At 39.6% G+C, this 144,179-nt stretch overlaps 2 protein-coding genes across 2 annotated transcripts; one reads left to right on the forward strand and one right to left on the reverse strand.

Moving 5' to 3' along the window:
- Positions 1-3,012: 3,012 nt before the first annotated feature.
- DECR1 (2,4-dienoyl-CoA reductase 1) lies at positions 3,013-20,414 on the forward strand. Its single transcript, XM_065628304.1, has 10 exons — positions 3,013-3,172; positions 7,267-7,469; positions 8,426-8,483; positions 8,632-8,718; positions 11,180-11,327; positions 14,428-14,527; positions 15,799-15,871; positions 17,990-18,136; positions 18,452-18,514; positions 18,623-20,414. The coding sequence occupies exons 1-10, from the start codon at positions 3,098-3,100 to the stop codon at positions 18,680-18,682; spliced, it is 1,014 nt and encodes a 337-aa protein (XP_065484376.1). The 5' UTR covers positions 3,013-3,097; the 3' UTR covers positions 18,683-20,414.
- A 6,558-nt stretch (positions 20,415-26,972) lies between these two features.
- Positions 26,973-43,613, reverse strand: CALB1 (calbindin 1). The gene is made up of 11 exons (XM_065629571.1): positions 43,532-43,613; positions 43,154-43,230; positions 38,589-38,663; positions 33,678-33,761; positions 33,533-33,589; positions 30,446-30,523; positions 27,964-28,019; positions 27,829-27,868; positions 27,686-27,739; positions 27,484-27,555; positions 26,973-27,086 (listed from the first exon to the last, which is right to left on the reverse strand). Exons 1-11 carry the CDS (start codon positions 43,611-43,613, stop codon positions 26,973-26,975), a joined length of 789 nt encoding a protein of 262 aa, XP_065485643.1.
- Positions 43,614-144,179: the final 100,566 nt, after the last annotated feature.

A 144,179-nucleotide genomic window follows, 5' to 3' on the forward strand; every position in this document is an offset into this window, starting at 1 on the left:
ACAGAGTCACAGCCTCCTTCAGGCATCCACCTGCTCCGGTGTGGGGTGCTCCCCAGGCTGCAGGTGGATCTCTGCTCCACCATGGACCTCCATGGGCTGCAGGGGGACAGGCTGCCTCACCATGGTCTGTACCACAAGCTGCAGGGGAATCTCTGCTCAGGTGCTTGGAGCACCTCCTCTTCTTCTCTCACCCCAGTGTCTGCAGAGTTGTTTTTCTCACATATTCTTGCTCCTCTCGCCAGCTGCAATTGTTGTTGTGCAGTAACTTTTTCCCCTTAACTATGTTATCCCAGAGGTGCTACCACTGTCACTGATGGGCTCAGCCTTGGCCAGCAGTGGGTCGCTCTTGGAGTCGGCTTGCTTTGACTCTGTCAGACATGGGGAAATTTCTAGGAGCTTCTCACAGCAGGCACCCCTGTAGCCCCCAGTACTCTTACATTTCTGTAAGAGCTTATTAAGACATAATTATCTTTGCAAACTAGACACCTTCAGATCATGCTTTTCTAGGTGTTATGGTTTTTAATTACTTTTTCCCCTACATATTAGATTTAGAGTCTTATAATTTTTCATGTTACCCTACAAGACTTTTTTAAAAACCAGATATTTTCTGCACTTTAAACCTCCTGACATACTTTAAACCATAGACTGGATGCTTTAATATTTCAGTTAAGCTATTCTTAAGCTCTTCTTAAACTTGTAAATAAGCATCACTCAAACTGAACTAGGATTTTATGAAGTGGGGTAGTAGCCTATTAGGCAAATTTATTTTCCTTGTAAAATGCAGGTAGTCTGCCGTCAATTATATTATTAGATCATGAGACATGAAAATGTTATTGCAGTCTTTTAAATTTGTATGCTCCCTTATCTTGGAGACCACTCTCTTCTTATTACCCAAAAATAACAGGTCTGGTATATGAATTGCACCTCATCAATGAAAGCTGCTAAAAAACATTTTCTGAAATTGAGTTTGGTCTCATCTTCTTGTTCACTTTTACCGTGACAATACATTAATTCTTTCAGAAGTAGCTGCTTATCACATTTGTATCTTCCAATGCCTATAAGATTTGCTTTTGTCGTTTGTTTCCTCTCGTTAGCTTCATTCCAGTGAAGCTTTCTAAATTCTGTAGTATTTCTTCATTTTAAAACATCTCTTGAACTATATTCTCACCCTTTCCCCAACTTTTCTTTTTTTGTTCAGCGATTACATACCTCTTGAGACTCAGTGTGTTTTGAATTAACTGATTTGAATGAAATATTACTAAGTCTTATAATGACTCTTTAACACATTCCAGATATTTGACATATAGTTTTAACGATACTGTGGCAACTACTGCTTCGTGGTGCAGCTCTATTGCTTCAGTGGCTGCCAGACAGTATGCACAAACAATAATTATGTGTTCTAGAACTTACTGTACCAACAAACAGGAGCATCAGCAATATTTTTCTCTAAAATTTGAATATTTAAGTGTTTGACCACTTTTACACAGGATGCTGATGTTTAAGCCTTATGATTTTAATTTTGATGCCTCTGAACTCCCATAGCAGCATGTATTCAGACTGCCTAAATTCTAATTCAAAAGTTAATAGTACAGACCCACCAATAGGTTTCTTGTCTTCATGCCGAGTTTTGTAGCTGTGTATATTTGGCAGTGTGGTCCCTCCTCAGAATGTGCAGTTTTCTCAAATCCGTAGGTTCTTATAGCTACCGTGCTATTCCCCCACTGCGTTTCCCTGATGTTCCTTATGGTCGGATATGCCTCTGCAGAGTTCTTTGCCTTATTACCCAGGCTGTACAAAAGGGTGGATATCAGTCAGTCATTACCTTTCCAGTCAGCCAACTAAACACAGATAAATCAAATGTCTTGTTACCTCAACATAATCGCCTGTAGATTAACATGGCTAAATGCTTACAGACTGCCCAGGCCTTTACTGAACTCCACTGTCTGCGCTGAATTTGAAATGAGGAATTTAGGAATGACTCTGTGATTCCAGTAGACCTTGTCTCACAGCAGTCAAAAAGGTGGAAGGTGGTGATGTGTACGGTGGAGCCCACGTGGAACCTCTGTGCTGCTGTTGTCCAGCCACAATTTGTGAATGCGCTCAGCACAATATCACCCCAAATCAGGCCGTGTGTTACCCACCCCATTTGAGAATCCCAATTAGCAGATTGCCCTGCCACCACTTTTCTTCTTAAACAACCCCTCTCCCACAAAAACATGCCAAGAACAGGCAACACCACTTGAAAGGAGCCACACTATCACAGAATCACAGAATGTCAGGGGTTGGAAGGGACCTCCAAAGATCATCTAGTCCAATCCCCCTGCCGGAGCAGGAACACCCAGATGAGGTTACACAGGAGGCGTCCAGGCGGGTTTTGGATGTCTCCAGAGAAGGAGACTCCACAACATCTCTGGGCAGCCTGTTCCAGTGCTCCATCACCCTCACTGAGAAGAAGTTTCTTCTCAAATTTAAATGGAACTTCCTGTGTTCCAGTTTATACCCATTGCCCCTTGTCTTATCATTGGTTGTCACCGAGAAGAGCCTGGCTCCATCCTCGTGACACTCACCCTTTATATATTTATAAACATTAATGAGGTCGCCGCTCAGTCTCCTCTTCTCCTCAGTCTTCCTATTCTATGGGTACAGAGAGCACATAAATTCCTGCTTTTAGACTCCACAGGAAAAAAAAAAAAAAAAAGTTATTTCGTGTCTTTCAAATAGCAGTAAATAATTTGCAATAAAAAAACCCAACCCAGTGATGCGTATAAACTGGACCGAGCACAGCCTGTTCCTCGCAGCTGGAACTCGAGGCCCCTGGGCAGTGGCCGAGGAGGCGGCCCTGGGGCGGGGGCAGCCGGCAGGACTGAGCCCCCCAAGCTGGCGGGGGGCGTCGGGTTTGTGGTGCAGCGACGGGCTCGCAGGTTTCCTGACCTCGGCAGCTCGGGCACCGGTGGCGGCCGCTCAACCCACCCTGTTCGGGGACCGCGGGGCGGCCCAGCGCCCCGACCGCCTCCCGCCCCGGGGGCGGGCGCTGGCCCCGGTCACGGAGCAGGCGCACGGCCCGGCCCCGCCACCCGCGACCCCTCGGCAAGGAAAGATGGCGGCGGTGGCGCGTCTGGGGCTGCGCGGCGTGCGCGGCGGGGCCGCAGCCTGCTTCTCTGGCTCCGGGAGGGTAAGGCGCTCCCCGCTCCCGTGGGGCCGGGGGCAATCGGCCGGCGCCTCGGGAGTTCTCAGCTTCTCCCTCGAGGCTGCTCGGGCACTCTTGGCCCGTCAGAGGACGCCGCGGACGGTCGCTGCCTGTCGGGACGATGCCGCCCGGGCTGCCCCCCGCAACCGCGGGGAAAGCCGCCTCGCCGAGGCCGAAGCGGTGTCCAGGGGCGGCCCTGGCTTTAGTGGGGTTTGGGGAAAGAGCCAGGACATGTCTTGAAGGCTGGGGCACCCCAGCAGCGGCCCTGTCCGTGCCGGAGCTCTCGCAGAGGTGCTGCCTGTGCTCCGCGGGACACGGACCCTCTCCCGCCCAGGGCAGGTGCCGTTCTCTTCCGTTTCAGTGCAGGCTGTGAAGGCATCAGCATTGCCCTTTCACCCCAATACCAAAGCTATGAAGTAAGTTTGAATGCTGCCGTCCAAGCGGTGACACGGCTGTGTTGCGCGGGTGCTGCTGGAGGGCCTTCCTAGTGAGTTCTGCCCCGGCACAGCGCTGCTTACCAGCGACTGCCCTGGTGCTTCTGAGGGCACTGCAGTCCTGAGCTGGAAGGGACCCACAAGGATCATCGAGTCCAACTCCTGCCCCTGAACAGGACAACCCCACAGGTCACACCATGTGTCTGAGGGCATTGTCCAGTCTCCTCTTGAACACTGTCAGGCTTGGGGCTGTGACACCTCCCTGGGGAGCCTGTTCCAGTGCTCCAGCACCTTTTCCTAATGTCCAACGTAAACCTCCCCTGGCACATCTTCCTGCCATTCCTTGGGTACTGTCGTTGGTCACCAGAGAGAAGAAATCAGTGCCTGCCCCTCCTCCTCCCCTGTGAGGAAGCTGTAGGGTGCGATGACATCTTCCCAATGAGGTCTCTCTCAGTTATTTCATGAGTCAGTTGCACCCCCTGGGTGAGGGGTTTTTTTGGTTTGTTCATGGTTTTGTTTGTTTGTTTGTTTTGTGGTTTGTTTTTAAGCTGGTTGCTAGCTTCTTTATATATCTATTTACACTTGAGGCTTAATTTAAAACCTTGACCTTAGTGGAATGATTAAATTGAACGGATCCTGTCATGGAAGCCCCCTGTGCAAGCTAGTGATGGGACAATAGCAGTCTCATGAGAAGATTGCTGAATTACACCACGTTACTGTCTGCTTGATTTCGTGACAGTGCTTTATTAGACTTGGTGCCGTCTTACTGCCTGCCCGTGCTGTGGCCTGCTCCCTCATCATCCTCCCCCAAGCAGGAGGAAGCTGCTTGCACGGTTTCTGTAGTGGTGAGCGAGAGGAGTGGGCTGTGTCAGTCACCAACAGAGTACCTGATGAGGGAGGCTCAGTGCTGCGTAGGGCTTATCTCCAGTTATCTCCTTATACTGGAGGAAGTGCAAATGCTGTTTTGATTTGCAGTCTCTGCCATGAGCTAAAAGTTCTACGGAGGGAGCCTTTCTCTCTCCCTGCATACCTGAAGAGAGGTGAATAGAGGACTGCTAAGAAAGACGTGAAAAAGAATCTTCAAAAACCCCTTTCCTGGCGGCTTAATAGTATTCTGGTACTCCATGAAAATATGCAAATTCTATTTTTGTTGGGAGAGTTAAATAAGTATTTTACAGACGTTTATTGGCAGATCTATCTGTAGAATTTTGTTATTTCGGAAAAATGTTATGACATTCTTTAGATTTTTTATTTGATCTGCTTGTGTTCATTAGAACCACTTTTGGTTTACTTTTTTCTTTGTGAGAAGCTATTGCACGTAGGTGAAGAGTCCCAAGTTCCAGAAAGAATCCCTAAAGTACACATCTAATATAAACGTTGTAGGACTTAGTGCACTGCTTTGCTTTTGTGATAATTCTAGCTTCGAGCTTTACTTGATTTTGTTCTACGTAGTGCCCACAACTCTTCTTCACTATTACTCTGTTTCATCTTTTCTCTGGAGCATAAGCTCCATTAAAATGACAGTATAACTCCGTGTTTATTCTCTCTGTTTTCCCCTGTGTTACAAATGCAAATGAATTATCACACAGAAAAATTCGCATGCATGCTTTCTTAGGCCAGCTTTAAGCTCTGTGAAATCTCCATACCTGTGCATTGTAACTGTGGCACATACAGAATATTCAGCTGCCACTAAAAATATTGTCTCTTAATTTTGGTGCTGAAAGTGTGAGTTAGTAAATAGAACCATAAATTTTAATATTTTTAGTATTTTAAAATAACTTTCCTTCTTTGTGTCAGCCTATTGAACAACTACATGTATTTATTAACAATACTATATGAGAGTAACCATTCAGTCTTCTTTCCTAAAATTAAACTAGCATTTTTTGTATTCAAAGAAACACATTATGGCTTAAGTACAAATTACTATTACAGAAAATATTACATTCTTCTAATTTTTTCACATAAAAAATAAAAATAATGTATTTTTATCATACTTAGAAGTGTTTGCATCTTCAGGTTAAGGTAACTTCTGTATTGTAAACAATTTGGGAATTTCTGAATTATTACTGTAATGCTGCTGTCACAAAGAATTAATTCAGTATTTAGGTTAGGGCTTGAGTTAGATTAGTGTTTTAGAATGCTAGAAATATCCTCTTGGTTGTTTTTGCTGAGACTTTCTTAGTGACTTCACAAATTTCTTATTGCATTAATAGGATGTTTTCTTACTGAAGCATATCACTTTAGTGATTAGTTAAAAATGTTGAATTTTCTTCTGCTTTCATGTGTGTTTTTAAACAAGTGTCAACCATGTGTCTTTTTGCTAGGACCAGTTAATCAAGGGCTAATTTGCTGTAAATGGTATTTCTTCTGGGGCAGACACAATGCTGGTAACCAAACCTTGCACAGTTTTTTCTGGGAGATGGCGTTGATTTGCTTGGCAGCTCCGATAAGGATTAGGACAGGTTTCATGGAGTTTGATTCTGCCCCATTCTCCAGTAAATAAGAATGTTTTGTTGACTACAGCAGTAAAGAATCAAAGCCTTGAAACTGCTACTGAAGCTTTTGAGTTTGTAAATATATACACATGTGATCTCAAAATCACATGTGTTTGTTAGGGCTAAACTCCTTATGCATGAAGTACAGTCCATATATGAATCTGAAACCCAAATCCTGCTGAGAGTCTGTAATTAGTTGATAATGCTGTTCCACACACTTTTACAAAAGTGACAGATATAAGAATAATTAACTTTCAAAATAACAAAAATAATTGTTAGAATATTTTTTCAATAAATCTCTAGTAGGAATAGAATGTCTAAAAATCATTCAGGTGCTTTCCTTGTATATTAGCATTTATTTGAAGGTCCATGTGTTTTAGTATGTTACAAACTATTCATTCTTACATTCAGTTTATAATGCAGTTATGGTTGTTTCTTCCACTGTCATGAGAAAATCTAGTCTTGCACAACAGTCTTCTCTGTTAACCCCCCCCCGCCGCCTCTCCCCACTAAGGAAAAGGAATAGGAGGAAAAGGGAGAGAGACTTACAAGTTGGAAAGTTAAAAATGCTTTGCTAGTAATACTAAGAGATCGGCATCATGCCAGAGGCTGCAGGGCAGGCACCCAGAAGTCCTGGGCTGGATTTGGCAGTAAACTGGAACTGGATTCAGGGATGCAGGGACTGGAACCAGGCCCAGGATCACAAGTGGAACGGGCAGGTTCCTCTTCACATGCCAGCCATGGACGAAGAGAGCAAGACCCTCGTGATCTCCCAGTTTTATATGGTGTATGATGTAGATGGTGTGGAATACCTAGCTGGTCAGTTTTGGTCACTTGTTCTGTTTGCCCTTCCCTGCAAGTACACCCCCCTCACTTATGGGACATCAAAAATTTCTCAGTGACCTTGGCTGCCATAGCAATAAGGATTAACGTGAGCCTTCTTTGGATACCATTCCTACCAACTCCAGAGCAAACATTGTCTGAAAAACACGCAGAAAACTTCTGAAAACTTCAGAAAAATGCAATTGCTTAGAAGAACTTAGCTGAAAGAAAATTCCCTAAAAGCGAATTTGCTTTATTTTAAACAAAACCAGGACAGTCCTGTATTCAAAAATGAGGAAAAAATAACTTTCCTCTTTTTTTCTTTCAGTTTTTCAGCCGTGGCACAAATGTGTTATATCAGGAGAGCAATGCACCACAAGCTGCCTTCTTTTCACCTCTTCAAAAAGTGATGTTGCCGCCAAATACCTTTCAAGGGAAAGTGGCCTTTATAACTGGTGGAGGTACTGGGCTTGGCAAAGGGATGACAACAGCTTTGTCCAGTTTAGGTGCCAAGTGTGTTATAGCAAGCCGGTAAATATTAATGAAGACATTTTAGAGCTTTCATTTAGTACTGAATGATGAATGCATCTGTTTTCTTCCTCACAATGGATCTTATTTTCTTCTTCATAAAATGGATACATTTATTCTGTTTACTCTATTTCAGTACACTTCTAAATTATGTCATATTTTAAATACCAGAAGCTTGCAGATCCATCTACAAGTATCTAATGATGTAACCAACATTAGGAAGAAATAAACTAAATGCATTTCCATGAAATGTGGCAGCAAAATAAACAACCTAGGATATTAGACATAAATTCAGCTAAAGCCTAAAAGAGAACACAAAATTGAAATGGCCATTCTTGAACATTTTGAATGTATTATTGCAGGTGTTCTTGATACAGATTTGAGTTGCAGTAAAGAGTTGAATCCTTTCCTCTTAATTCTTACGACTTTAAAACCAGCCCTGTTTTTCCTTTAATGAAGATGATCTTTATATAGTTCTTTTAAGTAACACTACAGTAAAGACTAGAAAAAAATCTCATTTTTAATCAAAAGAAGTATTGTGACATTTATCCAAATAATGGTTTAGATAGTTAGTTTTAAATGTGAATATGCATGTGCTTTGTAAAATACTAGTAGAGTAGTAGCTGAAACTAAGTTTGTTATGATTATGTACTCGGAATGAAAACATTTTTAATAGCTTACCGTATTTGATTAGCTTAAGAGAGTCTCTTACTGTGGTCACTTCTGAGTTGCTTTGAAGTAGCAGTAGCCAGAAATTATTTAAAGCTTTCTTTCAGAAAGTTAGCGGCTAAATACAGTTTTTATCTCAAAGCTTACAAAAATCAGCAACAGACATGCATGTACACACACATTAAATGATACTTTAATGTTTAGCTCATACGCTCAGAAAAACCCATCAGATAATCTGAGTTGTAATTGCATTTAATGGAAATTTAGTGACATTGTCTACTTACTTCTAGGAAGCTTGATGTTTTGAAAGGAACAGCAGAAGAAATTTCTTCTAAAACAGGGAACAAGGTAAATTTTTACAGAATTGTGAATGTGTTAGTTATTATACTTTAAATGGTTATAGGATTTTTATGCACTTATGTCCTTCTGTGGGCTTGTTTAATTTATGAATGACATAGTTTTGAAGTCTCACAGCTGCCTTTCCATTATTACATAGGTTCATGCCATCCAGTGTGACGTGAGAGATCCAGTTTCAGTTAAGAATGCTATTGCTGAGCTAATCCAAGTGGCAGGACATCCTGATGTAAGTGTTCTGATGGAAGGAAAGAACTTCAGTCCTCATTACTGAAAATACTCTGCATAGTATGTATGAAGAAAATGACTGTGATAGAAAGTTAATGGAATCTAAAGAGACACTAGACAAAAAGTGGCAGTACTTCAAGGCAAAAGCAAACATTCACAGTTAGACTGGTTACTCTGTTCCTATGGTTCTTAAAATACAGGCAAATAGACAAAACAAATACAGCAGGCAAGTAGACAAAACGTTGTCCTTAATCTAAGAATTAACAGTTTATTTGTAAACAGTTGGACAATTACGATGGGATTCTGTCAATTAAGTGAATGGAATATTGCCTTTAAATCCTCCTGGAAAGGTGACTTACCTGTGTTGGTACTGAATTAAACCTGTTGCTTATCAATATGTCTCAAAAATTAGAATTGGAAGCAATCATAAACACAATCTTCGATCCTTGCATAGCTGATTATAGATACACAAAGAAGGTTCCAACTTGAAAACTTAAGTTCTTGTAAAATAAAAAAAAACCCCTTCAGTGAAGCTAAGCATCTGGTTTTTAATAGTTTGGCTCAAAACACAGAGCCCTTAACATCAGACTGTTGCTTTGAGAAGTGTGGTCTCGTGGAGTCTGACCACTCACAGGCATCAAAACCCGATTTGATCATGAGAGAAACAACTCAGATTCTGCTAGCTGACAGAAAGCGTGATGAGGATGTTAACATCGATGTAGAGAGTAGTCAGTGAGATTTAAAGCTGTTTACTGTAGATTTAAAACTGTCATCTGTGTATTGTCAACACTTCGCATTCACCAATAGCTTCCTATAGACAGGGAAGAGAACCTACTAAATTCTAAATGTGAGAAGTGGAGAAACTATTTCTCACAGCTGTATGCTATAAAATATGGCAGCTCAGTGTCTTGATTTGTAGACAAGATACTCTGGATATTATTTTGATTACTAGTTACTGAAGTTTTTGGCCAAAGCTTATCACAATCTCCAGGTTTTAAGTGTGTGCAGAGAGGCAGGAAGCCTCTTCCTATATATTACATTTTTAGGACACCAGTAATTTTCTGAATAAATACTTCCCATGACTTGTTCTTCACAAGCATTTTCTTGCCCTTTAATTTAACATATTCTATGTGTTTAAGAGAGACTGCAGAGTAAATTGAATATTCAGTTATTTTTGCCTAGTTTTTCTCTTGGTGACAGACATGACACATATCGTTATGACTACTGCAAGCCTGAGTGTTGCTGCCACTGTGCAACTGAGGCGAGATCTCAAAGACAGAAGTTAATGGCAGTATCATATTTCTTCTGGCTTTGTTTTGTTTATTCCATATTCTGGACCGTTACTCCTGATTAAAAACCAATCATTCTTTTGTCATATGGGTTGTTTTGGCAGGCATATATATCTACATACCTCAAAGATCATATCATGCAGTCCTTAGTTCACTAGTTTTATCATTGTGTCTTCGCTATATTTATGCAGTGATTCAAGTAACCTCCTCAGTATCTTGAGATGTTTGTATTTTATTATTGTTTTTTCTTCAAACTGTAGGGAGACCTTTAAATTATATTTACCATCTATATATATAATTTATGGCTGCTGTATTTTATTGGTTTTATATTAATGCAGTATATGCTGTGCTCTGTTTTGTTATTGAAAATTCTAATGTCTTAATTTAGCCTAGAAGTTCTTCAGGATAGACTTTGTTTTATGTGCAAACCCACATAAATCAAAGTGCCATTCCATAAGTAATACACCATTTTATTGCTTCAGCATAATGCATTATTATTAAATATGCAAGATAAATTTTGGTTTAAAAACTGCTTCTGTGATGCTTAGCCCCCTTGAAGAAATATATTTAACTGCTTGAAAGGCTAAGCAGATGATATATTGAAAGTATCCTCTGCCTACCTATTGTTTGCAGAAAGACAACAAGTGACAGATGACAGATATATGTCTATTCCTAAAAAGTTGGTTGCAGTTCATGAAATCATAATACTCTCATTGTCATGACTGATGAGACTTGCTGTTGTGCACCAGTCACTTAATGCAGACTTTAGTCATTGGGTTGCCTGAACTTCTTTTGCTTTTATTCCTGTGCATCCGTTATGTTAAATATCATATGTGACCTTGGAACTTGGTAGAGACAAACTCTTCTGTTAGGATGCCCTTGAGACACTATGGAAAACAGTGACTTGAGTTGCCCTCTATGTTTACAGTTCCCCAGTAGCAGACTAGTAACTTACAGCCACCTGGAAATACAACTTATTTGCTGTTACTGATACATATCTGTGCTGCAGATGTTACAATTTCTCATGGGTTATTTTCTCTTACTGAACCTCATTTGACAAGCATGTTTTTACTTTTTTACATGGAAACTGTCAGAGGTTCCTTGTAAATTCTTTGCTTTTCTCTCAGGAAGAGTCATTTTTAGTTAACTTAGGTTTTTCTTCATGTGTTTCAGGTTGTGATAAACAATGCAGCTGGAAACTTTGTTTCCCCTTCTGAACGACTTTCTGCTAATGCATGGAAAACAATAACTGAAATTGTACTTAATGGTACTGCTTTTGTAACTCTGGAAATTGGAAAGGAGCTTATTAAAGCACAAAAAGGTATCTTAAATTTAAGATAAAGGATAACTAAGCATTATGACATAATAGTATTACTTGTTTTCCTTACCTTACTACTGTAGCCAATTTTGAGAGTGAGAAGAATCACAGTTTTTAACATGTTATATCTTTTCTAGAAACTTTGAGTAAAGCTGTACTTAAATATCACAACAGTAGAACTGGCTAGCAGTTACTTCATTATAGAATCTACCCAGAGTTTGTACTAGTTGTAAAACATTTCTAAAATTTGAAAAGGCTTTAAAACACATGCTGTTATTTCTTTTGAGTCTTCCATATTTGTGTTGGTTTCATTAAGCAACTGAATGTGGCATTTATTGAAATGAGTAGCAAGTCAGGATGCCACTTTGAATTTTCCTCCTACAGTTAACACAGCTGTGAATTTTATTTATTTATTTGGCTCGTAAAACTAGAGAATATTACCTGTGAGATAATTTGAAAAACAAATTAAAAATCAAAGTCAGTATTAGGTTTTATTTTCCCATTGATAATTTTTATTTATAGACTACCTAGTAGTTTAATGCAATATTTTGGCTTTGCCTTTAAAAAATGATAGTTCTTTAATATACTATTTAGCCAAAGATTTACTTAACCAGATTATTGTCTTTAAAGGAAAGATAATGTATTCCCTTTTATGTTATATTGTAGATTCTATACAAAGAACTGCTTTCATTTTATGTTATCTTCTAGTTACAAATTGAAAAACATTTAGCTTATTTTTTGTTCAGAATGATACTATCACAAGTAGCATTTAAAAGCAGTGATGTATGTTATGGTTTTCCATGTGCCCAAACTTCCGAATCTTTTCTAGGTACAGTCACTGTGTTGAAATAATCCTTTTGTATTTGCATTGTATTTCTCTAACTCCCAAATTAGTTGCATTTCTTCAAAACTCCTCTGCAAAAAGTACTCAGTGAGTTTATACTATTCAATGATAACAGATAAAGTTAATGTTGTTTTGGTAAGTCTATGACAGTTTTGGTTCGTTGTATTTCCCACATACATTATAGCAGCACATGAAAAAATAATTTCCACAATTCTGTTGGTAATATTCCCATGTTAAAAATCCATCCCCAACTCTGACTTACTATTTGTAGCAAACTATTGTAACAGTTTGCTTTATGGCCGTCCAGATGCATGCAGTATCTCCCTATAGTAATATGAAATATGGCTTTAAAAATGTCTTTGCTGCTGTTGAATGAAAAACTACTTTCCTTGCTTCCACCTTCAAATTCATCAAAATCCAGAAGCCCTTTACTTTTGTATTGTGTCTCTTACTTCTAAGCTTCCAAAACATGTGAATCTCCTTTGCTATTACTTGCATACCACCTTTCGAGGGGATTTTATGTGTAAGACTTTGTATTTAAGGCTTCCTTTAAGATATGCTTTTGCAAGTTAATTAAGTGTACCTGTTTGTCGTTTCATTCTCCACCTTCATTTTATTTTTGCTTGCTTGTTTTTTTTAAGCTTAGGCAGAGACTGTAGTTTCTGAAATGAGAGATGCAAATATTGTTGGACAGTCTGTGAGGATGCTGTACATCTACCAGTTGCTAGAACACTCGCACATCCTTTAAGTCTGCAGCATGACTTACATTAAACGTAATTTAGGAAATAATAAAAGTGCTCTGCTTTTAGACTTTAAGTTTGTACTGGTGTTTAAAAGGAACCTGTAATCTGCTAGTGCATTACTTATGCACTAAAGTCTTACAAAGTTTTACAAAGTGAGAGTAATATATCTCTTTACAAGGTGATATTTTTCATTTTATGAATATAGGCTTTAGAAATAAAAATTGTGTATGAACTAAAGTGCACCTTAAACTTCAGAGCTGTAAATGTAGCAGCCATTCTTGTTTCTGTAGTAGGTTTACCCAAGTTACCTCTATTTAACCTGTATTTTAAAAGTTTTACAGTTTAGTTCTGCAAAATGTATAATTAACAATGAACTCTAGATAACTTTAGAGTTGTTCAGTGGTTTTTCTCTGTGTTGATTTTTCATTTCAAAGTCTCTAGGTGCAGACTACTTCTTTAAAGGTAGGGTCCATGGTTTCTGGATGTCTGCAGGCATTTCTGTCAATGCTTGTTTATGGTTCTCTTTGTGTAACATCACTGTAATTTTTTAACTGAGTCTCTTTATTGTCACATACATTCTCTCAGTAATGTATATGGTTTTAGAGATACCCCTTGGGTAGCTTTTCGAATTAAATTATTTTTAAAATACAGTAAGTAGAGCAGTTATTTTAGTTACTATGGCGTAAGTAGTGAACTGTTGTCCCTTCTCCATTTCCAAGTTACAGTAAGTTCATGCTAGTCATTGATCAGACAATTAAAATTTGCAGACTTCTATAAAAGAAAGACTAAACAGCTGTAGTTTCCATTCTTTTCCATAATGTTTTTCGTAAATGTGTTATATAACTTACAAAAGAAAGTGGTCTTTTTATAATGCAGTTTGTTACGATAATAATGGGACAAAATCATGCAGGTTAACTTTGTCATAAGCTCTACTGCAGAAAAAGCTTCTGAAAATGTCTTAAAAACCCCCATTTTTTTCTGCATAAACTTTTGAATTAAGACCTAAACTGTCATTCTAAGATTACGCCAAATATAGCTATTAATACTGATATTTTTTCTTTTCAGCAAAGACTTGATGAAATTAGGACAAATTACATTACCTAGTCAGTGATTCCTAGGCTAGGGCAGCTTCTACAAAGACAGTGCCAAGATCTTAGGTTTTCACTCCAGTTAGACACATTTGCACACCTAAATTCATTATCAGTAGAAGTCTGAGTGTTCACACCTTTGGAGCCTAATAAACACCTATTTACACTTAGGTAGAACAACTTTTAACATTCATGGAAAAGGGGGAACTAAAAGAAAAAGGCTCGAAAGCAAAGCTTCGAAGGCTACAATTTTAAAACATCTTTTTTATAACCCAGAGTGAAATGGCATCTCTAACACTTGAGCTGCAAACTTCTGCACCACCAAGGTTCCTTTTTTACCCTAAGTTCCGAGTTTGATCCTCATGCTATTTTTCTGCTTGTTTGGGGTTTTTCGATTGGTTTATTTTTAATGTTTTTGCAACTTCCAGGAGCAGCATTCTTGGCTATTACAACAATTTATGCAGAGAGTGGTTCAGGATTTGTGGTGCCGAGCGCCTCTGCCAAAGCTGGTGTAGAAGCAATGAGCAAGTGAGTAATATAGTGAAATGTGTGTTTTGCTGTTCACATCCTTGAAATAGGGTAATTGGTCTGTGAAAATGGAGCTAGTTGGTATAGTCCTCCTATTTCATTGTATCATAACGGAACCTTCCAGCCTCTGGTATTCTAGCAAAGAAAATAGTCTGCTGACGGCTTCTTGAAGAAGGATATATTATTAATAACTGCTGTTATTGTGATGATTTTTTTTCACAAGGACGAGTGGATGATTTTTATGACAAGGACAAGATGGAACTACTTCTTTTGACAACAGCAAGTTCTAAAGTTTCAATTACAGAGTTTAGATAATCAGATTCTCTTGCATTCTCATAGGCAAACCAGCACTTCAGACAGTTATTAGTGGAACTGTTCCAGTTTCTTTTGTCTCAGGAAAAGATGTGTTTGTATTCGGATGGAGTATACTGCTTCACCTAGCTAGTTTCATAAAGAAATGTGTTTCTTATCTGTATTTCAAATTAAGGTGTGCAGCTGTACTCAGTTCAGAACAATAACGTGATGTATCTGTCCATGCTACTCAGCAAACAGGACTTCTATCATTACTAACTATAACACAGTCCTTCATAGCAAACAGATCCTCCTCTGCACTTCAGCAGAAGGAATTGAATAGTTTGGCAGCCTTTTAGTGGCTAGAATTCTTTATCCAGAAAAAAATGAAGGGATGGGTGATGGTCTTGATTTCTGTTGCACAGAGCTGTAACTGAAGCGTGTGCTTTTCAGAGACTTTATGACCCAGCTAATTCATTCATCACATTAGATGTACTGAAATACTGCTTATGCAGAGCAAATGTTTCCATAAAGCAAAATTATTCTGGTCCCATTTGAGAATGTAACCACTGTTTTGTGTTATTTCAAAATATCTAGTGTGAGAGCTATGTTGAAAATGTTAGAAACTTATACTTGTGGCATAGTCTAAATTACCAGGGAAGGTTGATGGCCTAACAGTTGTTTGTCAGGGAGTTTAGGTGCCAAAATCATCTGTATGATCTGTGAGGAAGAAAGATTTGCTCCTTAATGTTGCTTTGTCTGTGATGCATCCATTAAGTAAATACTCCTCTGTTTGTGAATGTGACTTTTTTTTCCCCTTTTCCTTTTCTGAAATGTTTTTAAGAACAAAAAAAAACCCTTAAGGAGAAATGTCTGTTTCAGGAAAATTCTAGTATTTACACATTTGATTCAATTTTAAAGATTTTTTTTTCTCAGTAGCAGTATTAAAATATTGATGCATTCTGTTAATGAATTTTTAGGTCTCTCGCAGCCGAATGGGGTAAATATGGCATGAGATTCAATGTGATTCAACCAGGTCCGATAAAAACAAAGGTACATAGCACGAAGTGAAACACGGCCTTGAATATATGATTTGTAGTACACACTTTAAGATAATCTAACCTTTTCTGTAACTGTTAAATTAAAGTGTGATTTCTTTGGACTGTGCTGGAATATTAAACATACCACATTTCAGTAATTCTTTTGCAAAATATAATTTCTTGAACTTCTGAAACCTGCCACTGCCTCTCCCACTGCGCTAAGATAAATGAAACTTTTTTTTAGTATTTCACAGAAATGATGTATCAAAATATTTAATGATGATTCTTATCAACTGTATGTACTTAATTTGTCAAGTGAATTGAATTCTTACACTTGGTTGAGTAAAAGTGCCTATTTCTCCCTGAACTCCTAATTTTTAAACAAAACATCTTATCAGTTCCAAAATTTCAGAATCTCTTTTAGGTATATGAGAACAGAATCTCACTAGTTTTGTTGAAAATCACAAAACTAGAAAGAGAGAAACTAAATCAGCAAGGAAATGTGAAGCTTTGATATGAGTGAAAAAGAGGACTGGAGGGTTTGGAGGAAGTAGTCCAGACCAGCTGGAACAGGAAGAAAAAAGAAATAAGTCCTGCAAGAGGAGAGAGGAGGAGGATCCGTTTCACATTGAATCAAAATATTGCAATTATGAGCAATAACAGCTAATCATGGTATTACTACTACCCGTAAAATGTTTCACGGTTGGTTTTGCTGTTGTTTTGGGGGTATGGATGCAAGGGCTGCCTTTTTTTTTTTTTTTCCTCCTTTTTTCCTCTTGTCAGCATTAGATGCTACACTGGACAACTCAGGTTTACCTTTTTTGACTGTAGAGAAAGATAAGTGGCAATATCAGCAGGGTTATAAGAAGTTGAAACAATATTACAGGATCAGACCAAAAGTCCACCAGGCCTTGTATCTGGTAGATTTTGGGGCAAGAGTAGAAGAAAAACATTTAATGACATTTCTTCTTTATGTCTCCAGCTTCTGGCAGTCTATGGCCCAGGGAGCTTGATATAGTTGGTATCTCTTCATATGTAATTATCGTGATGGATTTTTTCTCCCATTAGTTTGTCCTGTTCCTTTTTGAATCCCTATAAACTTTTGGCATCCCTATATCACGTGGCCAGGTCACTTTGATTTATAGATTCTCATAATTTTTGGCAACTGCTTTACATGTCAATATTGCTACCTACCATAAATGTTTCTGATTTAAACTAATAGCATATATCCCACTTGAGATACTATGTGTCCTTAATAAAGCACAACATTTGTCACACTGGTTCCAAGTTAAAATTTCCCTGAAAGTATAAAAAGACAGACTGGCTTTACTTAAAACAGTGTATTGCAAAGTCAGGTCTTTCTGCCTTAGGGTCTACATCCATGTATTTGAAAAAACACTGTTGTAAGTCATCATAGGAAAATGAAAAAGCATACAAGCACAAAACTGTTAAGCTTATTATTTCAACTGGCATTTAAAAACATGGCAATAGAAGACTTAAATGGCATGAATACAGCCATGATTACATAAATTACAGTGTGCGTTAACTCTCGTAACTTCAGTAACTTAACATAAATTATACATTGCGGATTTTGCCTGAGGAGGTTGTTTCTTTGTGGAGGAGACAGGAAGGACACAAACCTCATCTGTTTCCTGTGCCATTCTAAGCTATTGAAATACTAGAATTTCCAGTGACTTAGTTGAGTTTTAACCATTGGTGCAGTTTGATCTGACTTGACTTTTTCTTCTCCTGTGCATAATTTTTCTGTCCCTTCCCTACTCCTCTGTACTTGTTCTCTCCCCTCTCCATGCACCGATTTGGAGTGTTGCGTATTTCCTCAAATGTTTATCAAGGGTGTTTGGGAAACAAAGATTATTAACCCCTTTAGTTTTTCATAGATAGATGGTGGGTGACTATCCCAAACATGTTAAATTCCAGCTTGTCACACTCAGTAGATGGATATCGGTATAACAGGGATAAATTCTGGATTTGTGCCCTACTTCTTTTTCATCCTGCTGACAAAGATGGTGTAGAGAGTTTACTCAAAAATGTTAACTTCCATATTGTTGATGTGGAGTCAAATCTCTATTGAATTTTAATTTCTGACGGAGTTATAACTCTTAATATTCAGGGTGCTTTTAGCCGCATGGACCCAACAGGCACATTTGAGAAGAAATTCATTGAGAGGATTCCCTGTGGCCGCCTGGGAACTGTAGAAGAAATCGCAAATCTTGCTATCTATTTCTGCAGTGACTATGCAAGCTGGGTTAATGGAGCAGTAAGTTTTAGTTGTTCTTGTCTATACAATTAACCTGATGATGGCCTGAGTTTTGCTGGTATTTTTTAAAGCCCTAGTTTCAGAAATGAAACAAAAATTGTTACTTCGAAATTCTTTACAAGCATTATTACCCTTTTAATCGTAATGCATGGTAGTTAGTACCTCTAAAAAGAACTTTTAAAAATTTTTGAATTGCATTGTTTTGAACCTGAGTTTTTCTGATCCAAATCAATAAAAATTAGTTTCATAATTCATAACGAGGGAATGCTACAGAAAACTCACTACTATTAAATACCGTACTTATGCTTTTTCTAGGTTATTAGAATGGATGGTGGAGAATATGTTTCCATGGCAGGAGAATTCAATGATTTGAGGAAGGTATTAAATTCCTTGCTTGCTATGTTACATTCAGAGAAATACTTAGATGTTATTATTATTATATGCAGTTATATGCAATTCCAATAAAACGCTCTTTTCTTTTATTAGGTTACCAAAGAGCAGTGGGATGTGATGGAAGCAATGATTAGAAAAACAAAAGGCTCCTGAAGGATGAAACTACATGTTAGAGATTTTTTGAAAAGAACTACTACTTTTTAATGAATATTTAGAAATAACCAATTGAGAAATAGCCTTCAAAATCTTTCGCATGCTGATTTCAATAACATATTTTGAAATTGTAATATTTTGAATGTATATTTTTCCTATCTACAATCAAATCCATTGCCAACGGCAGACAACAGTTGCTCACTGAAATTTAGGTTGTCTTATATAGCCATGCTGTGGTCTACAATTAGCGCTTTTTTAATATTTGAGAGGATTTTTTTGTTTCTCAGAAATATGTCTCTTAATATTGTAATTCCAATAGCATTTCAGGACTCTCATAACTGAATATAACCGACAATCTGAGGAAAAACTAAGAAATTAAGTCCTAATCTTCACGCTTCAATAGTAAGTCCTAAACTTGTAAAAAACAAAGTTTCAAGTTATCAGCAGGACAACATAGACTGAGACAAGATGTAACTCATGTGGTTACTTACAAAATCTTGAAATACATAACCACCTTGGTCTCGTCTTTTGCTGACATTTTCAGTCTGTTAATTATCTTATGCTGAACTTTAAAAATGGCATTTAAGGACTAGCAGTGCCTTTCTAAGGAGCTTGCTGTTTGTCATGATTAAGTTAATGTTCTTGAAAATGAGAAGCTAAAATCATTTGCTATTAATGTGTTTGTGACTAGGGGAATCTCCATAAAAAATGGTTTACTTAAGACTAGTAAAGGACATCAGTAAATCAGGACTGAAAACATTGAAACCTCATTGGTTGAGATTTACAGAAGTCCCTAGCTTTCATGTGCATTTGCAGACTGGTACTAAAGAAGCTTTAACATGGCATTACGTCTGAATCTAGTCAGTTTATCCATCCCAAATAAGCAGGTGATTAAAGAAAAAACAACACAACAACCCAAACAAACAACGTTCGTTGGTGTCCTTCTTTCAGTATTACATTTTCCAGATTAGGAGGTTGCCAATTTGTCCTCGCTGCTTCAAGCGATGAATGGAATTCTTCAAAGAAATTAGCAGGCTCTGGCCTTTATAGCCTGAAATCCATGCTCTTTTTTTTTTAATTGGTTAAGCTGAGCTCCAGAGTGTCTACATGTACAGGCATGGGCATAGCTGTATGTGCTTTGAAATCTAAGTGATTTAAGAAGTATAGAAATATAAAGAAATACAAAAGCAATTCAAGAATGCCTTCTTTCGTGTGCTGACAGTGATCTTGTCACTTTACCCGCACTTCAGGCCATAGTTACATATGCCAGCACCTGACTTTGAAATCATTTGCCTTAATACAAAGCTGAAACAAGCTAATCTATGTTGTGCTGAAAGAGCGGACTATGTTAGTGCACCTTCCACGTGCCAGCATTCTCTTGAGGGTGATGGTCCTATGGGGGATTGAACAGCATTTGTGCCACTGATAATAAAACAAAGCAAATATGTTCATCATAACAGCCTTCAAGTTGTCTCTTGAACATAATGTGAAAAGTTTTTATAGCATCTTGGGTTTTGGTAGGTCCACTGTCAAGATCGAATTCTGACATGTTATCTGTGTCTTTTCCCCAAAAAGTGATTTGATTAAGAAGTTAGGCCCATGTATACTGTTCTTTGCTCATTGTCCTTTGCATATGATTACATTTTCTCTTCATATTGGACGCAGTTGTATATATGGCTTTGACACTTGGAAAAAAAAGTTTTTAAGAATAAATTCAAAGGTATCCTTGTGAGCTGTGGTATGATCAAGTATTTCTCTGCGGTACAGTATGCTCTGGAGATGGGCTATCAACAAAAAAAAGTTCCCACTGGTTTCTTGCATCCACAGGTGTGTACGACATTTACGATTGGAAAGTTTGTCATGTGGTTCAAGTACTGGACTGAGATTGAAGATAACCATGGTCAGTCTCCAGCATCGTTACTGACTTTGTGCAGCCTTAAGTTAATTTATATCTGTTGCATCTGAGCAGCAGGGCAGGTACACTTTGCAGCATTCACTCAGGAACTGCTCATCTGAAGGAGGGAGACCAGCACAAACAGTTTTCCTCACAAAACGTAGGTTCTGGGTGGGGCACAGGTGGAAGAGATCAAGAAAAGAGGCATGTTCCCAGTCTCAGTGTTAAGATAGGATCAAGTCAATACTTGGCTGTGGGGGTTAGAAAGCACTGCTGGCTGCCACATATTCTTAATCCATCTCTCTTCCCTGCATATAAAATTATAATAACAATACTTTTTTTAATTCTTGCATACTTTTAAAAAAATAATCCTATGTACTGTATAATGTATTTTTTAGATATTGGAAGCAGAGGCATATTTTTGGTGGGGGTAGAGTGAGATGGAAAAGGAAGGGCAGAGAAGAAAAGGGGCATAAGCCTAGCCCTGCTACAATTATTTTTTTCCAAATATTTCAACAACAGGTACCGCAGTGCTTAGATGTAATACCTACTGATATAGTAAATGCCAGAAATACATTATGTGGCTTTAAGGACACAGACCCACCATTCTTTGTCTCAACCACCACTAGAATATTGCTTTGCCTGTGTATGTCCTTTGTTTAGAAAGTAAACTTTTTAGAGCTCAGTTCAGAAATGTTTCTCTTCCACGGCAAAAGGCAGTGGATTCCTGTGCAAAAATACTTAAAGAATTTCAAGTGCTTTTGCAGTTTAAAATGAATAATGCTTCTTGACCTGAAGTTAAAAAATTAAAAGATCATTGTCTTTCCTTCATTGCTTTACTCATCAGAGATTTGGGCCAACTTTGCATCTAGGAGAAACTCACTTTAACTCGTATTAAACCTTTCAAGGACTGAAAGAACATTTATCACTCGCAGAAACAGTTATTGCTTCTGAAGTATCTTCTACTACCTGTTTACTGTTCATAGCTAAATGAATTATTAATTGTAAAGTGACAACAAAACATTTTTAAAGCGTATGTTATTCAGTGATACAGCCAGAAGCACATTTTAAATTTTAATGAGCATCTATAATAAGTAGTCTGTTTTATCTTACCTGTACCAATGACATCCATTTCAAATTATGCAAGTTAGTTGCTTTTAGATTCTGAACATTCTGTCTTCAGAAGATATATGCAATATGTTGATGCAGGTTTTAGAAATGACAGATAATGTTTTAAAGAGTTATATGTTACTGGATAGTTTATAAAATATTTCCTAATATGTAGGCTTAGTTAAGTGAAAAAAACTTACTCAGATGTAGCTGTCCACCTCTGCAGTAGAATGGAATAGTCTGGCTTGGATTCATTTCCTTCATTAAAAGTGTTGTTAGACATTTTCAGGACAGGAGAGAGACATTACTATGAAAAAATGAATCTTGAACATCTCAAGTTTATGTTTTACCTAAATACACTTTAATTGTTTCTTACTAACATAGCAGCACATGACACCTGAACTCAGGGAACACAGGAGAAAATAGCTTTATAGTGACTACCTCACCCAGGCAGAGTCTGGCTTGGCTTGGAAATTCCAAAAGAACCTGTTCCTAAGTGCCCACAAGGATGAGACTGTCCTGAAAGAGGCGTAAAATATCCCTAAATCCCAGAGGTGCCCATTCCATAAGCGTGCTCTGCAGCTGTATATTGCACACACTTATCACAGACTGACATAAAGTGCAGTCATCACAGCTACTCTATTCCAAACACAGCAAAAATGGTAGGAGATAGCGTCTACATGAAGCACGCTGTCTTCTGCTGACATATTTGCCCTGAGATTGTTCCATTCCTGACCATCCCTCAGCTTGCCAGTGAGCCACAGGGTAAAGAGGAGTTTCAAAATATCTTTGTGGTATAATAGTTTTATGGAGATGGAGTTGGAGGGACAAGAAAGTGGAGGAATGAGTCAGAAAAGGTGATGGTGTAAATTTGAGATCATGGAAGAGCTCAGTAGGGTTGCAGAGGCACTTTAATTTTCATGGATCACAAGGAAAACTTTCCCAGAATTCAAATACCTTTTTTAAAATGACTTTTGCATGACCCGTCAGTCAAAGGTGTTGTTACTTCCATGAAATCGACTGAGAGACGCCCACAAAGGAGAATTCATGGTCTGTTTTCAACTGAAAAGTGCATCTTGTCTGCTTGATTAAATCTTGAAATTACCCTTTTTATTTCAGTTGATGATTTACTGTCTTCAAATCTGTCTGTTACAATATCTTACATTAATTCTGTACTGTAAAAGTGGTATTACAGTAGAGGCTTATAAACAAGTTATAAAAACCATTTGAAGTTGCAAATGAAAGAGATCAGTTGTACTGCCTCATCACTGTGATCCCAGAACTGCTGTCAATCTTTGGTTCTCCTGTTTCTAGGAATTCTCTCCTCTCGAATATTTCAACCACTGTTGAGACTATTGCTATTATTTACCAATTTGAGAATCTGCTTTACAAGTGGAAGATGACACTATTTGTGGGAACTATGAGTTCCTGTCTGTCCATACTGGCTTCCAAGTTCATTGGCATGTGAACTGCTCATTTATCTTTTTTTTTTTTTTTTCCCCATACTGGTAGCATCTAAGTAAAGACAATGAATTGCAAGGAAATTTGTACCTTTAACTCAACGGAACATCTTGTGTTGTAGCTGCTAAACATGTAACTCCACTTTAACCAAGCTAAAACCCGCAATGTAATTGTAATATGCAGTAACATGAAATGGTCTTTGGGATTTTGGTGCATTGGCCTGCTTTTAATTGGTGCAGAACAATGCCAGTTGATTTCAGAGGGATTTGGAGGTGCTCAGCACTTCAAAAAATCAGGCCGCATACATTTGGGGATTCTGAGCCTCCTCGTAGACACAGCAAGTTGGTGTGGATTTCAGCATGCCTCTACAACCAGTGATTATATCCACGATTATGATGAGGACTTAGTATAAATGCACAAGATGCTAAATGGAAATTAGTAAAAAAAAAAGCCAATGTTGTCTAATGAAACAAAGACTTAATCCTAGTTTCAGTGAAGTTTAGCAGCAGTGTGTGTGTATTTTTTGAAACAATATTGATTTTATGTAAAAGCGCTGCTGGCTGCCAGCATCCTGATATGTATTTGACATTTGCACATGGAATATGCTGTTTAGGGTTTTTGTAAGCTTGTGTGGGTAATCTTTGCAAAGATGCATAACCAGGTTGTTAACGGGGGGGGATTAGACAGGTGCTGCGATACCGTGCAGAAGATGTTGAGGACAGAACAGTGCATCAGTGAACAAAAGCCAAATCGCTTGCTTCAGGGCCCATGTTGAATCCTGGTTGAATCATCAGTGAAAATTAGTGTGATATTCTCCACGATGGACAGGGGTTTGTGTCACGGCTGCCACTGGGGTGGTATTAGGCACCTGGGGTCAGGGGGGCCCTGAGTTGCACCCATGGTCTCTGTCATGGGCACGGCTGGAAGCAGGTGCTGGTGCTACGTGACCCCATACAAACCCAAGGTTTACATCTGTCAGCAAATACTGCATTTATGATGCTAAAGGTTTTTACATGGTCTAATAATTACTGCATTTTTTTAGTTTGAGAATTGGTAAAAGTTTGCTGCTTTGTGCTTTAAAAAGAATACAGAATCACCTTCTTGCTTGATTTGAATAGGAAATATTGTGTTAAGTTTTCATCTGTACATGTTTATGCTAGAAAGGGATTGAATTTTGCACAGTATGCTTGTTTGCAATTTGTAGGACTGTTTGAGAACATATTAGCTTGAGTGCTTATTAGTCTGAGTATTTATTTAAATAAAGTGTATATTTTTGAAGAGTAAAGTGGTTAACAACTTTAGTAAAGAAGATCTCATACAGCTGTCAGCCAGTTTCTCTGTTCAGCAGGAATATGGCATTCCTGCACTACCTCAAGTCATTAATTTTCGTGCATGCTACTGTTTTACTTTCAATCTTTTTTTTTTTTTGATCACTAAATATCTACCAGAAGGAAGAAGCTTGCAGTCCTCCCTATCGTCACCTCTCTTATTATTCTAAGCTTCATTCTGCCCCAACCCTGACATTTTTGAGAGCTCTGCCCAGGAGTGTTTTAGAGATAGTAAAACGTGGTGTATTTACAGCAGTTTTGACTTACCTGTATTTGCTACACTTTCCTTTGCACTGATGTAGTAGACACCTTTGCTAGAGCTGTGTTTTTAAGTTTCATTTGTGAGAAATAAGTGCAGGAAACATTCTGCCTGCAGATGATAGAGCTGCTTTCTGTGTGTGCCCCCCAGCAGAACGGCGGCTTCAGAACAGACCTGTGGCAGTAACTTCACCCGTCTTCAGGAAGACAGATTCCAGTTTCCGTGATGAGTTTTTGTCAAAACACTTTAAGCACTTGATCTTCCACTCTAACTATTTTGGCAAAGAGTCACATCACATTTTTACATACAAGTTTTGGGCTTTTCTCTTTACACTTTTAAAATGTTAAAATAAGGCAAAATCCAGAGTTTCAAGTGCACAATATGAACAATATCAATCATTTATTGTACTGACAGGCAGATTCACTTTTCCTTCACTTAACATACACAATTGTATTTCACATTGCATAGAGAAAAGAGGAGAACAAGCCGGTGAGAAGTTAAATCACTGTGCGTGGAGTGGGAGTAAAGTGGTGAGAATGAGCCAGTTTACTTCCTTAACACTTACTTTAATTTTTTTGTGTTTTTTTCAAGCAAGACCCCATCTGGCACACCTACTCCTTAACTTTCCAAGGCTTGGACTGGAGAGAGCCCAAGGCCATTAGGCCATTCCTGAATGGTATTTAGTTGCCTGAGTTCACCTGAGGAATTCAAGGGTTCATTTCAGTGGGAGTTCAGTGACTGTAATCTTGAAGGATTTGAGCCTCGTTCTTTGAGACACATTTCAAATAAAATTGTATTTTCTTCTGCTTGTTGAATAAGACACAGAGATGCATCTGAGACATTGTATATAGCAAATCTGCTAACCTGGAATTGCTTCTGAAACAGTTGTACATGGAGGCAACATAGGTTTATTTGCCTTAAGACACAGCCCATTTTCCTTCCTACACCAGTACATACTTGGAGCAACAGCCTGGACTTTCATGGAGCTGTCTGGCATAAAACTGGGGTAAAGTAAAAAGGGAGCCAGGAAAAAACCAGAAAGAGGAAAGAAGACAGGGCTGTTTCCATAGTATAGTTCCCATTTAAAAAATACCTCTCTAGCATAACAGAAAGCAGAGTCCACCATGTAAACTAAATTACTAAATTGGTATAAAATCTGTACTAGAGCTTTTGCATCTTTTAGTGTTAAATTTTAATACTATTATTATAGCTTAATAATTAATTGTAAGATCCAAGGAGGAACATTTTTTTTTTAAATAGTACATGGCACAGGAAAAAGAATCCAGGAGATAGACGAACTAGACACCAACAATCTTAGGATATGAAATTTAATTATAGATTACACAGAATATGATGTAAAAACAGCAGTTTACTAGAATAATTATAACCTGCAAAATGTGAAAATAGTTTAGAAAATGGATTGTCATATTCTCTGACACAGCAATAGTCATGAAAGGTACACTTATAATATATGTTAATCTGTGTATTAACTATTCTACCTGTCATTTAGCCAGGATTCCAAGACAGATTAAAGGCATTTATTTCTGAAGTGCCTATTTTAAATTCAGTAAAGTTGAACAGCTAGATTGAACTATATTTTCATCAACTACTGCATGGACATCTATCCTGGATAGCTGCTGTGTCTATATGCTATGAGTTTGTAATGAGAAGAGTAACTGAAAAACTGCAGAGAGCACAGACCTGTAAGTGGGTGGTTTGTCAAGTGAAAAGTTTTTTTAGTGCCTTGTTCAATTTTGGAAATCAGACATGCCAACATATCTTTCATGTTTCAGACCTACATCATATTTAATCTGAATTCATGTTTGGCATTTAAAAAAAAAAGTTGTAATGGGGGAAGTTATCTGTAGACCTTTTTGTTTTGGGGTTCAACAAGAAATGTCGCAAGTGTCAAAGGATATGATGACCACAGCAATGTCGGCAGGTTTAATTTTTCCAGCCATGTTTATGAAAGAAAAAATAAATCCAAAACCAACCCCAACATATTTAAGTTTCTTTTTGAATATACAGACTGGCTCAAACATAGACATCCTCTTTATCAATCTTATTGTTACAAAAACTGTACATTACAAACAGTATAGAAACAAACTGAAAGGAATGTGCCACACATCCTGGCTAATTTTCTATATGCAGTTTAAAAATACAGCCTACTCCCTTATAGTGCACAGTTATTGTGTAGATAGAGTACATCACTAGTTAAGTGGACATGATAGAAGAGTTCTAGTTTTCCTCGGCGCAGAGGATAAGAGCCAGTTCTGCTCGGTAAAGCTTTCCTCCATCAGACAAGGCCATGATGCTTTTCTTGTATGTCGCAAGGTTGTTAATGTCTAATTCCTATTTAAAGAACAGATAATGCTTTATATCCCTGTTTAGTTACCAGCATGAACAAGTTTTCTTCCAATGGTAGAAAATGAGGGGGAAAAGAAAAAAAAGAATACTCTCAGCCTGTCTAACAGTAACGCATTGCAAATGTTGTTTGTGTATTAGTGTGTTACCCATGTTACAGCCATATGTTAGGTGGCCGATAGCTGATGTCTCATAAGCAGGGTTGTGACAGTGTCACTACATAATCACAACTGCCCTGGTTCAGGATTTACATTGCTATGACTTCTGCCGAGATCAAGAATTATGACTTAGAAGCTCCGTATTTGTCTTAATTGGGTAGATTAAAACGTCCTTAAAATCCAAATTAAAGCTAATCTCTAAGGGGACAGAAGCCCTCTAGGATTACCTTTTTGTTCTTTTCACAGAGATCCTTCAGTAGTGCATCAAGTTCATTTTCATCTATATAGCCATTGCCATCCTGAAAAATAACGTTAAAGATAATTTTAAACATTTATTTTTCATTTCTGAGGTTACGGCTAGTTTTTCACAAATTCAGAAAATAAGTGCCATCAAACCATGCAATTAGAAACGTTTTTTTGTAGACTCACTTGATCATACATCTCAAAGGCTTTATTGAATTCTTTTGCACACATTTTGACACCCTAAATGCCAAAAGAATAAATAAAATCCATTAATGACACTAGTTATGTGTGGTAGTAACAGGTTGCCTTTAAAAAATGAATATTCATACCTGAAATTTAATAAGAAAATTTTCCTGTACAGGAAGTAGTCTTTGGAGAGAAAAAACAAAGGTCAAAATATTTAACTGTTTCCACAACAGCAATTGGTATATGGTATTTGTTGTGAAAAGAGAGAGAAGACATACCTGGCCAGTTCAGTAAGCTCCAACTTTCCATCATTGTTTGCATCAAACATCCTGAGCTGAAAGAGTATAAAATCAAAATTAATCAACATAATGAAGGAAACAATTCTTTGAAAAACTTAAATTCAATGAAATTTAGACTTTATTTCATGCTGAAATGATGGCCCCAGGATTTAATCTGTCACATTTGCTGTGTAATACATTTATTTAAAGTATTGAAGAAGTAAATTATAGTAATTAATTCCACCGCAAAAGCCTGATAAGAAACCAGATTAAGAATTCCGTTTAACCTACTGTAAGGTAGGTCTTAACCTGCTTATAGTGATGGATGTCCAACATGAGAAATGCACACGTATTTAGAAATCAGAGGATTGTTGACATGATGACATTTTATTTTTGACTTCATGTCATGATCTGATATTATGATCATTATTCTGTATTCATAAAGGTGATACAACAGTTGGATAGAGTTCAGCAGAATCCAAGGCATTCAGTTCCTCAGACAGAAAATAATAGACGTTTCAGGCAATTGGCTGCTTGGTCTAAATATTAAAATCACATTCTGTTTCTGTGATATATTTCAAGAAAAGAGTGAACAGATGCTGTAGATGATCACATGTTGTTGATGGTATGAAAGTAGGAAATTAAATGTCTCCAAATAATAATAATAAAGTTATATAAATAAATATATTAATGTAATTTAAGAAAATATGCAAATATTATTTCTAAATCCTTTTAAATCATCCTGTTGTATTAAAGTGTTTTCCTTTGAACCCTTGCAAGCATGAGCTCCTGCCACTTGAGTGGCACAAACAGTTTATATTCGTTATTAGAAGTAAGTGGAGATATTACACCTGCGTGGGACTTCCCCTCCTAGTTTTTATATCTGTATAGTTCCATTTTCTACTTTCAAGTATTATTTTGCCTTTTCTGTCTAAAAGAGTCACAAAAGCAGCAAACTGTACAAAACATTGTTAGACACTGTACTGAAAACACCACCACCCACACTGCATCCCATCGCTTTCAATCACAGTAATTTCAGAAGTAATTTTTAGATAAGAGGGAAAGCGGCATCCTGTACTGAGGTAAGTGTATATCCTTTTAAAGACAGACTTAATGCCATTAAAAAAGACCAAATTTCAGTTGTTTAATACACAATAAATGGCAAAGGTGACTAGAAAAGAGACTGATTCTATAAACATTTATTTCTACGTAACACCCTGGTTCCTTTTGACACTTCCTTTCCTCGTAGAAAAGCATCTGCCCTGTGTGCATTTCCCTTGAAAAGAGCTTTGCATTTCAGGGAGGGAAGCAGCGGCAGCTGTGAAGTCAATGTATTTTATATTTTGATGGGTTGTTAGTGGCTGGCTGTGCCTACCCACAGCTGGTCAGGACTGTATGTTTTCTATTAAGTCTTCTAGTCTCTGAGGAGATTATAGCAGAGCTGGCCTTATAATTTCTTTCTTACTGCTGTTACTTCTTTGTCATTGTGTCTCTCTGCAGAGGCCAGAATTTAGAGCATGCTGCAAGATGAAGGTCATAAATCTCCCTCAATGAAAAGGACTTGTGTTATCTTCACCAGTGAATACATAATGACAATTCTAGGTAAATAGTTTATACTGATACAACAATCTAAAAGACATTTTCCAGGAGAAATACAAGTTTTGATCAGCCATTTTCACGTCACTTTGAGGTCTGGTGTGCTTACGTAGCAGGTTTTTGATTGCTAAAAATATAGTAGGGTGAAACAAAACTGGTAAAACAAAAAATGTAGTGTTACACATTTTCTGAGTCTTTTTTTTTTTTTCCCCTGAAACATCCACTCAGAAGCCAATACAGGTCCTTCCCATGGAGCACCATAGTGGTGGGATGGAAGGGGAGACCCAAGGACAGGTTGATTTAAGGCCAGAGAAGCAACTGTTTTGATGTTTATCTAAAACAGCAGTTTCTTCTTCTTGAAGAGGAAGACAAAGAACGAGTGAGATCTTTGTAAATCTGTTAAGAAGCCACCATGCAGTAATGGCTCTTAAGACCAGAGACAGACACTATGGTGCTGTAAGAAGGCAAACCACATAAAGTAACCCCAAATTAATGTGACCTAAATATAATAATGTAATTGTGACAGGTACAATTTTTCTCCTCTGAACTGTGAAGGCTTCAGTTTTGCAACTAATGGCATGGGGAAGCAGAATACGGGAAAATACTATGGTATGGTCTGATATTATATGAATACCAAGATTCAAAACCCCTGAGCCTTTTTTTTTTTTTAGCAGCACTGAAAACTGCCCATCAAAGCTCTGTAGCTGCAGAAGTACTTGCAGTGGTAGATGCCACAGTCATCCCTCTACTGTGATGACATAGTTACACAGTTGGCCTGATTAGGACCTGGTGGGGCTCCAAGTCATTTGGAGCATTCCAGTGGCTAAAGATAAACAGAGTTTGGATTAATACAGTCTTGATGAAATATGCCTGTAAAGAATCTTACCATTATTTCTGTGTATTCTGTTAGCTTTGAATCTTCAATCTGCTTATTTGCTTTCTGTAATAAATCTTTCAAGAAGCTCTGTTAAAATAAATAGAAGAGGAATAGGTGAATTGTTATCTAAAGTATAGAATGCGTGACTTGCTAACTTCAGATTAAAGTAATGGGAAATACTATTTTACCCTCGCTTTAGTATTTACTGCTGTAGTTCCAAATAAGTATGAAAGAAGTAGTAATTAACAGCTAAGAATATAACAGTTTCTTTTTATCAGTTCAAGTATACTGCATAGTTTTATTTGGAAAAAGTGACTCCTAAACTTTCTTCTTTGGATGCCATTTGTTGAATTGTGAATTTAGAAGAAATAGTTTGGCTTTCAAGTATACTTGTTTTCTAATCAGCCCTATCAGTAAACTAAACTAATTAACCTTGAATCTCCTTGGAAACTTGGATGCCTAATCACGTCTTGCAACATTGGAACAATTTTACAGAAAAGATCAATGATTAATCAAGTTTTCTTCTTGCCTATGGCAGTATTCGATGCTAGAAGTGAACGTTAACCTACATTGCTCCTTCTTACTTTGTATTTTAAATGTGTGTAGCCAGTTTTATTGCATTTTTCGAATGAGAATTTTATATAGTATCGCATGACTTGAAACACCAGCCATTTTGACTTTAAAAAATAAGATTGTTTCCACCCATTCAGTGGTTTAAATTTCTGTGCTAGATCTTCGACATTAAAAAAGGAAGATATCAATTTATTTCATGAGGGCATTACAAGACCTGAGATGTCAATGCCCAATGAAGTACCTAATTACTGTCATCAGTTCAAATGTCATTATCTTTGTGGAATTTTGGGCCACATTTCAAAATAGAAAATGGTGTAGCTCATAAGAAAATCTATTTGTGCATAGATTACATTCTTGAACTGGAATGCAAGCATGTGATTAGTAATATGACTAACTCTCACTATAGTTCTTCCAGTCTCTGTGCTGGAAAGCCTTCCTTGTAGTGTGAATACAAAGAAAATGACTGAAATATTGTAAATGGACATCACACATACATGTTTAATCTTGTGTGCTTTAATGGAAAATAGAACTGGGAGGACATTGAAAGGCTGTCCAGTCCATCTCCATGTCTCAAGACAGGATCAACTATATCTAAAGTTCCACAGTTAGTGTCTGATCTGAGCTATTGCCAAACTTTTCCCAAATGCAGGCAGGGATGGAGACTCTGCCTTCCTCTTAGACAACCTATTCCATTGCTGTCACTATTGTTAGAAATTTTTCCTGATTTCCAGCTTAAATTTCTCTTATGAACTTGTACATGAGTGTACTCCTCACATAGCAAATGCTTAAAATGTTTAGGCTTGTCAAGAAATACTGATCTAAAAATAAAACTGGACATTTGTGTCTTATTTTCAACATGTTAAAAAGGCCTGTTCCTCTGAGGCGGGCAAAATCTTGCAGCACAGGAGAGATGGGACCATTAGGGATTCAGTTAAAATGTTCTCATTCTTCAGCTGGTCCTCAATCAGCCCTGCCTTTTTAAGTCTATTTTAAATTACAGCAACTGGCAACAGTCCTTAAGGCATCGTGTAACAGCTGGAGGGTTCTCAAGTGCTACACGCGTGGCCTTCTCCTGATCCTACCAACTTTAGATACACCAACCTGCTGTGGCCAGCCAGCAGAAGAATGAGCTCGTCAGCCTGAGGTTTACCTTGAGGTAGGATCCTCAGCAAACATCACACAGATACCAAACTCAAAGAGGAAGGGAAAAGGAAAAAAGATGTGAATTATCTGATGTGGATTCCTCTTCTGAACAGAAGACCTGTAAGGATTTCAGACAGTTTGATTGCCTGACACTTTAGTTAATAAAGCTTACGTAGTTCTTCTTTAGTCTACCATATATGGGCAAAATAGTCCAAATTAGATGGATAAACACTGCCAGGTCTCTCTCTTGCTGTGAATTGTTGTGACTCTTCTGAATTTAAAGCTACAGTAACATATCAAGTGAAATTCAGCTGTGGCAAATGGCACCTTTCTACTCAGAGTCCATATGAGCATCTCTCCTATGAGGAAAGGCTGAGAGTGCTGGGACTGTCCAGCCTGGAGAAGGCTCAGAGGGACCTCATCAACATATATAAATACTTCAAGGGAGGGTACAAAGAGGACGGGACCAGGCTGTTGCCCAGTGACGGGACCAGAGGTGATGTGCACAAACTGAAACACAGGAGGTTCCCTCTGAACATCAGGAAACACTTTTTCACTGTGAGGGTGACCGAGCACTGGCACAGGTTGCCCAGAAAGGTTGTGGAGTCTCCCTCCTTGGACATATTCAAAAGCCATTTGGACATTGTTGTGGGCAACTGGCTCTAGGTGGCCCTGCCTGAGCATTTGGTTGGACCAGGTGACGTCCAGAGGTCCTTGCCACCCACTCTGTGATTCAGCATCTGCAAATTTCTGTTAGTTTTATGCCTAGGGAGGAAAATCACTCTAGTTTTAAGGTTTGTTAACTCTGCAAGGGTGAGCTGGCTGATGGAACAATCGCGATTCCAATTTTATTAGCACATATTAAAGCTGATACCAAAATCCCACCAGGTTAACCAAGCAGGGACAACACAATTCCAGTTGCGTTAGCCTAACAGTGTTACCATAGAAACTGTGGGGTTACATGATACTTGAGAGAGCATGATCTGTCCAGCAGCATAATGATTAATGGTAGTGATGCCCTTAGGAAAAAAACCCAATAAAACAGCTGTCCTCTCTAATATACCAAGAAAAGAACAACATCGCATTCAGAGGCCTATCTTGCTTTTTTAATCTTTCTTCTAAGCTACAATACCTTCTACTCTGAGTCATTTGAGACAAACACTGATCTGAATTAAAACACACTTTAAGAAAGATTGATCAGAATAGAGTGTCACTTTAAATAATTTACTGGTGATGAAAACATCAGCTAATCATATTGCTTTTCAGTCATGTTTGAAATGCAAAAACATGCGCAGGTGGTATCTGAAGAAACAGATAGCAGCACAGGCTGTAATCCAACTCCTGTTCTCATGTCTTGCATATTCATAGGCATTGGTTTACCTTAAGTTCCTCAGAATCAATGAAGCCACTGTGGTCGCTGTCATATTTTCTCCATGTCTGCAATCAAAATATGAATGCTTTAATGATATATTTATGGTAAGCAGGTCTTGGATGATTTTACAAGAGGCAACTTTTCATACCGTACCTGCATGAAGTCTTCACTTGACTTTAGCTGCTGGCACCTGAAGAACAACAGGAAATTCTCTTCCGTCGGTAATATCTGAGCAAGCTGTAATAGAATTTAAGAAAGGTTAAATTTTGATTTTTCATTAGTTTAGCTGAGCCTGTAAAAGAGCACGAAACTTTGTTGTAAAAGAGTATGAAATTCTTTCAGCTAGTACTGCTCTATTGTGGCTCCATAGGAAGCTTCATCCTGTTATCTTCCAGGTTTGGAAGATACCTCTGAAAGGCTTCTGGTTTGCAGCTTTGCTGTATCCATCGAGGTCAAACAGAACTGAGGTCTGAGGGAAGCAAGTGAGATGGCACTTTACCGAAGGGGTAGTGGGGGACAGAGGGGAAAAAAATTGCCCATGCAGGTTAAGATCTTTGATGAAAACCTTGGAATCAGCACAAAGGGAAAGCATAACACAAGGAAGTTTAGAGGATAAGTGTGGAGGAACATGAATTAAGAAACTAAGGAAAATTAACTACTCATACATACCAAGGAAAGAGAGAGAGGAATCCTGTCATTAAGAAAAATGTGTAAAGTAAACAGAAAAATATACGGAAAAAGCCCCCAGGAGAATAAAAGAAAGTGGGGAGGGTAAGGGCATGGCAACCAGTGGTCATTTGTCAGGCACAGAGATGTGCCCAAGAAGAGCTATAAATACCAGAAAGAAATTAAAAGGACTTTTAGCCCTGCAAAATCAGGGGTGGTGCTTCCAATCCCTCTGCTCCACAAAAAACTTTTTTAAAATCAGACATTATTGTACTGATTATTGAAAATGTTCATTTACTATAACTCAATTTTGGCAAGTGACAAATGTAGAAGATGAAGAGTATGCTGTATAATTTAATGTAAAATCGTGATTTGTTTTTAACAAAAGCCCAATGTTTTTTTTCTGTCCTCAAAATGTCTGAAATGTGTTTTGATTAAGGAAAACTTTTTACTTGAAGAATAGACCAGCTGTGCTTACTAGGAAGAGAAAATCCATTTTCCAGAAAGACAGATTTCTTAGCTGCATTCTTTTATGAAAAAAGACATCTGCAGACTTCCTGGAGCCCCATCTTAAAATTTAGATCCAAATTCTTGGGTTTTTATGCATTCATTTCACATCCTCAAGTTGCTTGTTCTGTTTATTTCAGTGCTGTTGCCTAATTGCTCAGGCTTTTTCATTGTGTTCCAGCAGTGCCGTAGGTGAGTTTCGCTCTCCCTCTCACCCTACAGGCACAAGGATACTGAGCCAGATCTCTGTTTCTTCTAAAATCATCTGTGCAAGGAATCAGTTGTATTCTTTAAGTGTTGGTACCACTGAAAAGACACATTAGAGCACTCTCTGTACAGAATGGTGCAGCTGATGACAGACTGTCAGGCCCATCAGTGTTCTGAGTGCTGTTGCTAAATGGCTGAACACCAAACCCAACCAACTTAAACAATGTATTTTTGTCAGCTGCTTTTGAAACGTACTACATTATAAATAGCGTGTACACGTGTGGGTAAGTACATGTTCATATGTACACAATGGCTGCATATGTGTAACTTAGTACTGATTTGAGGAAAAATTTCTTTATTTCTCCCATGACAGGGGAGCTTTGATTTTTAGAGTAAATCAACATTCCTACCCAACAACAAATGTTGAATGGAAGAACTGATTATAATAGTAAGCAGAGTTTGGGAGAAGAAACTAAATATGACAATGAGGAAGGCTTTACATGTGTGGAATTTATAAATAAGATGTAATTCCTGGGACCTCTATAGCTATGTCTGGTGAATTTTGCAAGTGCACTGTAAAATAGTACAAGATGAAAGGGTAAATGTAAAATAGTAACTTTCCAAAGAATTATTAACAGCTTACTAGCAGTACCAAACTGTATTTGAGGGACAGAATATACTACCTCTGGAAGAAAATTACCTTACTTTAAGCTATATCTCTCATCCTTTGTAAGTCTCAGGCAAAAGCAAAAGCTTTTATGTTACAAAGATGTAGTAGCTCAAAATCCAGCATTAGCTCAAGCTTCTGCCGAAAAAGTAGTCTTTCGTGTTTTCATAGTAGAAACAATATAGCTAAAGGAAAGGCCAGTTTTTCAAGCTCATGCATCAAATATCATTAAATTGCTTTTTGTGGAAAATTCTGCAATTACTAAGGGATGAGATCGTGTGGAAACTGGCCCAACTTCCCAGTCCCAGTTATACCACTAGAGTGAGGAAAGATGCTAAAATGACGATTTCTTTGTGAGGACAAGCATAGGGGCACTCGGTGAAAGCATTTGAATAAGAGTGCAGACACTACAAGTTTGTATATGGGAGCAATAGCAGCTTAGTGGCTGTTTCTGTGAGCTCTGCTGTTTTAATAGAGAATGTTGGCTGTTTCTGCATCATGAGTAATAGAAGACAGCCACAAAGCCTGAGGCTGGCTTGACTCCTCTGCTCAGCTGCAGGCCGAGATATGTCTTTATAGGTTACCTAGCAGAAAGAATACTCTCAGTACTTATATCAGAACTATTTTCTAGAAGTCATTCTCTAAGTAAATTCTGTTGATATTTAATGCTATTTAAAATTCCTTTCAGCTCATACAGTGAATTTTCTTTTAAAAATCCTAATTAGAGAATGGGAGTACAAAGAATATTTTAGGCTAATAAATAGTTATTTTTACAGCAGCAGTAAGCTTCAAATAATCTGAATGTGGAATTACCGCAGTCCTGAGTTTCAAAACGTTGCATTTCATACCCACATGTTAGTAAAAATGTTGGTCTGAATGAGTACAAAATGCGAAAGAAAGGTCCCTTACACAACGATAAGCGAGTGGACAGGTCAGACTGCCTTTAGCTGGAGAGCACTGGATAAAAGCTACTGAACTAACTGCGGTGTGCTTGCAAAGACAGAATCAACACTTAATTTGAGCTGAAAACCCACTCCTTCCTCTGTGAAGCCACCCAGGCCTCCTCTTTGTCTCAGTCAACAGACCTTTCCTGCAAACTCATTATTTGCTAGGGCATCTTCCATCAGATGCTGGGGTATTTATTATGATGCCTGGGAGTCCGAAAGGCTTTACATAATTTCATTTTAAATGACAGTCATACACTTTTTCAGAAAAACTATTTGATGTACTATGTAAATGGGAGCAATCTGGAATTACCACACATTTTTATTTATAAGGAAGGAGAATCAAATCCAAATACCAACTTTAATATCATATTGTTCTGCATGCATTTCGGCTGAGTCCCATCTGCACTTTCCAAATGAAGCTTCATGCTGATGTAAGTGAAATAAAATATAGCTGTTGGGTTAGGAAACTGCTATATTAAGGGAGAATGTCCCTTCAGTCACAGAACTGAGTACTGTCACTATTCAATGGCTTCCATGGATGCTGAGCATGCATGACACTTCACCGGGGGTGGTGAGCACTGCACCATATCAGGCACTATCGGGTTTGCTCACCTTTACCCATTAACTCAATAGCAGAATTGGAAATAGAATTTGAAAGGATAAACTTTCAGTTATCTTTCCTAAGTAAAGAAATATGGTCTTTCTAGGCACTGTCTACACATTCTTCTTGCATTCAATGCTTGCTATTATACATATTAAAAAATACTGAATTAAAAAGAATTCTTCAAGACTAAATGAATAAGCATTTCTTAGTCCAAAACCAATTAGTCCAAACAAATACTAGTTCTGTTAGGATGCAGAAGTATTTGATCATGCTAAGTATTGTAAAAAAAAATTGCTAAAAAATAATCAATTATAGCTGCAAGTGAAACAAACTGTTCATATTTCCATAGTAGTTTAGTCGTAATTACATATGCATTTAAACAAGTATATGCAATTCAGACACACAACAGAGGAGAAACCATACCCTAAAATCATCTATTATATCAGCAGTGATACTCTTTATCGACTTTTACAGATTCTATCCAGTCCTCTATTTTAAAATTAGTTACTGACCCAAAGTTGGTCACTGTAGAAATTTTGCAGACCTGGTTTGTTTCCAGGTGTTTCTTAATTAGCTCTCTAGGTCAGATTTCTTATTATCAGAAAAAAAAAATAATAGCACTTAATAATAAAACCACAGTCTCACTGCACTCAGAGTGACATAAATGAATCATAGATTTAGGCTTGAAAAAGTGACTTTTCTAACTGTAACCCAGCTAACGCTCCTTTTTGACTTGCAGCACTGAACAGTGAAGGTGAGAGAAAACCTAATAGCTCTCCCCTTCCTAGCAAGCTGTCTAAATTGTACAATTGTTGAGTGGCTGCATGTGCAGAAGGGGTTGGTTATCTTTACCCTCCCCAGAAAGTGGTAATAAGGAATAACGGAATTTTCTGCCTGAAGTTCTGTTAAAGTTCAAGAAAGGAATTAATAAGAAATCCTGATCTTTCACAAGCTGGATCGCAACCGCTATTGAAATTTTGTTTAAATTTAACATTATTATCATGTTCTCTTAGCATATATGTATTTTTTTAGTATAGACTACATACAGTGATTGCCCAATTGCGTTCACTTGTGTGTTATCCTCACTATAAGAGTAGTGACAGAGCATTAGTTCAAAGTCATGGGTAGAAATAAATCACATTACCTTTCACAATTTAAATGCCTAAAATAGAGCTCTTATCTGCTTTATAGGAAAACTAAATTGCTGTTGATGCTTATTTATACTGAATAGAACATGCAAAGTTAAATGAAGCATAGTCAAATGTCTGGAGAGGGGTAAGGAATACCTTTTTGTTAATGAAAAAATTTCATTTGCGAAAAAACCACTAAAGACCTTAAGACAGAGGAAGAAACTTTCTGTGCAACTAAAAATCTAGAATATTTATGTATTATGCTCACATTGTTCTATGCTAAATGTATTTTCTACAAGTAAACACATCAGTCTTTTTTTTATATAAAAGACTTACCTCAACTATTCCTATTTTTCCATCAGGAGTCTTCCCATATTGTTCCACAAATGCTTTCATTTCGGGTGTTAAATCCTATGAAGACACAAGAGAATCATTACTATAAGATACAACGAAATGTATATAAACTTACTTGAATATTCTATTAGTTGCCAAGTAATGTACTACATTTAATAAAATACTCACACTTACTGCAGCTAGATTCCTCAAGTTTAAATGAAACTGAGTATCTTTTTAGTCACGAATCATGTCATTGTGATAAATTCTGCTTCCTAAGGAATTATATTACAGTTGGTATGAATGATTGGCATCTAAATACCTAGAATGCCTATTTTAGTTTACAGAATGAAAAATGATAGAGACGTGTTGGAAGATGGCTATAACAGCTCCTTTGTTTAAGAGGATGACAGTGAAGTTCATAGGCAATCCTTAGTCAATTTTCTCAATTTTCATTTTTAAATTAGTAACTTGAAGGCAGTGAAAAATCTTTCAAAATAAGAAACATTTCAGTATAATACATCTGAACACCAAAATAGCCTTTACACGTCCTTGAGTTGATTTTTCCTGAGCAATGGATGCTATTTTAGCCCTAAAAGAACCCATCACAATATCATATTTTTCACTGTTTAGCATTTGGTTATCATAAAAACAGAGTCAAAATGTCACTGCTGAAATGTAGAGAGGCAGATTTAGAGGAGAAAACTTTGAGCAGAACCTTACATCTGACGGAGTAAGGACAGCATAATCGTTCTTCATATAGATTATGGTCCCTGCTATGCATCTGTTCTCTAAAGGCTATCCTCACTCTAGGCTACAGCAAAGGTGCCAGGCTTGGGGTGGAAATCTAAATGTTTGATTTCACACTTCAGCTTGCCTTGCGTTGATATGAGCTGCCATCAGCCTTCCATACTGATTAAATTTTTAGCTTCATATTTCTTATAGGTGTGAGCTAGTAAAATCGTGCAGCAAGAACCAGGACTACAGTTATATTAAAATAATGGACACTTCTGTGGTTATAGATGAAGATACAGCAGTCTTTGGAAATTAAAGGTTTAATTGCTATCATAGGTCTGATTATATAGGACCTAAATGATTCACTCACTGGAGACACAGGGAATCTCAGCTGTACAAAGTCCACTGTAGTTTGTCCCAAATTTCAACTACCAAAGCTAACTAAAATGTCAGTTCCTTGTAGCTGATACAATCATGGCCTAGTATCCTATTTCTGTCAAAGTCATCCATGGCAAGTTTGTAATTTGCCATGGCTTTAATTAGAAATGTGGTTATTAATACAATGCACTTCAATGTCACCTTTCATCTAATGATCCCAAAGTGAGGACAAGTTTGCTTAGCAGATAGAATGGAGAATTTAGACACCTGGATTTTAATTAGTCCTGGTTAAATATTTTGCTGATTTTTTGAGTAGCAGCTCTGCAGTGCCACAGTGTCCAGCTGTTGAAGGAGGCACAGACAATTACAGGTTAAACAAACCCAAATTCTTGTCCTCTAGTATGCTACTCAGAAACGGGTTTTTTTGTTGGTGTTCACTTCATCTTCTCTTGAGCTGCTTGATAAGTTATTCAAGTTATGTTACCCGAATAAATGTCTTCAGTCAAAAAACACTTGCCTAAATCTAACCAAACATAGTCCTAAACTTGATAGAAATGCATTGCTCAACATTTGAATTAAGAGACTAGCATGTCACACCTCAGTCTCCCCTTTTAAAACTTAAGAGACACATCTAAACAAATGGAGCTGTAGAAAAAAAGGTTTTTATCAATATGAGTTGAAAATGTAAGGATAGATGGTACTACAGAATCACATGACTGTATTAATAAGCATCAATTAAATCACGTATTTCTGTGGAGAAATATTTTCATTGTCTATACATGCAGAGAAAGTGACAAACAGATGTGGAATAGCTCAGCTGAGATCTACCTATTGACTCTTTGTCAACCTCTCCGTCAGCCACTTGTACCCCACAGTTTCTTTTGGCAATTGGCATGCCTAAATAGAGAAGGTATTTCATAAATGTAGGGCACAATAAATGGAAGCTATGCTTATTTACTTATATAGCTTTTATCTTTAAGAAAGAAGCAGTTCTTTCAACGTCTGAAAGTACATCAGATCAATTCACTATCTACCGTAGTGCACAAAACAAAAAGAAATAGTGTTACCAAAGAAAAGTCAGGGCCCTGAAACCTCCAAGTACACATCCACCCTTTGGAGCTAGCATGAATCAGGCTGCATGCGACTGCTCCGTCTGAGAAAAAGCAACTGTGAAAGTACGGTCTTGCTGCGTGGATTAATATAAGGATTAGAATTAGAACATAATTAGAACAGTTCTGTAGCTGGGAAGAATGTTGGGAAATGTTAAACCATCCTATTAGATGACAGAATCGATGTGATTCTTTAATGCATATGGCATGACTGATGTAAAATCCAGCTACGAAGAATGCATAATTGAATATTTCAAAAATAGTGAGCAGGAAAGTGACCTGAAATGCAAAAGTTAATGATGACAAAGAAGCTTTGGGGTGTTAAAAGAAGGACAGCCAAGGAAATGACATATAACCTACACTAGTTTCTCAATGTGTCCCTTCTGGCAAAAGAGCAGAAATTCAAAGCTACTGAATTAGTATCCCATGAGACAAGACACGAACTAATGAGATGCTTGTTTGGCAAATGAGCCTTCGAATCTGAGAATCAGCTTAGATTTGAAACCTAAGATGACAAATATCTATACTCCAGAAAAAGGCTTCAGGGCTGAAGGTAACATCTACCCAAGGCAGTACTGAATTTAATGTTGTTACTGTAGGTTGCTCTTTTCGGCAGAATGCTCCAAAGATAGGTTTGAATCAGAGAAATAGGAAAGGAAAACTTAATTAAACACCTGAGCATTTTTTAAAATATAGTGTGAGATACAGGCAGAGGTTATTTAAAAAAACCATAAATTGTGAAATTTACTTTTCTGTTACTTTGAGAAGGCTCTGTTTTTAAGATGTACACTTGCTTTGAGAAAATAATCTCATCTTAAAATGAGAAATATTTTTTTCCTCGAGCTTCTAATTAATCTTAAACTACTGGATAATATATCAGTATTTCTATAAGAATGCCATTCATACTAAATACACACAGGCTTAAACTTCTTTGTAATGGACATACTTAAGTTTCCCGCACTTCAATACAGAAGAGACACTTGTTCTGTTGCAATACTGGAAAGGTATTGAAGTTGTGTTTAATCTTTTCTGTGAAAAAAATAAAAATAAATAGACTTTTTCCCTCTAAAAACACATTCCTTTCTCAATTTTCTGGTGATTTTTTTTCTTTTTTTTAGTTGATTGGGTTTTAAATTTTAGTTTAAACTTACACTCATGAAAAAAGTGCCTACATCAACAGCTATAAGATCAATTAACAGGTACCAAGACCACAGTAACATTAGAGGCATTGCTGGGAGACAGATTTTCAGAGGCATGAAGTTTACACTCATACAATCTTGTTATTACAAGATACAATTTTGCACAAATTAAAATTTATATTATTTTTTCATTTACTTCAAAATCATACAGAAACTTTTAAAGCAAAGTTAACTATTGAAAAGCTAGTGCTCAATTTGAAGGTATTCTTACACGAAGTAATAATCTATGTCCCCCCGTGTACACATGCAAGTTAAATTATAATTTTATTATCTGTTACTTCAGAAGTCTTTTAGCATAGGTTGATTTAAATAGACTTAATTAGGTTATATATTTGAGTTTGATGCTAAGTGGCTTGTTTTAGAATCTGATTATTTTAAAGGCAATTTGTTTGTTAAAAAGGTTTACTTCTATTTTAATTCAAATCTTGGCATGGAATCTGAAATTTATTTATTTTTTTCTTTTCTCTCTCTGTTTTTTACCACATGGGTATAATTTGGGGGAAATTTGTAACTAGTACTCATATACAGAATTGTTTTGACAGTATTGTCAAAAACTTTGCCATCCCTCTGAACAGTTTAAACTACCAGGATTTGGTATTCATATTCCTGGTATATAACACTGGTAAAGGACAAATAGTGGTTAGCAGTCATCTGCAGATCTATTTATTGACCACCAAGGGGCAGAAATGCATTTCAGCCCATACTGCCCATTAGGTATGATATTCAAACAGAGTCCCACTCTGAAGTGTTGTTTATTTGCTTATTTTCTTTTTAGTATCAGTATATATCTGGATCAGGTAAAATTAATTGCAATGGGATAAGGACCCATCCATTACAAAAGGATAGTGTCCATGCATCTCTTGACTTTTTAAGCACCATAAGAAGCATCAGCTCGTAGCCCAGCAAGATGTGAGCGGGACCTGCTCTCCAGGGAGGTGGACCCTGGCCTCACCTTTCCAAAGCAGACGACTTATTTCATTTGCGACCTGGTGATTTCTAACTGAGCTACTTCCCTTTGCCTGCTGAGGCAGGTGCATGAGTTGTGTAATGGCAACAGAGAACAGAAGGAACTGGGGCACTGGAGTTTGCTCAAGAAAACTCTTCTTTCCCAGAGAAGACCGAAAAGTGGGGCGAAACGTTAACCTACCAAGCCTGCCTTCTTCCGTGCCTGCTGCAGCTCCTGGATGAAGTTTTGTAGCTCCTTCCCATCCATGTACCCATTGCCTACAACAGAAAGAGTTACGGTTGTGGTCACCTCCAAACTCTCTCCGCTCTTCAGCGCTGCCGGGGACGTCTCCGACCCGTCTGCTCCCTCCCGGCGGAGCGGCTCCCAAAGCGCCTCGCCCGGCACCGACCCCAGCGGCGGACGGCTCGGGGGCTGCGCCCCGAGGCTGCGGGGCGGCGGGTGCGGAGCGGGGGCCGGGGCTGCTCTCGGGCGGGGAGCGGTGGGGTCCCCCCAGCCTCCCGCGGGCCTGCCCCCCTTCCGCCCCCCGCGCCCCCGTCGCCCCGGGGGGAAAGGAGTCACCGTCGGAGTCGTAGTGGTGCCAGATTTCGAAGAACTGGGCGGCCGAGATCTCCACGCCCTGCAGGTGGGTCTCCGCCGTCATGCTGGGGGCGCGGGGGGCGAGGCGGGCGCTGTCCGCGGTGCTGACTCTGCCGGCGCGGCGACAGCGAGGCAGCGACGGCTCCGACGGCTCCTCCCGCCGCCGCCCCGCCGAGGGCTATTTATGGGGCCGGCCCGGCACGGCCACTCCCCCCGGCGCTGCCCTCCCTCTCCGCGGGCCCCGGCGCGGCCTCCCCGCCCTGCGCGGGGGGGCCGGGGTCTCCCGCCGGCGGCACCAAGGCTGGGGCCAGCTCGGCGACACTCTCCCCGAGTGAGCCCACTGGGGCCGTCACCCCTAAACGTGGGTCGGAGTGAGGAGGGTGCTGGTGCTGGGTGGAGGCCCCGAGCAAAGGGAACAGAGCTGGATCACCCAGGAGTTATGGCCGGTGCCTCGCTGTGGGAGAGTGTGCCCATGAGACATGGGGGATAAGAGGATAAACACAGTCTACTAGTTAAGCCATCAGGTTTCCAACTGGGAAAGGTTCCTGGATGTCAGAGCACAGTTGATAGCACTGCAGGATGTCCCAGTACAAAAAACCACATGGAACACCATGTGGGCTGCAAGGAATCCATTTTTCACTGCTCCATCGCCAACCCAGACCTGCAGGTAGCTCCATGCAAACTTAATCTTTGACGTGCTGCAACCCTTTAAACTGATATTCCCACTGTGATATCACAGGATATTGAGATATCCACACTGAGATAGTATGGGGACACAGTAAATTTAAATATACTGCTCTAGAAGGTCATTTCATCCCAGCAGGTAAGTATGGAAAACCACATTAGTCAACTTGCTCTTTCCATTGTGGAGGTGTGAGGGACACTATCACGGTCACTTCTGAATGGGTAAGAATTTTTTTTGGCAGATCAGCTTTGGAGACTCTCTGTCCTATAGCAGTTGGGTTGGTGGGAGGGGACGAAGCAGCTTACCAAAGATCTTCCTTCTGTCATGTGGTAACATGGTATCATACTAGCAATAATGATTAGATCCTTTTTGGCATGACTCATTGTAGTCATCAGGATTACCTGGGAACTCTGAAGCACTGAAACTGTCTTTTTCCTTCTGGCCTTTCTCCTTCTGGCAATATTCCTCAGATGCTACATGGAGTTAGCATAGTTTGATGGCCAAGATGGTGGGCTGGCATGACATTGCCCAATATAGTGGATAGCATAGTAAGGATGGAGGATGAGAATAGCTGGGAAACCTGTGAATCCCCATGTGTTAAGTGATCAACATGAGCAACAGTATGACAATAGTATGTTAGGACTCACATATAGCGTGAGGATAAAAAAATAACGGGATACTGAAAAAACAGAAGACAGCAAAATGCCAGATAGATAACCCAGCAGGATGAGAGGTGGATGCTTAGTTAAAGGCTGACATGTCCTCAGAGGGATTTCAGTAGATTGGGTGGCTGAAATCTTGTATGCATTATGGAACAAGATGTGGGCATAGCGATTAAGTAATCATGAGACCTTATACTTGATTCCCTCCATCTTTCCATTCTCCTGTTTCTCCACCTGTTATGTACAGCTTTCTCTCATTCTGTTGCTGCAGTTTGGCTGTGAGTTCCTGAAGAGATACATCATGTTGGCCTGTGTTTTGTGAGGTGCTGAACAAAGCAGCAGCTAAGATGCAAGACACAAGAATCTCATCATCAATCCTTTAATTTCAAAATATGTGTAAGTATTAGTGAAAAATGTTCAGAATAGTTTTACAGCCACAAATATTGTACACTTGCAAAAGGAACAAAGAAATTTAAAGTATTTCCTTACAATCAGGCTTTGTGTTTCTCCATGTGAAAAAGAAATAAAATTAATGACTGGGTCCATTTCCCATTAGGAACTGTTTTTTGGGCATGGATTTCTCAGAGTATTAGATTTCAGTGGGAGCGAGATCCTGAAACTTCTGCGGTCTGCCTACATCTCATCTTGAAAATAAAAATCTGAAGGTAATGCATTTCCATAAAATAGCAATGATGACAGGGAAAAGGAGAGAGGATTCATGAGGGTTTTCTTACCAGGCCTTGAAGAGCAGTAGCACAGTGACTTGAGCCTGAGATTATCCTTTGTGGTTGGATAAGACAATGGGGTGCCAGTGACGCAAGGGCACTGGAAAGAGACAAAGGTGGGGCTGGCATTTCCATCATTTTTAGATAGAAGAGGTCTGTGCCAGTGAGGCAACTTCTTGTATTTGCCAAGCATATTGAATTACTCTGTTCAGCGCGGAATTTCAGCTTCCAGCAGCAGGCACAAATGGAAATGAAGTACTGAACCTGTTTCAACAGTCCTCTGACTTGCATCTTATGTTGATTTGTTAGTTGCTGTGTACCATTTTCCAAAGGCACATCAAATTTTGTGCTTTTTACTTTTCCTTGGCCCAGAAGGCTGTAGCTGAGCAGGAGAGAAGAATTCAGCACTATTTGGGGCCAGCCCAACCTTGCTCATCTGACTGCTCAGACTTTGAAATGAACAGGAGCTGTAATGTTTACATTTTCAGAAGTTCTCAGAATAAAATATTTTACATAAGTCATATGTGCCCAGGAGGGTTTGAAAAAACTCTTACAGGAACTTTCAAAATGTGCTGCTTCTCCCCACCAGGGACATGTATGATTGTGTGCAGGTAGGAACTTTGGATACGCTGTCCTGTCATTATGCTAACATATACAAAATCAGTATTGTCTGCAGAGCATTTATGAATCTTTGTGCATTCTTTGTAAAGCAGTGTATCAAGGTGAATGGGTTTGTATGTTCTTGCTGCTGCACTTGAAAGGATCCTGCGCAGGCATAACAGTAGCAGACATTTCCATGCAAAAATAACCACTTATATAACTAACTGCACACCATATTTTCATGATTAATGAATTACCAAGACACCATTCATATTTAATCCCACTGGACTCTGCTTCTTATGCAAAACTAAATCGGAAACTGGTCATTTCAATTCCAAGAAGCTATTAATTTCCCTTGAAAGAGGAAGCACTGGAAAAGATTAAAAAATGCAGATATATACAGGATGTGATCCATAACCCAATGAAGTCCATGCAATTTTTGCCAGTGACTCTAGAGGGTTTTATACAAGAATGAAGTTCTTCTTATTTTCAGAAATTATATGTATGGTGATATGCATATATACACACTGATTAATGAATTACTTCACCGAGAAGCTGAAGCCTTGTCATTCATTATAGCTAGAGCTACTTGAAGTTCTCCTTGCAAAAAATAAGGCAGATCCATATCTGGCAGAAGTCAGAAATGCTACACTGAAGCCACCTGGCAACTTGACCCAGAATCTAAGTGACTATGATTTTCTTTGAAAACATTTGTTTTTCATAGCTGTTCTTCAAATGCTTTTCATTGATAAGTTTTTGTATGTGGGTTTTCTGACTACCAGACTTCTGTATTCACTCTCTGAACAGTGTCTAGCTGTAATATCCCAAGGGTTTCTCAAGATGTGTGGAAATCAAATATGCCAATTATAATAGGAATCCAACCTAAAATATCCCCCAAATAAAAGCAAGAAATAACAAGGTAAGTAGTTCTCAGTCAGAAAGCACCGATATTTCAGCATCATGTGCTGCATCACAAACTTGATTTTAATGAGCAGAGACCAAAAGAGACCCAAAGACTTTCAAATAAGAATATCCTATACAAACAACACAAATGCTCTGCAGGGATAACAGAAGTCATTTACTCACTTATTCTCAGTCCACCATCAGAAGATATGTCAAAGGCAGGGATGATTGTGTCAACTCTCTTCTGAAAGGACAAATTCATGGGTAATCTTGAGGTATGGCTGGATTTCCCTTATCAACATCTTCTTTCCCATCTGACACTTAGTAACAACTAGCAGCACAGTCATTCTTGAAATATCTAGAAGGAAATTCTGGTCCTTGGCTGTTATTGCTCACTACAGTCCTGCTTTTCTGTAGAGAGCTATCGCAGTAAGAAGCATTTTGAAACAAGTGATTCCCTAGATTTTGATTATAAACTTTTCATGATTGTTAGATATGGAGAAGGTCTGTTTTATCCTCGTCTACACTACTATATTAAAACACACATCTGAAAAACTTCATAACTGGAAGGATGGATAAGGTTTTAAACAAATTTTCAGATTTCGAGATCTCTTAAGCAAATACAAAAAGCAGGCTTGCCCTTCATCTTGAGTCCAACCATGTAAGAATTAAATATTTTAAAGACAATAAATACAGTCTTTCATCAGAGAAAAAGAATATAGATTACAGTAATTCTGAACAAGGGCAAACTCCTGTATCTATACAGAGTCCTGCTAATGTCAGTCTTAATGGTGATGTGTGTACAGACCAGATGATAAGTAAAGGTGCCTGCTTTATAAAGTGATCCTAGGAAACCAAAACCTTGGGAAGAATTTTTTTTTTTTCCAGGTAAATTTTTGATCAAGATACTCAAATAAGATCCCTAAGCTCACTCCTGACACATAAAGCAAACAGAACTGGAACAGCGTTGGTACCTTGTTTGGGCTGTGGCAGATTTTGCAGAGGTAGCACTGGGCTCTTGAAGGCATCTGTGCAACTGCCAGCAAATATGGCTGGCTGTGGCTGGAGGAACATCTCTTTTCAAAATATTCAGATAATACTACCAAATAATTTATGACTTACTTTCTCTTTATCTACATTTCAATCAGTATTTGTATTCTTTAAAAATGAAAAAGAAAATGCAGCACTGAAGTGAATGATCTGTCTTAAACGGGCCTTGGTTATATAGTCATTACAGTAAACTACTATTTGTGCAGGAAATATATTGTGTAAATAGCGATTTATATGAGCCTTCATTGTTTTCAAAGACAGAATTATATAGAAATATATTTTTAATGTACCAGACAGAATAGTTTGAAATAATTTTAAGGATGTGAAATGCATTTTAATATAAAATGTAAATTGGTGAGCTACTTGTAAATTCAGATTGCAGCAAGCCTTAACCTTCTGACAGGTGAAGCCAGAGACAAATTCATCCCCTTTTTACCTATTTTATGCTCTTGTAGTTGCATCTGTAGCTTTCCAAGGAGCAGCATACTGATGACAAGGCAGTGCTCAACAACAGATTCCTCAGTATTAGAAAGCCCAAAGCCCATGCAACCATGCTTTGCCATGTCTTCCCAGCCTGTAAGATCCTTGAAGCCATCAGAATATTTCATTGCAGCTCCCTTCCTTCAAGGACCACATGGATGCCCAGCACAGGCCCTGCAGATGGTGGTAGTCCAGCAGCTCCCAAGACCAAGGAGTGTGAGAAGTTGTGGCTCCAGACATGGTGGAACTTATTTTTTGTTTGAAGGAATCAGACAACCTGTTTGATGTATGAAAGGGTCTGCTGGGGTGCTGGTGTATCAGTGCCACCAGGAAAAGTGCCTGAGGTAGACAGGATCTTTTTGATCCTCTACAATACCACAGATCAACTAGGAAACCAAGAAGAAAGAAACTATGCAGCGTTCTTCCAGCTCCATCTTTTCCACGGTAATGATTAACTGTATTTTTTCTTGTATTTTGCTGGCAAATAACTTCCTAACTATGAGATTTAGAAAAGCCTCAGAGATGACCTAACTCACACCAGGAGAAAGCAGCTTGAGGATGATCTAAATCACACCAGGAAAAGCAACTCTTCCCCCCACTTGCCATGGTCCTGTAACGCTTTCACATGGGTGGGGTGTCAGGTGCTGTGAAGTTGCTGTTACCACCAAAGCTACTTCTGGCATCAGGAAATCTTCATCTGTTGCCTTGAGCTCTCTGCATGGCATGAACTGAGTGGAGATGGGCTGCAGCTGACTGGACTGAGTACTTTCACTGAGAGTCTCATCCAATGTTTGTTAAAATCTGTGTTCGTCATTTTCTTGATTTTCAGTGAGTTTCAGTGGAATTTTTAGTGGCTTGTCTTGCTATTTTTATTATCTTTCTGCTGTTTGGATAATGTGTATTTGCATGCAATTCCAAGCAAATTCAGCAGAGTTTAGTAGTCTAGTAAGCAGTTAACTGGAATGCTAGTGCTACTGGTGGTGTTAGTGGTTGGTTACCGAAGCTTGCAGACACCCATCATGTGAGACATCTTACTGGGAGACTGCTGGAAATTTAAAATCCTGATTTAGGAGGATTGTCTTTTTCTTTGAAAGATTTTAGAGCTCCTTTTGCACATTTAGGACACCTACACTTTACCCAACTCAGGCTGTGTCGTGTTTACAGGGCAGTATGTGTGCTCTGGATGAGAATTAGGTCCACAAGCAGGAGGAGAGCTGTGTGTGTGTGAGTGGTCCCTGTTCGCAGAATCCTCACATCCTGAGCACTGCGTTTTTTTGGTTTTTGTTTGGTTCGTTGGTTGGTTGGTTTGGTTTTTTGGTATGTTTTTGGGTTTTGGTGGTTTTTTTTGGAAAGAAACCTGAGCTGACAGCTGTCAGGAAGCTCCACAGTACACCCACAGGTACCACAGTCCGGGTGCATGGGGGACACCCCGCATCATGCCTGCTCCGCAGCCAGGGGCACATCCATGGAGCTTGATGCCACTGGGAGAAAAAGCTGACTCTGTGACCAAACCTTGGGAGTTCAGCTTAGGGCTGTGTTAGATATGATGGGATCCCAATGAAATGGCATCCATCCCCTGTGAACAGAACAGGAGCAAAATGCTCCACTCTCTCCTCTGTACACACCCTTAACTGAAGTTAATGCTCTTTAGGAAGAGCACAAATCACAAGAAATACAACCTGTGTCCTAGAGTAGTTATGCAAGATAAAAACATGTTGTTAATTTGTAACTAGGAAATGCAATGTTCTTCAGAAAGGTTGAATTAAAAATTTAAACTGGAGTTTTTTCTTGTTTGAGCTCAGAGCACAGCACTATCCTGTCCAATCCACGTGCTGCAAAGGTCTAGCACAACATAAAGGCTGCTTGAAAAAGTATTCATTTTAGCAAATTCATGGAATATGAAAGTGTTTAATAAGTACCCTCAGCCTTCTGTAAATAATGGGAAAACTTGTGTTATCTCATTCCAAATTCTTTTATTACAGTTATAGGTCAACCCACACAACTTCAAAGCTGTAAAATTACACGGTGAGAGTCTCAAAGTGTAATATGGAAAAAAACAATAAATAAAGCAAACAATATTATAAGGTGAACAGGTTCATCTTTCAACTCTGACGAACTCAAAACTAGTTCAGCAAAAATGACGTAAGTGCCGCTGTAATAAAGATCTCAGTCACTGCATGCTGCTGCACAGAAATGCAAGTTCTTGTTAAGTGCAGGAATCTGTGTGATCAATGATCACTGTGACTGGATGCCTACAGAAGCAGGCACGTAACTACTTTTTCAGTGCAACATACCAACAGCTGTAGTTCAGCTGTGAGGTCCATTCTTATGCACAGTTCTCACTAAAGATCGATGGCTGGTAACCTTGTATATTAAAAGGAGAATAACTCTTCCATACACTATTTATCTCCTAAACAATATGAGCTCTTTTTAGATAGACTGCTGCATTATTTTATTTATTTATTTATTTATTTATTTTTACTTTTCACATTTCTGCCAGTTTGTCTTGTTTCTTACTCACAAATTAAAAAATGTGTGATTTTATCAAGAAAATAGAACATTACATTGGGAAGGCAGACTTGCTAACAGTATTTTCCATCCCTCTGATCTATTTTTTAAAAAAAAAGTTTAATGTTCTTTGAAAATGTAAATAATTTACTTTGTAGATGAGTTCAAGATCAGAAAGAGAAATTTAGTAAGGAATCTCTTTATTAATACTCCAAGGCATATCACTTCTGAAGACAATTGACAGCTATTTCTAAGTAGCTCCTGGAAATGATTTCAGCACCTGATAAGCACAGTGGCTTCTTGGAAGCTTGTAAATGATACAGTAAAAAGCATTGTTTGTTGTTTTTTTTTTTTTTTTAATAAGATCCATTCTACCTGCCTGCTCTAGCATTCAAGATTAGAAGCTTTGCTTCCAATAATTCATAATATAACCACTTATCAAAATTGTCCAAGGTTTGCAGTAAAAATATAATGAGCAGGTTTGATATAAGAGCTGGACCCTTTTCTGAGCAAAGATCAGTGTCTGGCCTTGTGATTGTGGAAAGAAGTGACATTTACAACAACCAGAGTATGGAAAATATTAGCAAGCTAAAGCAAACAGTAGCTAAACATTAGGCTTTCACAACACAACAGTGCAGTGTGTCCAACTTGTTATCACTTTACAACTTTAGCCTCACAGCCCTCTTTCTGAACTCAAAAAGTTCTTTGTTACTTCTTGATCGAGATCGACCTGGATTGCAGGTCTATTCCCACTGTGCCTCCTGTGATAACGCTGCTGTGGGAGTCAGCAGAAATTTAAGGACTGTGCAGTTCAACCTGCTGCTCTGTTTCTCATCAGTGAGTTTGAGTATCTAGTACCTGAAATGCAAAGATTTTGGAGGTGCTTTCTTTTTCTCCTCAGCTAAGGACTAGAAGTGGTCACCAGTGGGACTGCCAGTTCGACCAGATGGAAGCAATGTAAATCTGGACAACTTCATCCTATATTTAAATAGCTACGAACTAAGCAAAGCAACAAAATGAAAAAGTACACGTTGCAGACATACTGATTGATCAGGTTTTGTACCCAACCATACAGGAAAAATGTGTCATGAATACTTAAAATGACTGCTGTCTTGTCAGGGCACAAGCTTGTCTGCCCAGGTGTTTTTCTCTCAGTCTCACCTAATTGCAACACAAGACTGACCTCAGCTCCAGGTTTCTAGTCCCCTGTCGGTTTGTGACAGAAACACAGGGGTGCTGCCAGAAAGCCTGTTGTCTTCCAGAGTCCCACCAGCAGAATTCTTTGCACAAGTTTTCCTTGTGATCTACCATTAGCTGCAGCAGGGCTATTCACCTGGAGTGTGGAAATCCCATGTATTCAGGTGCCTGGACTGGCTCCCAAGTACCAGTTTGTCTGCAGTGAACCTATCCCAGATATGCTGGAAATCAGAATAGCCAGAGGTTGCCCACAACTTTTCAGCAACCCCTCGCTGGCTATATTCACTTGCTTTATTTCAGAATGACTATTTTGAAATGTCTGCCCCTCTGCTTATCATCACGTTCCTGCTCTTCCTACAGCCTGGAGGAGGGTAAGGAGGAACTTGGCCCTGTGCCATGGAAAAGCATGGAAGGCAAAAGTGGCAGATTAAAGTTGTCCCCTCAAAATTAGTTATTTTCCAGCCTGAAACGATATGTGAATCTGTGGCCAGAATGCACAGAAGAAAGTCTCCCAAAAAGCCACAAAGAACTGAATAAACTGAGAAACAGTAAAATGTGAACTCAACACCAGCAACACTGTAGTCTGACAGAGCCTGTGTTAGACCTGAAGGAGGTCCCAGGAACTGATTCATCTTCTCCCTCCACCTCTGAGGGGGTGACTTTCTCCAGCCATATATATGGAAACAAACTGCTCCCATTTTGGTGCAGACTGAGCTCCAGGAACTTCTCTTGAAGTCACTCTGCAGACTGAAGGACAGACATGCCAGAAAGTAAATATCTGTGCTGGCACTGAGCTCCATCCAAGTCCTGCGTTTGCCCTGTGGAGCTCATGCTTGGCTAACCAAAAGCTTGCTCAGTGGGTACCCCACACACTTTAGAGCAGTCTTATTATAATTTTCCATTCAAAATTACATTGTTCTCTTTATTTCAGGAATATCCGACATGCCTTTTGGGCTGACTCAACCCATCTTCTCTGTAATATTATCTAGGGTATAGATAAGTGGAGGAATTAGAAGGGGTTTATATGTCTGCTCTTAAAATTTTGAAACACTTGGAGCCTTTGCCTTCGAGAAAAGTTTGCTAACTTCAGCAAGCCTTTCCAGAACTTTTCTTAGAGACTTACAACAACCTTTTTCACCATATGTGTTTCCATTAACAAGCCAAGTTCACAGAGCAGGATTAATCTTTAATCTTTATAATTAATGTTTCAAGTAACCTGAAGATGTATCATTAAATATTGCAAGCCACATTTCTTACCTGGATGCCGGGGCATGGCTTCTTTCAGCTCAGAGCAACAATGAACATATGTATGTTGATGCTTTGCATGTTAGTATGAAAGCCGTAGTATAAAGGACTTCTCTAGTTTCTTACACAGTACTCATATTCTTCCCTTTTGCTACCCATAAATCTTCAAGGTCATCTGTTCCTAAAGCTAATGTACAAAGCAGATACAATTCAAGAAAGTGGGAGGAAGCATTGATTTCACAGGATGGCATAGTGGGCAGGCTGGATTCTTTAGGCAGCAAAGTTGGCGGAAGCTTTCTCAAAGGTGACTTCCTCAAGGGGAGATCACCGGTAATGATGATTCATGATCTTCTCGCTCTGCATATTTGGAAGACAGTAAGGCACAAGCACATAGCAACAGCATGCTCCTACAATTCTGACAGCCAGAAAGTATCATCTGGTACTTGCATCTGGAAGACATGGCCCAGGAAACCCCACCAGAGGTGATCCCTGTGTGGGAGAAGGTGGCTTAAGTTCAAGCAGGATTTTTGCACTTATCCTGAGTGCAGAGCATAGGGAAGAGCTGCTTCAGTCTGGGAAGGGTCTGCAGACAGTCTTAAATGTTGTATGAAGGTCTTTAAACCTTGAGAAAAGGCCTTTTTCATTAACTGGTATGCTTGTAATGTACCCAGACCCACAGCTTCTGGGATGTTCTTCATCCTTCCCCTGTCGAATGGTCACAAAGTATGTATGTGAAAATGGAAAAACACTTTTGGGAGGCAGAATGATGAATTGATTTTATCAAACTGGTCTGCTTGTTGGTTTTACACACACAGGCAGCCCATACCACCTGGCGTATGCAGCAAGCTATAAACATGGACATTTGTGTCCTGTGCCTGGGAGGAGCTGGCTGGGTCACTGGTGGCAGGAGCTGAAAGGACCAAATAATGTTCACTTCTTCCCATCTCAGTGATTGCTGATGAAAGCATGTCTTATATCATAAGAAAGGACTAAAGAGTGTTGAATTTAATTTTTAAAAATTTATTTAAAAAAGAAAGGGACTTGTTTATATAGTAAGGAAATATCTTAAGACTTCTTCTGGACAAGCTACATTTTCTGCATGAGTTCCAGCAAACTAGAAACCTCATTTCTTCATTGTTTGAACTTCTTAGAGAGGAAAGGTTTTGGGCTTCTGAATGCTGATGTTGTGATATAGAAATATTTGAAGTTCTCTTCAGGTTGAGTAAGTTTATTAATATTGTAAGTTAAATGAATGCCCAATGTGATTTTCTGTGCTTTGAACCAAATTTGTTAAAAAATGTTAGAAAAAAAGTAAAAATTTAACATTTTGTAGCTCAATTTTTCAAGTGAGTCTTTCACTTGAGAGTGGGAAGGTCTGGCAAAAGAATAGTATGTATCGTTTTGTCAGATTGCCTGCAAAGTCTGTATCTAGGAACCTATGAACACACTGCATAACTTTCCAAAACTCAAGTGCAAACAATTCCCATTAAAGCAATGGAAGCTGCAGATATTCCCTATCACTTCATAAGGTTTTTTTCCTGCAAGCAGAAAAGATTATCGTCATCAACATCATCATCATTATCACTTTAAGGACTTTTTATGGTGTGTACTGTAGCTCAAACTGGAAGAAGGTGAACTTTTTCCTAAACCTCTTAAGCGGAAAGAAATGACTTTTTGATCAGGGCCATAGCTAATTTATGATTTCAACTGCAAGGGCCACCAAAACATGCACATCACTGAGTCTGAGGTGTCTTCAAATTTAGATGTCTGATGTTTCATTTAAGTCCACTGAGCTCAAGCTACTAGTTTGGAGAGTCTAAAAATTTCTTGTCTATACAAATCAATGCAGGCTACATAATGATCAAGACATTATATCAAACTAGGGTCAAATCTTCCCAGCACCAAAAGAGAGGCGATGAAATGAAAAAAACAGTCTAAGATAAAACTAGTCGGATCAGACATAGTTAACTTGAGTTAATGGAGAAGATCTATTTTAAACTTAAGATTAACAAGTTCATATTGCTGTGGGCATCACACTATCAGACTGGTTAACACCAGTTGCTCTCCCGGACATGCTCTCCAGATTAACCAGGCATGAAGTAACAGAACCTAATTATAGGTTTCTATTTTTATTAGCAGGTGCTATACTTACCAGGTAAAATTTCTTGTTCCTTCCCTTGTTAGCATACAAGGGTTTTATAGAGTTGATTGATTTAAAACAGAGACAAAACAGTCAGGGAGTGGTCACATAAACATTTTGCATTGGCAAACAAAAGTACTTGAAAGTGTGAAAGGGAATTTGGTGCAATCACTTTTAGTAGCTCTCCTTGACAACGCTGGAGTCTTTCTAATGCCTTTTAAATACAAGGCATTTGTAAAAATGTGAGTTAAATAATTGCTTATGTAATGCTCTCAGCTGTCGGGGAGTGCTAGGCAGGGAGTTGTACCTCTAATTCAGTCTCCTTTATCAGCTTTTCCAGTTTTTTTCACCCCGCTTTGGACCTGGGTCCTTTTCTAAGCAAACAATTGCGTATGATTCAGAACATTCTGGGTTTGGAAGAAGACCCTATTTTTTATTTTTCAATTTATGAAAATAAAAACTCAACAACAACAAAAAAGTGTTAGTTTCTACGGTTGTTCGAAAGAAAAAGAAAATTAGCTACTGCCTGTTTTTTCTGCCCAAGGTCTTAATTAGGAGGAGGGTAAGGAGAGCTCTTTCAAGCTTTTAGCAGAAAAATACCCTGGTTAGACCGGCTCCTGCAGCCTTGCCAGTACCAGGTCACCATGCCCAAGAAGTCTCACAGCACTGGAAGGAGTTCCAAATACCATTGCCCCAACACTCCTCCAGCTCAGCTCTGTGTCATCCACACAAAGCAGCCCTGACGCCAGCTTATCTGGCTGCCGGATTGTCCCCAGCTGGGGAGATCCCCAGGCTGAGCAAAGTCAGTTTGACAGCTGCTGTGGCACCTCTGTGGACCAAAGTGGCTGGGTTACATGAGAAAATGACTCTCAGTAACTACAGAAATTCTTCAGCAGCTCTAACGCCTACTAGGAGAAGCAGGGGAGGCTGGGAAAATGGTGACCCCCAGGTCAGGGAGATATGAAATCCACTTTAGTGCCCACTCACTATGGGGACAAGCAGTGCCAGGAGACCTCTGACTTCAAGTTATTAATATATATTTGTGTTAATGACTTGAAACCCAAATTTGCTTATTGCATGGTAGTCCTCATGTGCTGTTGCATCAGTGACCAACCGGCTTGTGAATGGGTTGGCCAGCTTCTTATCGCCACTTGTGCTAAAAGGTGTGGGTTTGAGAGGGGAGCACTGATTCTGCAGAGCAAATATAATAACCTAATAAAGGAAGAGAAATCAGAAAAAGAGATAAGTGAGAATCACTTCTATGTTAGCTGCTATTATTTGTAATTTTCTGGCATTTACAGATTCGAGATGTGTAAGATCAATATTCAAGATTTTAATACCTGCAGTAAATTATGCCTACAAAATCAGTGCGTGTACCCCATTTCCTACAAACCGCGTGTTTCTTCATGCGTATGCAAAAAGAGACACAAATTTGTTTTACATGTGTTGGTACAGATGTCGTCTGCAGAGCAAGAGTCTGACATGTCAAGAAGGAATCCTGTTTTCTCCAGAGGGCTTTGAGTGAGGCCTGAAATGCATTTGTATGGAGAGTGGTGGTGTGCAGATTCGTCCCATTGTTTCCAAAGGTAACTGTTAAAGTCATCCAAGACACTATTCCCTACTTAGTACACTTGGAGTAAAGGATTAATCAGTCTTCTATGATACCTGACATGAAGTTCATTATTTACAAAGTAGATAGAAATATTTTGCTTAATACAGGGTTGAATTAAATCGTTATTTTGTAAGTGAGCTTCTTGCTGGTGAAGGACACCAGAGCTCTTGCCATGCTGGTTCTGCCTGTTATCAGGGCTTGTGGGGTGACAGCCAGGTGTGCCATAGATGTGACAAATTCTCATAATCTACAGGAATTTCTTTCTTTTTTTTTTTTGCATAACAAACAAAACTAAGGGACTAGAAATCACTTGGGTCTATGACTCACAGTTGAAAATAAGATTATAAAGAGAACAGGTACATTTTTCAAGAAATGTTTTCCCGTTTTCATGGGTGATTCAGAGCTAAATATCCAAGGAAGAAAAGCAATGTTTTTCTTGATGTCTAGGATGGACCATAAGGCAACCATCAGGCTGGGGCATACAGGTCCTCTGCCCCAAGTCTTCTTCTCCAGAGGCTGTCAGGCCTCCTGCTGTACTCCAAATCTCAGACCTCAGTGCTGTTTGTCTCAGGCTCAGGAAACTTGCTAGTGTAGCCCTAAGTGCCACTGTTCCTCATTTCTGTCTCCCTCAAATCCCTCTTTCTTTAGTGAGGGGCACATTGAGCTGGGGAGAGGAGAACGATTCCAGAACTGCAGGTGCTCTGGGCTCCAGTGAACTCCGATTGCTGTAAACCCTGGTGAAGCATCTAACTTAGTTAAGGATTTATACCTCCCCCTGTGCTCCTCCTGCACCACCAAAAGTGGAAAGAGTAGGTTTACCATCTTCTTTCCGCTCGTGCGCTCAGTTGCAGGGCTGAGTGCTCTAGCAGCAGGTTGTAGGGTACTGCAGGCTGGGGCTTTCCTCCATTGTCCCTTTGCAGCTGTTTGACACCTCATTGTGTGGCTGCATGTCTCTTTGGCTGGAGACGAGGAGCATTGTCCCAGTGGCTGGGCACTCACCTGAGCAGGAGGAGAGAGTGGGAGAAGAGACCTGCTTTCCTGTCCCTGTTGTACAGCTCTTCAGGTAGTTATGAGAGGCAGGACGCAAACACAGGTGTCACCTTGCTCAAAGGAGCATCTAGAGAGTAATACTTATCTTCTGGTCAATTAATATTTAACTGTCCTATACAAAGTGAGTGGCTCCAAGAGGAGAAATTGCAAGTGGGTTTTCTTCTCCTCCCCCCACCCCAGACAATATGTGATAACCTGAAAATGAGAGATTTCCTCCCCTGAAAAGTGTGAGGCATCATGGATTCAAATTCTCATGGGCAGAGCAGGAGGGTATAATCCCAGCTCCCATGTGCCACTGAATACTTCACGCAAGCTGATGGGCGAAGACCAGGGCATGGGAGCTTCCCTTTCTCTGGGATCAGGTGTCTGGCTGGCCTTGTGTTACAATAATCCTTGACAATTTTTGCAGGCTTATTTGAAAAACTCAGTTCTGTGGCTGCCTCACTCTTAATTCTTCTTTGTATTGTAAAAGAAGTCATACATATTCTGAGGAGAAATGCTTTAAAGTGCCCTGCTGTTGTACCGTACTTCGGTTGTAAGAACCTCATGTCCCTACCTTTTGACCATCTCCTAATTCTGGAAGCAAAGGTCTGAACACATGGCCACAATATTTACTGATGCAATGGCTACGTTTTATAAGGTCTGCGGTGAGGATTGTTTTTAAGGGAAGTACTAGCCCATTAAAAGTTGTATACTACAGACTGGAAAACAGACTTTTGCCCTCTCAAAGTATTTTTCTGCCTAAGTGTAAGAATGATAAGATACATCATTTACTTTTATGGTCAATAAAATAAAGCCTGCTCTCAGGTGCAGTGCTCTTAAGTGGCTGCCAGTCACAAATCGGAGACTTTAGACCGATTTTATCCTCTGACGTTCAATGGAACAAATATCCTGTAGTTTGCAGATAAGGATCACTCCAGGATCAGTTTCAGTTTGACACAGTTGTTTCAAAATTCACCTTGGGTGTATTTTTTCCCTTTCACTTTATCTAAAAAAATAATCTGCCTGGCTAACGAATTAAAGGGGTCATAGGAATCAACGGTCCTTATTTGCATTCATTTAAATGAATACATACCTGTTTTATTGAATAAGGAGTTACAGCTCTGATGGTCACAAATACCTGAAACAGAATGAACATAATTCAGTAAGAATATTCTGGTTTTCTTCTTATGAGTTAACATACACTAAGTATAAGTATTTTTACTATTAAAAAGTTTTATAATGTGAAAGCGATCTCTAGGCAGGTAAAATGGTGCTATTCAAAGGAAGGATGATTGAATAGCTGAGGACCTGCTGTTAGACTTAGGAGGTCTGGGCTCAGTGCTCTCTGAACTGATTCCCTGAATGGCTCTGGGAGCTCTTTGGAGCTCTGGTGCTTCAGTTTACCACTCATGAATTTTCTTTCTTAGAGTAGTTTGATGAAAACGAATACCTTAGAAACTAAGGATGTCAGACCTTTCAGTTGTACAATATGGCAAGAATAGAAGACCAATACAGAAGAAAAAAGGTCAGTATCTTTTAAATAGAATAAAGAAATGTAGTGGGAAAACTGGAGGGGCTGATAAGGCTTTTTTGTTAAAGTCTGTCTTGTTTTTCCATGACATGTTAAGCTAGGCCTGGCTGTAATATAGAAGGTTACAGGGAACCTTATTTTAAAGTGCATTGGGCTGTTTTCAAAACTATTTAGTCCATAATCATTCTTGAGACTGCTGGAAAACCGTACTGCATTCTTCTGGAAATTATTTTATGTGTTTAAGAAAATTGAGTTACTTGCCAGGCTGCAAAGTCAAAAAACTTCTGACTATTTCTGTAATATTGCTCAGAAGAAAAATACTCTGAATTTGTTCCGCTTCTGCTGAAGCACACTTGCTTTTAATTGTAAGGGCACGAGATGTCACCTGTCAGTCAGATGGCTTAGATAGGAACCAAAACTCTTCAGAGAAAATCCCCTTTACGCAGAAGTAATGGGTGTGTTAGTGCCACACAGTTCAGTGTTGTTTGGAGAAACCTGAACTGTTTCTATTCCTCCGGCTGGGACCACAGAAGCCAGGCAAGCTAGGCCAGCCAGCATGGAGTGCTGCACTGTCGTGGCCCTGCTGAGACAAAATGGCTTCATTTGCAGCAGATACCAAATGTGAAACTCTTTCAGCAACACATTTTAATTCCTAGGCAACTATAAAATGTACACCTCAGATTATCTGTGGTAGTCTTTTATTGAAAATTACTTGATATAAACCACATAGTCAGTGGCACTCAGGTGTCTCCTCTCTCAGATAAACATCCTCAATCACCAGCCAGAGGAAGTGTTTGTCCTCCTCTTGCATGCAGAAGTGAATGGCTTTTATGGCAGAGAGGGGAAGCCTTTTTTTGCAGCCCACAAAGCATAGACAGGGCCCTCTCATGCTTGGAGGTCAACCCTGTTAGGAAAAAAGCAGGAGCTAAATGCAGGTCTCTATATCTCAGGTAGCTGCAGATACCAACAGGGGAAGCAGATCCCCATCAGAGCTTTGAATGAAAGGGCTGTTTCATGATCAGTTCAGCAAAGAAACAAACTCAGAGCAAGATTTGGGAATACTATGGCACCAGCTCATCATTAATCAGCTCCCAGTGTAACACTTACACTCAGCAGAAGGTTGCCTGGTACAACACCAGTGCCTGAAAGGCCACCTCCATTTCCATGTGGACCTTGGTGCTTACCTGTATGGGAAAAGATTTTGAGCTAAGAGCCAGAAACATGGAGAATTTTAAAGACACCTTTTTCAGGGATTTTCTCTTCGATGATTAGGTGGCTTTCCCCTGGAGTACCATTTTTGTGTAACATCTCTATTAGAAATGCTGCGCTATTTCCAGCCTTGTGCAAGCCAGTCATGTTCCCCCCCACCCCAGGGCCACAGATCAGAGGGCCGGAGGGCAGCTGCCTGAAATCCCTTGTGTATCTAATCCCCTGTTAGTATTAATAACAACAGTTCAAAACTGAAGACATTAAAATCTTGGCTGTCTGTAGAGAAAGAGCTGAAACAAATATTTAATTTGACTTAAAAGCAAGGCAGGAAGAAATGTTTTACAGAGCTCCAAGACTTTCCTATTGGCTTTGTCTCTGCATCATGCCTTTAAATTTCTTCCTTCTTAGTTGGTGAAGATTTAAGGACAAGACTCCTCAAGCTCTTTTTATCTCTGTAATGAGTTGTGGTTTTAACAGGAGTTATTTTAGGGATACTGGAGAAGGAAGAGGGAACATTGGACTCTGGGGACACATTTCCATAGGGTAATGCTATTTTGCTGCTTGATTTGTGCACATCATTGTGCCTCAGGATGAAAGCCAGGGAGGTGTTTGGAAAACTACCTACTCACTCAAGTTATTTGATTGAAGTTTGCCATTACCTGCATGTGCACACAAAGTACTCATTTGTGTTTATAACTGCTCTGTGCAGATTTTTGGCAGATGTTGTGCTGTTACCCTGAAATATGCCTCTTTGTTCTCCTTAATGAGCAAGAACTGTTAATATCATGCTGTGTTTCTGATGTCTTTTTGCTGGTCAGTACTCACTGCCCTCTTTGCTCCAGCAGAAGCAGGAATAGAAACAGCAATAGCAGACCACTGCACTTCCCACTTGTCTGATGTTTCAGACTCTCAAAATGAGGAGAACTCTGGGAGGAAGAGCCATTTTCTTCTAATCAATTATTAACTGTTAAGGCACCCCAGTCAATCTTTGCACAGCAGTTGAGTGAAACTTTTGAGCAGGTTTTTGAGCAGACCAGGCTTAGCTGAAACCAAGTAAGAGGAAAATCATATTCTGTGCAAGCCTACTGAAAAATTAATCAGGTGGTAAACTGTGGAGAAAATAATAAATAAAATAATACACCCACTTGTATTTACAGAGGTGCTATTGTATCAGAAAGCTCTTTAGAAACGTAGAAATATATACAGTGCACAGTGACACTCTCGTTTTCCCCTTAGAAACAATAGGTGAATGAACGAGGCCGTCTTATGACAACACATGGCAGCAGTGCAGTGCGGTGCAATGAAGAATACTCTAGCTAGGAGCAGGTTATGTTAGCCAAATATAGCTACCTAGTACCAGCTTGGCACAGTGTTGTTACTAGTGCAGCTATTTTTACTGTGAGTGATACAGCACCTCTAGCTAGTACACGTAGACAAAACATTGATGATGTCACCACAATGTTCCTTAAAATGAAGGAACACACAGATGTCATACAGAAGGGAATCCCTTGTTTAAACTATTTTTTCTTTCCCTGGAAAAGAAATGCAAAGCTACTCAATTGCTGCTTCTTTCCTTGCAATAAACACCATCTGTTAATCTGACAAAAAGAAACATGTCATAGAATCATAGAACAGTTTGGGTTGGAAGGGACCTTCAAAGCTCATTTAGTCCAAACCCCCTGCAATGAGCAGGGACATCTTCAACCAGATCAGGTTGCTCAGAGCCCCATCCAGCCTGGCCTAGAACATCTCCAGGGATGGGTCATCTACCACCTCTCTGGGCAACCTGTGCCAGTGTTTCACCACCCTCATTATAAAAAGTTTCTTCCTTGCATCTAGCCTGAATCTCCTTTAGTTTTAAACCACTACCCCTTGTCTTATCGCAATAGGCCTTGCTAAAACGTCTGTCCCCACTTTTCTTATAAGCCCCTTTTAAGTAGTGAATGTCCTCAGTTCAGTAGTCAAACTAGCTAGGTATTCTGACAAAGGTCACTGAAAGATATATGTTGTTAAAGGAAACAGGGTCAAAGTTTTGTATTTGTAATGGTACTGGATACTAGGCAAACATGATCCAGATTAAGGTTCATCATAGTTAGTGTCCCAGTTGACCTGTTAGAAAAAGTAATTCCCTGTGGAAGAGCTGACGTATATTGTCTAGCTCTGATCCATGGGTGACGGGGCATATTACCCTGGAGGACTTTTTATGGCTCCACAGTTACAGCTTTCTTGGAAGATGCCCTCTGGGACCTCAGATTGCCAATCCTCCTGCAAGTGTGTGTTGCGGAGTTTAAATGGGGACCTGATGTAAACAAATAATGAACATTTGTTAGACATAATTAAATGTTCTCAAAATGCTAGATTCTCAAAAAATACAGCTATGTATAATATTTATGGTTGTCTTCAAAAGAGAATTTACTACACAGTCTACAAGGTGTACAGTGAATGAACAGCAAATTATTCAAAACATTCTTCTGATAATGTGCTTGTCTTCAACTTACAAAAGCATTACTTTCAGCAAGGATTTTGCGAATGAGTTTCTTGCCACACTAGGACTTATTCAAAAGCAAAAAATGAGAGATGCACAGAGGGAACTGTGTGAGGTTGTGGTCCTTCTAATTCACCAGAGCTATTCAAATGCTGTCCTTCTCTGAGCAGGTCCACTGTGAAGCTGTCACTTCTACACATGACAAATCTGCTTTATACAGTTTTATCTACCTTAGTGCTTTATTTTGGCTCAGAGGTGTGTTTTGAAACAAATGTCTCTATTCACACTTACCATGCTTTAGTTCCCATTGTGAAGCAGTTTTTGAAGACATGAACTGGGTTCCTTTTGCATGAAACTAAAATGGAAAGTGCTCTCTGGTAGCATAGCTAATGCACTGCATCCACGAACAGGTCTTTAGTCTGTGAGACTGGACCAGAGCTGTTCTGAAGAGAAAGGCAAAACAAAACCCTGGGATAGGTGCTGTGTGGATGTCAGGTTCTCAAACTTCTACTCTATAGATTTGCTCCTACTGATCCACACTATTAGATAACATGTATGTAGGCTGCATCATCAGGGCCATATCTACTACAGCAAATGACAATGTGTTGCTTCTACCCTTGCTGAACTAAGCTAGTGCTGCTGCTCATTCTTGTGTGTCACTTGTTCTAGTCCTTTTCTGTGTTTAATCAACTACCTTGCTTAATGAAATGCAAAGGATAATATCTGGCAATCCCACTGAAATAAAAAAGGTTACAAAGATGTCACTACAGACTACTTGAAATGACGTTGGGTTCTTACACAGCAACCTTGTTTGACTTTGGCTACTTTACTAATGCTGGTGACAAGCAAGTAGAAATATAATAATATTTTTAGTCCTGATCCGACGCTGAGTTCTCCAGACTGTAAAGTTTGTACCTTATGTGTGTAGATAAGATGGTACAGGTGAATCCTAGCAGTACAACTTTTAGGGAGGTGAAAGGGACTTGAAATGAGGAAGAAGCCCAAGCTCCAGTCCAAGACTGGAGATGGATATTAATGTGCAAAGACTAATAGACTGCATTCATAATAATAACAGAATAAGGCTATTCTGTTACTAGAGTTCTGTAATTATTTTTTGTGTTAGTCCCTGGTATGTGGGTCAAACCTTTTGTCTACTGAAGCTGATAAAAATATTCCACCTGGCATCAGAAAGACACAGCCAGAAATGGACAGCTCCTCCGATGTGCATATACTGTCATGTGCATAAACTTGAATACACTTACTATGGGCTTTGTGGAAATAAAACACATCTTTATACTCTATTTCTGTATCTCTCTATATCTGTATATAATTGAAAGTGAAACCAATATAAATTTCAGTGGTAGAAGCACCACGATAATTAAGTAGAAAAAAACCTAAGAGTGTGTATGTCTTTGCAAGGAAAATTCTTCAGACTTTCTGTAGGACAGGGTCTGGCTCATACCACTCTGCAGTGCTCTTCTGTACCTTAGAAAACAGATCAGCTTTTCAAACTGCAGATGGAGATGAAATAAGTGTCTCTTTTCAAGTTGATTTCACTTCCAAGCCATCTCTGTAATGCTATTAATGAATTTCTGTCTCTATGTATATGATATTTCTGAATGTCTATCATCAGGGTATCTAAATGTCATTACAAATTTAATGAACAGCTGCTGCCCATTAAAAGTAAGTGTAACTTCTATTGCTTAAATTAAACTAGTTTAAAGTAAAATGAGCATTTAGGTTAGGCAGGTGTTGCTGCTATTTATATCCAAAAGACAAATTTCTCCTAGACTGAGGGCTAGTTGCAAAATCACACTTTTTCTGCCACTGCTATTTTGCCAGAAAAAACTCCATAAATTGGTATTTAAACTGCAGAGATGGTAAAAGAGGTACCTTCATCACAGTTCTGGTCATCTTCAAAATGTGAGTATTCATACCTGGTGATTGAATGATCTTCTTACGTGAGGAACTTCTAGCATTTACCTTCTGTATTGCCGGTTGATGATACTACACTAAGGTTAATTGGGCCATTCAGTTGTGTTCTGCCACTATCCTTAAAGGATTCAGTAAGGCTGCCTGCTAAAATTCTCATCTCTGTAACAAATATGAGTTTTTCTACTGCTGGTCCAAGAGCAGGGGAAAAGGATTGGAGCAGCTCCACAGCAGAATCAATTAGCGTCTTTTATGCATTTTTGAATACTCAATTACTAGTTTTCACAGGAGTCCAGAAATGAACTTGGTCAAGGTAAACATATTAGGGCAATTGAAACCTCTCTTCCAGGAAATTAATAGCAGCTAAAAAGATCATGATCAGTATGCCTAGGACTTCTCTTCACAAGTGACTGAGTGAGGTCCAGCCGCCACTCACAGAGCAGTGCCTCGTGCAGACTGATCATCCCCCTGCTAACTGCCTCTAATTGTAGGAAATCTGTTTATTAAGGCATAGAAAATGGACATAATTGGAGGGAACTATAGAAGCATATCACGCATGCACAAATATTGATAACATCTGCAAGTCAAGCGGAAATGATGTTGTAAATAAGCCATTTAGCAGCCTTCCTCTTCACAGCTGGGTATCTTGCATCACTCCACTTTAGACATCCACCCCACTCTCTCCTCAGCTTAGCTCTGCAAAGAGCAGCTCTGTGAAGGTCTCTTTGCCTGTCTCAGGTCCTCAAGGAGCTTTTCTGATCTGGCTGTGAGCATCTGCTCCTTAGTGATTCAGCTGCATGAAGATGCTGAGAAAGCAGGACTTGATAGTAGAATCCACTGAGCGATGCTTTCTGCCCACCTCCTCTCATCCGAAGGATTTCTTGCAGCACTTCCCAACACGCAGCATTTCCCAGCCTGGAGAATGGCAGTCAAGCCCAGGCCTGGCCATTTAGAACTAAATGGATGGTAGGAAAAGGTGGAGGCTGAGCCCACAAAGCCCTGTGGTCTTGTGGCAACTTCCCAAATGTCTCTGGAGGACTCCTGTCCCTGTCCCCAGGCCTGGGGTCTGGGGCTGTCCTGGCTGCCCAACTCCCTGGCTGGGTGGTGGGATGGGTCTGGGCTGCCTGGCCTTGCCTTTTCATCCCCATGGGCAGCTCCCAAAGCCCCCAGCCCTGAGCAGTCTCTGGCCCACTGGAAGCTGTGTGAAAGGTCCCACTTTGTCTGTCTGTGAACATTTCCAGGCTGTTTTTAGTGCATAACTTTAACTATCAGAAAACTCAGAAGACTTTTGACACATCTGGCTGAGCAGATCTGCAAACAAATTTCCTCTGAAATCTGAATGGAGATTCTAAATTTTTCCATCATCTACCTGTAATGGTTGGAACCTATGTACATTTTGACTGCACACCTGGTATAGAATAATTGGCAGAAGGCAGGTGGAAGAGTTCTTTTAGGTCCAGACTGGCTGGGGCTACCCCAGATAACAGTAAATCCAGCACAGCTGTCCTCTGCAGTTTCTCCAATGAGCAGATGCCCATCGAATTCACCATCTTATTCAGATGGGGAAATACAATCCTCCTCTTCAACAATGCCACTGCCTCACCTCGTTTTCTCATGCTCTGGGTATCAGGTTATTCCTGGCCTCATTAATATACTTATTACTTCCTGCAGATCCTCTTTACGTTTGACCTAATATTTGCCACATTTATTTTGAGGAGAAATAAATGCACTGGGTTTTTTTTTACCAGCCTGGTGAATTGTTGCTTTTGAGTAGCTTATATGTGATGCCTCTGTAATTTCTTAGTCTACTGGGAAATTGCTTTTCTATCCTTATGAACTTCAAGCTTGGCATTTACCGTATTGCAAGGGAGAGATGGTGGCTCTGTGAGGTGGTGCCTGGTGTCTGACCATGGTACAACAGAGCAGGTACAGATCTCGGTAGAGCAGTAATGAGTTCATGTGGCACCATGCCTGAAAGAGGCAGGACTCAGCAGCCAGAAGATCTTTTCCAGTTCGGTGTTATTTTTGCTTTTTTCTTTGCTGGATTAGGAGGATCATCTCAAAGGATGAGATACAAAAGACAGGTAAGAAGACTTCAGGACACTGCAGCCTTTACGTCAGCTGTTGTGTCAATCACTCACATATTTTCTTTTTAATTGCAAGTAATTCAGTAACAGCTGGGTTTGATTCATTCTTTACATGTAACTTGAAGTGAATGAGGAAAATTATTGAATGATCAGTGCCAGCAGTCAAGTGCCAGCAGTCATATATTTTAACCCCAGGTGTTATTAGGCAACAGAGGACTAAAAACACAATTTACCATACCCAAACATCCTTCTGTGATGTAAGAAAAAACACACAGTGCTGTTGTATGACCTGGTAAGTGGAGATCTTGCCCAGGTTGTTTGGGGAAACTGAAGAAGTTAGTCCAGAGTCTCTAACCCTCTTAAAAAGGCTCTAGGAAATGCAAACATTATTCAAATTTCTTCATTTGGGCTAACATTGTGTAAATGGGTCTTTCAGGAGGTTTCATGTGTGTCACGCCTCTGCTCTGGACAAAGAGCTGTTCCTTCAGCTGAGTTCTGAATATGAAGACCCTGAGCTCTGTTGCAGATGCCATGTGCAGCAGAGGTGACTTTTAAAATAATTATCTATATACAATGCATACATATACAATACATTACAGTTCATTAGTCAGAATGCAAACAGTTTTCCTTCAATGGAAGTAGTCATGCAGATATATATCCTCTCCAGCCGCTGAACTCATTGTCAGCATGACCTTGGCAACATTAATGCAACATCAAAGTGGAAGATCTCTGTGCCAACTGCAAAACTACCGGATATGTGAAGGAAATGATAATAATTTCTGTTCACTCCCTCCCCAACAGACCTATTCTTATGCTCCTAGCTACCATTTGGTTTATTAATGGACTAAAGAGGGGCAAAATGCTGTACAGAGTCACCTCTTTCATGAGGACCAGTTTGAAGGACTACTTCATGGAAACAACTACCATGATGGATGGACTGTGGTTTTTTTACCTTCTTCAGAGCCATAGGATGTTTTTGTAATTACAAGGAACTTATTGTGAGCACAAGACTAGTCAAAGACTTCTGGGCAGCCTACTGAGTCCTGCTAAGTGCCAGCCTTTAGGTGTTACAAATACATGTTAGGCAGTTTAGAGCATTAAATACTTTTTGCTGGCTCAGAATGTAATTGATTTTGTTTAGATCCAGTAAGGTTTGAAAAATGGTGATTTTTTTCACATTGCAGCAGCTGCACTGGTGTGAAACGTTAATCAATTCTGCATGATTTTTAATTAATGGTCTCCAGTCTCTAGGATTGTTGTACAATGGGAGTTGTTTTCATTTGCACTTTATTACAGTAATTGTCTTCCTTCAAGAAAACATAGACAGTCTAACTCAGGAAGGTTGCTCAATATGAGAACTGGTCTCCTGAAAGCAAAATGACCACTATGGCTATCTCAGCAGATCTGTAAAAACCTCAGTCAGGGAAATGGCATTCAGGAATTCATGTCTCAAGCTTGATCCATTGTACATCACATTTCAGAAAAGGGAATATAACAAGGACAAGATCTCTCCACATCCCCCAAAAAAAGTAGAATTTGGACAATAAAGACGATTTAATACAGCAGGAAAAAAAGCTGTTAAAACATCAGCAATCTGCTTAGAAAAAAGCAATACAGTAAAATTATGAGTGCGTTTAAATTGCTTCTTGCCGAGTACACGAAGCACTGCAAAATCCTCTGTAAGGGATATTATGCTTTATCTTGGACATGTGTACTGCTGCAATTAGGTAGTTTGCTCTCTAACTTGGAATCATGAAGTGTCTGGACAGTAGTATTAGAGCTACTTGTAGTCTCGATTCCCTGCTGCGTAGTCAGCAGGAATAATTTTACCATTCTCCTTTGTGAGCCTTTGGAGCCATAAACACCTCCCCAGCTTTCTGTGCAGAGGCCTGTAACTGGATAAGCCATGAGTCCATTAGCAACCTGATTGCAGAGAAGGCATTGGAGCAACTGTACTCCTCTGGAAAAACACATGTCTGCCTTGTACTAGCTGGTGCAGACCTCGAACAAGGACTGACAGCGATTTTCTGCTTCAACACCACCATGTGAGAAATTCAAGAGTCAAGAGAGGAGTAGAGATCAGACAAGCAGAATCAACCTACATTTTTCTTCCCCTTGAAACATATAGATAGGTATATAATAAAACTTTTATCCCTCCGTAAGTGTTTCACACTCAGTTCTTGTTTGGAATGCTTAGGCACAAGATGGTGCTTGGATTTTGACTTCTGTGTGGATGAAGACTGACATTACAAACTCCATGACCATTGCTAGCCCGAAATCTGTGATGGTCTTGGCTTGGGCTCAGAGCTGTAACCAAACCTCTTAGCTGACAGGTGGCTCTTTCTGCATCAGGGCTGATGGGAACTGGTGGGTCTGCTTATACAGAGAGCTGACCCTGATGTTAATCTTCAGAGGTTAAGTGCAAGATGCTGGTCATCTCCACCATTTTTTATGCGTGTTAAATTCACTTGAAAATAAAAACTGTGTCTTGGAGGATTGATTATCTTGCACCTTCAGTTCTGCAGAATTTTCTACTGCCTGACTGTGGGATGGTGTGATGAACTGTCATCTATGTGACAGGTTAACAGAAACAGATTTTTACAGGCATAAGACCCCCACGAGTATGTGGTGGGAGGGAGAAGTGCATGCGTTTTTGTTTTTATCAAACTTCAGGCAAGGCAGTGAGCTCGTGATCTTCAATACGCACCTTTTTGTATTCATTGTGTAAGTCTGACGTGGCCCATTTCCATAGGAACATTATCAGGGAAACACACACCTTCACTGTGTAAATGTGCAGCTGGCTTTCTTAGAAGCACCACCTCTCTTTCTTCATTTGAACATTCATGGGACCATAAGAATTGCTCAGCAGCAAGCATGAAGCCACAAGACAATTATTGCCCCTGTTCTGATGGACAGATACGGTTGAACAATTTTCAAATCTGGCTGCTTGAAACCAGATTACCTCTCCACACAGGCAGTCTCTAGGAGGAGACAGACAGGAAAGCAGGAAGAATTTTGCCACAAAAGAAGAATTCCCAATTCTATAGCTGTAAAAGAGAGACCCTCCAGCCACGCATCCTCTTCGTAGACCACTAAGGAATGATTTATCCATCAGTCAGCAGCTAACCGAGCTCCCTGAGGTGTCCGTACTGTCAAACAGTGTCAGGAAATGTCACTGGACAGTAAAATTTTATTATCTACTATGCTAGACTGTTAAAACTGTCCCTGGCACAGCCCAGGTTAGCTGGCAGTCTTCCAAACAATTCCCAAGCAGTTTGGGGCTAGTACAGGCTGGGTACTACTGCCAGCACACAATTTGTCTTGGAGGCTAAGAGCGTTTAGCTTCATGGCTACAGGCTGTTCTGTGATGGACAAAATGCATAACACTAGTGCAAATGTAGCTGTCTGGAGAGTGAGGCATCCCTCAGTCTCTAATAGAGGATGGGTGGCAAAGCTTTAAATAATGTGCTCTGCTACTGGTGTAATAAGCTGGTTTCCTATTGCTAAAGAAACAGTAGTTTGGTTTTGGAAAGAGTGTCTGAAGCACTGAGCATATTACTGGGAAGAGTTTTGTGGAGGACATTATGGGTGTCAATCTCAGCTGGCTAGAGGCTACGTGTAGGTGAGACACAAGGACTGTGATCCTGAATGTAAGGGGGAAGGTGGTAGAATTCCATCGGGGGATGAGGGGGAAGGCAAAGGCTGACACCAGAGAGGGTGAGCAGGAGGTCAGAACAGGTTTGAAGGTGCAGGGATGTCTGTCTTTGTTGAAGCAGCAAGAACACTGTGACTTGTTTGTTTTACATTACCACATCTTCCAAGAGGTCTGCCTGATTAGCCCATCAGTTAAGTCATCTGCATGACCCATAGAGACCTAGGAGTGCATGGGAAGGGCTGTTCTCCTCTTCAGGAACTTTCCGCACTGTTGTTAGCATGGGCACACCTTGATCCTGGGGGGCACACCAAGTGCAAGGTGTGAAGGAACACAGCCAGACCCTCGCTTTGACCCTTCTTCCCCTCTCATGGGAAGATCACTTCTCTGTGTTTATTTCCTCAATAAACCCGGCTAAAGAAACAGCCATGTGTTTCCTGGAAGAGGGGTATGGTATAGCGGAGTGAGACAGAAAAGAAATCTCTATAGCATTAAGCTCTTCTGGAAAAGAAGTTGAACATCAATTTCAGCATGATTCAAACTCCAACACCGGCTCACTGGGAGCATTGCCTGGATCAGGCTTCATAAAGCTATTATATTGTAATATATACTTAAAGAAATTGAGTGATATCTCATCTAAGCCTCTTGCACTGGAGTTTGCCAAATACTGAAGCTCTTGTTGAAGGTTTAGAAAGCTACAATGGTATTACAAAAGGGACCTCCCCCAAAATGTTTGGAATACAGACACTGATGTAGCTAAACCAAGGTGTAGCACAGGTGGGCAGTACCATAGGAAAAACAGATGGGTTGGAGTGGGCTGGAAATTATGCTTGCAATGGGAGTTGTGTTTAGAGTCTTATGTACATTCACAGACTGTAAATGATACATGACTTTCTAAATTCTCCTTATTAAGAAATAAATCATAAAGTGTTTGAGACCACTTTGGAATAATAGAATAAGAGCTGATTCAACAAATGAGATGTGTGTAGAAGCATAGAGCATGAATTTATGCATCTGATCAGTGTAACTAGATCTCTACTCCTTACTCACTCATTATTATCTTTTCAGCAGGGGTCTCCAGCTAAAAGGGATGGCTAGTTTAAACACAGTATCAATGGGAAAAAGTGCAAGCTTAAACTCCTCTTTTTTGACTCCGTCTTTATTCTAAAGCTGACACGTGCAGTTAGGATGGGCTTCACGCTGAGGCAATATGCTGGGGAATGCAATGTCTTACTAAGGGATTTGTGAGTGAAATACTGTAACCTTCCACAATCTACACACATTGACTCAGTGTAAAATAATTGTTATATCCTGAAAGTAAATCAGCACAATGAGATAGGGAAGCTGAGTACCCAGTTATTTATGCCTCCTTCTTGATATAAGATTTTGGGAGTTCAACAGCTGTTGGAAAAGATAACTCCCTGATTCCTTTTAATTTTCACAGCTAAGGCTAACTTCCATCTCACCTTCTAAAATGAAGTTTCATGCTCCACAACTAAGAAAGTTTTCAAGGTTTATGTACAGGAAACTGATGTGTTTTCATTTTGTCTCCCCACCTTGGTGTCTCTTTTAAGGGGCAAAACCAGATGCAATATTTACAGAGCAGTTGCAGACACTGCAGGCACAGTGCAATATCGAAAGTTTAGGTTAGACCCATCACCCAGATCATGGCATATGGGAAGGGTAGGAGAGAGGTGTTACACATGCAGGGTAGTGCAATACAATAAGCCATTCTGGCCAGTGGTCAAAGTGATATTGTTTCTTTTCCCAGTAAATTAGTGTCTTTTTTTTTCAGTTTTCATTTTGGGAAAGTCTTTGATTCTGGTCCCTGAGTGCTCTGTGCAGTCTTGGGTTTTTTTTTCAAAGCGGAAATGCTAAGGAAGGAATTCTTTTGAGCTCCTAAATATATGGGTCTTGTTTTCTAACATGCTTACTTACCAAAAAGGATGAAGTAATTTGCCTATAATATGGTGAATGTTTTTGGGTGAGGGTTAAAGAAAAGGATTTCGTCTGTCTTTCAAGTTTAGTTCATTTTAAGACTTACAGCCTGAAATCCTGAGAACACAAGTAGAATTTCCCATGTCTGTATGGGATGATTGCCTGTTTAAAAAAAATTCTGCACAGCTGAACTGATAAGATTTAGTGGAAGCTGAAGCTTAAAGAAGGTAAGGACTGTGCTCTTGGACCTGGAGAGCAAGGCCTGCTCGATGTAAGACCTAATCTAAAAGGAGGACAGTTTGTAAATCAAATTAGCTCATGCCCTTGTTGACCCCTGATACTATAATGATATGCACAGCATAAAACCTCTTTTATGAGCAAGAACAGATATCATACAGTATGGTAAATTCAATATTTTCCTGGAAGATAAGGAAAGAGGAAATAATCATGATTGCCTCATGTGAGGTGTCAGAGGCCTCTTGCCAGAGGAAAAACTAGTTGCTGCCAGCATAGAAGGGGTCAGGGTGCCCTGCATCCCTCTTGGTGGAGAGGATATTTACTGAAGGTCACCCTTGTCTTTCAATCTAAGATTAGCTTAAGTTAATAACTTTGGTCCTTTGGCTGTCTCCACAAGGTACCTCAACTGTGTGCTCTGGTCAGAAAACTACACTTAAGGCGCACAACACTGAATGCTGGGAAACCCTAAGACATTGCATAGAGAAAAAGTGTCACTTTTCTTAGGAAATTATTACTACAATTCACTGTTAATGACATGTTCACAGAGTCCATGTGCCTTCCTCAAGGTTTTTCCAATTTCAATATTAGTGACATTAGCAGAAGTCAGCAATGAGAGCATTTCTCTTACAGCAGCCTAAAATCCACCTCTTTCAATTCATACACAAACATTGTTATCGCCCACGTTTGTATACGATTGCAGAGTATGACAGAACAGGGAGCTGTGGGTGACATTCTTTGCCTTGTGTCACTCACTGGAGAGCTTGAATTTATCTCTTTTTGTGCTTCCCGATTTATCAAGATACAGCTGACACCATTTGTTGAAAATGGCTCTAAACTGCTGTTCTTTGACAAAAAGTAAGTAATTCACAGCTAAGAGAAATACGGTTATCTTTTAAAATTATTTCTCCAAACAATAAACAAGCACAGTAGCAATACTGACTTTTCTGTTCTGTGGTATGGCCCTGTTTTCCTCTTTGTTTCAGCCTGCACAGCTCGGGGCTGACGAGGGACTGTATAGAACATCCACAACTCTTACAGGTCTGTGCTATTTGTGGAAATTCAGTGTGTCTTCAACTTAGGTCCTGTAAAAGACCTCCAACGGCAAGTGCAAAAAGTCTCCTTTTTTTGTATAAGCCCCAGCTGAAGCTTCTCACTCACTATTTGAGATGAACCTTTAACAACTGTACTTCATGTCATGGATGCTTATTTTAATGCAGTAAGTTGGGGTTTGGCTTCTGTGTCTGCCACAGACGTGCTATAACTAACCACACCTCAGTACTGTGGTGAAGTCTGGTCTCTCAGGTCCAGTTAAAGCTTCAGTAAGAAAGAGTGGGGGATCTGGTTACATCCCAGCCTTGCAAGGTGATAAATATTTCTCTGCACATTTTGAGGGGGCTCTTACTACTCAGTGGTGTTCACAGTGGCACCTACCTAAGTTCAAAATAGGATAAAACATGCAGTGGAAAGGTCAAACACAAAGCAGAGCAGATTTAAAAGACCTCTTTTCAAATGTATTAGAAGCTAAGACGTGGGCATTTTGCAATGTACTTCAGTTGCTTTGTTAAATAAACCCATATCTGCTCCTGTGAAACCTTTTTCCCATTAAATTCAGTAGGAGCTTTTGTAGCTTCCCTAGACTATGCTTAGAAAGTTGACTTCAGTTTTATAAATAGCAATGATTTCAGATGAAATATTTGTGCCTACAACAAAAAATCTAACTTCATTAATGACATGCAACTTTTTTTTGCTTCCATGGCAATATAGTAGATTAACTTAAATGAAATATTTCATTTATATTTTTAACATATTGAAATAAAGTTAAAAAATCCTTAAATATGGGTCAGCTGAGCTTTAAGTTGGTTTCAGAGTGGATTGTTGAATCTGTGTATTGGGAAGGCTCTATCAGATTTAAATGTCTTTTTTTAAGTTTAACCTTTTTTTAAGTAGCTGATTTTTAATTTTTTTTTAATTATTATTCTTTAGCAATTTAAAACACCTTCAAAAACTGTATTTTTGAGTGAATAAATTGTTCACCTAAAAAGTTCAGCTGCCTCTGTGCTAGCTGGTCTAATGCATTACCACAGTGAGTTTTTGAATCATATCCAGTATTTTTTAATGAGTGATAGACCAAACCCTAAGGTTTGAATGCAAACTCACACTTTATGTCTTTAAGGGTTCTTGTCTGGGTGAGATTTGGTGTTACTGCCATCAAACTCCACTCTGAAATTGAGCTATTACTGAACATGGAGAACAATTGAACATCTTAATGTATTTCCAATGTTACAGCAGTACAAATGGAATTAAGCCAAAATTGGCTTGGCTGGGATCTGCCAGTTCTAAATAAAACTTGTAGCAGGAAAATCCCCAGTGCATAGTGCATCAATTGATAAGTCAATCAACTGAATTTGCAAGAGACTTGGTATATGAAAAGATCAATGTCTCCTTGGGTTCTTACCTTCTTTACTTGGCAAAACACTCTTAGTACTTAAATGCCTTTAACCTTCACTATAGCCCTTATATTTTCTCTAATATAATGTGTATGGGATGAAAATATTTAAAAATAGATAGGGTAGGATCTCAAGATTTGCTCTTCTGATTGCCTTGTATGATGGGTAAACAGGAAAGAAGGACAAAATTTGACTACAAACCTAGATATAGTGTCTTTGGGTAAAATTGCTATCTAGAAAACTGACAGGGCTTTGGTCAGCTTACTCATTTAAGAGGGATCTAATTTAAGAAAACGATGAACAATTAATCTTCACTCTCCAAGCTGATAGACTCTGACTCTTTCGAAGTCTCTGAAGGGAGGCAAGTGGGACACCCAGGTTAGACCAGTGTGTTGTGGCAACTGGATGGGTGGTGTAGGAGGTCCAGAGATGACAGCCATGGACAGCAGGGAGCTTGGATGACTAAACATGAGCCTTAGATGACTTCTGATTGCTTAGCTCCACCTATGTGTTTTGTATTTGCTGAACATCTCATATGCAACTACTTTAGACACCACCCTCATTATATTTTTATAGATTCTTCTCGAAATACCATCTAGGGTAAAGCTGCCAAAATCCAGGTGTGACCGCCACCAGACTTTGGATTCCTGTGTCTTGTATTTGGACAAGAAATTTGCAGACAATACCATAACTTGAGTCACACTGCAGATGTATGTAGCCTATTGTACTCCTCTGATGATAACCAATGCTGGGAAACATATACAGAATGGACAGACATATGTCATATGTCCTCCAAGATCTCTCCAGCTTTCTGAAATTTCAAACTCAAGTATTCCCTCAACCAAGGTGTTTAGGTATTTCCAGTTGGTTTCTCTTTTATTACCTGTAAACCTGTATCTTGTGGAAATGAAATCTGAGGTCAGCCTCACCTCCATCCCTGGGAAAGTGATGGAACACCTTATCCTTGGTGCCATCTTAAGACATATCAAAGATAAGAGGGTCATCAGGGACAGTCAACATGGCTTCACCAAGGGGAAGTCGTGTTTGACCAACCTCATAGCCTTTTATGAAGACGTAGCAAGGTGGATTGACAATGGCAGAGCAGTGGATGTGGTCTACCTTGACTTCAGCAAAGCATTTGGCACCGCCTCCCACAGCATCCTCACGGCAAAACTGAGGAAGTGTGGACTGGATGATCAGGTAGTGAGGTGGACTGCAAACTGGCTGAAGGAGAGAAGCCAGAGAGTTGTGGTCAATGGGGTGGAGTCTGGTTGGAGGCCTGTATCTAGTGGAGTGCCTCAAGGGTCAGTTCTGGGACCAATACTATTCAACATATCCATCAATGACTTGGATGAGGGAATTGAGTGTACTATCAGCAAGTTTGCTGATGACACCAAGCTGGGAGGAGTGGCTGACATGCCAGAAGGCTGTGCTGCCATCCAGCGAGATCTGGACAGGCTAGAGAGTTGGGTGGGGAAAAATTTAATGAAATATAATAAGGGAAAATGTAGAGTCTTGCGTCTGGGCAGGAACAACCCCAGGTTCCAGTACAGGTTGGGGAATGACCTATTAGAGAGCAGTGTAGGGGAAAGGGACCTGGGGGTCCTGGTGGACAGCAGGATGACCATGAGCCAGCACTGTGCCCTTGTGGCCAAGAAGGCCAATGGCATCCTGGGGTGTATTAGAAGCGGGGTGGTTAGTAGGTCGAGAGAGGTTCTCCTTCCCCTCTACTCTGCCCTGGTGAGACCTCATCTGGAATGTTGTGTCCAGTTCTGGGCCCCTCAGTTCAAGAAGGACAGGGAACTGCTGGAGAGAGTCCAGCGCAGGGCCACAAAGATGATTAAGGGAGTGGAGCATCTCCCTTATGAGGAAAGGCTGAGGGAGCTGGGTCTCTTTAGCTTGGAGAAGAGGAGACTGAGGGGTGACCTCATCAATGTTTATAAATATATAAAGGGTGGGTGTCACGAGGATGGAGTCAGGCTCTTCTCAGTGACAACCAACAGTAAGACAAGGGGTAATGGGTTCAAGCTGGAACACAAGAGGTTCCACTTAAATTTGAGAAGAAACTTCTTCTCAGTGAGGATGACGGAACACTGGAACAGGCTGCCCAGGGGGTTTGTGGATTCTCCTTCTCTGCAGACATTCAAAACCCGCCTGGACCCCTTCCTGTGTAACCTCACCTAGGTGTTCCTGCCCTGGCAGGAGGATTGGACTAGATGATCTTTCGAGGTCCCTTCCAATCCCTAACATTCTGTGATTCTGTGATTCTGTGAAACTGCACCTGTCCCTTCACTAGGCATCAGGAGCAACCTACAGGTGATTCGCATAGACAATTTATTTAAAAGCACCTACCCACACAACTCCCACTGAAACTAACAGCTATGCCCACAGTAGGTGGAGCAGTACTCTATCTCTCCCACACCTCTTGCACGTGGAGTTCACTCGAAGACAGCCTCCTTGAGAGCATAGCACATGTTTAGGGATGTGGGACCTGTTGGGATGTTTGGCTTTATTGATATGTTCTGGCTGCACAGGAAACCATCTTTGCAAACTTTCAGCTTTGGCTTTCCACATCTTCTTGGGGCAGTCATTAACATGAAAATGTAGAATTATCACTGAAAACTAGGTTCCTAAATGCCTCATCCTAAATTAACCCTCTGCAAAGTATAGAACCTGTAGTACTATGGATAGATGTAACACCATTGGTAAGGCACATGGTTATTACAGTGACAGGAGAAGACAGAATGGAAATCCTAGATCCAAAACCAAATTAAAAAGATACCAGCTTGAATACCAGCAACATTATGGATGCATTTGTGACACTAATTAATTTACCTCCTAAAGGAAGTAGCTCGCTTTTCCTGTCTCATTTAGAGCTAATTTGAAGGTTTCTATACAGTTCTTCTTTGTATAATGCAGAGAAACTCCATGATTCTCTGCAGTATTTTTTTTTTCAAAAAAGGAGGATATCCCACTTGCATTTTCTTTCACTTACAGGTTGATCTAGACATGCAGTTCATCAATGCTAGCATTACCGGAGTTAAAATGTTGACAGTTTGTACTGCATTTTCATTTACCAAAGAACATTTTATAAAGATGAAAACAATTCCCTTGAGTCTGTCCACCCAGTGTCTGGTTCCTTGCCTCTGCATCATAAAATATTACAATTTGGTAATTACAGCTGTCTCTTACTAGTCTATTTTTGTGCGGGTTATTTGGGGACATTCCCAAATCTTTGCTTTATGTTACCTGATTTATCCCCAACTTCAAAAATGAAAATTCTAAGGATGAGGGAAGGATTTTTTTACACTAAACAGCTCGCAAGCTTACAATTTTCATCAAGACTAATTAGCAAACTTATATCTGTGAAGTTCTCTCATTTCATAAGGAGAGAGATGTCTAACATGCATAAAATCTGATTAGGAGACGTTCAAAGAATATCCAGAGTAGCCATGATTCCCAGCAAACAGATTATCTCACTATTGGACAATCAAAACTACACAGTTTTGTAAGTAATTCACAGATCACTCTGCTTTGGGAGGCTCTGAAATCCTGTATGACAGAGACTTTTAAGTATTCAGCACTGAATATATTCCGTTGGTTTTGTAGGAGCACACTTAGAGTTGTCAGATTATAAAGGCCTCTCTCAGAGTTATGGAAACAAAGTAGATTGTGGGAAATAATAATTAACTACTGGCTCAATCAAACCTTTAACATGAAATAACAAAACATTGACTGTTATTATTTAATGCAAGGACATGTAGTTTTGGCTTGTGTCAGCAAAACCATAAGAGGGCACAGAACTACAGAGGAGAAAATTCATTTAGCTAAATTTAGAACCCCCTCAAAATGACAGAAACTCCCATTAACTTCAATAGAGCCAAGATTCCATGCAGAGCTCCTAAATTTAGTATAGAACTTGAAACATTCATAATTAGCAAAATGGGAGCTCTGAAATGGTGGGAATGACTTTAGTTATTTGCCTGCTAACTCTTAGTCCACCGTAACTTGAAGAATCATTCTTTAGAGGAACGGTTCATCTACTTCCCGATTTATTTTCTGAAATATTGAGATTATATTGAGGGAAGATTCCCCAAGTCTTGTATTGTTGGTGGGATTTTAGCATGCTCCTTGAATCAAGAAATGGTGAGCCTCCTAAAAAATCTGTTTCGATTTTCAAACAGCTGATGATAGCCTGTTCCCTGTACCCAAGCAGAGAAAAATACATACATCCTTTATCAGTGTGACAAAAATGTAGACCTACGCTTCCATTCATTCATGTCTGGCTTCCACCCAAACACCAGAAGGGATTTCTTGTTTCCTCCATAAGTTGTAAACCTGAATGAGCTTGTATCTTCTTCCTCTTGAAAAAAGCAGCTGTCAGGCAAATGCTTTCACAAAAAATAATGCTTGTGCATACTCTGCAGTCAGCTTAATCTGTACATCCACAAACTGTGAATTGTGCAGAACTGGATCTCTATCAGCTGACCTCTTGCAGGCAGAACTGTTAGCTCCAATGAAGAAAGCACAAACACAAGCAGTAAACTTGCTGACTGCCTGTATGCAATTTCACCTTCTTTGGGGCTTTTTGTGGGGGAATGAATCCAATATGTAGGCTGTGAGTGGGTCAGTGCATCTTTGCATTTTTGGGGTCAAGCCAGGTCATATCAAAGGATGCTTAGGTAACTGTGGTAACTTTGACAAGCCTTTTCCTGGAGCCGATTTTATTAAGAAGATTTTGTTAGAAAATGTTGTGACTGTAACAACAAATATATAAAATGCCCTCTCACCTGCTCTAAACCTTATGCAGCCATGGAAACCTAAAGAAAATACTCGAATGAAGGGTAAAGTTGTTTACTTTGTAGATAGTGTTCTTCAGTAGTAGAAATGTGATCTTCACATATGGCTATTAATTATTATTGTGTAAGGAGTGATTTCTATGAACTGTGCGCGTACTTGTTGCTCTTCTTGCTGGCTGAGTGTGAGGTGAGACATTGGGGCTGAACACATATTAAATGATCAAGACAACCTGCATCTGATATTCACACAAGTACCTTATCTCAGTATTTGTCACCCATGAGAATGTACAAAATGAAGAACAAACTCAATGGCTTGAACTAAAAGACTTCCCAGAGAGCTGTGTCTCCAGCAGCAGCCGGTAACATAAAACTTGAAGAATATGTGTAAGAAACAAGCATGACTGGGTGATGCTTCTCTTTGTACATCTTCCTGGCTATTGCTCCTCAGTTTATTCTCCTTCTCTATCATAATTTCTCCATTCCAGAAAAAAGCTGGTTAGAGATCTCTGGACTAGAACGTTGCATCTGGACTACAGTATATTCGTTCTCTAGCAATCCATTGAGTTTCTGAGCGCCCTGGTATTTTGGCCTCCCCGACACCCTGTGGCAGAGTTCAACTATGTCCCACATGAAAAAGGACTTCCTTGTATGTTCAGTGTGCTGCTTGATGACACCACTGTTTTCTGAAAACCTGCAGGACTCGAAAAAAATACATCTAACACTAATTCTCTGTAACAAAGAAGGTGTCTTTCCAGGAAGTTACTGATTGACTACTGGCACACAATTTGAACAATGTATGTTGTACCAAATCCATCCTTTTTCTAATTTAGTGGCTGGTATCCTGTAGGATACATCTAATTTAGCGATATCTTGTACTAGCAAACCAGAGATTCATACAGAACTGTCTCATAAATAACTCACAGTTCCCTCCATCTCTGGTCACTACACCTGCCTACTTTGCCAGGGTGTTTGGAAGCTGCTGAATCATTGTTTCCTTTGCATGGTAAGCTGAGAAGAAGAGGAGCCTCTAGCAAGGTCTGCCACATGCTGACTGGGAAAATGAGGCTTTCAGATGTTCCTTTTGTCCTTCACTCACCACTCACCCACTCCACTTCTCAGAGCACAGCAAGCATATATTTTTTTTTTGAGTAAAGTGATAAAGCAGGTTTTTGTTGTCCTATCATTCCCCATATGCTTCTCTTAGCAGAAAAATAATCCAGCAGCATCAAGAAAGCTCTGTTTGCATGAGTGAGCTCCTTTCGGCAACCTGGCTGAAAGGACCTTTTCCCTTCATCCCCAAATTTATTTATCCAACTGCTTAAGAAAATTTATGTTCTTAAGCAGAAGTTGGCTACATTTGATTGTTTTTTGGTTTTTTGTCTTCAGTGAGAGTCCAAAACATTCAGTTTTTAGCAACCTTAAAGCTTTCTAATGAGTGGTTTAGTTTTCTAATCATAGTTTCTGTGTGTTAGGTATAAAAACACATACTTTTGTTATGGTTCCTCTTTCTCTAAAGAAACAAAGTTCCTTTAGTCACCGTAGGATAGTTGCTCAAAATCGGATGCACATTGTCACTAGTCACTTTTAACAATTTTAGTTTGATGTTGGACAGCACATCCTGTATGTGGGTGTTGAATACTTTTGAAGGCAGGTGAGAAGTGCCAGTACAACATGTTGCTATTCAAGGCCGGAGTCATAGTAAGACAGCAAACACCCCAGGCAGGGTCTGCTCTATTTATTCTCAGAAGCCTCCAACCATCCTAGGATGATTGGAGAGGGGCCAAGCTGGGCATGGTTTTAGGTCCAGCTTTTCCTCTGCCACAAACCCTGAGTGGATGCCAAAGGAGCTGTGCCTTGTCCTTGTGGTTCATGGCTTCCTGCTGTGACAGGTCCACGCACTCAGCTGGCTTTCAAACCGAGAGCACGGTGGGGAAAGGGCAGAGTCTGTGTTTACGATGCAGACTGTCACATCCCAGCTGGGCAGCTTTTTCTGCTGATGGCCGTGCTAAAATAGTTCAGGGACTGTATGAGCCAGGTAGGCAACTGTCTTCTTTGCTGAAAAGGTAAAGAAAGCAGTTAGCTGTGGATAACTTTTCGTGAGTTAAAGTTGTCACTACTTGAACTGTAAAAGAAGGAGGAATGGGTTTCTTAGTCATGGTTTTTACAAGTAATATGTAACTTTTGCTGCAAGTGGGGTTTCTGTGAGACACGGTGAAGACCATCAGAACTGTTCATGGAGAGCCAGGGAAATTTGTTTTTTAGGGAGCATCTGCCTACTTCACCCAAGATCCAAAGACACCATCTCACATACTAGTTTAAGGTTACCAGTGAGCCTCAGAAGTGCCTTCTCAAGATGTAACATGCATGTTTTGAAAGGAGCAGACAGAGGCACAGCTTAGCTATGAGACCAGAAGCAAACTGTGACACAGATCTACAGGTCCAAATTCCAAAAGCTGGTCTGCTTTCACTCAAAACTGGCAACATGTTTCCTACCTTGCACTTCACTGGGCTGTCCTTATCTGATGAAGAACCTGATATCTCTGCAAGTGTGGGTGCTCCTATTCTTGCAGATAGTGGGTAGAGGCATCACATGTCATGGCATCTTGTTGCCTCTCCACAGTTATTATATACTTTGTCACCACGTCAGTGTCCTGATGCAGACCAGGGTTTTTTATCAGGGGATGAAACTGGAATTCCCACACCTATGAAAGCAGAAGCCTGGGAATGAGCCTGGTGAACTATGATACTCCTAAAATGAGTAATGTTTCTGCACATAAAGAGTTACATATTACAAGGGATTACACTGCAGTGATGGATGCCTCAGATGTGCTTACAAGGGTTAAAGATCCAATTGCAGCAGCAGCAGTGAGGGGCATACACTCTCTGAAAAAAACCCTGCTTGATATCTTTAAGGAAAGAAAGGTACAAAGTTGCCCACTGCAGACCTGTGAACTTGGGTTACCTGGAGATCCCTCAGTCTCTTGGTATATTTTGGAGCAACTGGAAATCTTTCAGGACAAAGCACGTGATGAGGATAAGCATTTAGAAACACAGATGTGTACTCTTCCTTCCCAGGACTCCAGCTGGCAAACTCAACAGCTGTTATCTTTTTCCCTGTTCCTCACCCTCTTGTGAAGCCAGCCTGTGATTTTGGCCTGTTTCCTGGTGCCACCAGAGGACTAGCTCCACAGGCAGCCTCCCCTACAAAGACTCTCCCAACACATGCACTACTTCTCAGAACAGGGGCTAGTAACTTCCTTGATTTACAGAATAATTCCTCTTTCCACTGCCAAACAGTCCCTTCAGTACCATGGAATATTTCATATGCTTCCACTTGGAAAGATCCCCATCCCTCCAGCTGTCTTTATTTCTGGAATATTTCTGGCAAAATGTCTTCTGAAGTCCTCAATAACCTCCAGGCCTGAAGAAAACACATAAACTCAGGAGGCTTGTTCCTTTCCCCAGGAGTGGAAACTGTTCTGCTGCTGCCCATATTATCACCCAGCTCATTGCACTGTGAGGTATACTTAGACCTTGCCAAGGATGGAGAGTAGATGAACAGATTAACTACTTTGTTTCGTCCTTGCTGAGACTTTAGTGAGTGTTACTCTTCTCTCAGATACAATGTTTCATCCATAGTTTCTTTTTCTTGCTCATTATGCTTAAACGGCTATAACAGAAAAGTTTTGAAGGTATTTGGACAGCTATGTTCTTCTTGCAGAGCTGACAGTAGAATTCAGTTTTATGAAGCCTAAACAGTAGAGAAAAATTTGTTTCCTCAGCCCTCTCTAGGAACCGTGTTTTGGATAAAACCATAATTAGCTAATGATTTCTTGAATATACAGGGGGGTTTTTTTTGAGGATCCAGAAGATATGTTTCCAATCTTCGTATTGCTAGACCGTTTCTCTTAAATTCCACCTTCCCCACACAACTGGTAACTTTCCCATTTTGAGGTTCTGCTGCTGACCTATAATTATCTTTTGCTGAGGTCAGTGGGAAATTTCCTCATGTGCATTGCAAATGCATACCTATTAGGTGATGTAAACTAGTAATCATTACATTAGCTCTTTTCTAGTTCTGATTGCTGCATCTCACAGAATCACAGAACAGTTGAGGTAGGCAGGAACCTCTGGAGGTCATCTGGTCCAACCTCCATGCTCAAGCAGGGCCACCTACAGCCAGCTGCCCAGGGCCATGTCCAGACATATTTTGAATATATCCAAGGATGGATACTCCATAACCTTTCTGGGCAACCTGTGCCAGCGTTTGATCACACTCACAGTGAAAAAGTGTTTCCTAATGTTTAGATGGATACTCCTGTGTTTCACTTCGTGCTCATTGCATCTTGACTTCTTAGTTGTTTGGACTGCAATTCAAACTGTCAAGCTCCTCGTGTGAATCCCTAGAGGGTTTTTGTCCTTCCTTTTTGAAAGATTTCCTGCAATCTTCCATATACGTCCTTAATCATTGTGGTTGAAACTTCTCTAATGCAACTCTGAAGATGAGGAGTTTGTGGATTTACAACTTTTGTTACATTTAAGGGCTAATGTGTTACTATCATCTTTCAATCAGGAGACTGGGCTTTGTTCTTCTAACACATATTTACCCTCAAAATGGAGCTCAAAGCGTATATTAGAACACGAGATTTCACGACTAGCTTTTGCTTTAAAGGTTGGAGTGGAAATAACATCTGTGACTGTTCCTATTTAAGAAAAGCCTTAGCGTTGCTTGCCTTTGCATTTGATGCTCCAAGCAATAGATGTGCTTTTGTGCCTTGCTGAGCCTTGCTGTGCCTTGTTGAACCCCCTGCAGCTACTGTGCAGTCCTCTGGGTTTGAAGATGCTATGAGAAACAGCAAAATCAGAAGACACCTAACATAGGATCCATCTATAGGGACAGAATTTCCCATTCAAACCTGAGCAACGAGTTTATATACTTGTTTGTAAGGTATCTGTCTATGCAAATTCCAAATAAGCACAAGTAATCATTTGGGGGATGTAACAGGTTAATTTATTCCTGTGCATGTTTTATTTTGTTCCCATTTAAGGCCTAACATTATTCTTTTGCATTAAAACCATTATCAGATTTCAGGAGTTAATGAGCCGGAGAGACTAGAACGCAGCAAATTTTCTTCCACTGAGTTGGAAAAATGTAGTCATTAAAAGAAAAGGCATCACTTGTTGTTCCATTGGTCTAAAAGGTTATTTATTTATTTATTTACAGAGAAGAGTGAGGAGAATTACAATGGCAGATAATTAGACCTGGAATGACATATCTCAGAAGTAATTGTACAAGCTTTAGAGGTATATGTTACTTGAAACATTGGCTGATGTGGTAAATATCTCTGCTTTTAAATTTTCCTCCAGCAGGGTGAATGCTGAGTAAAGCATTAGGCCCTACCAGCAAGGTACAGGCTGAGATGCCAGACAGTTCAGTGACTGTTACCTCTCTTTGCAATGTCACAGCTCTGCCATGGACTGCCTGGTATTCTTTAACATCACTGGGGATTTGGGGAGAAATCTCTCTGGGCAGCTCCATGCAGAAGTGACTGCTGGAACAGGGCATAGGGCTTCCTTGGTGCCTGCTCAGTGCTAAGCTCATTGTTAAGCATGCAGTTAGCACTCATCTAGGGACATGTATGCAGCTGTAGATACACCTAAATGAACCCATTTACCCACAGCCAAGTTAATATGTTAACAAATAAATAGTATAACCTGATGACTAAACAGGTATTAGCAATGGAACAGACTAAAGAAAGGAACCTTTTCAACTCTATATCTCATGATTATTCTTGAGTTAAAGTTATCCCTGTCAGTTGTTGCATTAGTTACTTGAACTGAAGGTACGTGACAATGACGCAGAAATTTCTAGAAGGATGCAGAGTGTGCCAACACTGCTGCCTGCAGTGTGGCACTGAGATACCCGAGCTTTTCCTCATAAAAAACCCCTCACTGTGGTTAAGGGACTGTGTTAAAAGCAGGTCTCTTGGCAGCAGGAAATTCTTTGCCATTTGGGGATGGGAATAATGGGTGAATCTGTGCACTGGGAGAAAACCCATCATCCCCACTGGCCTTGCTGCCCTACAGGTCCTGCTGGCAAGTATGGGCGTTTGCCATGAGGGAGGTCGTCTTCACCATGGAGGTGACTCAAGTTGTCCATACTGAAAAGCAAGTCTGAATGAGGGAGTATCTCCCTCACTTGTTTAGGTGTGGAGAATGAAGTAGTCAAACTACTTAAATACCATTTGATTAGTATATTTTTTAGATTTCCAAAGGTTTAGTTTCTACATGATAAAATTGAACCAAAACCCACAAAGATTTGTTTAAAAAGGGTAAGGTTCACTGTGAAAATGTTGCTATTAAACTCCCAAACACCAAAACCTTACAAAGCACCAAAAGTTACATTTTATATGAAAATGGCATGAACTTCTCTGAGCCATTCTGTCTACTTGTCGGCACCAGACTATAAAAACACTTTCCAAAACGAAAAATTACTTGAAAAATTTCAATTGTAATTGAAGACTCATTTTAACTGAACAGATGTTGGCTAGATCTAATGCAATCTTTACAGAGTAAGATCTTGAAAAGAAGAAAAGCCCATTAATTCAGAGATGAGTTCTATTTTGTTCAACTAAGCACAACTGTCATGGAGGCATCCCAAATATAAGTTTAGGCAGACTAGCACTCCGATAACATAAAATAAAGGTTCGGATATTAGGTTAGGAAATGATTTGGGGTGCAGCAAAATAAGAATGAGGATCCATAGCGTGCATATATGCACTCACAAGAAAAACAAACCAGAGCCCTCTCTGCCCCGTTTTGCCCATAAAAGATAAACACTAGCCTACTGTGGCCAGGACTTACACTCGTCTGCCTCAGACAAGGAATTTACACTTGCCTACCAGGCAAGGACTTATTCAAGCATATATTCAGTAATTTACCACTCACCCACACGTGGAGGTGAGGCGCTCCCCATCCCGGGAGGTCACCTCAGACGGTTTCTCCGTCTAAGGGGAGGGACTCCAGCAGCATGGCAGACCCGCAGCTGCAAGGAGACCGCACAAAGGGAGTCGCCGGCAGGAACCCCATTTATAGTCTGATCAGATGTGGCTGTGGGCATTCCAGAAGCTTCTCGGCTTCTCCACACCCCACCCCCTTGAGTGTGGGCCTTCGAGAAGCTTCTTGGCTTCTTTGCGTTGTGGGCGCTCTGGGCCCCTCCTCTGCTAACGACCCTGCCCACCGACTCTGGGTCTCCACAAAGAGCCGTCAGCTGCCCCATTGAAGGCCCCAGTTCTGAGAGGGGATGGGCAGCTACCAGTGCAACTGCCGCACTCGTTCTCAGGGCAGGGCGGGGGGAGGAAAGTGCAACTGCCAACACAACAACCCAGAGAGCAGAAGCATAGAAAGATGTAAATCCTCACCTCCACCAAGCCTAACATCCAAAACATTTTTGTTTAACAGTTTGTTAAGCAAAATGGAGCTAATTTCTGCATGTCTCCGTAAAAAGTAATGCTGCTGAGCACATTATGCCTTCTCTCACATCAAAGATATGAAGAAATCAGCTCTGTTTGGGTGTTTTTCTGCTGCAGGGGATCATAGCTGGGCAACTGGGATTCAGTAGCGTTTTATTCATTTTAGTATCTTATTATTTAAAATTTAAAGGCATTTTAGTGAATTTGTTGTTCCCTGGAACATTGTGGGAAACAGACAGTAGACATTGTAACTATTTCTACAAAAGCCATCTATTCAAATAGCTTTTAGCACCAGGGGGCTTAATTTCCTTGAACTCACTCATAGTTCAAATAACTTCAAAAAATAAGACCTTGTTCTCTGACTTACAGAAACAGCATCTGAATGTGTATTTATATTTGCAAGAATACAAAGAATTTATTTATTTTTTTATTTACTCATGGATTTTCTATCAGGCATAAACTCCACCTTTTTGAGATCAGATTTCATCTAATTGCATGAATGCATGGACTAAGTGGTTCCTTAAAACATTTAGAAAGCTGTCCTGGGTTTGGCTGGGAGAGAGTTAATTTTCTTCCTAGTGGCTGGCAGAGTGCTTTGTTTTGGATGTAGAATGAGAATAAGGTGGATAACACACTGATGTTTTTGTAGTTGCTAAGTAGTCAAGGACATTTCAGCTTCTTACACCATGCCAGGTGCACAAGAAGCTGTGAGGGGGCACAGCTGAGGCAGTTGACCCAAAATGACCACAGGGATATTCCACTCCATATGATGTCCTGCTCAGTATAAAAGCTGGAGGGATGTTGGGAGTGATGCTGTTTGTCTTCTCAAGTAACCATTATGCATGATGCAGCCTGGCTTTCAAGGAGATCGTTGAACACCTGCCTGCCCATGGGAAGTGGTGAATGAATTCCTAGTTTTGCTTTGCTGGTGTGTATGGCTTTTGCTTTACTTATTAAACTTCCTTTATGTCAACCCACTAGTTTTCTCAGTTTTTCTCATCCGATTCTCTCCCTCATCCCAGTGGGCAGAAGTGAGTGAGCAGCTGCGCGGTGCTTAGTTGACAGTTGAGGTCAAATAATGACAAAAGCAAATGCTAATACTAAACTTTAAAGAAAGTGTCTCAGACCAGACCCCAGAGAGTAGTTTTCATTCTATACTCATAACACTAATATTAAGGGAAAACATACAACACAAGATTCTTGGTGTGCAGTATATGTACGCATAAGATAAAACGTTTCATTTCTTTGTCTTTATAGAGAAACAAGTGTTTGCAAGCCGCTTAAAAAAATCCCTAAATTGTCATCAAATAACCAGAAGTAATGTGCTGTGTCAGTACTTAATGCCTATAGAGTATTACAAAGACAAAGTATTTTTACTACAGTGGCTTGCATCTAGTAAATATAAAATAATATGTCAATGGTTTAAAAAAGGGAGATTTTAAGAGACATTGGGAAATGCAATGAAATAATTCATGCATGCATTCCTGTCCATGGCAAAGGGAGTGGAATTCTATGATCTTTAAGGCCTCTCCAAACCCAAACCATTCTATGATTTGTGCTTTTGTGTATGCAAACAGACATATCTACTCTCTGTTCTTTTCTATGGTCTCCTAAGTTAATCCCACTATCATGAATCTGTTGGTCATGGTTGTGCAGGTAGGAGCAGAGGTTGATCATATTATTCACCAATTTCATGATCTCGCTATAATGGCCAGGTCAACCTTCAAGGACAGTAATCTGACCAAACATGACCAACTAAACCTTAGACCAAATAATAAAATACAGCTTCTTTTAATGGTAGTAAGGCAAATTTACATACTCAGCAGTCCAAGATATCAAGATGATACATTTTGTGTAAGAAGTTCCAAAGATAAGGAGCACCTGTGGTACTCAGTGGCATTTGTTACCCTCTTATACATCTAATCTAGAGGCAGCTTGACCTATACTATTAGCTGGTCAATTCAGATGATCATTCCTGTTTTCTTCAATATGATAACACACTCATTGTGTGGACTGCCCATCAATGTACATTTTTAGGTAAGCTGTCCTTCCTGTAGATTATCCATTGGGGTATGTTTTCAGCCTGCAGACTGACATTCATTTTAGGCATGGTACATTACTACTGATGTATTTCCAAATGTGGTTCAAGATAGCTTCACTATATACTTGATCACTCATAAAATCTTACTTTAGGATACCCAGATTTCTCAGGCTCTGTTAAATTTAAATTATATACCAATAGTAAAAGTTGTATATCTGGATGTGTGTGTGCATATAGGTAATAATTTTATATCTATATATAGCAGCTTTCTAAATATGTGCTCTTAATGTATTAACATCTATCTAATTCTGACAATGTTAATGGTAGTTATCAAAATTCTATACTTACATTTCCTTGATTCTCTTGAGGCTACAACATACCACAGCCTTCTGCCTAAACTTCCTCCTGGATTTGGCGGATCAGAAAAAGGAATGGACTGAAATGGCTGACCGCTGATAAAAATCATACCTTTTTTAACTTCAATGCCAATATTAGTGTCTAAGAGAGAGGATAAGGAAGGGTATTTGGTAAGGAAAACCAACATGCTCTAATCCGTTAAAAGAAGGGGTTGCTTTGCATATATCTTGGAAACAAGACACACACTTTCTGATATAAGATTTTTGATATAAGCAGAGTTAGGAAAAAGGAGACAATGGGTTTGGACATTTGAGGGGTGCCTTGTAAACAACCACCACTGCTTGGATGGAAATGTGTTGCCTTGTCATGTGGACATCTTGAGACAAAGTTAGATCTTTGTGATCTGATATGGCAATTGTACCACTTTGTTTATTAAATGCCATTGTTGAGTATCATATAAACTACAGCTGGGCCATTGTTTATTAACTGGTAATTTTTAAAAACAGATGAACAAGTCTGGCTTGCATTCATGCTTGGTAGATGTCTATTTAGTTAGTGGATTTGAATGTCAAAGAACAATTTGAGTGTTTGAAAAGACTCAGAGCATTTTTGCCCACTTTTGTTTTATGATGCACTTTTGTGAATACAGAAAGGTGCCATGGCAATGATAATTCAACCGTCTCATTAAAATTACTTATGCCTACGCATGGGTAATTTCTTCCACTTTGGAAAGAAATGGAGAACTGAGTCTTGCAATGGATTTCATTTCGAGCCTGAAGAATGCGAAGAATTCCTGAAGGAGAGACATATTGAGTACAGGGATTCTTTCATTTATTATCCTCAGGCCTACTGGGAAATAAAACATTTTAATTGTGTCTGAAAATTTGTTTGCAAACTGCTGACCCAGAAGGACAGCCTTGGAAATAATTTGTTGTAAGCTTCTTGGTGAACTACTACGTGAGCTTGACATGCATCACAACTGCCCAGACGTCTTCTGCTGCTGGCAGAAGAACGCAGTTATTTGCTGATATCCTCCGAAAACTAAAGTCTGATACAAAGCTGTTGAAATACTCAGCACTGGAATCTACGCAGAACATAAACTGATGATATGATAAGAAGTAAACAGCACAGGACATGCCTCTGAGTGAGGCTGCAGGAATTGGTTCTTTGGGGAGCAGTATGCTTTGTTATGCAGAACAATTATGTCAAACTGTGGATTCATGTAAGAGAAATTCCCAGGAGCAGGGTGGTGAAGGCAGCTTTACAGCTGCTGTGTGCTGATGAAGTAGGCAAAAACATCCTGGCTCTGAAATCATAATTCTAGGTAGTCAAAATTCTTGTGTGACTCTTTTGCAAGACTTTGCAAACACAGACTGGAAATAAACAAGTGTGTTCCTATGCTCTGACAAGAACTGTATAAAGAGGAACTGGGGAATTATAAAATCATTATATTTTTAAGAGATTAAATATATATTTGTTTTCTTCACATGAAAACATGGCATTATTCTGTAACAATAAGAAAGGCAGATACTTGCTCTTGGTTGTTTGATGGGCGGAAGCATAATGCTTTTTCATGTGCTCTACAGCAAAATCTCCATGCATACAGAAGAAAACAGAAAAACTGTATGGGTCAAAGAATCATCTTGTTTATGTGACATGTCTAAAAAGCTCTCTGCCAGCCACATGTGAGAACGTGTGCAGATACTTTGACAACTGTAGCTCAAGGGAGAGCAAGATTTTCTTATGAGCTCCTGGGGAATATGACAATGTCCTGCTGGTACTCAGAGGGCCATGGTCTGCTCCTAGCCCTGTGCGTTCTGTTGGTTGATGATGGAAAGACAAAGCAATGAGGATATTGCTTCCCCACAGCCTTTTCTAAAGCTGACTCTGGTGTCCATGGTGCAGCAGCAGGGCCTATAGTCTGTAGACGGTCTAGTCAAGGGTGACACTGCAGGAGGAGCTGTAGCAGCTGTTGGAGGGTTCCTTCTGCATGTCCATCCTGAAGCATTTGCCCACATGCAAGCTATGCCTGGGTAGCCTGAACAATAATAAACTGGGTGCTAAGTGTTACCAGAAAGGATTTGGGTCTCTTTGGTTTGAGCTGAGATGCTGTGTGAATGGCAAATATAAATCTCAGTTTCCCTTTTGCTGCTGTCTCTCCCATCAGCAGTGCTTACCTTGTGTGTCATGCACTAGCTAACAGGGAGAACATACTTGGCTCAGAACTAATGTCACTAAAACGCTATGGCTAAAAATTTCATGATGGAGCTGGATGGAGCAAGGTATTGTCCAGCAAGGCATTGCAGATGGAGCAGGTACAGCTGATCACAGCATAGCATGAAAGGCACAGTCTCCAAACAATGGGCTCCTCATGTCTGCTCATTTCAGTGCACTTTCTTGCCTACAAAGGACTCTTAGCCCTGAGATTTTAAGAAAAAGTTTCTAGCCCCCACTGGACTCTAAGTTCCATCAGAAAGCTTGTGAGTGTTGCATGCCTCCCTGCAATTTGCAACTTTCAAACTTCCCTCTCTGCTGAATTCTCAGCAGCAGCAAAGCTGCTATAGAGAGAGCTCCTGCATTTCCTGCTAAGCTGAAATGCTGTGAAAGAAATCTTTGGTTTCAGTTTTAAAAGGAAATATCTGAACATAGAAAAAATATAATTAAGAGAATAGAATTGAAACAGTCTGCCTCATGTCAGCAGAACAATTATCTGCCTCTGAATTGTTTGTATGTGTGTGCTATATTATGTCAAATGTCCAGTGAAGAAGTCCAGCTCACAGAACACCATGGGATCGTGAGGTGCTTATAACTAAAAATCTAATGAAATACTGCTATGGCTTAAACAGGATGCAGGTCAATATTCAGTAAAGTCAAAATGAAGTATTTCAAAATTTCTATAGTAATCTCATCCAGAAATGGGACATTTTCTTTTGCTCAATTCAGTACAAAATCAAATATCAATTAGTGTTTACACCATAAAGTCTCACTTTTAGCAACCCCCATGAGTACTAACACTTTAAATTATGTGATTTTACTGGAAAATAAATCAATCCACTAGCAGGTTTTACTATGACAAAATATACATTACAACTTCAGGCAGCCTGATTACTTAGCCCAAACTATAAATCCAAGACCAGCAGCATCTTCTCCATCTATAGCACAATGTGATAGAGCCCACAGCAGTCACACGTGGGCGCAATGGGAAGCACCTGCAGAGTGGTGGGTACCAGATCTGGTCATCGTTCTGTGCAGTGGTTCTGCATGGAAATCTCAGACCCATTAGCAGGGTCCAGCAGTCTGATTAGCTGTAAAATGGATTTTTATAAACTGATGAACAGAGAGGTATAACTTGGTTGTCTGCAGGAGCAGGTGAGTGGATCTGATGACGCAAGGACTCTTGCAGGTCCACATGCCTGTATTCCCATTTCATCCGTGCATCCTGGAGCCATTCTAAATGCAGGACTCCTTTTCTGAGAAGTCTTCAGGACACCGCTCCAGGGACACAGCTCAGGGATTGCACTCAAAGGCTGTAGCTCCCCAAGTTTTCATGTAACCATATTAGTTCATATCAGTTTCTTTCTCCTAATTCCACTGCTTTACATGGGCTATCCCCCTTCTCTCTGCAGAGTTATCCCATTTGATTTTTGCCCTAAGACAGCATAAGCCTTTTTTTCTAAACAGATAACTCACTCATTTTCCCCTCAGTTTCTTTGCCTTCATCTACATTGTCTCAGGACAATTACTTGTAAAGCACTCCATCATACCTACCTAGCTGGCTCCCATGCAAGACACGTGGGTGCTACAGAATTAGACAAAAGAAAGTAAACCGGGGCAGTTTAGCTGATAACGCTGTTTCCTTGTAAGGTTATAGAATGTAGCAATGTGTCCTAATGAGAGAAATCTCTCCTTTATCAAGGGAAAGCTATTTTTAACCAATTATTTTAATTGACTTGCAGTAACTCCCTACACAGAGTAGTGCATGTTGAATCATCTCAAGAAGTTCTTATTCTTCGACTTGTGAAAAAAAAAAGACCTATTAAGAATATCTAACATTTTTGTACTCTAAAATCAAACTAAAAATGTGGATTTTAGCTTTTTTTTAATGACATGAGTCCCTGTAGCATAGTATGAAATTAAAAAGAAGTGAAGAAGGAATAGTTCGTCTTTTTTAATTTACACTCCCTCTTGCTCTCTCTGTAAAGCTCTGTGTGTGGATGTGATGTGGAAGAGACAAAGGTGACTAAGGATCTCCAAAGAGTCCAAGGGAAATGTGGATTATTTTCTAATTTCTGTCACCTCCACTATCCTGCATGCTGTAGGAATGGCTGTTTGTTTTACCACTACTTTTTAAGAAGGTTGTGGATACATGAGCATCTCTATAAGCTGAAGGCTACCTGATCCTTACATAGGGATGCAAAGGGAGAGGATGGAAAGGGAGAGGAGGCAATGGGAGACTCTTGCAAAGGCCAACTGTGGTCAAAGAAAGAGACTCACCACTCCTGCTCTGTCCCCTAATGCCCTACAGCGGATGTTTCCCAATATGTTAGTGCCACCGGAGGGAACATAGCCTCTCTTTAATCACATATGCCAGGTTACAAAACAAAGATGGCAGGTAATAAGGCATAGGCTGTCTATCTGTTGTATGTGGGTATATTCTTCTTGTATAAGGAGAGTTTCATACATTGAAATGCTTCCAACTGTTTCCAAGAAGCAGAATGCCTCATGGTCCTCCCTTTGGGACAGATTGTTCTGCATTACTGTCTCTTTGAGTTGGGCCTTGAAGTTGTAGTTTAGCCCTATATGACCGAGAAAGAGTTTTTCTCTGCATAAATTTAATCTTGTGTTCGACTGATTTGAAGGTAGTGAGAAAGCTATTTTCTTCACTATTCACAGAGGATTTACCTTGCAACCTACAACAGAGCAATTAGTGTTACAAAGAGTTAGGTGCATAAATCCAATCCCCTAGATAACAAGTACGTATTAGCTGCATGGTTATGAATTAGTTGTGTTACACATATAGAAAGCCTGTCCTCTGGAAGTCACCAGCTGCAAGAGAAATCAATTCTCTATGAAATGCTCAGATTAAAAAAAAAAAACCTCAAAGTAGGATATCTCTGTCCATCTACAGTACAGAAAAACCTCGCATCTGATCTGACACAGGTCATTTTCAGATAAGTTTTAACAATAGAAGTAGATCTCTTTAATTATGATGTGAGGTTGCAATATATGCTAGTAAGTAGAACTAACATCAGACGCCTGGACTGAACAATCTGTTCTCTGCAAAGGAGGCCAGTAGAATGTAATCAACTTAAGATCTCAAGTTCATTGACTTTCCGTAAGGCTCAGTTTCCTAAACCACTAAACCATAACATAATTTTGGTGGGCCCAAATGATGCTCTAACACCAGGCTCCTCCTCAAAGGGTTCCTACGTGGTGCTTTTGGTGAGGCTAACCATGCTGGGACACAGCATCACAGCCTCTCTCGTGTTGCAAGGCATAAAGCACCTTCCCCATGACCTGGATAAATCCCTTCCTACACACCTGGAATTAATATATTCCCTCCTTCTATCTTAAGCTGTTCATCACACCTTAGTGAGTGATATTTGGAAATGTTACCTGCAGGTGGGCCAACCCCCATGCCTCTTTGCCGGGACGTCATTCCCAGGACGTGTTTGCTCATCATCCAACAGCAGATGGGCTGGAGTCATAGTGTGCTGCAAGTCAGCTGTGTGTTCTTAATAACATTAAGGGTTCCAAGCAACCTATGAAATTAAGATGTTTAATAGGTCTTCAAAATAAGTAGCTGGGATCTGCACCATGCTATGACATCTGTTATATGTCTTGTGTGCCCTGGAGTGAGATGGACATGCACCATGGAGCAAAGCACAGCTGCAGGGAGCAGCCCCTGGAGACCACTGGTGCCCCAATACTCATGTCAGTCTGAAAGAGAGACAGGGATGGAACTGATGTACAGTGAGTGTGGACAATCAGGGACTGTGACAGCCTCAGCTGTGGACTGCCATACTGCAGTAATGTAATGTAATGCAATGTAATATAATGTACAACCTGCTATCACCAAGTGGTTTCTTTGCAACAAAATATTATGTGTCCTTATGAACCTATGAGAAAAGGGGAAAGTATTAAAACAAGGAAAAGTTTCCCCTCTCCATGGGCATTGTCCTTTCTTAATCTTATTCCCTCAACCAAAGTAGTCATAACATCCAACATATCTCAATATCCAGGACAAGCTGACTAGTACCTTCCCAGAAGGGACTGCATCCTTATCAACTTCTCATACAATAAAGGCATAGCCTTTCTGATGGTAAACCATGTACTTCTTTTTGGTTCTTTCTATTTTTTTTCAATACTTTGTCCCTAGAATTGTCAGTCAGGTGGAGGTTTTGTTGCCTGCATTTTAAGAATTATTATTCTGTGGGATGTACTCAGCATTTTAATTGTCAAATATCAATACTTGTATTTAGCTTATTGTTGGGTCAATGACACATTATTGGCAATCATAAAGACAAGATTAAATTTACTCTTCACATAATATTACCCTTTGCTGTCAAAGAGACAGCATTCATATTGCATGTGTATGAAGTGTGATACTAAGCAGCAGTAAGAGCTCTCTCTTTTTATCTTTTCACGTGGACATACAACTCTTCAATTATTTACACCTACAAAACATTGCATTACAGGACTTGTAATACTAACAGAAAATTATAAGGCAAAGTGAAATCCAAGAAAAGCGTTTTGTCAGTATTCTAAATCATTTAAATTGCAGAAAACATTATAATTTTTCCAGGAAAAAGATTTCTATACAGACAGAGCAGAATGGTGATTAGCTTTGCAATGATAATGAGACCAGTAGTTCAGTTCCTAAGGGTATGAAATGTTCATCTGCTTTTAGAGTGCACTAGCTGCAGAAGAGTCATAAAATCTCCTAAATCTGTATATCCCAGTTAAGTCTGTGTGTCTCTGTTTCTTGGTAAATATAGAACAACCTTTTAAAATCCTACTTCTGGTATCAGAACTGCCAGGATTCTCCAGCCAATACCACACCTCATCTCTCAAGATTATTTTTGCCTGAAGGAAAACTACAAACAGGGTTTTCCATCAGTTAAGTGTATTAACTGAAGACTGCTGGAAATCTGCTGCAGTCTTTTCTTATCTGTTACAGAAATCTCAAAGAATCACAGAATGGCTGAGGCTCAGAGGGACCTCTGGAGATCACCTGATCCAACCACCCCTGTTCAAGCAGGACCACCTAGAGCCAGTTGCGCAGGACTGTGTCCAGATGGCTGTTGAATATCTCCAAGGATGGAGACTCCACAACCTTTTTGAGCAATCTGTGCCAGTGCTTGATCACTCTCACAGTGAAAAAGTGCTTCCTGATGCTCAAGAGGGAACCTCCTGTGTTTCAGCTCAGAAGATGTTATCTGGTGTTTCAGTTTCAAACCCAACATAAACATGCTCTGATTTGACAGCTTCATATTCTTGTTACAGCAGGAAAATGACAGATTTCTTGATAGCGCTCTCTCTCCTGCTGATGAAGAGGTTGGCTGTTTTACTGTTAGTGCAACGATGGCAACTCACATGGCTGAAAAGGTTCTGTTGCTCTGGCATCTACCTTATGCACTCACATGGCCTATTGTGAAGTTATCAGGATATCTCAAATTTTTGTTATTCTAAATGTCAAAACATTTCAGTGGCATATGACAAGGTTGCTATCTTTATTTTGTAGCTGAGGAAACCTGAGACGAGAAGGTAAGTAATTTGTCAAGGGGTACCCACTTGGGTTAGCTACAGTAGAGAAAAGCACTGATCTCACTTTCCAGAGACTTCCCTGCAGCCCTTGCTCACAGGGCACCCAACAGTGATGATGTTCTTCACTGAAAAAAGACTTTATATAGTGCAGCTGGACAAAAACATGCCTTTGCGTATCTCATCTGCTGTCATTGATGATGTGTGTCATCACGGTTCACTGAGGACATACCTCAGATGAGCCTGGTTTGCAGACAGAAGTACTTATTTTAGCAGGATAATGTTTCATTGTGAATTCTAAAGTGAAAACAAAATGTTGGTGATATTTACTTTTTATATACAGAGTATTCGATCCCGCATTCAAAGCTTTTTTTATTTGCATGCATTTTATGTCTGTATAAATAGACTAAACAAAATACTGATCCAGAAATAAATCCTCCCCATCAGATAAATCTCAGACTGGAGAAACCAAAATGAAATACTCTGTTCTGTTTTCAGATAGAGAACCAACACATTCAAATCCAGTGAGTATTAGCTATGGGTACAGTGGAAGATTACACTCAGACTTTTCTTATGTCAAACTTCCACTACCTTTACTAACTAAAGACTTACAATGTCAACTTTTCTCTTGAAAATGGCTGCATGGTTGCAGAAATATTGTGAAGGCATGTGACAGGCTCCTCTGACTTAAGATGAGCCAGCAGGCTATAACCATAGCACACATTATGGGTTGGTTTTTTGACAAGAACATTCTTCCTACCAGCCTCCATCTCTACATTATAAGATAAAATGGTGGCATTTTAGGAGTAACCTTCATCTAATTCCTAACAATAATGTTAGCCAAATTCTACTACCTATTTGTCATTGCCAACAAGACAGAAATGAGTAAGATAAGAGGGTATTGGTGTTTGGGGCTTTTTTTGTTGTTTGGTTGGTTGGATTTGTGTTTTGTTTTGTTTGTTTCTTTTCATTTATTTGTTTGGTTGGGTTTTTTTGTTTTGTTTTTCTTTACCTCATTGCTCAGAAGCCAGCTAATCTTTTTGCTGGAAGTATGAAACAAGTCAATTTTTTCTGTAATGCCAGATTTCATAGCCCAGCAGCTAGCCATTGCTTTTCAGTAGATTTTTTGTTATAATTTGTCTAGATTTGCCTAGATACCAGTTCTCCGCCTGGAAAGGTGCCTTTGTAGGATCTTTCTGTCATGATTGGTCTCCCTTTTGCACGTTGGCATCCAAGTTCTCCTGGCAAATGCACCTTGTCATAGTGGTGGGTTTCTGGAGTGACCAGTGCCCTGAGGTTTCAATGGAAATTGTGATATTAAGAAATTCTCAAGATCAGGCATAAAACCAACAGTTTGGGCATATTAGAAAGGATGTCTGAGTTATAGCTATAGGTTTCACCATATTTATCAAGCCTTTAAAAACAACCTACCAATATTATTCAGTGGATGTTCGTAATACAAGTATTTTCTGCCTTGACAACTAGCTTTTCTTTTGATAAACATACACCTAAAAATAAACATGCATTATTTAAGATGCTTTTCAGAATTAACTTTTTTTACCCATTGAAAAGTAAGTTAGCAAAAAGATGCTGGCATATCTTTAGTTTTTTTAGTACAGGCATAACAGATCTAGTCATAAAGAGATTAGACGGAATGACAGGCTGGAATATAATCACCACTGAGAAAATAACTCCCCTGCCTTCATTTGTGAAGTGCACAAGAGAGCTTTACGCTCTCTTAAATAAAAGACGGTGTCAACTACAGGATGCAGTTTTGAATTGTTTTGTTATTTTGAACCCCACACAGGACAAACTAGTCCACTAAGTTTGTATTTCTTCTGGCCTATTACTTATCTGATTTCTTGCCTCAGGATGAAAACTTGCTACTTTCTCAGCTGGTTGGTTGAAGCAGAGGTGCATCTGATAGCCCCGTTCTCTCAGCTCATGTGGTGGTCAGGGAGGCTGGGGACACTGCTGTCCCCCAGCAGGTTACCAAGCTCGTCTCAGCCTAGTAATTGAGCAAGAGATGTCTGGAAAACTGAGGTAGTGAAAGAGGTATGGCAAAACCCTCCAACCAAGTCAAGCTTTGCTGTGCATGCTAGAAGGTGGCCAGGAGAAGAACTCCCTCTCCTTCATGACCAAGCCTCTTGCTGATGTCCTGGGCAGCCAGGCATTTGCCAGGGATGCAACACAAGAGCATATACTGATATGAGACTGTGTAAAGGTGTATACAGATATATACTGTATTCCATCATGAAATATAGGTGTTCCTTTTCCTCCTACATCTTCAGTATGCCCATACCCATGGTCACAGCCCAGTCCCCCAAAGGACTGTACATCATACGGAGATCTGTTTTTCTAGCAGGCAGCTGAGTATAACTGCCTTCCAAACTCTACAAAACACCTCTTTGTATTCACTCAGGCTAAACTGTTTTCCTTCTGACGTATATCTGCACCCTTTAGTCTCACATCTGAGTACAACTCTTCTCATTTTCAGCTCTTTCTGTTACAACTCTTATTCCCACCTTCAAGACCATGGAAACTGCATCTTACATGTCTTTCCCTGACGTTTCTCTTTTATGTCTCCTACTGGAAGCTCTTACTTTCCACCAAATAGTCAACATCTTTTTCCTGAAGACCTCTGCGAGGCCCTTCAGCAACAATCCAAGAAATGAAACAATCATTGTTTTTCCCTGTGCTTTGGTCATTTCTTGTTTTCATGGGGTAGAAATTGAGTACCTTCTAATGTTAAGTTTTTCTCATATCATGCCTTCTAGTGGATGAAACTAATAAAATTATTTGAAAAAGCAGTAAATATCTATCTTCATGACTTCCTTATTATCTGTTTCTTCCCTTCAGAAAATAAAGCTCTTGAAGTCCTCTGTGCTTTCAGTAGCACTGATTCTTTTCCTCATGCTGCCTCTGAGACCTTCCTGCAGTTCCCCATCCTTCAGTGTTCTAGGCTGGAATTTCTACACCTCAAATAGGTAACATCTACAATTATATATTCGCTCTCACTTTCTCTTTCTCATCCTCGATTGTCTCTCCATCTCACACTTATGCACCTGAATTTAATGTCACTTATGCTTATAATTCTATATTTAACCCACTGAGAAATCTTTCTCCCTTGAATTCAAACTCCACTTCTTGCTTTCTCTTTGTTCTTTTTACTGGGACAAAATACTGCCACCCTCTTCCCTGAATGTTTTGACTACATTTGTTTCTCTTGAAGACCTTATACTGTAAGTTCATTTCAAGCACAGTTTTATAAGACTCAGTAGTATGGAAGTCAAGGATAATTGAGTTTAGTAGCTGAGGAAGTAAAATATCCTTTGTCTCACAGAAGGACAGTAAGCATTCAGAACTGGACATATGCTGAGCACACAAGGGTTAGGTTTTTCTTTTCATTAAAAGGAGAAGCTTTATCTGTAGGCATGAGTGGGCAGTCTTGCTTATGCAATGGGGAATGCCACTGACACTGAACTGTCTTCTGGGAGAAAAGATTAAAAGCCTGCTGCTGATGCACCCCAGCTCCAAACAGCACTGTGCTTACTAAACAGACCCAAACTTCTTTATGTACATAAACAAGTCTATGTACTAAGGAAGTGTATATACCAATACAGAGACATATCAAGGATGTGTGGCTATTGAAACACGCTCCAGAGACCTGATGGAAGGAAGATAATCTTGGAAAACTGAAATAACAGTATATAAATTATACAAGAGAATAGGAATTTAAGAATGGATGGTTCCAGCAGTGGAGAGATGCTATACATTAGACTTTTCTGGAGGGAAATGAGTGAATTTTATCAACATACAATATTCTTTATCAATGCATTCCTGATGATTGCAACTAGATCCCCAGCAGCTGCAACTTCAGACCTACATGAAGGCCACACTGTGAAGTTCTTCCATAATCAATCACTCAGGAAAGAGACCAGTTGGACTGTCACTGCTAAGGGGGTTATTAGAGAAGCCACAAAGGCAGAAGGCATATCAATAAAAGACAGGTCTCATTCTTCCCAGCTTCCTTCTGCACCTCCATGCCTATGTATATGACCAGATGGGACATTATTCTGAGGCTACATTTTTGGACCTCATGTTTTAAAGCTACTGTGTCTTGGAGCAGCTGGTTAGAAAACTCAGAAGCAGAGAAACATGATTCGAAGTAGTTCTCATGGGATTAACTCACGTGTCCTAGTCTGAAGCATTATTAAACAACTACTTTATAATGCTGACTGCAACATACTCATATTCAGCAGCCATATAGAACTGAAAAAAGCCTCCCCAAAAGACAGGAAAAAAACTCCTAGCCCCACACTACAGTATCTCGTAGCTTAGAAACAAAGAACGACAAAAAAATGATACAGTTTCTTCAAAGGAAATGAAAAAGTTCCAGTGAGAGAATAAAATGATTGTAGGTGGCAGGGAGGTTGCATAAAAGCATTAGATTAGAAGCTCATACTAAATATATTCCTACCCAAAAGAAGTTTAAAAGGTCAAGGAACACTTTGAGGTCACGCAGCAGAGCAAGGACTTTTCTGGCAGTAAGGAGCTACCCCACAAAATATGGAAGCATTCTCCAGCTTTGAAAACTAGAAATATCATATACTCCGGCATGCTGAATGTAAAAGTATTGCAAGGCAGGCCAGAATGTGTTCAAGGAACAGCTAGTCTAGCACATGAATGCTAGTAACAAATCTTTTCCAGGTATATCACAAATGGCATATCTGTTAGAAAACTTGTAGGAACAAAAGGTAGCTGTGTTTTAAAAGGATTACTCAAGGAACATAAAGAAGCAGCAGAAAAGCTAAATGCAATATTTGCATAGGCAGTCAGCATGTCAAAGCTTGGGTGTGGTCTTACCCCTCAGCCTTTCTTTGCAGGAGAGAGAGTAGGGGAACCATGTCAGCCGGAACTGTCAGCAAAAGACATTTTAGGACAATTTAAAAAAATCAATAGAGCATTGTCAATGCTGATAGCATTTTCCCAGTGGGTCTTAGATAATTCAGTTCTGAAATGGTTGTGCTCTCAACTGTGGTGTATAATCTATCACTTAAATTGGCCTTCCTACAAAAGGAAAGGAAGAAAGCAAATACCGTGATGGTGTTTAATAAGGGCTGCTGGGGAATCTGAGAAACTACAGACTAGGAACTTTTACTTTTGTACTGGGCAGATTAATAGGAACTATAATAAATAACATAACTAGTAGCATACATTAATTCATATGATTTAATAGGAGAGAATTAAAACAGGTTTTGTAGGAAGAAGTAATGGGTCTCAAACCTGTTTCTGCACATGGAGGACTCCTTAAACATTGGCTTATCACTAAGCTAGTTTATTTACTGGGCTTGGATTTCAGAAAGGCTTTTGATAATATAGCTTTCCAAAAGCCTTTAGAGAAAGTAGGTTGCTATGGGGTAAGAGGGAAGGCCCTCTCTAAGAGTAATAGGTAGCTGAAAGATAGGAAGGAGGACAAGAAGAAATTATCAGTCTCAAAAGCGTTGTGATGGGATTTGTACTGCTGGGTATATTCATACATGAGCCAGGAAACTGCTTACATAAGTTGATTGTAAACTATAAGTACATGCAATTTTTCTGACTTTACAAAATTACTAAGGGTAGTTAGAAATAAAACTGATCACAAAGAGCTGCAGAATTATGTTGTGATACCAAACAACTGTTGACAGCTGCAGAGAAATGCACTTGAGAAAAATAACCCTGGTATTAACTATTACTTAGTCAAAAGATGGATCTTAGATTTATTGTGGGTCGTTTCATGAAAATGTCATCTCAATACTCACTGTGACTCAAACTGAAAACAGAAGATTAAGTACTATCAGGCAAGGAGTAGAGAGCCAGCCTTTAAATGTCATTATAATAACACCTAAAGTCAATTACTTTCCTGTGTTCTGGGTTTTGCTTGCCTCATCTGTATGATACAGAAAAGACAGAAACAAGAGCAAGAAGAATGATCAGAGTTATGGCATGGCTTTCAAAAAAGATGAGCTTAAACCACGGCACACCAAATATAATTATTCTGCAACAAGTTCAAAACAAAGCAAGTCAAACTTAGTCAAACCACGCACCAAACAAATTCATTGCCAAAAACCATTTTAAATAACAAAGTATAAATAAGTTTGAAAGCAGATTAGATGAAAACAGAAGGAAAAAATCCATTAAAGCTTCAGAGTATAAAGATGCTGGTGTCATGTCTTGCTCAGGAAGACTCTGATCTGCAGCTTTCTGTGAGCAGAGAAGGTAAATAAAGAAATATTGCTTGTCTTATACTCTACGAATAATCAGTACTTAGGAACAAGGTAGACACTCCTTGTTTGAATCCAGTTCAGGTGTTCTTATGTGTGCAAATAATTGAACTGTAGAGGGTGCATTCCAGAAAATGTTGTGACAAGGTTTTCTATAATGAAAAATTGTAACTCCTGTTCCCACTGAAATCCATGTAACATTTCCGGGAGCAGGAGTAACTCAGTAGATCTAATGCAGCCTGGCTCTCAAGCATCTTCACGCACTGTTGTTCCAGGTGTCCAGTGAAAAGTTACTTAGGGATGTTTTTACACACAAGTAGTAACACACTCCTGTGCAAACTGTTCCTTCTAGAAACATATCAGTATTCGTCTAATAGCATATCACTATTTTGACTATATTCAGTCCATTGTATTTAAACAGCTGCTGCTGTAATCCCTTCATGCAAATATTTGCTGCTTGACACTCCTGCTTCTCATTAAATACCAGGATTGAGGAACATCTGCCATTAAACCTTCTTTTTAAAAAATGATCCAGTGCAAGACTTACCAAGACTTATTTCCATTAGCTTTCTAAAGCTCCTTCTACTGAAAATCAGTGATTTGTTAAAGGAAAAAAATTATGTCAGACTTTCTGGATACCCACTTTATATACTCGTAAACATTCCCAGCCCGAAATCAATCTGGATCATAATCAGTTTACTTCTTTACTCAGCCATGGACAATTATTTCAAATCTATAAATGTCAGTATTCTGTATGATGATTAAAACTCTTGACGGATCTGAAAGTCTCAGCCACAGGCAGCAATATGGAAGTTATTGCGGTGATTTATTTTTATTCTCCTTGTTAGTTTTCATCCTGTGGTTGAGCAGTTAACTTCACCCAGACTACAGGTTTTTCCCCATTTCCTTTTTTTCTTTTCTCCTCATTTGCTGAGTTTCTCTTGCAGGTGTTTACTTTTTGCAGGCAGCAGGTCACATCATTGAGTGAAGCTCTTGCTCAAGGAAAGCCTCATATAGTACTCAGTGATTCCCAGAGCTGGTGCACAAATGAGAGCTGGGGTAGCTTATCACATTTTCAGTTAAAAGTTTAGTGATGAAAGAGCCCAACAGCCTGTGAGAGATCTTGAGTGTCGAGGACAACTCAATCCAGAAGATGGGAGCTGTGTGAGAGCCATTGTTCGTCACCTTCTCAGGCATCCCCTGTGACTGACACTGCAATTTTCTGACCTCAGTTTCAAAGTTCAGATCAAGGAATCAAGCCTGGGCTTAACTTTCTATTTCGTATTAGACTTCTATAAATACACTGGCTTTGCAAATGTAAGCATTACAGTTACGACAAATGCTTTCACAGAGAATAATATTCCATTCTGCTCTTTTTTAACCACTAAAAATTATTTTCTTTCGTCTTATTTTGTAAAGTAACATATTTATTTTTGACATAACAACAATAATGGGACATCTTCATGTGTATATAGCTCTGTTTTTTTGGAAACATTTAATAATGAAAACATATGATGCTCTAGGCTGGGTTTCAGTGACTGCCTGGTATTCATGCCTCCCTCCAGGTTAAGGAATGCCTACAAGCCATCTATTTCCCTACTAGGTGTAACCCTTCAGTACTGAGTTACTGACATGGTGGGCCTTATTCTTCTAGATATTTAATTATTTGCACTACACAGAGCAGTTGCGTAAATAACTAGTAAGAGTGTCACCAGTGACTTCCAGAGAGTCATGCCAGGGTACCCACTACGAGGTGAAAAATGACAGGAGGGAACTGAACCTTTCACCCTTCTGCTGTGTCCTGGCCAGTTCTGGGACATCTGAGGCACCACCAGGTGGGATGAGGGTCTCCTTCTACAGCCTCTGTTTGGAGAAGTGAGTTCATTCCACCTTTTCTCACAAACATTATTTACCTGAAGATTTCAGCTAAATTCATATTCATCTATAGCTATTTGGAACGGACAAATAAGTTTAAAAGGAAGGTGTGAGGATTGCTCTTTCCTGAAGGAGCATTTTGGTGGCCAGCACCTTGCTACAATTGCTGCAGCTGCTGCTGCACATCTTCCTTTGGGGACAAGTCATGAGAAGAGCATGGTGTTGTAGCTCATTAGGCTGATGACTTTCCAAGGTAGGCAAAAGCAAGAGATCCCTCGATGACCTGGCACTGCAAATCCTCTGTCTAGAGCGTGCTTCCGGATTACAGCTGAAGCGGGCAAAGCTCCGCTGTACAGGAGCCAGCACGGTTGATACCTTGGCTGTAGATTACAGGATTATGCAATGAGTAAAGCAAACCTAGCTGGCAGTATTTTTATGACATAAACTAAAATTCAGCTCTTGCTATGTGGAAGACCACTGGGTAATACAGTGGTGTGACTTTTGGTTGCTTAGCTTTGTATAGTTCTTTTTAGAAATAGTGTATAAATAGCCCTTCAAAATTGTCACCAGCAAATTAACAATTGTGTGACTCTTGCCATGAGGGTAAAAAAAGTATTATAGGTATTTATCACAAAATTAATCCCTCTTTCATAAGAGATGAATAGAATTTTCTCAAGTATTTTTCAGCACTCTTACACATTTCTTGAATAGATTTGGCATGTATTTATAGACATTCTATATATGCCTATAAACATGTTGTACAAAAGATATTTAAAACCTGAAATGTTTGTGATACATATAACATTATGTTGAGCCTGGAGGCAAATAATCTTTTAACGGTGATGAAAAATTCTGCATTGATTGGTCCCTCTCTCAGAAGGGCAAATAATTTCAAATGAAACCCTGGAGATTCCTCACTAATGCCATCCCCTCATTTCTTCCTCAGACAAAATGTGAAAACTATCCTTCTAATCCCAGAGGTCTTAAGAGTTAATACTCAAAAATAGCCACTGACAAGCATGTTGAAGGCTGGGGATGGCCATCCACCTGCTTTTAATGGGCATCTGATGGACCCAAACCCTTGTTGGTGCATTTGGCAGCTGCACAGCTCATGGTTTGAACCATGAGCCTCCCACAGCCCCCCAAGCCCTCACTGTTCCCCGATCACTCAAAAGAGGCATGAAACAGTCAGGCCCCCAGAGACATACACAACTTGAACCTGAATTATAAACAAAGAAGATTTGCTGTAGAACTCTTCAGACCAATACTGATAAACTTTCCATATTTTTGATTTTGTTTGTTAGAATTTGATTTGTCAGATCCCTTACAAGTCTTAAATAAGAATTTTCAGGATTTTAAAGACAAACAGAGAACAAGCAAACAACTTATGAAAGAAAACAAACAAACTCTTTTAGTATTGCCAATATCTTGAAAGGTGTTCGTTTCAAAAATAAGAACAGTATTTTTGTTGCAACCTTGATTTCTGTAATCCATTACAAAAAGTTTTGAATTTGAAGATGTAGATTCTGGGTGAATTTATCGAGCAGTTTACAGAAAAAAGAATTGTTGTCATTATTTTTGTCCATTTCTCAAGTGTCCCAGGGTGAAGCTTGTCCCAGGAATTTTTGTGAAGGAGGAAAATATTTTTCAGTGACATGTTGTGTGCTGGTGTTTTCTGTGGAGCATTTGTTTCTGTAATTAAATTAGCAACCTCTTTCTGGGACAGACAGCGATGTGAATGTGGGGAGGAAAAGGTGGTGGAGTTATGGAAGGGGTCTTGGAGACTAATACAGATATAGAGGATGTAAAGCCATTTCCCCCATCATGGATCCCATGAAAAGTTTAAGCAAATTAGCACCCCTCACTGAGGAGCAAAATGAAACAACAAAAGAAGTTGAAGTGGGGCTGCCTCTGTGACTGTGTCTCCAGCAGAAATTGCTGCCCTAATTCACCTATAAATTTCCTAATATTACATGGGGACAGGAAATGAAAGTAGTGTAACATTAGGCAAGTGGAAGCTCATATAGAAGCTTTTTCCATTCCACTGTCTCTGAGAAGAGCTTCCTTTAATCATATTATGGTAAATCCAGCCTCAGGTCTTTCCCTCATGCTGTTTTGACAAAAGAAGGGAACTGGCATGAAGGCTGTATCTATATTAGTGAATTGACAGCAACGGGAGTGTTCTGAGGATAGTGATGCCTGCCCTGGTCCTCAGTGTGACTTTGGTCTGGGCCAACCAGCCCTTTCTGAAACACCTCCTGAGCCTGGCTTTGATGTTAGCACAGGACCAGTCCTAAAAGAAAACAATAAGTCATTCCTGCACTTTTGTGTTCTCCAAAACATGAGCTAAACCCGTACAATTTTTTCTCTGCCTCTGATTCTGTTTGCCTTTTTTTTTAAAAAATTTTTGATCACTGTCAGAAATTCTATTAAATAGCTAATATTCCCATAAGCATTCTGCAGAATGAGCAGAAATGAGCTATTAAATATCAGCCATTAGGGTATAAATCTATCAGATGCTTTATTCTGGGTTTGCTCCAAGCCACAAAGTTATCTATAAGTCCCATCTTACTAGTGCCTCTCAACAGCATCTTCCTTGGGACATTGCTTTTTACTGCATTACCATCATTATTTCTTAAAAACACCATTGAATTCTATTTTTTTCTTTATTTTCTTCCTCATCTTAAAGGGAAGTATTGCAATGTTATTTAAAGCTTCTGACTAGACGTCAAGCTGCCTGCAGAGGTGTCAGACACAGTTGGGATGAGACTCTTTGCAGCACCTGTGGGGAAGCAAGTGCAGCATCCAGTGGTAGACTCTGCAGGTAGGATCTCTGCAGGTAGGATCTCAGCAGGAGGAACTGAGCACTGAGCGGCTGGTGGGGATGGCACCACCTCATCTCAGTAAGCTGAAGTACATCTGATCCCTAGCTTACTGACCTATTGCATTTTACCTCTTCAGTCTACTTTAGGAAGGCTGAGGATGCCTCTGGAACAGGGAGAGGACTTAGCAAATATTTCAGTTAATTTTTTTCCCTCGACCAGTAGATCTGTGACTAACAAGGTGTTAGTAAACACAAGTTCTACAAATATTCAAATTAGTGAAATATACCATGCCAGTCATTTACATATCGTGTTCTCAAGCCACCAAAATATTAAGTAAATAACTTACAAAATTATATTGTCAAAGCCTCACCAAGTTCATACAAACAAAAACTCTCTGGCTTTGAGCAGGACTTAACTTCACATTTTGTCTTATTCAGCAAGTAAATTTAATTTTGGAAGTAAAACAGGAGAAGCTTCAGGGATGCTATGGCATCGGTTAAAATCTGTGTGCTGAAGATAAAATAAACCAGTTATTTCTATGTAAAGACCATCTCTGGTAATATCAGGCATGGTGGTTACCAGTGCTGTAGCTATGAGGCTTCAGTGTCCACAAAACGATACTGCCTGACACAGGTTTCTCCCATGAGCAGGTTAGTCCACAGCTGTTTACCATGAGAACTGCAGCTCTGTCCTCATTACAGAAAAGCAGCTCCTTGTCCCATAAGTCATGATACCACTGCTGTTCTCATGACAGCATTACTGTGGAGGTGTTTATTGACCAAACCAAGTAAAAATATAGTATCTGAAGTTACGATAGCATGCTACAATCATTACCAGACACCAAAATTTCAATCACTAGCACCTTTTCAATGTTTTTAATTGGAAACTTTATCATTAATGCACTCTTCTAAACACATTTCAATGAATACTGAAAAAAAAAAAAAAGAGGTGAATACACTTTGGTACAGTGCTGGTTATGCAATGTTCATTCCTTTGGCTAGAGACCTGGGTGGGTAGCAGACATCAGTCTCCTCCCTTCCAGGGCACAGAATCAAAGAGAAATTCAGCATAGGGTCCTGTGGGCAAACATCACTCCCCCAAACCCGTATCGTTCAATCCTGCTGCAGTTTAAGACACTAACCTTAGGATTCATAAGCAAACTCATAGGTGCTTACATCCCTGTAACTGAGAGGATACGTGGATGCCACCCGTGGGGTATGACAGGGAAGTACTCAAGTATCTTACTGCAACACTGGGCAAAGGGTTTCTGAGAAAGTGGTATTCAGAGCTTGAAAATATTTCCTGGACTTAATACTTAAAATTAATCTTTGATATACACAAATAAAATAGTTTCATTTGAAGGAGTATCTGAAGTGCACCTAAGTACCTGTGTGAATCCTGCCCTACATATAATCTATTCTTTAAAAATGTGTTGGGTTTTAAATATTGAGCTGAATTTTCGGGCTCCAGAACCAAGCTTCTCCTTTTATCCAAGATGTAGTACAACAGTTTCTGGTTGCACAAATTCATATTTGCTTAGAAACATATTAAAATCAAAGACACAAACTAAAGCAAGGTTAAACTGAGACAGCAGTCTGTCTGGTAGGTGAAAAGCTGCTGCTTTATTTACTAAGCCTTATAATCCTTTGGCTTGCAGTTCACAGCCGAAGAAGATTATGGAAGAACTACAGCCCGTATCCAAGTGTTACAAGTCTATATTTGGTATCACGCTGAACTCCTATAATAAAGGTTGAAAAAGATTCCCAAGTATGAAACATTACCAAGTAGGTTGATAGACAAGGAATAGAGCTGCCTTTTGGAAGATGAGAAAAAACTAGTTGTGCACTTATCAGTATCAGTACAGACCCTGTCCTAGCTATTTCCCTTCACAGTTCAAAGTCCAGTGTCGTGTCTGATCTGTCTGAACTGTATTAAAATCAGAGGGTGCTGCAGAAATGATTTAAACACAGATTTGGATTTTCAAAATTTGACAACAGAACATTTTTGAACAGTCTATTTTTACTCATTCATTAATAATGAACTTGATTGCTATACACACATGGGGTCTCCATGGGCTTCTTCAGCAGCTCATTGACTGTCCTCAGGAAAAAAGGTGGAAGTCTAGCCTATAATTTACATGCAATCTGTTACCCTTTTGGTAACAGTGAAGTGGCAGCAGAAGTAGTTTAAAACCCCAAAAGACCATTCCTGTAACTGGATTATTGGCATGAGCTCAGTATTTTGGAGTGGGCTGTGATAGGCTGAGGTATAGAGAAAGGCAAATCACTGGCAGAGAGAGATGAGTCAGCATTTTCTGTAAAACTGTCCAGTTATAGGCTGACTCATTTGTGGAGAAAAATCATAGTTTTTTTGACATTATTATTTTTAAAAGCATGAGCATACTGGGTCTTCTGCTACCATCTCTAACCATGAGGAGGAATGTCTGACCAGCTTCTACAAGATGCAAAGGATGTGCATACGTCTACTCTGACAGCAACTTCTTTGGACTAAAAGGGAAACCTAGGGATAGATTAGGAAAGGATTGCAGCAAATATTACTGGCAGTTGTGCAATATTTATTGTGACCACTTAAAGAATAGTATTTTCTTCTCCTGCTCATGTTTTATCTGTAAATGTGCAAGAAAAAAATTATGGCTGAAATAACTACAGAAATTAAAAAATGGAAAATTACATAGGATTATTGTTGAACTGCAAATTGTAAACTGTAAATCAACTATTGACATGGGTTTGAAGAACTATGATTGTCTCATGAGGAATGTATCCAGTTAAAACTAACCCAAACAGCTAAATATTCAGATATCACTTTGCTGTCAGGATTTTCACAATGAGCTTCTGATCTGCAGTATAAAATGAACTAAAATATTGATAAATAATTTAAAGCAATGGACACACAAAAGCAAACTGTAAGCTGTAACATGATGAGTTAGTTAATTTGGAAAAAATTGTCCCATCAACCATTGTTCCCTTAGGTTGCAGGAGAATCAAATAGCTCACAAATTCATAACAATGAATCTTCCCATCTCGATGCCTCTGGGACATTGGCTTTAACAGCAGGGAGCCCTGTCAGAATAAATACTTGCTGCCTGCACAAATAAATAGACACTATTCAAACACTCAAATATAGGACTTCTTGCTTTATAGCACTTTGGTTGAAGATTTATTTGCTCTTTTACTTGCAAGTATCAGACAAGGAACATTTGCCAGTTCAACCAAGAGTGGCAGAAATTTAAATCTCTCACCTTCGCGTCTTATTCTCCATCCAGTCTTGAGTAAAGTAGAAACCTTGGCTATGAAACCAAGGTAAAGGATGGGAGGCGAGCTGAAGCCAGGCTGCCAGGCAGTGCCATCTAGGGGTAAACCATCAGGACAGTGTATTCTGCATTACTCAAGTTAAAGAGGCTAGACCTAGAGTTGCTGTAGGATTAAAAACATCAGGGCTTGTGTCTCCTAAAGCTGGTCTCTTTTTGGAGCTCTGTAAAATGGCCTAACCAGGTGCAAAATATCCATTAGGTCCTTACAACCTCATGTCTGTCACAACACCTCCACGAAAGTCCTATAAAAATCTCTATAGTACTTTACTGGAATTATTAATAATGGTGCTATTTTATCTTGTAAGTTCTTTGTTTTTGTTTGTCTGTTTGTTTTTAATTCTATCCCTCTAATAAAGCTTTGCTTTGATTAATGTGTCTGATAGATCAAAAAAGTCTGAAGGGATTTTGATAAAAAATTTTTTTACTGGCTGTGTAGGTAGCAAAACAATAAAATAAGAGATCAAGCGGGACATTGAGAAACTAAGTGATGGCAAAGATCCCAGGCTGTCACCAGAGGTTCTCTGTCTGTCTGTTTACATAACTACCTCAAAAATGAGTTCAGTATTTGGGGTAGGATTCTGCTATGCTGTGAGGTGAAATGATGGGTTATCTAGCTGTTTCATCACAGCAGCAAACAGGACTCCAGCATCTAGAGGAGATAAATGGCAAGGTTGCAGCCCTTTTATTAATAGCTGCTCCATTGCCTCCCCTGGAAAGGATGGTCTTCAGCAAGACCCAAATCTAAGCAGCTCTGCTCAGATGTGATGGTGGAGGAAGATGTTAAAATATTGATTCTTGACAATGTGAAGCTTCTGTGGACAGCTGGGTGAGTGCTGTGGTGTGTGCTGGGAGAAGAAAAGTTATTGCAGTAATCAAGATCTGGTGCAGCTACCTACTTTGTTTCTTAATTTGCAACATAAATAATGTGAAGGGTGAAAAGATGCTGATATGTTAATGCAAAGAATAACTTTTTTTAGGGTCTAGTGCAGCACAGCTGTACAAGCCATAGCCAAAATAATGGTACTTTCACATGAGAAAGTGTGTCAAGATGCAGAAAAGATCAATGCCCAAGAGACTCTTTGATCTTGACACAATAGAAATGTTAGAGAAGGGAAGTGGTGTAATCTCCTCCTTGTAAAGATGAATTGAGGTAAGAAGATATTAAGGGAGTAGCTCAGGTTCATATGGGAAAATCCATGGCAGAGCCAGGAACCAAAATGAAATAAGAAACCAAAACAAATACAGTCCCTGCAGTCTGAAGAATTCAGACCACAACCCAGGGTCCATTTTTTTAAGGAAAGGTGAATAAAGCACTGTAACAGCTGACTGAGGTGGGTCTTGGATTCATGACTGCATCTGAATGCATCACACTCTGATGGGAAACCTTTCATATGTGCTGTGACTCCACAGGAAGCTACTGGCCAGGTGTAAATATAACTTGGTGATTTGCAGAGGTACATAAGTGTCCACCCCGTGTTATTCTGAACTTTGAGAAGGTCTCTGACCTGTGCTGTCCAGGAGTACAAGCCAGTTTATCATGATTGCTATATCTGACCTTAGCCTTTAGGAATCACAAATCCCTCCTCTGCCACAACATCTCTGGATGCCTCTTCACAGAATATTAAACATGCTAAAAATCAGTCTGTTACTAAGCAGCCTAATGATGGATTAGGTGCTTAGTGCTGGAAATCTTGTCCAGTTCTTCCAGCAGATAGCAGTCACCGTGGCTACCTCTCGCTTTACTTCTTGGGACCAATGCTGCATTGTCCTGGCACCACCCCAGCCCTCACATGAATGCAAGGGTTGCCTGTGATGCCACATCAGAAGAATCGACTGACAGCTTTTGCAAATCCCTGTTTTGTACTGCTCTAAACAACTACAGAAGACATAAGGAAGCTTTGAATGGAATAGCTGATCTTCTGACAAAAAGGAGTGTGCTGTGTTAGGGCCAGCCCATACAGGGCACTCACTTGCCAGGAGCACACTGAGGTGCCCATAGTCTTCTGCTCCTGCCATGGGCCACACACGCTGCTTGCACTGTGACTCATCACCTTTTTTCACTCCAAAACCTTGTTGGCTGGGAGGACATCCTGTCTTGGCATTGGTGTGTGGAAATCTGTGGCCTGTGATACACAGAAGCTCAATTAGATTATCACAGCTGTCCCTGCCTGCACTAAAGTCCATTATTCTAAGCCACTAAGTCCTCTCCTTTTCCCCAGCCTGAACTTCTGCATCACTTACCATAAGACCAAATCCTATGACATATAAGTAATAATTGTAACTCCAGCTTGTGTGTTTTGGTGACTTTTCACAATACAAAACTGTACTAAGTGATTGATTATAGATGTTAACTGTATTTCTATTATGCTTTTCAAATCACAGTAAATGCTGAGCAACATAATATTATCGAGTATACAATTATATGTGGTGTATTTTTCTACCTAGCTTCTGACTTAGGTAATGAAAGGTGTAGGGAAAAATCAATGAAAGACATAAAGAGGCCTGTTTGAATTCAGAGGCAGCCAGTTTGTGAAAGCAGTCAAACTTGGTTTCTGAAATAAGTCAACTTTGGAATACTTTTTTTTTTTTTTTTTTTTTTTTTTTAATGATATGAGCTGTGACCCGGCAGTATCCCTCTTGATGGCTTACTGAAATCTTGTGGAGAATTGCAGCAGCCTGAATCTTCAATATTGAATTAACACCATCCTTACTTGCAGGTGATTGCCTGCACTTCTGATATGCATGTGAAAGGCCTCTCTCTGCTAAGGGTAACACAATTTCAACAAGTAGTGATAGCAAAAAAAAATACAAAAGAAGAAAAACTTCTGTTAGGTTAAAGATGATGGTGGCAGCTCTCCTGGGTATATCCCAAGTCACTTGATGGGCTTATTGAGGGAACCTAATGCCTGTAGTGGGGAGAAAGATAGAATGAGGAAGAGGAAAAATGGTTAACTAAGAAAAACTTTACAAGCGTGCTACTACAAGGCCTCTGTCTCCAGGGATATATGGATACGTGGTCATGGAAATGAGGCCATGCCAACCCTGCTCCAGTTCATCATTTGAAAGGAGAAAGTTTGTCAGGACTTTAACAATAATGATGATCACAATGTACAGAGCAGGCTGTGACTGGAGTCTCTTGGTACCTGCTTCTCTGGGGAGGAATGAGGAGGAAGGACAGTAGGTATTGCACCTGATTGTGTATTGCTATCAACAGGTGTTGATTAATAGTTATTTGCATACAGCTTAGATGAGCATCTCTCAATAACTTAGTTCAAAGAGATCCTTGTGACTGAATTTAAATAAGGAGGTGCATTGTTAGCTTAATTTAGAATTTTTAGCGTTTTGACTTGTAACGTGCAGAAAAGATAATGTTATTAGCAGTTAGGTGTGTAGGAGGAGAGTACATTTCAGGTTGGAGAATCTGTCATACAACAACTGAAAAATTAAATAATTCTTAATGGGCTTGAGAGCTCACTTGGTAATAGATTTGGTTTTAATACAAACTTAAGAGCTCTGAAGCTTTGACATAGGTTAGCAAGCCTTAGAGATCAGCTCTCTCACCATAGTGTTAGTCTTCTGAGTTTAGGTCTGTTTCTTTCAGGGAACGAGAAAGAGAAGATCACAGCTGGATAATGAAAGTATTAAAGGCCTTAGCACAATAGCAAAAATGTGATTAGACCAAACATTTTCAACTTCAGTCAAAAAATTCTAGCAGCCACGTGGGCATAGTGGAAAGGAGATTTTAATTTTCAAATCCTGTATTTCTAGGTATGGCTAAACTGCAGGACTCAGGAAGATCTCCTCTCTGCCCTGTCTACCCCTAGCCATGTCCTTATACCATGAAGAAGCAAGCCTGAACATGCATTGAACCCACCAAATTATCCTTCTCAATCTCCATGGGTCAGAAATTCAGACAAAACTAAGTCAGAAGAGGCGTGTGTGGCCACAGAGGCAGGATGAGCAGGAGATGGGCAGCGTGGCCAATACTGTCCTTCGCATCTGCCACAAATCTGCCTCGCTGATGTGGACAAGACCACGTCCTCCTGCCAGGACAGCCGCTTCTTGTGCTTTTAAGTACTCCTCTAAGGTAGATCTCAATTTCTAGTGTAATGACTGAGTGTCTAGAGTAATTTAAAGCTAAATAATGTCATTCTGGCATGTCAGGGCGAGGGGACAGTCTCTCTGCCCCAGTGATTGAGACAGTTTTGTCAGGGTTACAGAATCGTAAGATTACAGGGCCACGTCTTCTGCTGCAGTCTCTGTTTCCAAAAAGACCTGGGTATTTCTGTCAGGGACTTCACTGAGCCATCTGCACAATGGATGTGTACACACCTCCAGCAGAAACACTCTTCGTGTTACAAAGGTATGCTTGGAAATTGCACAAATATGTGTGCTCTGCTTCTGTATAAAAGAAAGTCCTGTCATCACATGGGAGAACTAGAATTTGTTTCTAGAAAGGCAGATGACTCTGACATTTGGAGTCCATCATTAAAGCAAGGAAAAAAATCCACCAAACAGTAGGATGGTACCATGACCTCTACCTCTGATCGCCAGCTTCTGGACAGCGTATTCGTGGTGAATATGTCCCTTGTAACACAGTCCAGAATTAAAGAACTTCCAGAGCTCCTTAAATAAACAGAGTTACAGACATACTGGTTGTTATATGTATTCATTGTCACTTCTTGCTCTGATGTGGCATTTATTAAAAGAATTTGATCACAGTGGGATTGCACAGAGCTTTCACTTATTTCAAACCTTGCACACTAATGTTACAATACTGGTCTATATAATGAAATATTTAGAAAAGAGAGTAAAAAAATATTTCATTTCTGTCTTACAACATGAGTATACAGAAGGCACTTCTTTAAATTGTAGGAAGGGCATATTTAAAATGTACAGAAAATATACTGAGATATTTAGCTAAAATATATATTTAGATATTTATTTATGGATGGATTAAAAATTATAAGAGATAATATTATTTATAAACTTTATAGAATTGTGTGTTATATGTTATAGAATAACATATGCTACGCAATATATATGGACCTGTACTTCTCTATAAATTAAACCAAAGCCTGCCACATGTTAGGCAAAATGTGATGTAATGATTCAGATTTCCTCATACATACCTCCTTTCTGTTTTAAACACTGAAAAGTGAAGTTTGAAGTATTGGCTGCTGTGGGATGCAGGAAGCTAGTTTGTTTGGATTTTGTGCCTGGCTCAGGATATTCTTTGTATATTTTGCTGATGTGCAAAACTACTGCATAAAACATCAAATTCAACAAAAAGTCCATGCGTTGGACATTGCAAAACAGATGTAGAAAGGAACGCTTAAAGTGTTCTCAAGAAGTTATATATGAGTATCTCTGGTAATAAAGTTCTGTGAACTATTTTCTGACATGGTATCAACATAGTTTTTGTGAACAGTGAGACAGAGTGTTTTGGAAGCAATGAAACACTGGCCTAGCAGAGTTCTGCTCTGAGCTATGCAACAGCTTCTGTCTAGAGAGCAAGAGCCCAATATAATTTTGTTTAGTTATCAAAAGCAGATTGTATTTATACATTGTACACAGGACATCCGTTTTTGCAATGACACTAAGCTGTGTCATGCAATCAACATGCTGGAGGGAAGGGGTGCCATCCAGAGGGTCTAGGACAGGCTTGAAAGGTGGGCCTGTGTGAATGTCATGAAGTTCAAAGAGGTAGAGTGCAAGTTCCTGCACCTGGGTTGGGGCAATCCCGGGCACAAATACAGGCTGGGTGGAGAATAGATTGAGAGTAGTCCTGAGGAGAAGGGCTTGAGGGTGTTGGTTGATGAGAAGCTCAACATGACTTGGCAATGTGCACTTGTGGGCCAGAAAACCAACTGTATCCCAGCCTGCATCAAGAGACTTGAGATCAGCAGGTTGAGGAATGTGATTCTCCCCCTCTGTTCTGCTCTCATGAGATCCCACCTGGAGTACTGCATCCACCTCTGGTATCCCAAATATAGGAAGGACATGGACCTGTTGGAGAGGGTCCAGAAGAGGGCCACAAAGATGATCAGAGAGCTGGAACACCTCTCCTATGAAGACAGGCTGAGAGAGTTGGGATTACTTAGCCTGGAGAAGAGGTGGCTCCAGGGACACCTTTTAGCAGCCTTCCAGTACCTAAAGGGGGCCTACAAGAAAGCTGGAGAGGGACCTTTTACAAGGGCATGTGGTGATAGGACAAGGGGTAATGGCTTTAAACTGAAAGAGGGTAGATTTAGATTAGCCATAAGGAAGAAATTCTTCACCATGAGGCTGGTGAGGCACTGGAACAAGCTGCCCAAAGACGTTGTGGATGCCCCAATCCCTGAAAGTATTGAAGGCCAGGTGGGATGGGGCTTTGAGGAGCTGGTCTAGTGGATGGTGTCCCTGCCCATAACTGGAGGGCTGGGACTAGATGATCTTTAAGGTCCCTTCCAACCCAAACCATTCTATGATTCTAAGATTCATATCCCATAACAGTGCACTCATCTGAGCATCAAACTCGTAATTTCTGAATGAGCTATTGTATAACTTTTAGAAATATATTCAACCCTGAATTAAGCCTTCTGGTGATGGAGAACACAGCAGCTGTTAGTTGTCATCATAGACAGAAAAAACATAGACGATGTTTCTAGAATTCACTCATTTATACATTTCTTCTAAGCAGTGAATTTCACTGCTTCTTACCCTTCTGGACAGAAAACTGCTTTACTTTCAAAGGTTTGTTCCCCATATAGATATCTGCAGACAGAAAGCAAGTAACTTAATTTCTCTTGGGTAAACATTGTAATTCTTTCTCTCTCAGGCATGTATGCCATATGGGAAAAAATTCTGTAACTCTTTTTTTAAACCCTTAAAATTTTCACTATGATCTCTACAATGCAGGGTCACCACAAGTGGACACTACATCAGTATTGGTCCTGTTGCTGGCATTACACAAATGTGAAACCATCCCCATAGTCTTACAAGAGATTGGCCTGCTGGTAAAGTCAAGTGTTTCTTAGCTAGAGCCTCACATGGGAAGGTCATATTCAAGTGGTGTCCACCAGCTCCATAATCAGGCAGAGCTAAAGCTGGGCAGATGAGAATGGAAACAGGGCTGTTGAAATTATTGATCATAATGTATCACTGAGATCAGATTGCTGCTTCTGAGTGCAAGTTTTCTAGTACTACCAGAAAACTACCAGCTACTACTTCTCAGATGAACAGCTGCACCACCAAGCTCCTGTGCACTTTGGCATGATAGACTGCTTTTTCACTCCTACACCCTGTGGAACAGTGTTGGATATTTTTGTCCCTAAAAGACAGAACTGGAATTTATTCAGATAAGGTGTGCTCTAAATAGCCTTTGGGGCACTCTACAAGAACATTCAGGCTTCATATTGCTCTTTCTTATAATCTAACCTTTCACATTCTAGTTTTGTAGGTATTTTTTGACTCCTGGATGGTGTGTGATAGGAAAAGAGGAGAAAATATGTTTGGGCGCTTTTTTTTTTTTCTGTTGTCAGGGTATGGATGAGTAAAATATAAACACTTCTTTCCCATCTCTGCTCCCTGAGAAGAACTGTAGGGACAACCTTGCATGACTTTCTGTAATTTGGAGAGACAAAAATAGCCATACCTCAAGCTTTCTTCCTTTTCCTTTTTTAATCATATTTGTCTCCATTCTGCAAGCCTTAGAGATGTACAATGAATGCTGACAGTGACTTTGTAACATACAAATTAACATGTCTGGCATCCTGTTAATCTGCAATGATAATCAGCTGGAGTCTTTTGATCTAGTAAGGGCTGAAGGGAGATTAGCACAGGATGGACAACCCTTTTAATTGATTAAAATGATAAGTGGAGAAAGAGTGAGCTGCTTCCAAAATCCTACAGCTCAGTGGCCAGAAGAAAGTAGACAGCACATTTTCTAAATCCCCCAGCAACTCAGCAGCTTTGGCTATGATCCCCCATGAACATTACTTCTCACTTTGGAAATACAAAAGGCTGCAGGTCTTGAATTTGCAGGTCAAGAGGTGTAATGATGTCTACAGCAGTTTTGTGTTCTCCTGCAAGGAGAGCAACAGACAGAGCATATGTAACAGATTAAAAGATCAGACAGCTGCTGTAGGTTTACACATCAGAAAATCAGATTTGGTTGTTCAGGTATCAGAGACAAAAAAGATGACTTATTTGCATCTCTGTGTTTAAAATAGACATACACTAGACCAACCTTTTAAAATTATGTGTCAGGGAAAGTACATTCTCAGCATCAGTGAGAATTACCCCTTTAGATTTACAACCATCCCTTTCAAAACTGTACAGCAAATTTTAGGAACACCAAGGGAAAATAATTCCAGCCTGGTTTTAGAGCACTTATATTTGCTTCCTGCTGAGTAGAAACATACAAAAAACCCAGGACAAATGCAAACCTACCACAGTGCAGACACTCCTGAGAAAATGGTTAGTGCGTATCTTTAACATAAAGCTATAGGAGAGAAAATTTAATTATGGAGCACCCTGGTGGTCAGTTAGTGAAACGAAAAAGATAAATCTGGTGATGTATGCACAAGTATGACTGCAGCCATCAAAGTTATTGCTCACACAGTAAAACGAAACATGTTTTAGGGCTGTAATTTTCCTGTGTGTGTGTCACTGACCGTTGCCGTATCGTCTGCACGTTCAGGAGCTGTTGGCAATATGCAAATAAGTGCACACTTACATACCATTGTGAAGAGGGAAGAACAAAACCCTAGACTGACAGACTGACGAATTTGGTGCTATTTTGTATTGTGATGTATGTTGTTGCTCCAGAAATACAGAATCCATTGCAGACTGAGTCAATGTGCTCTTCTACTCGCTCAGTTATCTCTTATCCTTCTGGTTGCATTCACAATGTTTGGGTTTTTTTAACTGTGGATTTCAGGAACAAGGTCAGTCAGGAGGACTCCTTGTGAGAAGTGCTACACAAATACACACCCCAAAGAGAGTTTGCAACTCACAAATTACACAATGAGCAATTTTTACACAAAAGGTACACACAGTGAGGGATATGGGAATAGTGAGAGTATTATATGGAGTAATAGGCAAAAATCTTTGCTATTGTCAAGGATTTTGTTTTCTTTGAAATAATCAACCCAAAAAAGAACTTGAAGAAGAGAGACAAAGGAGGTGCATTAGGTGGATCTGATATATTTATGGGTACCATGAGAGGGAGACCTAACAAGACCGCACCCTGCCATCTTGAAAGTCAGCTGTTGATGTGTGACACCATCAGGAAATGTGAGCTGCAGAGGAATGCACCTGCAAAGCATCAGGCTAAGGCGGTGACCACAGGGAGTGGCTGTGAGCAGGCTGGGATTGCCTCTGCCAGTGCCACTAGAGAAAAAGGTATTGAATTAATCTGACACCAAAAGGCTAGGGAAGAGTTATAGCCATATGGGTGAGACATGAAAGAGACTGAGAGCTTTAGAGAAAGAACCTTGGATACAGTCTAAACAGGAGAGTTAAGTTAGGGCCAAGGCAACTTTTCACTGATAGATATGAGAAACAAGCAGAGTGAGTGGTGGTGTCTGTAGGCATCCTACAAGAAAATAATAAAAAACATGGGGAAAGGAAATTCAGAGGTGTCTCTCAGCTGTGTTGGCTTTGACAAGACATCTAGTTATCTGGAGGGATATGCCAGAGACATAAGTGGAGTTTTTAACTAATGTTCGTTAAAACACTGGATCTATAAACTATGTGGATGGAAAGAGCAGCTAAATTCATGTAAGATCATAAAAATATGAAGAGGGAAAACAGGAAAGACCAAAACAGGGAGACCTGTGGGGGTATTTCTCCCTTAAGCTACAGTGAAGGAACCCCGACCAGACAGCAAATTTCTAAATATGCCTACAGGCATGTTCCTCCAGAACTTTATTGCAGACTGCACATGCCTTTAAGAAGCAGTATTCACACTGTTTGCGCAGCACACCTGAATCCTGTGCACAACAGTGTTTTTATGAATCTCCGAATCATCTCTCATCCCATTTCATGCACCTTTGTCTTGCTTTCAGTGTAATAAATTCTCCCATCACCCAGGCTAGCATTCTCATTATTCTCTGCCTCTGCTGATCTTGTTGGCCATCATTTCTCCATGTGATGCATAATCTGGATCATAACCAGTCTGTGTGGACCACTATGTCAGTGAATGTCTACTGATACTGTGAATGAACACCTTTTCACTGTATAAATGAATACAGGCTTGCTTTCATTAGTCCGCACTGAACACTAACCCATTCATATTGCAACTGATATTTCAGACTCCATATATATGGCACAGAATGGGCTTTAGTTTATCTCCTCTGGTTTTGGAGTAATGTTGAAATACAGGCTTTTCCCCACAAACTCTTTCTTCTCAAAAGGACTCAGGTTGTTAATAATGGTCTTAAGCAAATGATGTGCCTCCTCCATTGATTAGATCAGTTACCATTTATCACAGCATTATTCATCCTTCAGACTATTTAGCGATTATTTTATCCAATAGTTTTTTAATATATTTTCAGGTATTCATGGGATACTATATCAAATGGGTGACTAAAATCTACCTACTTCATCTCCAATCTTTGCATAACCTACTAATTTTGTAACAGTCTTAGAGCACCAGCTGTTCAATATCCGATTATGCTCTTTGTTATTTATAAATCCAACATACTTACACATTCAGATTTTTTTCTCTTAATATTTATTCCACTGATAACATCTAGACTTGGTTTACCCAAGCCTTTAATTCTTCATGATTTATCAAACTGCTGTCTTTAAAGATCAGCATCCAGGTTGCCATCAATTTTGTCTTCTTATTTACCAGTAAGCCTCTATGATGCTTAAAATGTCTCCGTGTATTATTTGTAAAAGCCTTTCTGACTTGTCCCAACTTTTTAGCCAGATTTTTCTCACTATATATTTTTTTTTCTGTTCCTATAAACCTTTTCTCATTGTATATGCAGTTACACAAGTGTCCCTTACCTAGTTTGCTTGATACACTTCATAATCAAGTTTGTTGACATTGGCCCAGCTCTCTAATTATCTGCATTAGTTCCCATATTCTTATTTGTGGTAACTTAATGTCTGAGTCATCTTGCTGTTTGAGTAAAAAATGCCAAGAAGCTCTTGTCACTTCTTAGACTGTGTGCTGCGGAGACTAGTTAAGCACCATGAGTGTGCTTTGCTTAATTATTTGTGCTCAGTCCTAAGCTGACAACATGATTATTAATTACATTTTGCAGGATTTCAGTTCTCATCCTGCTAATTGCAGTGGGATGCTCACTGTTGACCTCCTTTTCAGTCTTTTAGTGGCGTATCTGTTAAAAGACCACATCTGACCACTTGTATAATTCAGTGTGTCTCGTTAGTGCAGATGCTTAATTAGGGGTCATGTCTTCACAATAAACTACATAGACAGAATTAATTTCTCAGGATTTCATTTACTGAAGGGAACTGGGATGGGGATTTCACTTGAATCATATATGATTTCTTTTGCTTGACAGATGTCCATAAGTATCTACACCTGAACTGGAAATATTGTTATATTCTTATTGCCTACTTCCGGACGTAATTCTTGATCTGCATGTACATGTCACAGAAGCCAATGGTTTTGATTTGTTTGAAATCTTCATATTTTTTACAGGTGTCTAAATATAAAAGCCACCATTTGTTCTACCTTGCCCCAAACTAGAAGCCCAGGGTTTCTTTCTTCTGAATTAACCATCATGCTGTTTACTATAAGTGTAGCTGTAGGTGAAAAAATCATTAGGTTCTCTCATTTTTGCAGCAGATTGCAAAGTTTGACTGTTGCTTGTCTGTGACTGCAAGGCTCCAGGAATAGCTCAGGCTGTAGAGCTTTCCTGTACATACTCACCAGGACTCGAAGAGCTATCAGACGTCATGTCTGATACCCTATGGGTTCCCTCTGAGATGCTGGGACAGAGACTGAACATTTAAATACACTGGCAAAAGACAATAAGCAACAATTTCATGACTGAAGTGAATATTAACACTTCTTTAAACATGCCATTTTATTTCATTTGGCTTACCTTATGGTAGAAACTATTGATTAAGGCAGTGGGATATCAGAAAAGCAGTTTCAGATGATGATGGAAAATATTTGAGCTTTTGTTACTGTCATGTAATCCAGTGACTATCGAGTGTAACATGTATGGAAAAATCCAGGAGGAAGAGACCTTTGGACTGCATTGCCTAGGCTAAATACCTCACCACTAGATAATACAGCCACATTGCATGTCTCTTGCTTTACTAGTTGTGTAGAAGCTCAGCTTCAAGGGATACTACAGAAGGTGCCTTTCTTGAAGTGACTGTGGTCATTGTGCATGCTTTAGATTCAAATACCTCCAACAGGGAAAATCCTGACTGAGTTTCTTTTGGCTAAGACAAGTACTCTGGCCTTTTGGGTACTTGCAGAAAGACATATTGGACCTGCTCCAGTAAACTTTTTAAATGAGCACATCAGAAAATTTTAGCTATGCTTACAGAATTTTTACTGGATGAAACCTCAATCATCTCTCCAATGAACCTTTGGCTTCCACTGATGCTTAGGAAGAAGAAAGTCTCATAGACCTTCAGACCAAGGAGCTTCTAAAACATGCGGGAGGCAGTTTAGGCACCAGGGTCCTGGGATGACTTCCGAGTTAACTAGAGAGTTTCAGGACTCTTGTGAGTCAGGCTCTCCTGCAAGTGAGGTTTTCTTGTTCCTTGGCAAAGTTGCTTAAATTCTGCCAAATTTAGGCAAAGTGTAGATGTAGGTGTAGTGTAGGTCCTTGCCCAAAAGACCTAATATAGCAAACTCTTATTTCCTGACTCATTCTATGGACCTGACACAATTAAGGGATTTATAGTGACAGTCCCGTAAATTGAGGGTGCTGGTGACCTGGAAAGGTTGAGGTTCTTGCATTGTTAGTCAACAACTCACTCAGAAAACACTTGTACTATTTAATTTCTAGCTAAGCTTTTTATGCAAAGGTGACTAAGCAGTATAGTAGGGCAAGAAATCCTTTCATCAGTCTCTAGAATTATATTTATAAGAACTAATATTGCTTTCAGTTAAAATGTACTGATAACAAGACTAAACATTATAGTAGTGATACATTATAATATGTTATGACCACCAATCCAGATAATCTGTCAAATAAGGAGAAGCAGCATAAACATTTAGAGATGACCAGTAATTTCTGAGAGTAATTTATAATTGCAAAGGCTATGAAGTTTATTGAGCTGGACTGTTAATTTTGCCCATGTCTGGGGGTGACTAGTTCTTGCAGGGTTCTCTGATATGTGCAGTCCCTCTTATTCTGAGAAATTCTGGAAGAACTGTTCCACAAAGGACAAAATCCTTTCTTCCCACAAGCTGGTCTGCACAGGAGACGTTTTGATCATTTCCTGGGATAAGGACAGCTTGGTGGGCATCCTTTCCTCCTGCAGGGGAGTGTGGTCAGAGTTTCTGACAATCACATCAGGGTTGTCCCCAGTCATCCCCTTAATCCTGCTGTCAAGTAGATGCTGTCTCTCCTTTCAGATCAGCACAAAAGCTCCAGACTCTCCTGCCTAGCCTCAGGGATGTGGCAGCAGGGTTGCTAAGGAGTAATCATTTTAGCAATCCTTGTTCTGCTTTCCTGCTCATGAGTCTCATGCCTACCAAGACAACGAATGGATCTTCATTTTATGCCAGGGTTGTATTTTTAGGGCAAGATGTCTATTACTTAATAGCCATTACTTACCTCACCCCATGTTCTTGATGAAGAGCTCTGAATACTTCCCATCTGTAAAGTGAGGTTCTCATGCTTTGTAGTTATCAACACCACTTCTGAATGTGAGAATCCCTTCTGCTCTTATCTCTGTTAACAAGTTAATTACTATTACTGTGACCCACTGGCATTTTGTTTGCCCTGTAGTTCTCAATCACTGCATCAGGACATCCTGTTGTTTGAAGATGTGTCATAGATTATTTAGATTTTGAAAAGCAGTTGGACTGCTTTCTGAGAAAACAGGGCTCTCAAGCTTTAATTTTTAAATATATTTTTCCATTTTAAATCCAAATTAGGCCTCACTTCCCACTGACTCAAACATTTTATAGAGGCTTTCAATTTTTTTTTCATTGATACTGTCCCACACCACCATTTTCCACTTCCCCAATATCTTTTTTTTCTATCTTTACTGAAAGAAAAGAAGAAAAATGTCTCTCCTGCTCCTCCACATCAGACTTGCTGACATTTTCGCTAAAGGACTTTTTCTCTACGTTATGAATGCAATTGTATCGAGAGGCATGTGCACATGCTGGCATCTGACATTTTTGGACACTTTTCCGGACTATATATCCTAGTCAAAAATGGAAACCTTTTACCTGGCAGAGCCCTACAGTATGCGTCCAGATAGCCCAGTCAGCCAAGGGCTCCCAGCCCAGTTGGTGACCCTGTGGGTTCAGGAGTAGCAGTGGGACAACAGTCCCTCCTCAGGAGAGAAGGAGGGAGAGAACCATGTCAGGCTGGGGTGACAATAGCTTTAAACTTAATCTTACGAAGTTGGGAGGAGGACAGTAAATATTAGGTATATACTGACAACCTGTACCTGCAGCTGGACACAAAACAGACCTATCCATCTACAGAAAAGAATGATTTCTCCATGTAGGCATTTCTTGCGACAAGGTGAAGAGTAAATCACCCAGGTCATTTCTCTCATGTCAGTCAGGCACGTTCCTTGATGGTCTCATGCTGTAGTTCTTGGAGTGCTTGTGGAAAACATTCACCGATGTGAAATGCAGCATGAGGACACAACAAAAGTCCATCTGAAAACCAAGTAATTGCATGATGGAAGTTGGCATCACAATCTTGAGACAAATACAGTCAGACTTTTCATAATAACCAAAGTGCCTGGCTTCCTGTTGATACCCAGAAAGCTGTAGATACTGGTGATCATCCAGTCCAGAAAAGTATGGCTCTTCATTTTCCAAATAGATAAAATGGTAATGTTTCCCATTCAGTGCCATTTTTGCCATTAATTTGTCTTCAGATAAATATTTGCTTCCAACAATTTATGCCCTCTGTACCGGTTTGGGTTTATAGTGTATCTGAATTGGTTTCACATATGGTCCTGCAGAGGGTTTTGATAGCCACAGATGGTGCATCTGCAAACATTTGAAATCTGTTTCACTATCCAAACCTTTGATACTTGTCAGTGTCCCAAAAAGAGTTAGTAAGTGCCTTATGTAGTTATTCATTCATAATAAACACTGAAGGGTAGTGAGTCAGGAACTGAAAAAATCAAAGAAATCTCATCCCCTGATTCTGTAGCTCCAGGATCAGGAGCATCAGGAGGAGAACCACCTCACAGCAGGAAAATTGATAACGTTTTAGTTGGTCTTTCTGTGCTTCACATTAATTTCCTTTGCTTGGTTTCAGTCAGACCTCTACCTAAATGACATTATTTCTACTTTAGCTACTTTAGCTACTTCTACTATTACATTTTGCTGTCATTATAGGAATATAGGGGAAGAATTTATATATATTTTGCCTAAAAATACCAAAGTCCATTCAAAAGACAAAGAAAAAGCAGGATTATTAGGCAGACAAAACGGACTTATTAGTGCACTTATATAGAAATTTAAAATGACTTATACCACTAGAAAAATCCAAATTATATTTATTTTCTATGCTAGGTGAGTACCAGCACCCAACAGTACTCACCCTGACTGGATCTTTCACAGACCTGTTGGTGGATTGAGGTGGGGAGGAGGGAAGGGCAGAGACACAGCCAGGTCCTACGTTAATACGATGTCAGCCCAAACAGGTAGTTCAGCTGATGACTGTGGCCCAGATCCCATCTACATGATGATACTGTCTGGCCTTTGCTTAAAAGGCAGTTCTGCATCCGCCTTTAAGTAGAGGTAAGGACGGGGAGAAATACTACCTCCTGCACTCATGCAGATGTTTTGAAATACAAAGTGCCATTAGCCCCATCAGCTCAGCAGAACCCCTGGCCCCCAGCTCTAAAATTGTTGAAATGACTCCATAATAAAGGGTAGATGGGAAGGGAAAGAAAAAAAAATCAAATTATCCCCATTTTTCAAATGATAAATGAAAGTTCTGCAAATACATATGACTTGCCTGAAGTGAGACAGAAAAATCTGTCCCAGAGTTAATGCTGCATTTCAGGTGAAGCATGCCAAGCCCAGGCTGTGTCCTCAACACTGATCTATCCACAGTCTAAAGGCAATGAGGATCCAATATGCTGTATGCTGAGAGCTCCTAAGAACAATCATGTGGAAGGATGGAACTGGGTGGATAGTACATGGAAAGCTGTACCTGTGATTAGGTTTATCTGAAAAAGTTCAGAGTTGGGAAAGGAGACCAAGACAGAAATTAAGGTTGAGCCTAAGAAAGGTGGAACAAAGGAGGCTTATAAGTCAAGAGCAGATCCTGGGATGGTAAGAAAGGGAAGCAGGTTATAAGGATTTCATACATTCATCATGGTTAGAGGAATGGGTAGGTAAATATACTGTAATTTTGGCAGCTGCAACTTTGCTGAAAAGGAAAGGTAGAAAGCAGAAGGTAAAAGAAAGACGAACCTATTTCCCAAGGGTGAACAAAATGGGTGAAATGGTGCCTTGATAGTGTGTGTGTGTCCATTCTGCAGTGAAAGAGGGAGCCAGATTTGTTAAGGGCTGGGGCGTAAGAGGAGCTGAGGCCATGGCTGGATGGGCAGCCAGGAGAGGTCTGGTCCTGCATGAGTCCCTGCAGCCCCGGCTGTCCTGCTTGGAGGGATCCTGCTCAATGGGTGCTGTGACAGACGCAACACCCCTTCTGCTTGTGGACATCTCCTTCCTTCCAGCCTGTGGGGCATCGCCATGGCCAGAGATGAACAGAGGTGAGCAGCAAGCTTTGAGCAGGTAGGAATGGCAGAATAAACAGGCGGCAGCCCTTGTCTCCCACAGGTATGGTCTTCCTTCCCAGCCATCGATAACAAGCAGTTTTAACCCCTGAATTTTTCTACAATTTGCTTAAGAGTGAGTGTGTTTGCCGAGGACTTACACATCTGTGTGTAGCCCTCGGTTTCGACTTTAACTGGCTGTGCAAGGATCATGACTGTGAGCATGAGTTACTGTGCAGTCAAAAATAGCATATATTTGCAAGCAGAAGAATGAGAATAGAGACCGAGTTTCTCTCTCACTGTACAAACTTTCAGATTTACACAGCACAGCTTGAAATCGTAACTGTTCTAATGAGGACAATGTGCAGTAAACTGAACATTAACTGTTTTGGACACTATTACTGTAAAAATAAATAATCAACCAACTTTATCTCTGAATAGAAAACTCTGTGGTGGGAAGATTGACTGAATAACTGACATGATTGCTGAGGAAGAGATGGAAATAACAGTTTACAGTTCACAGGATCTCAATGGACAATCAATGTGGTAAATTAGGATGTGGCTGAAATTATAGATGTAGTAATGAAAATTAACCACGAATAATAGAACGCAGTTCCTCTAGAATAGACTAGAAAGTGCCACTAGACAGAGACAGAATAATACTGTGCAAATGTACAGAAATTTTAATTTTTAAGAGAAGTTCAAATTGGCAAGAGATGTGTTCAGTATCTCCACTGACACTTTTCACAAGCTTATAATAGGCAGCTGTAAATTATTGTTGGAGAGGAATTTAATTTAATCGCATCTCCTCCTTATGAAAAGCACTTTTTGAAGCACATTTAAAGTCGATGCTAAGGTTTCTCTAAATTACCATTCAGAGAGAGTCTATTCATTTCAGCTGGCCACAGTTTGACTGTACTCTCCTCTTCAGTCTATTGCTCTCTTTTAAATTGCAGAAACTGTGTTATGAACAGAATAGCCATAAGCGTTGCTGTTCCAGCACAGTGGCTATTCACAACTAATGCTGGAGATGCTTTTTATGTAATGGGAGAAAATTACAAAACCAGAAAAAGTGGGGACTTTTACTTGTTCTTTCTGTTTTCCTGCAAAACTCCTGTTGGAAGTCACTGTCGACAATGGGATGCAGAATGTTAAGGCATTAGTCTGTTCTAGCTGAATGATTCCCACATTTTTAAAAACTTAAATTATAATGTTATTGTGATGAATGAATACATGACTGCAAAGCTGGCCAAGAAGCCCGTATGTCATTAGATATCTACTAAATATATAGATTCAGATTCAGCAGTCTCTATAAACATTCTGATTTCAAGGTATATGGACAGTATGACTGAACTTCTTTTTTGGCAGCTCTGATCTTAAGTAAATCCTCTCTCATATCAATGCTGAACATTCAGGCTTCCCAAGGGCAAAATTTTTTTGCTAGAGTCCCATAGATATACTTTGGAATTTTCCCTTTCTCCTGTACAAATTCCAGTGACGTGATGGAGGATACCTATGGCACCTAATATTTTTTAGCTGATGGGAATCTCAAAAGAAAATTTTGTCTTAGATGTGTGTATGTGCACATTTGTAATGTAGGGGGCTGTAGGATAGCAGGATCATACAAAACACCAGTATGATTAAGTTATTGTTATCAAGATAATACCAAGAAGATAGCAGCATTCAGTTTTTATATGTTGGAAAACAGAAAAAATAACCATTACTTTCCAGATGACCTTATAACATTCTCCAGTACGCCCCTTTCCAGTTGCCACATGCCATCCCTGTGAACTGGGACAGACATCAAACCCTCTCTGAGGGTCTCTGTGTACGCACATGAGTGCATGAGAAAGCTGTGACGTGCTAAGCCTGCTTATCAATCCCAAGACAAACAAACACCCCTTATTTAATGATAAAAATGACTTCATCATACGAAAGGTTGAACACACAAGTATACCTATTGTATTTACATCTTTATCAATCCCCCTCCCAAACCAAATCCTTATCACTCCTCACAAACCAAATCAGAGGGCAGCCAGGGTGTTGAGACTCTCCAAATCTCCTGTTCCAAGGGTAGGTAACACTCACAGAGACTTGACTGAGTGTTCAAACCCAGGAGGGGATGGTCTGCACTATACCCCATGGGACACTCAGTGCTGGAGGACAAGATAGGAGATTTGAATTTTGATGTAAAAGCATGATTATATCTGCAATATGTCTTTTTATGTTTCTCTTGTACCACACGTATTCTGGCAAATCTTTGGATTCTCCAGCAGTTTGCTAATTATCTGTTGTGTTATAAATGATCTTGTTTTGTTTCATCGCTGTTTTGTTTTGTTTTGTTATTTTTTTGAATTATTTTTTATTGAGCTGTTTCTAATGATTCACAATTAATTATAATAGCTTTAAATTTTCAATTTAAAGTGGTTTAAATTATTGCCCAAACTATTCCCCTAGGCAGAGGCACACCAGTAGTACAGTACTGGTGAATCACATTTAATAGGCATTTTGAAACAAGCAGAGTTGCAATTATGCCCAGAGAATCCCTGCCAACATTTTAATGGTTTATTTTTTATTGTAAAAGCATCTTTTAAGTACCTTAGTTTCTCCTGGGATAGAAATTATTGTTTTACAGTGTTTCATGCCAAATTTTTACTTAGAATGTTACCTAGTAATGTATTTCTCATTACATAAACATCACAAGTTATATTTCAATAAAATATAGAACCAATACAAGAGAACATCCTAGAATTAAAGGTATTTGTGTTTGCTATAATACATCCAGTAGTTATTATTTTTATGTTACTCCTGATATTTTAAAGTGTTATGCAATCATTAATTGAATCATAAAATCTAAGAACTGATTATTGCTCTATCCATATTTTATAGACGGAGAAAAGAGGGCACAGAAGTGTCCTGTCCATTGCAACAGGGAAGCAAAATAAGAACTCCTGTTCCTATCTCTCAGCTGACTCCTAAAAGTGCCTTGTGAATAATAACCCATCTCGTGAGAAAATTGTCTTTGCATTTACTTCTGTAGTAAGATTTGGACTCCTTTCTTCACAATGCGCAGAAAAAAGAGAAGGTGTTTACATTTTATTCATCATGTTGATAAATGTTGTACATCCAAATTTTGAACCATTCTTCCATTGCACCAAATGAATGCTAAGCAGTGCCAGTCACCAGGTGATAGCTATACCTGCATTTTTCATGAAACCACATTATGCATATTAGACTGGCTCTGAAAGCTTCAATTAGTAGATCTGAAGTCCAATCTCCAACATAAGCAACCGGCTTCTGCAGATGCTACTGAAAACAAAGCCATAGACACAGTAGGAAATAAATTAGATATGTAAATTTTTCTACCTGATTAAACAAGGTACAAGGTGAATTAGGCATGAAAAAAACACGTAAAGTATTTATGGATAAAATGGAAACATATTCCTTAGCACGTCTTGATCATAGGATGTTATCTTACAGCAAAAATACTACTTAGATATTTTGAATGAGGCATGAGGCAAATATCTTTGAATTTGGTTGAATCCATTTTAATTTCGTTATCTGTGTCATAGACAAACCATGACCCACTGACATTTGACCCTGAATCTCACTCATTTTTTAAGTGCAGATTTAGCAGTAGTCTGGGGTGAGGCTCCAGCAACACCTTTGGTGGTGGTACTTCTCTTATTTGGTATGAGTGGAGTGAGACATCTGTGATTCTTACTATTACGATTTGCATATTAGATATTTATGTATTTACCTAAATCTCACTTTTGCAGACTGTGCTAACTGTGGCTCCCCCAGTCTCAGAAGGGGTATCACCGGAATAAGAAGGTACAAAGAAGGGCAACAAAAACATTCCCCCAAGAAATCTGTTCCACGGCTCGATCTGTGACACAAGTGATTATTGCCACTATTCACATCTGAAATATTTACATACTTACTTATATTAAGTAAGTTACTTACTTAAGCAAGTGTGGAGTCAGGTCAGGTTTTAATATCTCCTTATCTTCGTATTTAATTTGACCTAGCTAGGATTTCCAAACCCTACATTAAGCAAGCATCTGAGCATGGAGCAAGGAGCATGCCAGAGGAAAAAGAAGCAACAAAGATGGTAAATGCCAGTTAAAAAAATTAAAGTAGGCATGAATGATTTTCCATGCAGGCCTAGAAAGATGACACTGGAAGCGCTAATTTTTATGAACACTCTTGTCTTCTGTAAAATAGCTTTTGAAGTAATTACAGAGTAATCTCTACTATATGACTTGTTAACACTATTAAAGATTACTGTTTTTTGCCTCAGTGGTGTGGATTCCCATTGGATTGTTCCAGAAGTGCAAAATATATTTGTTTAGTCAGGAAGACTGCTGCTAATTGTTTGATGGCACTTGCTGTGCTGGAGAGATTTGATATTTATGTTGTTACTCTGAATGCAACGCACTTCTGATTCATTTTAATGTTGTTTGGATAGCTGTGAAGAGAAATAAAACAGCACAATATTGTTTTCCTATGCTGCTTTCAAAATGACATAATTACTGCAAATATTGCCTGAGATACCCACTGAGACAATCAGTGGACTCAGTTTTAGATGAAGCAATATGTATCTCTAGAATAAAAGCAAAATGATGCATTGCAAAGTGATAGAGGAAGTATTGGAACAGAGATCACTGCTAAGCACCAGATGATTTACCTACTCACTCCCAGACAGCTTACATATTTTGAGAAAACTTCCAATTTTTATGTCAGGTAGACTACACATTGCCTTAACTCTGTAAATTTCCTTTACAAATAACAGCAGAGATATTTGTGTGCTAATTCATTACTGTTTCAATCCTTCACAGAAAATGCACTTGTTATCATGAACAATGTGCAGTTATTCCTTCAGAGACACAATTTGTAGGTTGATTGCCTTCTCAATGTTATGAAGCAGTCTTTCGATTAAAGAGAGAAATGAGAAATTTTATGCCACTTCTTAATTTTACACAGTGCGTGTCTCGGTGTCACTCCTCATTCATAATAATCGTTAACTTCCCCAAACATGTGCTTCACTTCTGAGGTTGATCCCAGAGTCCATTTCTCCAGAGGCAGACCTCGTTCTTCCCTCTCTCCATGCTGGCCCAAGTAGTATCAATTCCAGCCTTCCTTCTCCCTCATAAAAATGCTGGTGAAATACTGTTAAGCATCTTTACATCTCACTGTACACTCGAGTGTACCCAGTCACTTAGAGGTCCCCTAGCAACACTTGGAGCTTCCTGGGGAAAAGGGATCCCAGGAGGCAAATTTGTGAATTTCACAGAAATAACTGAGGGAAACTGAATCAAATTCTATATCATATCTTTGTGAGTTGTTATCCAGAGGAAAAAAAACCTTAATGGGTCTTTCAATGACTTCTGATTACTTGCTGATTTACAGCTCTGAAACACAAACTAAAGATTTTGGATTCAGAGCACGGGATGTTTGTATCCACTTTTCCCCATATCCTGCCACCATGTAGACAAAAGCAGATGCATAGAAAAGAGAAAAAGAAAAGGTCAAAAGTATAATGATGATTCCCTAGAATACTTTTCCAGCTCCAGGGACCCCTTCAGTTAGAGATGGTGTCTTTGTAATTAATAGCCCTGATTGTTTTTTTCTTTTGATGTTTTTTTTTCAGTTATCTTTGGAACTCATATAGATACTTTGCACCTCAAAAAACCTGTAGCTTACCTGCACCATGTGAAGAATTAATTCCTTCCATTTGCTCTGAGTCTGCCATCTGCTTACTTCTTCTGCTATCCTGTAGCTGTTGCTCTGGCAGATCCTGTGAGCAGCCATTCCTGATGCACCTCTCTGCATTTTTTTTACATGTGCCTCCTCTCCCTACTCCCCACTCCAATTTCTCTCTTTGTTAAGCTAGTGTCTTCTTAGTTACTCTTCCTATAGAAACTGTTCCGCATTTTTAAAAAGTAGTTCCATGTTTTGAACATACCTGCCACCCAGTTATACTCTACATTTTTGAGACTGGAGGATGAGAACTGCACACAACAGTTCAAGGTGTGGCTGAACCACGGATTTATACAGCCTCATAATGAGATTTTCTGCTTGTTTCAAAGGCTGCTCTGTCTTAAAACTTATTATCCAGCAAAGCCTTTCCAGCTTCTGTATGCATATTGTTTGGAGACCTGTAATTATCTAAGAGTCTCAGCTTGCATTTATGAGTTGCATAAACAAGTTTCTATCTTTCGTGACTAGAGAAAAAAATCTGCAGGAAGTAAAACCTATAACGTTGAAATCAGAAGCTAAGAGCAAAACAAAGATGCATTATTGGGGGTGGGAGGAAGAGTGGTGGTTAAATTTCACTCCTTTAAACCTGATTTCATAATTTGAGAATATATGTAATATTTGTGTGCATTTTCTTAGTGTTGCAGTATTTTCTGACACTTGGTATACAAATTGGATGAGCTATGCTCAGTAAAGCTCATTTCTCAGTGCACAAGACATGTTGCCATCCATAGATGGGATCCCCATCTCCTCACTCTGGCATGATACCTGACTTGTCCTTCTGTTTAGGCCTCTGCATTCTCCTCACAGTCCATCTTTGACTGCAACCAATCTGCTATTAAGAGATGCTCTTACACATGTGAACTCCTAAAACTGCCTAGGAATAGTTTGGGAGAGCAATGGTTGACACAGGATGGCTCAGATGGGTTCTAGGACTTGAAGTTTTGGTGTCACAGTAGTGTTTAGAAACAAAAGCAGGGACAATAATCCCTCCATGAGACTATTTTTTCTTCTGACAGTAAGATGTGAGCAGCCAGGGTCCTTCTTGAGAACAAAAACCCAGTCCTATTGATTTTTAAAATAAATTTCTGCCTTCTGCCTGTATTTTTCAGATCACAGAATCACTTTTTTCTCTCTCATCAAAGTTAAGGTCAGATAGCAATGCTAAATAACACCAGACAAAAAAGCTTTTATCACATCTTGTAAACCTATGGAAAGAAAGAGAATGGATATAGGGAAAACAGATAAGCAAGGGTTAGATGTAGCGATAGGGAGGGAGCCGGTATTAAAGCAGAGTCCTTCTCAACAAATGCCAGCCAATTCAGTCTGAAGTACTCTTGCTCAGCTGCATAAGAACCCTGCATGATGGATATGAAATGAGAGTGCTAATGTAGCAGGTACTTATTTTACAGTCATGCTCTTCTTCATAGGACTGTAATTAGCTGCATGTCTTTTTCAGGTAGTGCTATTACTATTTTTATTTTTATTGACCCTTGCATCCTATCCAAACAGCCATAATGCTTTTTTTGACTGCTGATATTATTTACTAGATGCTTAGAAAAAAGCTAAGTTAAAAGTAGATGTGCTGTTCTATAACTGGTTGAATAAATAATATAGCATGTGCAAATAAAATGTCAAGATACTGGCTCCTTTGATTAGCCTTATCCAAATGCAGTTTCCATTAGTTCTCCTCATAAATGAAGTAGAAGGAAGTATGAGGAGAAATATGTGTGCCTATGTGTGCACATATACCTTCTCGTTTACATCTAGGAGGCTGAAAACTCTGAAAGTAAACTCAAATTCAATGCTATCACTTCCATTGGAATAAACCTGTCATGTTTCTGGGGAAGTATCTCTTATATACCTTTTTGTGATGTTACATTTTGAAATAATCACCTTGCAAGCTAATGGCTGTTGGAAAAAAAAAAAAAATAAGGTCATTGTAACCTGCAAGGGTAGAGATTCTGAATTTCCAAAGCAGCAATGGTATGTATACATTTAAGTTAGTGTGATGCTAAGGAGCCTGAACTCCTAAAAATTACAGGTCTCATTTCTGCTAGTTTAGTTATGAAAGTTGCCTTAAAACACAATGGCTATTTTTAAATTTTTCACCTCTACTTTACACTTCCATCTTCTACTGGCCTCATTGACTCTGGAAGACTTTCTCCTTTAGATGCTTTTAAAGCTTTATTACTTTTTATATTCATTTAGCAAATTGTTTCTGGAAATCTTTTCTGGCTTATCATATTGCGATTGTATACATCAATTGTGTACAGAATTAATTATCTTTTATAATTATTAGTGCTTATTGCAAGGTGCTTTTTAACACCCAATATCTTTATTTTCTCATCTGTGTTGTTTTTCTGCATGTATTTAGTCTTAAGGAAGTTCTGATTTTAAGAGTGCATGTATGCTCTGAATCACCATCATGGTCTCATTAAATGGTCTTCATGGTTTCTTCGACTGTTTTTCTTCTCTTCACTATTCTTGGTAATTTTCTTTCAAAACATGCTTTCAGTTTAATTCAGATCCCTTTTTTTAACACATGCCCATGTCAGACAATTTTGGTTTTGCCTTTCCTACAAAGATGGTCAGTATGATAAAGTGAGTCCAGTCTTCAGCTGCTATCTCTTGAACCAGATCATCTGCACTCCTTGGGAGTATACCAGAAAGTGCTTCTCCTCTTGTAGACTTTCTGCCTTGCTTCTTCATGGCACCATCACTGACGATGTCTAAAAAGAGAGGTAGTTTATTTGTTTATTTGTTTGTTTGTTTTTCTGGCTCATCTTAACATTTGTCTTTTGCTCTCACAATCTCTCTTATTTCCCTTACCATTTTGTACTGTTTGTTGTCACCATTTTGGTTAGGTGACCAGCAGTGTAGATACCATACTCTTCTTATTTAGGCAAAGTGCTTTTGAGCAAAGATTCAGATTTCCACAGAATTCACATTACTTGACTTGAATTTTTCTTCAGCCTCGCAATCTTTCATCAGTGCAGCCTACCCTGGCAACCTTATGTGGTTTGGATCACAGAATTATACTGTTAGGTATTCCTTTAATTATCTTCCTTTCAACAAGCTTTTGAGCTGCCTGTTCTAGCAATACCATCATTTAAAGCCAAGTATTCCACTTCAACTTGTTTTTTGAAACAACATTTGTGAAGTTACTTTTTAAGAGCAAAAAGCAAAATGATACATATTGGGAAAAATTATAGAAATTATAATTGTTTGAAGTCAGATTTCTTCTCATGAGCTCTGTTCAGTGACTAATAAAAAATTCTGCTAGTGCTGTTAAGGTGGGTTTAATTACGAGCAGGTTTGCAGCCTAGAAGTTACACAGCATATAGATAACTCCTGAAGATAAGTGCATTGAAACACTGGCAGAGGCTACCAAGGGTGCAGAATCTCCTTCACTAAACACTTTCAGACAGATAATACCTCGCACAAAGGATCTGGTTCTGCCTCAGCCTAGTAAGCTAAACTTATACTGTCTCTTCCATCTTTATTTTCCTAACTGAAGTTCACTTAGTGAAGCTTCGTAACCAAGTTTCAGACTTGCATAGTTCAGGTAACTTTTTTGCATGCCACAAACACAGTCTGACACTGACAATGTTTAGATTTCCTTTACTGTAAAATGAAGTCCTCAGGCTATGCTGAGTCAACCACCTAACCATTAAAATTAAAAACATTTAAAATAAACACTCTTTGTAGTAGAACTTTAGACTCTCAAATTTCCAACTATAGCAAAGTTATTTTCAAAATAGTGTAAGTATAATTTCTAAGTTACAATTTTATATCCTTAAATCTGTTGTATACTAATTAAAATAAAGAGAGGAAATCTGAGAGACACATAGACTACTGAATATAAAACAATAATTCAAGAAATTCATCCATTTTAATAGAAGCTGTTCATGAATTAAAGATGGATAATAAAAGCAAAGAAAATGGAGATTCTTAAACAGTCCTTCATTAGTGTTCGAGTGATGCCCTTAGTGAGGTCTTGTGATGACACCTGGAACTCATACATTAATTGTTATGAAAGTTTATCCTCAGATTTAGTACATAAATGTATTTCCCAATGAGGTTCATAGTAACTAGGAAAACCAGGACTGAGCATAAACAACTCCAAGTAACCACACCTTCAGAGAATGCGCGCTCAGGTAAACCCAGCACAGTCTTGGGGAGCAACAGTCAGACACCCCGCTTTGCTTTGCCTTAGAGATGGGATGGTCCACAAAAAGGACATAACCACAGGGTAGCTGGAGAACAAAAAAGGCAGGTTCTGTGCCCCTTTGTGGTGCCTCTGTCTCCATCCCTCCCAGGTTTGGCTCATCTTGCGCTGAGATGCAGTCGGTCTCCATAGGAACCAGCATCTTCCCCTTCTGCGGGAGCCCTGAGAGCCGAGATCGCTGGCTCTGCCACTGCGTAGGTACCACTGCGAGGGTGGGGATGAGAAATGCTCCCTTCTCATGTTCACTGTTTTTCCCGGGTCAATAACTGGATAAGACAAGCTCTTAAAATGAGAGTACTAAAAATACTAAAATATGCTGATTTTTCAGCTTGTGCAAGGGCAGCCAGGTACCTCACCAGCTTTAGGAAGTAAAGGTCAGTGCTTGAGTTAATAATGGTCTTCCTTCCCCAGTTTAATCTGCTATGAAAGGTTGCATGGCTGGACACATATCTATTTCTTTCTGAGCAAACCACTTTCACGTGTCATCCAGTTTAGCTATCCAGAAGATGATAACCACAGAAACTAAAGTTCTTGCCCAGAAAGAACACTAGATATAAATAGAGAGCAGGGAGGGAAGAGGCCTGGACTTCTTCCCATTGTTCCATTGTTTTTAAATGACAAGAAAACATTTAGTGTGAAAGTAGTGATTAGAGCTGTCTTTGTCGAAGACTGCTTCCTTGAAATGAATGTCTTTTTTTTTTCTTTTTCATATAGCTACTATTCACCTTGTATCACTTATTCACAAATCCACCTGCGAATATACCCCTTGACAGTCAGCATCCAGTTGTCCCCGGGCAGAGTCTATAAGCCCACATCATGGCTCACATTGCTGGATGGCTCCCCCATAGAAGAGCTTGAACACTGGTCTACAATCACAAAACTTTGCACAAGGTAAAGGTACAATCTTCTAGTATAAAGTGTTGCTTTTATAGCCAAATGATCTTAAGATCACACCACAGGAAGCTCTTTTATCAACAAATAAATTACTCATTAAAAACATACTTAATGTGTATTCACCCTCTTTCCAATGACACTGACTTTCAATAGCTATAATGATTATAAGTAGCCTTCTTTTTAGCACAGTTTCATCTGATAGCAAAATTAAAAAAAAAAATCCCAATATTTTCTGTTAAGGTTGGGAATCCTTTTTTCACTTGCCATGACAGATATTTACTTAATTGATCTAAGCTTATTATCAAGGTGTGTTTAATACTGTAACTGACATTTCTGACTTAAACAATCTCAGAATAAAGCACAAAAGGCCACAAAATTCAAGGTTTTTATTCTACCAAAGTGCTTTTTCTTCATTATGGCCTTTATGATATAACAGGCAAGAAATTTTTCTTTCCAGTATCTGTAAATGTACATTGCAATAACATCTATTCTATGCTGAAGCATTCATACTGCTAGAAGTTCTACATGGAAGGAAAACAAAAAACAGAAACAACAACTCACCAATATTTCTATCCCTGGCATAAAACATTCACTTTGCCAGCAAAATAAACGTGTATTTCATATAGGTAGAAAATCTGAACAGTATAATTCCTTCGATTTTTACATTTTGTCTTGGAAGCACATTCCTAGCAGTGTGATTCTTCATTAATAACATTAAATCAGAGTTACACATTAGTTAAAATGCGTTAAATATTTGAATATAGTGGCGAAAACAAATTATTTCTACGGAGCTATAAAATGGGCAAAAGACTTCATTTACCAGTAACACTTTCGCTGAGCTTTCAATTAGAGAAACAGTGTGTGGTTACAAACATGGTTCAGTCCTGAGAGATGTTCAGTAGCCAGAGCAGCGTGTTGCTCTCTTAAATAGTCTAATTTTTTTTTCTGGACCATGCTGCTAGGTACTCAGCGCTGGTTCCAGACTGGTCCTTGGCAGGGATGTTTGGAAGCACTGATTGGCTCCAAGCACGCAAGGACGTACCCATAAAACCTGTGTCACTCCTTCTCAACAGATGGGGCAGCCCCACAGCCTGTTAGGTCTCCATTTGACATCCCCAAAAGTTACCAAAGCTCAGTATCGGTGAATTCAGATAATTCTAAGGTGAATGGCCAAGAAGCAGGAGAACAGGTTGCAGAAGGACTGAGTTTAGAAAGGGCTCCAGAAAATGCCAATGGCCAAATGCCAGTTGGCACTGCATCTGCATTTGAAGTTTGACAGTAAAGGCACTAATCCCTGTAATTACCCACCACACTGTACACGAAACACTTTACAAGGTAACTATGTTCTAGGAACTGAGCTGCATGTACTGCAAAAGTTAACTTTTTTCCCTTGGATAGAAAGGATTGTATAACATTAAAGAAGCTCCTGGCACTTGCTGAGGGTCTTTCCTGAAAGTGCTAGCTTTTGTCTGAAGATCCAAAGCTCTGAGCCTGTAGCGAATGAAAGGAAACCTCCTAAAGGCTGATGGTTCTTCTGGGCAGTCCTTGCAGGATGGCAGCACCGACTTGTTTTTCCTCTGTTGAAGTAACCTGCTGTGACCCATATTCAACCCACGTCTCACAGGACCACCCCACTTGCACCATTTCCACCACTAAGAGTTACTGCCTCTGACTTAGTCGATGATACAGAAAGCTTTGTGTCTTTGCAAGTAAATTACTTTGATTACTTTCTACTGCTAACACTGGCAGCATGAGGTACCTGAGAGCAGATTTATCTGAACCATGCCTAGCTGGACTTTTGTCTCTCAAGTGCAACACAAACTTCAGTGGGCAAAGGAAATGCCAGGACTGCAAACACAAAAGGATTAGCTTCAGTCTGCAACGGCTCCCTTCCCTAGCTCCTTTCTACTGCCAACAGCTTAGTGGAGATAATTGCTATTTGCAGATATGCTCCCTGGTAAATCCATTGTCCTATGATCTGTAGCATTCTTATAGTGTTTGCAAAGATGTTTTCAGTGATTAAAAAAAAAAAAAAAACAAAACCAAAACCAAAAACCAAAACCAAAACCAACCAACCAAACAAAACCAAAACCAAACTAAAAAAAAATAAACACGAAAATCAAATAACAACCCAAACCCTAGTATATAACTTACCTCAGACCAAAACCTACACTGTCAAAAATTAGATATGTCAGTGAACGGTTCCCAGTCAGTTGGACACGAGAAAACAGGTAGGCTTTGCCCAGCAGTGCTGACTACATGTATTTGCTCTCATTAGTCCATGTTATTTTGCTGTTGTTTTCCCACTGCGAAAATTGCTATATGAATCCACAGTGGCTTTTCCATCTGGAAATAATATATATTACTTTAAGTTTCTCAGAAGGAGCAATCACTTGTAATTTAGTCATGTTGTGTCATTCCAGGGCAAGCAATATGATCTGTCACCTTGTTTACGGTATAATGATGTAATAGAAATAAAGCTGGCATGGTATGGAATTATCCTGATCTTGAAAAACTGATGTCCTTCAGTACAGCAGCCATCATATAGGAAACAAGGGGTGAGGGGGGAGAAACTAGCTGAATTTAGATGTTTGTACAAAACTCACATATGAAAACTTTCTCGTCTTTTTACAAATGACTTGAATACAAAAGGAACTTTGCTTTCAGTAATAGACAGAGATTCTCCTTCACTGCGGGTGATTTTGTTAAGATCTTTAGAGTTACCATCACCTTTAGCTAAGCCATGTTTTCTCTGGCTGTCCTTTCACCTGAGCTCATAAAATAAGCCACAGGAAACCACAGCAAGAACGAAAAAGAAGGAAGGTGGACAAAACACCCCTGGTTTGGCAGAATACGGCACTGATGTTTTGGAAAGTACATTTTTTTTTTTAGAACTGCTGTAGAAATTATCCTATAGACTGACCTGATGCTAGGGAAAGGGCAATATGACCTTTTTTCTTGATTCCATTGTCTGGATGAGATGTTACTATGCAGCACCACTAAAACCTGACTTTTCCCCTAAGTATAATAATGCTAATTTTTATAACAAAGCTCAAGGTTAGGCAAGTAATGTTGTTCATATGTGGGGGTGAGACTGAGCTCACGAGCTCATGCTAAATTTCAGTGTCTGCATGCGCTCTAGATGTCCAAGCTCCTGCTACAATGAATGAAACTTGTCACCAGCTGACGGGAGACCAGTGAGTGGTGCAGATGGTCACCCACTAAGTGTCCATGGAAGGAGGAGCTGCATCACCTCCTGGACTCTGCTCTCTAGATCTCCATGGACTACAGTGAGCAATGAAGCACTGACTGTGCAGGCAAACACCCACCAGCAGAGACCTACGTTTTGGTATCATAACATGCTCAGTCAGCTTCATAACTGCATGTTCAGTAGTGAGTGAACTAGTGAAGCAATTCCCAAGGTGCTGTTTTCTGTCTACTTCTCACCTCGCTGTAGTCATCTGAAAAATCTTGTGTCCAGCAAACTGTCCAGACCCTTCCACAGCTGTGGGGAGAGAGGTGATTGCAGGCAGGATAACAGTTTGGCATGATGACATTTCTACTTTAGTGTAGTGAATCACCTCTTAGAGGTGCTCATCTCTTTCCATCACTTCTGGAAGGATTCCCAGGCAACCGCCTTTCTCTATATACTGAAATTAAAGACTAGCATGATGAAACTCACCCTGCACCAGACTCTCTGAAGCAATATACTGATGATAGCTACATGAACTTCACTGTAGCTGGTGG

The sequence above is a fragment of the Caloenas nicobarica genome, chromosome 2 (genome assembly GCF_036013445.1).
Source record: "Caloenas nicobarica isolate bCalNic1 chromosome 2, bCalNic1.hap1, whole genome shotgun sequence".
NCBI classification, from domain to species: Eukaryota; Metazoa; Chordata; class Aves; order Columbiformes; family Columbidae; genus Caloenas; species Caloenas nicobarica.

Coding starts and splice junctions, on each gene's coding strand:
- DECR1 (XM_065628304.1), top strand. CDS start 3,098: ATGGCGGCGGTGGCGCGTCTGGGGCTGCGCGGCGTGCGCGGCGGGGCC. Junction 7,470..8,425: donor AAGTGTGTTATAGCAAGCCG/GTAAATATTAAT, acceptor ACTTACTTCTAG/GAAGCTTGATGTTTTGAAAG. Junction 14,528..15,798: donor GGTGTAGAAGCAATGAGCAA/GTGAGTAATATA, acceptor ATGAATTTTTAG/GTCTCTCGCAGCCGAATGGG.
- CALB1 (XM_065629571.1), bottom strand. CDS start 43,613: ATGACGGCGGAGACCCACCTGCAGGGCGTGGAGATCTCGGCCGCCCAG. Junction 33,762..38,588: donor GAAAAATAGGAATAGTTGAG/GTAAGTCTTTTA, acceptor ATTCTATTACAG/CTTGCTCAGATATTACCGAC. Junction 27,087..27,483: donor TCTGTGAAAAGAACAAAAAG/GTAATCCTAGAG, acceptor TTCTTTAAATAG/GAATTAGACATTAACAACCT.